The sequence below is a fragment of the Apus apus genome, chromosome Z (assembly GCF_020740795.1).
Source record: "Apus apus isolate bApuApu2 chromosome Z, bApuApu2.pri.cur, whole genome shotgun sequence".
NCBI classification, from domain to species: domain Eukaryota; kingdom Metazoa; phylum Chordata; class Aves; order Apodiformes; family Apodidae; genus Apus; species Apus apus.
In genome coordinates, this window is record NC_067312.1 from 73539606 (window position 1) to 73671404 (window position 131799).

Genomic DNA, 131799 nt, shown 5'->3' on the forward strand with positions numbered 1-131799 from the left:
AAGAAAGAAAGAAAGAAAGAAAGAAAGAAAGAAAGAAAGAAAGAAAGAAAGAAAGAAAGAAAGAAAGAAAGAAAGAAAGAAAGAAAGAAAGAAAGAAAGAAAGAAAGAAAGAAAGAAAGAAAGAAAGAAAGAAAGAAAGAAAGAAAGAAAGAAATAGGAAACTTTGATCCAGGTAGGAATCTGCTCTTCCTCTTATAATATGGTTTTGATAGGACGGGTTTTTGTCAGCATCAACTTTTACAATAGTGCACATTTGCCATTCTAGGCTGAAGACCCAAAAGATAAATATAATAAAGAGTACATGACTGCTTGACAACCTTTCTGTGTGGCCAGTATAAGCTCAGCAATGGTTTATCTCTGTCAGAATTGCATGACTGTTTTCAAATATGTCTTACAACACTGATGCCAGCAGAGGATAACCTAACGAGTGACAACACTTGGAAATGTTATCCAAGTTATATTAAAACTGATAGTCATTGAAACTTCCTTTCTCCTCTTTCATGATTAAATGTGAACTGGGTAACACACCTGCTTGACGGTTGAGTGAAAAGTGACATCTCCGTCAAAAAGAAAAAGTGGCAAAAAAAGATAGGAAAAAACCCCACTCATTTTGTAAGTATGAAAACCATTTCACTGAAACCTTGGGTCTTTAGAGAAGGCACAATCATCACAGATGGCCCAGTTACTGCTCTTAATGTATAAAGTCTTCCCTGCTGTGCATTAAAAGACTATAATTTTTATCTTGGTGTTCCTATGACTAAACAGCTCAATTCAGCTCTTTCAGTTTATGACATCAGAGAAATCCTCAGGGAAATTATAAGCTTGGGAATGCCCTGCATATGTTTTTATTTCTACTTACAGACTCAAACTACTTAGACATCACTGCAGAGCAAGTTAACAGTAAATAATAAAACATGGTAATATTTATTTTAAAAATGAGAACTGTTTTTTTTGGGTTATATAGGTGACATTAATTCCAATAGATTAAAATAATGTGCAGCCACCTTTTGTGTGCATTTTTTTTCCAGACATGTGAGGTCTTTCAGCAGAGTAAAATTCACGGTTCCAAAGTCTGAGCACACTGATTTGGGCTACCTCTGCACGAGCCAACTAACTCCTCAGTAATTTCTTGGGATAATATTAGGAAGAAATGCTTCACTGTGAGGATAGAGAGACCCTGGCCCAGGTTGCCCAGGGAAGCTGTGGCTGCCCCATCCCTGGCAGTGTTGAAGGGCAGGTTGGATGGGGCTTGGAGCAGCCTGGGCTGGTGGGAGGTGTCCCTGCCCATGGTAGGGGGATGGGGACTAGATGATCTTTAAGGTCCCTTCCACCCCAAATTGTTCTGTGATTCTATGATTCTAATTTTCTGTTGTGTTATAAATCCTATAAATTAAGAAGCATGCCATGCTTGGACAGGTCTTCCCAGCAGTACTCATGCTTCTTGAGTGGCAGGTGCAAGCTTTACTTCTGGGCCAGGACTTTCCATAGACCTTTCTCCAATGCACACCTCCTCCAACTCCCCAGTGCTCTTGCTGTGTTTGCTTGCAGAAAGATGGTGAGGCACTCTTCAGCCAATATGCTAACATCAACTGAAGACCCTCTTGGCTGGTCAGCTAAGGTCAGCTTCTGTGCCTGTTTAACTTCTGTCTGTGTCTTGATCATAGAAGCATAGAACCACTTAGGTTGGAAAAAACCTTAAGATCATTGAGTCCAAATGTGATCCTCTCCTCACTTCCCAGTTGTTCCTGCCCAATATGTGCCACAGACTTTCCCTCTTCTGTGCTGATTCAGTGCTGGAGAGGTCAGGGATGTTATTCATTGCCCTTCCTGGTCCCGCTGCCTTCCTCTTTGCTACAAGACCCTGATCCCAACTCAGGCAGTCTCTGAAGAAGAAATGCAGAGCATGAGGTAAATCACAACTTCTGTCTGTAGAAATTGCATCTCCGTCTTTTGTGGTTCTGAGTCACTAAGAAACCAATCTAGACTTCCATAAACCTGAGAATAATCCAGATTTTCATAAACCTGAGAATTTTTTATAAGTACTCACTAAGCAGTTGTGGGGCACAGTAGCCCCTGACTCCAGTCCATGACAGCAGTTTTAAAGAACAATTTTTGAGTGTGCAAGTAGATGATCTGCAATGCACCTTTTCTGACTACTTGACATTTATTCATCTGATTATGTGACCAGTCACTTTGGTCATATGAGGAAGTTGGCACTCCTCGGTTGGATGACAAGTATCTTTAAAGCAGAAAAAAATTTATCATAGCTAAGCACCTTTCAGCACACACATTCTCTGAGAGTCACCTTCTGGAAAATGCAGTGATTACTGATGAAAACTCCCAACAATTTCTGCACGAGAATTGTTGTGTGCAGCAGGGTATAAAGAGCATATGATTCCTTTAAATTACCATGCAAACATCAGCATTTTTTTTTAATTATCATAATTTCTTTATTATTTGACATTTCCTTAAAATGTTTAAAATTACCCATGTTTAAAGTCCATTAATGAATAAAAGCAAAGAAAAGAAAATGTGTTTTTTTACAGCCTACAATCATAAAAAATTGCAACAGTTTGATCCCTTAATTGCTTTTACATCATAAACCAGCTTGCCATTTATCAATGCGTAATATGATTATGAACTTTGCATCTACCCCATCACTAACTGGCATATTGTAAATCATAAGGTAGCAGTATGAGGAGAAGGACGCCATGTGGGATCCTGTCCAGTTTGTTCTACTGCATAGTGTCTACTTAACAAGCAGAGTTCTGCTGATATTTTCCTTAATTACATTGCAATTTAAATCTCATCAAAATTTACATGCATGTTTTATGCAGTGTCATGCCTACAGCAACATTCTAGAAATCTGAAGCTTACTCAAGTCAGAAGTGCCATGGTTTTCCTTCCAGACTGACCATACCTGCCACCTATTGTCACAACAATATCCTCTTCAGGTCATGCTATGTTGCTCATCACTGTAAATAGTTGATGTACTGTTACTGATAGTATTCAAAAGTTGCTAGGTTTTACTCAAAAAATGTTAGGACTGTATAGATAATATCAAAGCATCACATAAATTGTAGTAAAAAAATTCACCTTACTTTCATAATGTTGCAAGAACTGGTTTTAATACAATTTTTAAAATAGTAATTTTCTCAGTACCAAAATGCAAACTATGCTTATTTAAAAAAAAAAAAAAAATCACTTAAATGGTTTTGTTTATGTTTCAGCTGCTCTGCTTCATGTTTCTATCATTTACAAGAAGCAGAGTACTGAAAACAGAACAAAGTACTCTCACAGGAATCTAACTGCGGAGAAATCCACCTGGAAAACCCAACATCTAGGTGAGAGAGGTTTAAAGAAACTTCCAGACTCTTTGGGTGCTTCCTTGCATCACATTACCACATTCTCAGAGGCTTGCTGACCACCTATTATCAGCATTTGACATATTTTTGTTTCTTTTTACCTCTACTTCTATTCCACACTCTTTTTCAAGGTATGAGAATAAGGTCTTTGGTGTTATTTGATATTAAAACAGATAAAGACTTTTTGGCTTCCATAGTAATTTGAGGTTTATTCTTTTTATTTTTCTTTTTTCATTAGATTTACATATATCAGAATTTTAACAGTAGTGAATACACCTAGGTGTCCTGTCAGTGTCTCCCTTATCATCCATAAATCATTATTTTCAAGGTTTATATTTCATAAGTTGTTAATCTCATATTGCTGAAATGAAGAAGCCTGGATTTCAGTTTACTTTTTCCATCTAAAATTTTATCTTACCCCTTAAATCTTTTTACTTGTTTGTTATTGAGTGATAAGAGGTGTATCAATAGGACACAGTCCTAGGAAGCACTTGTCTGGAATAATCCAAATGACTTCACTGAACAAGACAGGGAAGGGCTGGAAAATCATTAAAATAGTATTAATCTTGATGTTGATGGTGAGGGACAATACAAGCAGAAAAATGTTAATTCTGCTCCTGAGAAGCCACCCTCTTCAATAATAATAGTCTTTATCTGAGAATCCATGATGAAGGCCTCTCCTCTGCCTCACCTGAGCTCAAGTCCCATGTCACTCCTGCCATCAGGCTGACCGTGTTCTCCACTGACCTCCTGCCTCTTCCATCCTTCTTGCCCTTCACACTCAGCCAGCACTGACTGTTCTCCAAAATCTGAACATTAACAGTTTTGGAACCCACAGCTTCAAAAATATCATCACAACAACCACAAGCAACGTCTCTTTACCACCCAGGTTATCACTCTGTTTCCAGTGTGAAGAATGTATTCTGATATTTTCTGCTGGAATCCTAACTCTGAAGTGCTCCTGCCAGACTCCTGCACAGTGTGCTTGTTGGAGTGCAAGAGACAGACAAGTTCTGTGTGGCTTCTTGACTGGTATGGCGAGACAGTGTCTTTAAAAATTAAGCACTAAATTTTTAGCACTTGGTTAAGATTATTTGTCATGAATTTTCATCACAAAGACTTTGAATTATTTTCTCCAATCATTCTGATCCTCCTTCTTTTTGCTGTAGCAAGTTGCAGAGTAGGGATCCCAAACTGCCCTCATCAATGCACCTCAAGAACTTTTTTACGACCCTCATATAACACTTTACATGACTGCTTAATTTCCTATTTAAAACAAATTAACTGTTGCATGCTCTAATCGGGACACAAAGAATCCCAGATATTGTCTGGAAGTATGTGGAGGTTACTGAGAGGTTGTCTAGATTGATGGTTGCTCTGAGTGTATGACCTAACAATGAACTTTGACTAAACTTTACTCTTTGTGCACTTGGCAGTCTGTATGTGGAAAGCTCCAATTGTCTACATTCAAAGTATTCTGTGTAAGGAATATGCTTTCCACAGTTTTGGACCTTCTTTTTTTTTACAGAAGCCAAAATTTCATCATCCTCATTTATATCAGTTTTATCAATTATTCCATAAATATTTCAATCCGCTGTAATATGTATTTATTTCATTAAAGGAATAATGCCAGTCTGCTAATTCTTTCTCACCATTTCCTCTTCTATATTGTGTATCCCCATCATCATCACTGTGGCAAGGGTCATGAGCAAAAATTGTGCCTCAGATGGTAAATTTCCATGTCAGTTTTGCAAGACTGGTTTATACTTAAGCCTCAATTAAATCTCAGCTGTCTCAGGACCCAAGACTTCCACTAGTGTATTTTTTATTTTGATTGAGTACATTTATTGTAGACATATACAAGTGTGCATAGATGCAGACTCATCAGAGGGAGAGAGCAGGAGGGAGAAAAGAAGGATTTTCAGGTTGAAGGCTGCATGCTTTCACAAAGAGCACTCAGACATACAAGGGCTGATAACACAAGACAGGACAGAATTATTGCCATTGAGACAATACATAGATCAGAGTGAACACTTGCCATCACCACGACAATGACTTTTACTAAAAAGCAGCTTGAAAAGAAAGTCAAATTATTATTTAATAAAGTATATTCTATCACAATGGCTGATCCACATTAACTTGTCCAAAAAATACTCATCAGCAGTTTTACATCAGAACGTTTTTTAAAATACTTAGCCTCCCAACCAAACCAGAAACTTACCTCTGTTGTCAATAAGCCAATTTTCCAGCAAAGTAGCTCTTACTGAAAGTAAAACAGGTCTACCGAGTCTTGCATAAGGAAACAAAAAGACCTGGATTTGGTGGCTTATCTTCTGCTGATGGTCTTTAAACAGTACACAATTATTTAGTTAAAATAAAATTTTGCTATGAAAATAACTAACCACTTTCCTATCCTGTTCCTAAGTCAATTAAACTGGTCCCACTTTGCCTATTTATGTAAGGTTAGTAATGTTAGTCTACTGAAGAATCTAGCATAAAGAAAAAGGTAAAGATTATTCTAATCCTCAGGACTAACCACCATCATTTATGTACCTTGCATGGATATTTACAGTACAAATATGTATAGTTGTACATGCAGAGGAGTCAAAAATCAGTTTATATTAATTCTGTTTCCAAGGGTAGGAAGTGCTGCAGCTGCTGTCATATTTGAGATAAGGATTAAGCAGCTGGACTAGATGTCTTCAGAAGCATTTTTTACCAATATTCAGAATAATAAAACAGATATATAAACAACTGAACACACATAAGCTATAGTTTATAAACCAAATAAACCCAAACCTTGTAAATGAAATATCTACCATAACTTTCAAGGCAACAGCTTTTTTAAAAACATTTTTGAAACACACCAAAATATCATAATCCAGAAGTGCCATGAGCACATAGAGCTAAACAATGACCAGTATGAAGGTTGTGAAAAGTACCAAAGCCCACGTGAGCAACCGCAAAACTCAGACCCACCAGGAACCACTGCAATTCAAGCAAAGGCAGACTGAAGAACGGGCTTATGGCCTGAACACAACAGTGGGGACTGAAAGTTCTGCTAGGTGGGCCAGAGTTAAGGACCTTTCCTTGCTTGACTTGGACCACAACCTGTAGCCAGCATGTGAACATTTTACTCTACAAATTCTTACATGAAAAGAAGTTTTTAAAAGATTGCTTCTAAGCCCGTTGGTTACATATATGGCTTAACAGAAAGTTTTCTGGGTTAAAATCCATCATCAATTGAAAAGCACAAGAAATAAAAAGGGAAAAAAGCCATCAGGCTAATGCATGTATTTAAAGTTGCAGAGTATTTTTCCACAGCTTACTAGACATATTTTTTATCAAAGGTCTGAATGCAGCAGCAAAGTTTGCTTTGCTTTGAGGAAAGAGGCTAATGAAAACTACTTTGAAAAATGAGCCAAATTAAAATCAAGGAAATATTTAAAACATCCGTATGTTCATAATAAGAATTTCATGGGCTTAAAGTGAAACTTTACAAAATGTAATCTGGCCAAAAAAGGTTTCACCAATTATTCAGGAGTGTTGTGGGTATAGCAGTTCTAACAGAGCTATAAATATCTGTAGAGAAAAAGGCTGTATGATCATGAACAACTTAAACACTCATTCTTTCTTTCAACCATAAAGACCTGAAGCTTCCCCAAAATCTGAGTTAATACAGTTAAGCTCCAGTTGTCTGGGAGTAACAGACCATGACTCAAGACCAGATTTCTAAATGTTTCCATGTGCTAAGTGGACATAAAACTAACAAAAGTTCAGCTCCCAAATAGACCTTTCCACTAGAGTTTCCTCTTTGTCAAAGAAGTTGTATTTACCCTAACAAACTGTTGCAAAACCCCACTTATTTCATCCATCCAGTCTCAGGCATGACCACAATGCCCAACTTCATTTCCTGGGGTCTGAAAGGTCAATTAATCTTTTTCTTCTTTTTGTGTGTGTTTTTGGTTTTGTTTTTTGTTTGTTTGTCTGGAGTTTTTTGTTAGTTTTTGTTTGCTTGATTGTTTGTTTGGCTTTTTGTTTGGTTGGTTTTTCATGTGTGTGGTCTATTTTAAGATTTACATCTGTAACAGGCTATTTTCTCCCCATCTCCCTATACTGAGCAAAATCTGACTTTTACCTGCTTCTGAAACTGTCTCTGCATAAATGGCCCTGTGATCAAGTTGTCATTGTTTCTCATTACACTCACATATAATTCTGCTGGAAGTGATCAGAAAATTGGAAGTGGTTGTTCTCAATAACTTTCCAGAGTGCCTCCTGGAAGTACAACATGTTCTCTCATAGCTGCATGTTGCCACCAATTTCTACCAACACAGGAAAAAAAAAGAAAAAACAAACAAACATTTAAATCATGTGATGAGGAATATGGAAATGTAGTTAAAAACCCCTCTGAAGTGATTACTCAAGAAAGCTTGAGGTTCTCAAGAAAGGGGATAGAATATTGCGTTCATGGAGAAAGTTGTTTTCCTGCCTTTAGTTAAGATAATATTTGTTACTAGAATAGCCTGGCACTTGTAAGTGGGTAAGTTACAAACTGTGACTTCAACTGTAAGCTGTCAGAATACTGAAAAACACTTTAAATGTTTTTAGGTTACTCTTTTTTAGTAGAGAAGCTTAAGGAGGTGCACACCTAAACTCCACTCAATAATAGCAAGTTTAATGTTAACTATTAGATCAATTATTTGCATATTAATAGTAGACTGTGGTATTAGCAGTGTCTGTCTGGACCCACTGTCTGTATGCTTGCCAAAGACAAGAATCACAAAACCAGAAGCTGGCACTGGAGAGGACTACTCAGCAAAGCCCTTGCAAGTAAGCAGCGTCCCCTGAATTTACAATAGTGGCATCTAGTGTGGCACCTATAAGGTGTTCCTGAGCTGTCTAAATGCATGATGATATTCCTCTTTTTCATTTTATTTCATAATATTCTTAAAATTACTTACATCTCCAGTCCCACTGTCTTCAATAAACACCAATTTAGTTTCCTAACTAGTCTTCTTACATGCTGGTGATGTCATCATGACACTAGCTCATTATTTTATTTAAGACATATTTTCCCTATTTGTAAAAATCATGGTTGCCTTGGCATTAGCAATAAACAGTCATAGTTCAGGGACAGAAACACATTAAACCCATAGCATTAGAACTGCTGATTGCCCATCATTCAGAGAAATCTCCCAAGATTTTATGAATTTTTGTGTTTTGTTAGCCACAGGGTTGCTTCCAAGCAATAATTTCTTACTCAGTTCAGATGCAAACAGGTCATTCTGCTCTGAAGCTGTTTGCACTTCCTCCAGTCCCCAAAAAGGGACACAATCTCTCGAAGAGTCAGAGTGAAACTTCTGGCACTTCTCAGACACAGGCAAAAATAGAGTTACAGCTCACTAAAACTCACCTTCACAGAAAACCCTTTTTACAAGAAAAAAAAAAAAATGAGGTAACCGAAGATTTTGTATTTCAACCACATGTAACATCAGTTTTGCCATCAGTTGTTTCTCCATTGACTAGTTAAATAGACCAACGCAAGTCAAGCAACCATTAACACTTGTGATATTTTTTTTGAGTAAATGACATAGATGTGTCATTTTCCTTTAGCTACACAGTCTTTGAGGAATTTATCTCCTCTGAAAGCATGAATACCTCCTCTATAAGGGGTGTCTCATGCTCTTTACCAACTGTAGCACTGACCCACTTAACTTTACAACTGAGTTGTGGAGTCATTTCAGTTCAGTATTGCACACTCACCCCTGAGCTGTGGTTCTTTTCCTTCTCATAATGCGCTTCCCTTAAAAATCACTCTGCTTCCTTCTTCATGGCTGCTGTTCAAAATCTTTCTATACTAAAACTTAAAACTACTGTTAGAAGCATCTATTTCTATCCCACTGCTTCTGGCCAGTGAAGTAGTCAAATGACATCCAGCTCACTATATAATGATCTTTGAGACTTTTAAATTCATCTGGTGGAGCAACAAGTTTCTCTTTTAATAGATCTATAAATTTTCTGTCACAGACTGCTTAAAAAATGAGTATTCCCATGAGCACTTTGGGTCTGCAAGACTCCTGCTGGAATTTCTTCTTAGAATTTCACAAAAAATTCCTAGTGAACAAGTACCTATGTAAGCTCTCTATCCCTTCTCAGATCAAAGTACACTTGTAGGTTTATACAGTTGTAACTTTTCAAATTTTTTAAGTCTACTTACTTGAGCAAGCTGGAGAGGGGATTCTCCTCTGAAGACACTCAGACCTTCTTTTTTTCAAACAGAAATGAGCAATAATACAAAGGCATGAAGTTTTCAACTCTGGCCACATAACTGCTTGGGGCACATAAGACTTAACTCTTTTTTTTCCACCTTCTTTTTTGAATACCAATTCACCTCATGGCTCTATAACCACTAGATAAGCAGCATTGCAGACTGAAGCCAGTGATGAAATACAATTTAATTTCAGAAATTATTCAGTGCATGTAAAAGCTTAAAATGGATGTTTGTTTTCAATATCATAGGAAATTTTTATATGCTAATAAAAGAGCAAATATCTTTGAGAGGAAAGAACATGTTTGAGGTTTAAAAAATAAATAAGAAAAATCTTCAGCCTGTGTAATGTGAAAATCCACTCCAGCATAAGAGTATTCACTATTCATTTCCTAGCAAACCTGTGGTGAGGGAAAAGGGAGGGCTAATTTCACACCCTACTCAAATGTGCTGCAGTTAGGGAAGAGGCCTGCACATCCTCTTGATTTGGAAGTTTCTTTTTTTCCCTCTCCTTAAAAGAACAATCTCAGTTATTAAGCCATAGTTATGGGGCAACCTGTTATTTCAACACTGGGAGATTGACTTTCTGGCACTCTAGATCTGGAATGTAGGAGTGTGATTGCTCCGGGCTGTCACAGGGGTGCAATGTTTGTACTTTTCTGCTCCAGAAGAGCCAATGTGCAGTTCTGCACCCCTTTGAATTAACATCATTGCTAGTCTCTTGACTACTGAAAAATGCTTGAGCATTAGAATTGCTCATGAACCTCCCCACAGCATGCTATTGAGCCTGGAAATATTTGAAGTGTACTCCCTAACTAGGGTCTGATCCAAACCAACCAGTGTGAGCCAATGTGCTCTCAAACAGAGTTCAAAAGACCCCCAGATCAGGCTGTGAGCTTGTCAGTATCGTATTCTCCCAGAGAATTTAAAATAGTCTGCTAGGCTGTCTCCTCAACTGAGCTTTAAATTGTCTTTATAGAAGCTTCTCACTTGACCAAAGAAATGTCTTAGGTAATCTACTGCACTGATCCTTAAATGCTATGTCAGATTGGCCTCCTTGCTGTCCATATCCCAAAGACCTTGAAGGTAGGTAATTATGGTATCTAAAAATGATTGCTCAGAGAATGAACTTGAAATTTTCTACTGGCAGGATAACAGCAGCTTCTGGAAAGCAGATATCTCACCTCTTGAATGGAGAGGCTAACTATTATCTTCATTTTAGATAAATACGGCAAATTCATCACACCACTTGCTGTTTATTCTTCATGAGTTTGAGCTTTGTTTTAGACAAATGGTGTTCCTGATTTTGGTAGGACATTTTCTCCATTCCAGGAAAAAAACATAAAATAAAATAAAATGACAGAAAGAAAATTATTTATTTTAAAAGATCGTGTATCTACAGTATAGCTACTAATCTAAGAACAGCAGGGTAGAAAACCGAAATGTTCCTGTCTGAGAAGGAAGTTATAGTGATTGCATCGGAATAATTCCCGTTCTTAAAAAATCATTGTATTAAGCTATTGTGATGGACCAGACAGAGACATTTTATGTAAATGATTATTAATTTGTCTGTATATCAGTGGAGTGTGAAAAAAAATCATTGACTTTTATTTGCCAGGAGGACTGTTAGGGTCATGGCAGCTGTCTTCCTCAAAAAATATATCCAAGATTATAATTTTATGCTTTCTATATCCAGCTCAGAAATTTACAGTTAAAATGAAAGCTGACTATTGGGAAGAATTTCTGTTTTCACCTGGAGACCTAAAGAAAAATACTCCTCCTGAGGCATCCCACTTGCCGTTTTCTTTTGCGTTTCGTTTCTGAGGTTTCCTTTCTTATTGCATCAAAGTTCAAAAAAAATCCCTACAACCAGGGTTAGTGTTAAGATTTGAGAATATGTAAACATAAAATATGTAATCTGTCTTTGGTTTGAGCCAGAATATTGCACTGCTCTGCTTTGAAATCATGCATGTATTACAGAACTGACAGTTTTAATGGGGAAAAAATGGCTTTTGAAAGATTCCTCTGAAAACACACTGAAAAAATTTCCATTTTGTGAGTTTTTCACTACCTGAACATGCAGGATAAAATCAAGAAACACCACTTTACCTCATTCTGCAAATGATTCTCCTTATTCTTTGAAGTGACATTCAGTGGTGATAAAACGTAACTTGTTTTACAGTAAAACCTGCGCAAGCACCTGGCATTTTTCAAACTACTTCTCTCCTGAAATGACCACTTAGAAACAACTCATTATTTTTGGTCCTGAAAAGGCTACTGAAAAGAGTTCTTGGACCTATACAGTGTTTCCTCCTAAATTACATATACAGAAGAACCTTAGGTCTGTTTGATAGAAAGTGCTGATTTTTTTCCCTCCTTGTTTCCCTCTATCATCCTCAACTTAAATAAAAATCAGATGTTGCTTTTCTGGTTTCTCCTGGAGGGTTCATTGGAGGTTTCAAAGATGAGCATGCCAACAGGTAATTCAAAGGGTAGAGAGTGATTAATCTTAACAAAGACCATCTTTACTCTTAAGTGTTTCTAAAGCACTGATATTTCAGGTAGGCAGTGATGAGGTAACTACCAGAGGTCTAAGGGCAACAAAATGAAACTTCAGGCCCCTGGATGGCTCCTGAATCAGGAGCGGTGTTCTCCTCCATCCCACCACTTACAGGGGTTGATGAAGGGTTTAACAGAAAGAGCCAGTAGATTAGTTCCTGGCTCCCAGACTGGTGTAATCAGCATGTCTTTAGTTTCTTTGATCACAGGTTGTTCTACAGGACACCAGGCTTGCTGGCAACAGGTGGGAAAAGCCCATCCTGAAGGGGAAGAAGGATCTTGGGACAAGAGTGAGCAGGGCTCATTGAAAGAGTTTAAACTAGGTTTGAAGAGGGATGGGGATGAAGCCGGGCTTACAAGAGAGGAGCCTGTGAGCTGCATGCCAGTGTTTGTGAGTAAAAGTGCTAGCAAAGTCTTGCAGTCTGTCGTCTCAGTAGAGGTATGGGATGTTAATCCATGTGGTAGTGAAGATCTGAAGGGTAGTGATAAGTTGGTGACTAGAGAAGTGTCTGAGTGTGGTCAAGTGGGAGTCAGGGCTTGTTCACCCAAAAAGGTGGCAGGACAGTTATCTCAGCTGAAGTGCATCAACACCAATGCATGCAGCATGGGCAAAAAAAGGGAGGATCTGAAGGCCACTGTATAAGACAACAAATCTGGGGAAAAACCCCATAGCCTGCTCAAAAAGCACCATGAAACCCTTTTGGCTTCCAGCCCAGACTCAGACCATGTAATTTTAAGTACCTTAAGGAGGACTCAGTGTCAGGAGCCCTGAACTTTTTTCACAGAAGGTGATAAGCATTTCTGGAAAGCAGCTTACTCAACTAAGAGTTGTTTTCTACTATGATGTAGGTTTAGGAGATTAAAAAATTACTTACAGTAAAAGCCTGACAGTAAATGAAGTAATAAAATAGGTTTTAACATAAAAAAAAATCACTCAAGTAATCTGACTAATTTAATACATTTTCTCAAACTACAGGAAACAGGAAGAGGAAAGAAAATCTGTCTTTGGGTGAACTTCTTCCTTTTTGATAGTCTTGGTGAGGAAGTTAAGATGGACTAGTGAAGAAGCTAAGATCTTATAACAGGGAATGAGAACCTCTCCGTATCTCACTTCATATTAAAGAAGACTCTTCAGTGAGTATCTCAGAGGTAAACTGCTTAGTAGTATTAAACTCCATTTTTTACTGAGGTATTTCCAAGATACAAATTTATCCCATGATTCTGAATGGATTGGAATGGCAATGGTATTTCAAATGTGACTCATTTATTTATACCATTTCAGTTAATGTAACAGTTTTAATAATGTTTTTAATTTCTCTTATTAATATACCGAGCTACACAAATAATCAAGGTTTTAAGGAAATGGGTTGACAAAGGCATAGCAGAGCCAGTTTTCACGTTACTGTAGTGAAGAATGGGCAAAGATTTGTCATCATAGACTCAAAATTCAGCTTCATTCCAGTGAGAAAGTCCCTAAAGCTGTTCCTGTCCATGAGTTCAACTCATTTAAAGACTTACAGAGCACTCAACGTTGGAGGATTCATGGCTAAAACCTTACAGAAATCCCATAAAATACTAGCAAGTTCAGTTCTCCTCTCAAGAGCCACCAGTTCCAGGTCACTGCTAACCCTCTATGATACCTAACCTCATCAAACCATCATGTTGTATGTGAAGTATTTTTTTAGAACACTTCAATACATGACTGTGTTTTATTTTTTTATGTCAAACTTCATACCCAAGTCATCCTAACAGAAATACTGACAAGAGCTAGCAAGTCTGGAAGGAACAGTTGTGAAGATGTAACCTCATGATCAGAATTGTAGGATCACTAGGTCTTACACTGCTGGAGGCAACCAGAATAAAAAAAAATTGCTAATATTCGTGCTCCTCTGTTCCATGCATCTTGATATCCCACCCCTTACCTATGAGGATTAGTCCTCAGAAAGCTGAAGCAGTTAATCACATAATCCTTAGTTTTTCTGTAAAGATTTCTGTGTCCCAGTAGCATTGATTCATAGAGTGGAGTGAAAGGGGATTTTTTTCCTAGCAAAGTGGCAGGTGGTAGATTCATCCTCAACACACTCTCTCCCTTCAGGAAAAGTGGTTCTTAGAGACAACAGATGGACGGCTCAGTGGCTAAAGGCCTGGAACACTGGTTGCATTATTATCTAAAAGGAATTCTTGTTTTAATTTAATAGGTCAGCCAAATCAGCAGAGAAAATCCTGTGGTGACAGGTGGAGAAAATACAGTATGTTATTCAACCTGGTAATCATTAAAAATGGCAGCTCTGAGGGCAGCAAGGTACATTAGTACAGATGGAGGCAGGATAAATGTGCTGGAGCTTATTTAGCTACTCACCAAATAAGGCATATTTTGCAAGAGTCAGACACAGAAATAAATGTATCACATGAGCCTCCGAACCAAGTTATTGAATGAAAAGGTAATGGAAAGGCAGAATCAGTTCAAACACATGGGCAGGCTCCAAATTATTGGAAACTCCAAGGAAGGCAAGGAAAAGGTTGGGGTCTGTATTTTTCTTAAGTCACATCAGCCTATAGTTTGTCTGCCTGCATCTTCATCTGTAATACTTCCTTCTGCTGCCACACAGATTTCCATTGCACTGATTTGTTTAACCTCAAAGTAAGAAGCTGACTAACACGAATGCACTCATTGTCCATCCTGTAATAGAATTAGGAACCTCAGTATATTTCCTGCATTTCAATAAGATTTTCTATACACTGTTGTGTGGTTGTCCACTTCTCCTCTAGTTGTTCCTAAGACTGGTGAAAATGCAGGATCAGATATTTTTTTAAGCTCATAAATGCAGTGTACATGGTGTTTGGATGCTAAGCTAAAAAAGTGCTGGAAAAGTGAATTTAAGTTTACACCCCATCTCCACTGATGCCTTTGTGAATGAAAGAAGGGAAGAAGACAAAGGTATCACATCTCTAATCTTGCAGTCTACACATTCAACTGGAGATGCTCGCGGTACTTAACCAATGTAACAAATCCTCTTATAACATAGATCATCTGCTCTACCGAAAAAAAGGAAATAAAGGCACGGCTTTATGGGGATATTTTATTTGGGGTTTGTTTTTTCCGTGGATCTTTGTATACTCACTTCAATTCATAATAAATGTATGATCAATTTATAGTGCCTCACAATCATACAGATTTGCAGATGGCTTGAAGCTGTTTTCCCCCATGCATAGTCAGGAAACATACATGAGGAAGCCACAGCACAACAGGGAAAACACATTTTTCTGCCATCTTTTTGACTTTTTTTTAAGTCTTGTTGCTCATGAAAAGGCACATACTGGTCTCCATACGAGAGCTGAAGGCTTAGTTTCCCTGAGGTCAATTGACTAGCTGGGGTGATGTAAACCTGGGCATTTAACTTCTGAAGTCTTGACAGAATAGCAGAGTCAACCAGGATGTGTCAGGGCTCTGGGTAAACAAGAGGAGTTCTGAGGTGATGCAGCACCCACTGCATGCAGGTCACACTGCCTGGCTGCCCTGTGCATCCCAGTACTTCAGCTTGGTACTTGGCTTGGGGTGACTGACTTTTTGGTGCAGACAACAATTCATACCTCATGGTCTTATTCACACCATCTTGGCACATATTCACAAATCACTGTCCGCATTATTTAACTTTATGAAAGTACTGAAGTGTTTTCTAAATGTTAGAAATTTATTTAGCCTAGGTTTTCTCCTAGGTTAGTTGTCATTTTGTATATGTGTTACTGCTGACTGAGAGTAGCTTATTTTTCTTGCTTAATCAGTTAAAATTATGTCTAAAGGACTACCCATCTGAGCAAAGCAGACAGCCTGTAACATTAAAACTAAAAAAAAAAATAAAAAAATTAGGGGTATAAAACCACAAAAAGTCTGAGATAGAAGTAAACAGGAACATCCTCCAGCCATTCATAAAGTTCTCTGAGCTCAATATTTTGATCTGTTTCTGCAGTCCAACCTACACATATTTGCACGCAGCATCCAGTAATCCAACCATGCAATTGCTTGGATTCCATGGCCTCACCCAACCTGGCCTCAAACAAGTGCTCCTTTTCTAACCATGCACTACTTTTGATTTCAAACTTGCCTGAAAGGATCAGCACAGGAGCCCCTGCCTCTTATAATAGAATCATAAAATCATTAATGCTGGAAGTGACCTCAAAGATCATCAAGTTCCAACCCCCCTGCCATGAGCAGGGAACCCTACCACTAGATCAGGTTGCACAAAACCCCATCCAACCTGGCCTTAAAAGCCTCCAGGGCAGGAGCATCAACAGCCTCCAGGGCAACCCATTCCAGTTCCTCACCACCCTTATGCTGAAGAATTTCTTCCTAATGCGTAATCTAAATCTCCCCTCTCTCAGTTGAAAACCATTATCCCTTGCTCTATCACTGTCTTCTCTGATGAAAAGCCCCTCCCCAGCTTTCCTGGAGCCTCTTCAAGTGCTGGAAGGTGCTATAAGGTCTCCCTGGAGACTTCTCTTCTCTAGGCTTAACAGCCCCAATTGTCTTAGCCTGTCTTCATAGCAGAGGTGCTCCAGGCCTTTGATCATCTTGGTGGCCCTTCTCTGGACCCTCTCCAACAGATCTATATCTTTCTTGTGCTTGGGGTACCAGAACTGGACACGGAATTCCAGGTGGGGTCTCACCAGAGCAGAGTAGAGGGGCAGAATCCCCTCCCTGGCACTGCTGGCCACACTTCTTGTGATGCAGCCCAGGACACAACAAGTTCTCTGGGCTCCAGCACACGTTGGCAGCTCACTTTGATCTTCTCATCTACTACCACCCCCAAGTCCTTCTCCTCAAGGCTGCTCTCCAGCCATTCTCCCCCCAGCCTGTGTCTGTGCCTAGGGTTGTGCTGACCCAGGTGCAGGACCCTGCACTTGGCCTTGTTGAACTTCATGAGGTTGGCACTGGCCCACCTCTCCAGCCTGTCAAGGTCCCTCTGGATGGCATCCCTTCCCTCTAGGGTATCAACCACATCACACAGCTTGGTATCATCAGCAAACTTGCTGAGGAGACACTCAATCCCACTGTCCATGTCTCCAACAAAGATGTAAAACAGCACTGGTCCTAGTACTGACCCCTGAGGAACACCACTCATTACCACCTCCATTTGGACACTGAAGCATTGACCACAACTCTCTGGGTGTGCCCATCCAGCCAATTACTGATCCACCGAGTGCTCCATCTGTCAAATCCATGCCTTGTCAGTTTGGAGACCAGGATGTCATGTGGGACACTGTAAAATGCCTTGCACAAATCCAGGTAGACGGCATCAGTTGCTCGGCCACCATCCACCATCTCTGTAGCCTTGTTGTAGAATGCCACGAGGTTGGTCAGGCATGACTTGTCTCTAGTGAAGCCATGTTGCTGTCACCAATCACCTCGTTATTTTCCATGTGTCTTGGCAAACTTTCTAGGGGGATCTGCTCCATGATCTTGCCAGGTACAGAGGTGAGACTGGCTGGCCTGTAGTTCCCTGGGTCTTCCTTTTGCCCCTTTTTAAAAATAGAGGCTATGTTCCCTTTTTTTCCAATGAGCAGGAACCTCACCAGGCTGCCATGACCTCTCAGATATGATGGACAGAGGCTCAGCAACTGCATCCACCAACTTCCTCAGGACCCGTGGGTGAACCCATCAGGTCCCAGAGATTTATGCAACTTCACATTCTTTAGATGGTCACGAACCCGCTCTACACCTATGGTGGGGGGTAATTTACTCTCTCAGACCTTGCTTCCACCTTCTGTGGCCTTCGTGTTGAGGCTAGAGCACTTACCAGAGAAGACTGAAGCAAAGAAGTCATTGGGGACCTCAGCCTTTTCAATAACCTGGGCCTACACTCTCCTTGTATGTCCTTTTCTCCCCAACATACCTAAAGAAGCTTTTCTTACTGTTCTTAACATCCCTGGCAAGATTTAATTCTAGCAGGGATCTGGCTCTCCTCACCTGATCTCTAGCTGCTTGGACAAACCTCTCTGTAATCTTCCCAGGATAGGTGCCCTGGTTTCCACCTCCTGTATGCTTCCTTCTTCATTTTGAGTTTTTCTAGGAGCTGCTTGATCATCCATGCTGGCCTCTTGGAGTTTCTATTTGACTTCCTCTTAGTTGGGATGCAACACTCTTGGGCCTGGAGAAGGTGATCCTTACATATTAGCCGGCTTTCATGGGCCCCTCTACCCTCCAGGCTGTTTTCCCAAGACACTCTCTTGACCACATCCCTGAGGAGGCTGAAGTCTGCCCTTCTGAAGTCAAGGGTAGTAAGCTTACTGTGAGCCCTCCCTTCTACCCTAAGGATCTTGAACTCCACCATTTTGTGGTCACTACAACCTAGGCTGCCCTCGAGCTTAACATCCCTCACCAGCCCTTCCTCATTGGTGAGGACAAGACCCAGCACTACCTCTCCTCCTTGGTTCCTCAGTTTTATTTTCTTAAAGAAAATTAACATCTAGAAAGGCATACCAACAATGCACTACTCCTGGATCCACATCCACTTACCTTTTTTATTACAAATAAATAACAGCATGGGTATTCAAAGGATTGTTTCCAGCTCCAAAATACAGGAGGAATTCACTGAAATTTCTAAACACTTCACCAAATGTTTCATGAAACGTTTCATCAAGGCCTTCTAATGTAATGCCTTCTGATGTGGCTTTCTATCCTGGGATTTTTTTTTTTTCCTGTGGCTTGTTTTTGTCTCTTTTCCTGTGGAAAATAAATAAACAATAAAAGCAATATAAAATAAACTTGGTGAAAATGTTTATGATTGTTTATGATTAATGAAATGAGGTCACATGCAGTTTAGAAAAACAGACTCAACGCCACTGAATTAAAAAGAAAGAAAGAGCCACACTTAGTATTTTTTAAATGCAAAAATAGAATAAAATATTTTAGCCATGGCTTCTGACAGGATCACTTTACCGTGCTTCATAAATTTGTTTTGGCTGATAACTCTCAGTAAGACTCCTCAGATAACACAAAGCTACCACAACTTCCCCAGCGCTCTTGGATCCAGCCAACGTAGACTCACTAGTGGTACCCACAGCACCACAATGTCCTGGTTTGTGGCTATTTTAATTTAAAGCATACATCAGGCTCCTCTAAGTCCTTCTTGGATAACTGTAGGGTTAGAGAAATGTCACAGTATCTTGTGCCACCAGAAGAGCCCTGGGATGTACTTGTGCAAAATTATCCTTGACCCTTGCTCAGAGATTTTTGCTTGCATAGATCTGGGGTCTTCAGGGCTTCACAACTATGGTGATCCACACAACAACCCCATCATGTTCAAGACACCCAAATGACACCTGTACAGTATCAGTCAAGGCAGGAGACATCCGGAATATCTCCCACTACCTGAGAAACATTCTCAGCAGTGGAAAATGGAAGGATGTCCTGATTCATATTAAGTCATGGAAGATGAGTGATACAGCAGATGCTTAGTGAGGTTTTGCATCTCATCTCCAGTCCCCTTCCTCCCCAGGCGTCACCAGGGTCTCCCCTTCCCAGGGTCCTCCCTGCTCTCCACACCTGCAGAGGGTCTGAGGCTCACCAGGAGAACAGAGAAGAAGATGCTTTTCCTGCTGAGGGGGTGACCTGAACTTGCACCACTGTCATTCCACCACTGGACCCCTGAGAGAAATTTCTGCATTAAAAGTTTTTTTCTGAAAGGCTGTTTCCACAGGTACATTTTGAGCTGGCAAATTTTGCACAATGTGAAAATATTCTTCTTCACATATTCTCATGTTTCCAGTGATTATCAGTTTACAGGGTGCTGTAAGCTACAGACCCCACACAAACAGCTTCAGCTATTCAGCTGCAGTGAACACTGAGGGCCTTGGGACAATTGGGGCTCTTCAAAAGAAAGAGGATAAAACTCATTAGTGACCACTCCTTTTTTAAAAATAACTTTTTTCCTAAGGATATATAGAGGATAGGGATATGACAGGGGGGCAGGGAGCTTTATCGTTGCTGAAATTAAGGGGAGAAGAGAGCTAGATCATATGGAAGAGAAATGCTGCACCCCTCACTTTTTGGGTTGAGCGTGCAGCAGCAGAGCACAGCACTGTACACTGCAGAGCTTCAGGAGTCACTGAGTCACCCCCAGCATCAGGAATTCAGGGAGCAGTGTACCTTTATAATTTTTTAATTAAAAAAAAAATATATAATAATAATAAAAAAGTGTTGACATAAAATATAGTGTGGCACTGAAGTGGAGAGATCAGAAGAAAGGAGCCTTCCATCTGGGTTACAGCAGTTTGCTTCTGGTTATGACTCAGGGAGGGCAGGGGCAGGCAGGGTGGCCGGGGTGCCCATCTTGCAGCTACTGTGGCCCCAGAATCTCCTGCCCCAGGCCCACATCTCAGATCCACTGGGCAGCTACTGCTCTCTGCCACATCAGCTGGTCCTACAGAAACTCCTGACAGCCCCAGTGATGGACAGGTCTTGAAGTGGGGGAGTGAAATTAAGTCACCCTTTCATGATTGAAACAATTCTGACAGGTCCAGCGAGGGCTCTCAGCTTAACAGTGTTGTGCCTTGAACTTAGCTGTACTATCACTGTGGTTACTATTTCCTGTTCATCAATAATGTCATCATTTACAGTCAGACATTGTGCACACTGGAGGTCTGACTTCTCTTGGACATCAATGACCCTTTCTAGGGGGCTAACAATGGATCACCAGTGAGAAACAGCGGTAAGGAGGGGAAAGAGTGGGAGAACTCCCTCACAAAGGCAGCCTTTCATTGGGTGGGTGTTCTGTGCAAGATAATAAGATGTCTCTAGCCTCTGTGCTGTTTTTCCCTTGTCCCAAAACAATTGCTTGATGAGGGAGAAAATATTATGTCTGCAGAATGGGCAGACAGAGGTACCAGCCAGTCTGCCCCTACCTGGGCAGTGAGAGGGCACTTGGTGGGTTATGAAGGAGACCTACTTTGCACCAAGAGGTTAGGTTTTGACATTGGCTCCACCACCATGCAAAACAGACTGCTTTTTTGATGTTACAGATCTCAGAAAAACACAGGGACAGGACCATTAGACACATGCTTGGCTGCAATTCTTTAAGGATCTGAGAGGAGAGGGCACAATATTCCCTTTCCCCAAGCTTACTTTAAAAACAAAACAGTAGAAAAGACAACTTTTCTCCTTCCTGTCTGGAGTTGCGTGGAAGTCCTTCACCAGCCCCAGCAGCATGTTTGTGCTGGGCAACAACGGAAGGGAAAGCATCCTGCTTGCAGCAATGCAATGGTACAGTTAGCCACAGCCCAAACATCTAATTAGGATTTAGCAGGGTCAGCTCAGACCATGATGGCTGAGCTACAGGAAGGGCTCATTTTATTGTTGGTGTTTTCACACCCTTTTTTTCCAAATTGTCAGCAGATTTTGTATTCTGTAAAAATGAATAAGAATGAAGGTGGCATTTTTGTGGATGGATTTGGATGACATCATAAATTACCAGGTCAAGCCCTGAAAGGCTTATAGAACCCTATCAAAACCCACAGGTAAAATTAAATTTTATAATTAGTGGAGGATGAATTTCAAAGTGACCAGGACCTCAACAGGACTTACTGAATCAATATATCTTGAGTTTCTGTAAACTACACAAATATTATCTGAATTGTCAAAAACTTGTTGGATTCTTAAACCAGATCTGAATTTACTTACAGAGGCATGAGTTTTAAAATTAGTCCTGCGAGGATACCTTCTGCTCCATAGTGCTGTGGAAAGGCAGAGCTGACTCATATATCTTTCCTGATGTAAGTTTTCCTTGCTTGCTCTTAGAAACAACTCATGGTTCATATTTCAGCACTTCCCAAGACAAAACTCAGATTCTACCACTTAATCCTCCTTACTGTATGTAAGGTTTTTCTGAGTAATGTGACCTCACAGTTGCCTTACAGCAGACAAACAAAAAACAAAAGGTCTATTCCTTTCTTTTTTCAACCTTTTTGACACATTTAAAGAATATTATCAGATTCCTCTTATTCACCTCTTCATTAAACAAAGCTAATCCTCATTTCTTTCTGCTTTTCTGCTAGCTCACATTTTGCAGAGCTGATGAGATTCACTACCATTCTCTGCATTTACATTCCTTTTTACCTCTTTCCTTCCTATGCAACTTCACTAATTACAATTTCCAAACATCCTTTAAATACTAAAGGTAGGTCCTCAACTAAAGAAAATCAATGCTGCTAAATGAATGAAATCAAGATGACTTGAGCCATCAGTTACAACTCTTCACTGTTACCATCTGTGAAGTGGGTGCAAAGATAGACACATTCGACAAGTTCTTTTAATTACATGCATAAGAAAGTACGGTAAAAGTATGCAGTACTAATATTTTTTTCTGCTGTGACTAATCATCACCATCATACTCCATCTCTAGAAGAATGAACCCAAAAAAGTATCATTAGGCTGCAGTGAAAGTAAATTTAAAAAAAAAAAAAGAATGCCAGAAATTAATCCTTACACACAGGCTTCATTTGTATTAAGTTCACTTTGCATTTTACTTCTCAGCTCACATGACACTGTGGTTTGCAATACTGGCTGATACCCATTCAATGTCTATTGCCTGTTCTCTCTTGTGCATGTCAGAAACCCTCTAACTCTAGTACTGAGGGAGAAAATCCCATTTGGACAATTTGGTACCAGCAGCAAGAATTAATTCAGAGTCAGCTTCCACATCTCATCTCCAAGTGGTGGTGATATTGATGCAGGATGCATCCAGCTCCTTAAACCCCTGTTTGCTCACTGCAGCCAGAAGGCAGCCAGACACAGGACTGTGAGGATTGTCCTCTCCTCAGTCACCCCAAGGCAAAGCAGAAGTGCTATTTTTTCATGGTAAAGATTAATTAAAACTTCATTCCTCTTCCACATCTTTCCTTAGAATATAACTGCTATAAACACTCCTTACCTCAAGTAAGTATCCCAGTGTTGGCAGTTAAGACAATTTATGTCACATAGTTCTGGGACACCACCCAAAAATAGATATTGAAAACATCTTTTTTTTAATCCCCTGATGTATTACTTACTGCATTTTCTCCAGCACTGGCTTAATTTTTCTATTAATCAGATAATTGGTAATTTGAAAACATTTTCTAGAATATGGAATATCAAATTATAGCCTGGAGTGCAGAAAATAAAACTATTTTTAAATTTTAAAAACTTATCTTAAGAATTCAAATCATCTTGCAAAATTATTTTTTTAATAATATAGTAAAACTACAACCCCACATTTTAACAGAAAATGGGATTTGTGTTACTTGATTTCTGGAACTTTCTGGTTTTTATTTTAAGGGTTTAAAAGTACCTTTCTAGTCTGAGAGGAGCATTTGTGGAAATGGCACTGTAGAGTGCACATTTTTCAACTCTCTATCACCTCCAGATCCAAATCTTTAAAAGTAAAAAGACTTCTTTTTAACATCTATTATACTCATCTGTTGTCTTCTTTGTCTGCAAAGTGCTTGACTTGTTCTTTGCAAGAAAGACGTTATTCAAGGCAGCTGAAATGAAAGGATTTAATTTTCTTGTGCTATGTTGACTACCCATTATCCTGCCTTTTATTTCCTTAAATATCCATGGTCTGTGAAGCAATCATATGAATCAGTTTAGTCTTTGGCATCTGCAAAGCATTCACCATGTTTGCAGCGAAGCTGCAGCCCTTCGTGTTCTTCTCCAAAGTAGACCTAGGTGTAAGGTGAAGGATTTGTTCCCTCTGAAGATTAATCTAAGCCTGTGTGAAGCTTGACAAAAAGTTTCTGAGCTGTACTCCACAGGGCAGATCCTCACCACTCTTGAGCTGTAGTGAGAGGTAGTGGATCATGATTTTCTTCTGGCACAACAGAGAACAAAACACCTGCATTACCTGCACCAGGAAGTCACACCCTTTGTGCTATACTGACAGTCATAGGATACTCTTTAGTAGACTCAATAGAAATATAGCCTAATAAAAAATTTACTAAAATAATTTGCCGTACTAAGGTAGCTGAACAGGTTACTTTTAAAACAGTGTGCCTTGTGAAACTGTCAGTCAATGATGCCAAGCATCCTGCAGGTTGTGATGACATCAAGTCTTCTAAGAACCTGTGGGGCCTACAGACAACACTGATGTTGATTCTGACCCAGGTGGGCAATCCACCAGCAGGAAACTGGAGACAGGACCAGGAGGAGAGACACGACAAAGATGACAAAGGACTAGAATCAACAAAGACCCCCACAGGAGACCCTCAAGCATGCATAATCACAAAGATAGCCAATTCCAGGACATAAAATTACTATGCACAAGAATTCTGGGAACTCACTGACATGGAACTGAATATGCATGTTTTTGGTGTATATTAGTCAGGGTGTTTCACTAACTAGTCGGAGCACTCATGGTGGAGAATCCCCAGTGCTGCCCAGCACTGCAATAGAGAATGCCTGCTCAAGAACAGCTTGTTTGTTGTTGTTGGGTCTTCATCTCAGAATCCTGACCCAGCCACACCCAGCCTCACGCTGTGGTGAGGAGTCTTAGAAAGCAAGGGGGTTTGGAAGATCCAAATTTTTTGTTTCAATACGTTTAACTCATCTGCCCTCTCATCCTCTTTTACATAACAGATAAACAAGCTGGTGGCATTTCACCACTGGTGGTTTATGGAGGAAATGTTTTTGTGCGGTGATGCAGGAACACACAGGAGCGAGCCAACAGCCTGACACAAGGCATGTCCACAGCCAGTCCCATCACTGATGACTTCCTTCTTGTAGGAAAGTCCAGACAAGGACATGACTGAATACAGTGTTGAATAGAAGGGGTACAAAATTAATTCAAGCTATCCCACCACAATTGTGAGTGACTCATTAGCTCTGTCACCTCCATAACCAACTAAAACTAGGATAAAATTAGGACATGTCATAGAACAGCAGAATTATTTGGGTTGAAAGGGACCTTGGAGATCACCTAGTTCTGCCACCCACCTCCCACTAGACCAGGTTGCTCCAAGCTCCATCCAGCCTGGCCTTGAACACTTCTACGAATGAGGCATCCACAGCTGCTCTGAGCAACCTGTTCCAGTGTCTCACCACCCTCACAGAAAATAATTTCTTCCTAATGTCTAACCTAAATCTCCCCTCTTCCAATTTCAAACCATTACCACTTGTCCTATCACTCCATGCCCTTATCAAAAGTCCCTCCCCATCTTTCCTGTAGCCCCTTCAGGCACTGGAAGGTGCTCTAAGGTCTCCTAGGAGCCTTCTCTTCTCCACGCTGAACAGTCCAACTCTCTCAGCCTGTATCAGTATGGATGTGCAGCCAGAGAATTATCAGACAACTTTTTCTTCTGCCTTAATCTGCAAGTGGTCCTATCATAATTGTGAATATGACATTAACACAGCTAATCCCAAAGCCAATTGTACAAAGCTAATAAAGCTCAGTTTTCCTTTCCAGATAATTCTCCAACACATTCTTAGGCGAAGCTGCATGAGATCTGTTCCCTGCCTGGTGTGCTGCACAAACACATGTGTTACAGTCAAAGTGGACTTCTGGCAACACGAATGATGAAGTAGCTTCTGAGCACCATCAGAGAGCAGAGGCTAAAGGGAGAAGATACGTTTGTGTATCAAGAGATGTTCCATCCTCCACTCCTACCTTACTCAGTCACTTGCTACCCACCTCTCTCCTGCATGTGACAGCAGATGTGCCTTTCCAGACAAGAAAGAGCCATACTTGTCCTCCTGCTAGGAAATAACAACAGTTATGACAGCAGTTGCCAAAGAAACCTTTTCAGCAACGAAATCTACAATAGTAGCCAGTGATATACAAACAGAAGTGCTTTATCTTTTGGCTTCAGGTCCATGAGGAGTAAACAAACACAGCACCTCAGCCAGACCATGAGTGGATTTAATAAGAAGACTTCCAGTTCAGAAACTTGATTGAGCTTGCCTTGCAGTTCTGAACTTTCTCAGCTTTCTCCCTATAGCAGTCAACTAAGAGCTTGCCTAGCAACGACACACAAGCTGTGCCTGCTCATCCGCCACCCTTCTGGAGCAATTATAGCATTTTGATTGTTGGAATGTTTCTCTCTCAGTGTGAGTGCCCTACAGTGAAGAGCCTAAAGACTTGTCTACATGCACCAGAAGACACAAGGTGTGCATGCAGAATTTTCTCTTTCATTTCAGCTGGAAAGATGGTTTCAAAACCCTACTCATTAGTTCCTGAAGATTTCCAATCCTTTTGCTGTCAGGACTGCATGCATTGTTCCTCCATTTAAGAGGCATTTGTTAGTATCATGACTGTATCAGCATTGCAGTAATACCAGCTCCTGTGAAAAGGGCTTTAAAAAAAAATACACAAAAAGATACACTGTGCAGCTCTCCTGTGGTGTGTTTATTAAGTTTTTCAAAAGCAATAGAAGAAATTGGATAATAAGTGGCTCAACAGTGACTACAAAGCAGTAATCTATGTGAAGGGCTCTGCTCATGTCATGGAGCAGTGAAAGCAAAGCTCCAGCAGTTTAAACTGAGAATGAATTCAGTTGCGTGACTCAAACCCAAGAGTTATGTTCCTGTTCTAATTATGCCCAGTAAGGTCTTCCCCCTCCACTTCATCCCAGGAAAAAATAAATGAGAAAAAAATAATAACAGAATTGCAACACTAAAAAAACTTAAGTAGGAAAGAGGCTGTTCTGCCATCCTCTCTGGTTCTATTATTTGCAAAACTTGTACCTCTTCTCAGCTACTGTAGTAAAAGAAAACATTTTCAGGACATGCTAGAGTAAGACATAAATTCTTTGATGTCATTTGAGGTCATTTGATGGACCTCATGGTGCTCCTCATCTTCAGGGTTGAATCAGCACTAGGTGTAGTATTTAGCATAATGGTAGCGGGGAACACCCTCAGTCCACCTGAGGATTTGTTGTAGGAGCAGACTGCAGCTCTTTCAGGTGTTTGTTACATCCTGGGCAGTATTCATGGCAATCTGCACTTCTGTAGGACAATAGTGGCCACATTTTTCCTAAAAATTAAGCCTTCAAAAATATGTATCTGATTGAGACCCAGGGTTCATGCACATAGGTAGGTATATAAGCATTGCTCGTTTTATAAAGGATCATGATTCACATAAAACACCTCTCAGATGTGTTTTCCTGAAGATTAAGTGTGAAAACTGAGATAAAACTGACAACATTTTCCCAAAAACCCATCACTTTGGTGCAATGGGCTGGTTATATTTGGACTTCGAACTTTATAAATCACGTTTTCTGAGCTAGAAACCTACTCTGAGGTGCAAGAAGGGAAAACTCAGAATTACAAACTAGGTTTACTCTTTGACTTCTCACCTGTCCCTACCTCACGTCTGCAGCAGAATATTTCATCATTCTGAGTTCAGAGTTTCAAAAGTGCCTTGGACCAACTTCATTCAAATCAGCAGAAAACATGTTCCAGCCACAAGGACTGTGTTGGAAACCTCAGCCTAGTGCCACAACTTCATGGACACTGGGACACCATTGGAAGGTCATTACGTGACACCTGTGTTTCAAACATAGAAAAGCAGGGTTTGTAGGAAAAGCTAAAATCTCTCATTCGACCAACAAATACTGTGGGAGAAGATACAGAGTTGTGGGCTCAGAGTACTTTCCTCAGTTACAATAAAAAGCAGAAATAGCCATTCTTACACATTTTTTGCAGCCAAGCTCAAGGCATAAAAGATCAATGACAAAAAGCATTAAAAATTATAGTGGTGGAAATGTCCTGAAAGTTTATACTAACAACGTAAGGGTTAGAGGGCAGAAATAACTATATACAGTAGAAAAGTCAGTGTCACCTTCCCAAACTTCACATTTTGCTTCAGACCTATAAAAGCAAACAATGTCCATTCTTTCTAAGGGATCAACAGGGACCACAGAAGACGAATCAAGATGAGATGGAGAAGGTTTTAAGAGGAAACAGGGACATAAGAAACATGACATGAGTGGGTAGGCCAAGTGGATGACTCACAAAACCTGCACCAGACAGGACTTAGGAAATCTCCAAGTATAATAGGGGCTAAAATCAGAAAGAGAAAAGGGCAATAAAATAAAACCCTGAGGGAAATGAGAAGCAAAGACCTTCTTTCAGATGGTACCAAACCTTTTTGAAGGGTCCCAAGCAAAATAAGAGGTGTAGATGAAATTGTAAGCAACAAGTCAGAGGTAGCAAAGAGCTTTTACAGATTAGAAATCTCTGAGCTGATAAGAGAGGATGAACCAAAGGGCCTGGGCAGGGAGAAGATATGGATGGAAGGAGAAAAGGTCAGCCTCACAGCAGAGCAATGTCAGAAGGGAAGACAACTCCCTGATGTCTTTCACACAGGGAGAACAAAGTTCAGGAATACTCAAAGCTGAGAAAAAAAGTCACAGTTGTTGACACTACAGTAGCACTGGTCCCTGCTCTTCCACCCCAATGCATTGATTTTCCTCATGAGGGCTTGTTTTAATCCATTTTTCTTTCCAACCCTAATCCCTTCTCTCAACCTGGGGGTGGCAACGGTGACAAAGACATATTGAGCTTTGTCCCCCGCCGGCTGTGCAGCGTGTGGCTGGAAAGGGGGAAGAGCCGGTGGAGCTCACATTAGAGGGAGTGACAAAAGATTTTCAGCTGTGAGGATATATCTTTCTGTCTCTTCTGAGCCACCCAGGGACAGCAGATATCACTGCTCACTAATCTGAAGCAACTGGCACCATCCACAGTTCAGGGGCAGAGAGCTTGGCAACATCCACCATGGGAGAGAGCACACAAAGAAGAAGAAAGTAGGCAATAATGGGGGCATGGAGCCAGGGCTGTTGCAGGAGAGGAAGATTTTCAGAAATACTCCTGTTGTAACACAATAAAGACAACTGCAGAAAGTAGCAACACACCAGCAAAAAACCTCTGTGAGCCTCACTGTTTTTTGTTCTTTGTGTGGATAAATATTCTGTTTGGATAGCAGAACTGGAACAGCCTGCAGAATAACAGAATCTGATTATCACATCCACATTCATCCTGTTGGGTTAGGGTGCAATAAAGAAGCTTCATATTCAGAAGATAATTTACAGTGACTTATTTTTAATAACTGTTGAGATTATTTTAATGCTGGAAAGATTAAGCTGTAGGCATTGATATCCACATTCTCAAGTTGATATTAGAGTAAACAGAGGAATTTGATGGTTTTTAAATGTTGTTCACTTGTGATGGCACTTCACATTTAAAAAAGCAAATCAGAGATATACTTAAACAGATGAGTAAAACATTAAAATTAAAAACCAGCTTACTTTTTCTCCAAGCACCTTTTCAAATGGCACAGAGAACTTTACATAAGTTAAAGGAGACTCTAATTTTAATTCCTGAAGGCAATGATATTTCCTCAGTTCATCCAGCAGTCTGGTCAGGTACTGCTGAGTCAACCTAGTTTTGAGACTTTCCTTGCTTCTAAAGGCTGTGCACAGGCCTTGAGGTGTTATTATTTTGTTGCTGTGGGATTGCAAAAATAAATAATCTTTCAGGTTTATTGCAGCTTAAAAGCAAAGGCTTAAAATTCCTTAGCATCGTGTTTACTGTCTTTAAATCCAAACCTAAAATGCCAATTCCTTTGTAGAAGTGGCTTCTCTTTCACACTGTGATATTATTTTTCTCTGGTTCAAGTACTCTCACAGTTATCTGAGGACTCTAAGACACTGCATTTCATAAAACATTAAAATCCAATTATGTTTTCTGCAGAGCCAACATGGAGTGTAAGGCCTGTCATCCTGAGATTTAACACCACCACAGACTTTAAAAACTGTGACTTCCAGAAGATCTGTTGTGCATATATTATACAGAAATGCTTTAGGTGCTTTGCTGCTTCTGTTGGTTTGTCTCATACACTTTATGTTGTGCTTCAAGGGCAGATAAGAACATAACGTCCCAAAGAAATATCTTCAAGGGGACATTTTGGCTTACCAAAACCACTGGAGAAAATTATTACCCTCTAGAACTACATGAGCATGGTGGGGAAGAAAGAGTGAAGCAAGCCACATGAGCAAGAGGAAATGTTTTGCTCAGGAGACAGTGACTACAAACCAAGCATGAATAAGTTTAGACAATAAATGTGAAGATAATCACAGATACCATCTCTGGATGAGCTCTCTAACAAAAATTGCAGGGAAAAAAAATGAAATAAAAGAGAAAAAAAAAAAAAAAAAAGAAAAAGAAAAAAAAAAAAAAAAAAAAGAAAAACAAAACCCAAGTGACCTGAGGTTTGATAGATGTATTCATGGTACTACCTCAACTTCAGTGTGGTTCAATATCAGGGAGATGACCTTAATAATTCCCATATTGTCAAAGGATCCACTTCTTGCCTTTTATGTTTCCCTGGGGATAATTTGCACTGCTGAAAGCACATAAATACAATGTCTACTGTCAAAAATCTCCGTCAAAAAACTACCAGAATCAGTGGGATGATTGTCATTAGCATATACCAAAAATATGTTCCTCTCAAACCAAGTTACTTGATGCATGCAATGACTTCCATGTGACACAAAAGCAGTGGATCCCTGAACATCATCCACATCATAAGCAATACATTGGGAAGGGGTACTTTGTGATGTATGATCCATCTCAGTGGTTTTGTTTCCTGATATGTGTTGATCTCATTACTTTTTTAAAAATGCCAATGACAACAAGCCCAGAGCTTGAACAGTAACTGCATTATGTCAGTACTACATCACAGCTAAAAAGTCCTACTATCTCTCCTAGTCAACAGCACAGCCATTTAAAAAAGGCAATTTATTGTGGAGATGGAAGATAGTTTTCTTCTTCACTCCATTTATTTTTTAATTATTTTTTTATCTTAATTTTGCATCTGTCCTTGAGTAAAAGTTTATGACTCTCTGGAGAATGTGCTGGAAAAATCTCAGAATAAGCACACCTCAAAATCACTAAAACTAACTCAGGTCTCACTTCTTTCTTCCAGGACCTCAAGACAAATTTTCAAATAAGCTCAAAAAATCTTTGTAAGATATGGGAATCTCTGTACACCCATGCAGCCTCTGAAAATGGATCCTAAATCAAACAGGTATTTTTCTAACAGTTTGCCATATCACGTCAAAGGAAGCTTGAATTTTCTAACATGCAAAGTCATCTTCATAAAGATGAATGATGACTAAGTTTGACAAAATCACAGTGGAGAAACACTGTCATTGTTCTCTGCGCATTTAGGAATAAAATCTGCCAAGTTAGAACTATCCCACAAAGCAAATCCTCATTCAGCTTCCATAAGATAAAGCAGAATCTGTTTAGGCATGACCTGCTACATCACTGAAACTTAGGTTCATTTCTTAAGCCTAAGCATTGCAGAGATTTGGGTTAAATTCTAGTGAAAGGCCCCTTTCAGCTCTTCCCTTTTGACAGCAACATCTGACTGATGCACACTTTACTGCATGAATCCTACTGCTGATTAGGACGTGTGGCTCCCTCAGTGTGACCACACGTCACAAAACCTGACCCTTTCTACTTCAACTGGGCACCACCAGAGATGGGACACTAGATCTGAAAGACTGCCCACGCTTTCCACCCCCCCAGGATGGGAGTTAAGCTGAAGAAGAGGAGAAAGCACAAATCTGTGCATCTGACTGTGGGCACCTGCTGAGGTTTTAAAAAGAATAAGGTGGCTGTCTCCAAGGAGATGCACAAAAGGGATGAGTGAATAGATAAGCCAGGCTGGGGGTCACCAAACTGGGAGGAGGAAAAGCTGAAAAGAAGACAAATTATCAAATGCATTTAGGAGTTTAGTCCAATTTTCTTGCCTGCTGCTAGAGCACTTTACCATGCCCTGCAGCACTGGGGACTGCTGGTGGTGAGGACAAACTGGCAGGAGCTTGTGGGGAAGCCTATCTGGGACATACTGCAAGAAAAGAATACTGAAAAGCACCCCTTTTTGTGGCCATCCTGCATCCTCACCATTCTGGTCAAATATTCAAAACCTGAAGTCAGCAAACACATTTGAGAATGAAGGGATGTAGACCAAGGTCTGATGGTTTTATGGAGTAGGTGGAGAGAAAACAATGCCTCCATTACCAATTAATTCTTTTGAATAAAATTTTGCTTCTTTTGCCACAGTTCATGTAAAACATCATTACTCTTCACTATCACTATGACTAGATCTTACATCCGTATGGAGAAAAATCATTCAGAGTCAGTTTTATACTTACTACTGAAAAAAAGAAATCCACCTCCCAGATAACATAAAAACAATGAAATCTCCTTTCTCTTTTTTTTTTTTTTTTTTTTTTTTGAACACTTATTCACATATTGTATTACACTTGTTTCCTTCCATTATTTCATCAGTTGTGTCTGTGGATGAAATTTAGAGTAGCAGTAAAATGTTAGTTACATTTGCCATTAAAAGATGCTAATAGGAGAGGTTTTTTTAAATTACAAGGATAACCTAGCATGGAAATGAAAAATGTTTTTGAAAATATCATTCTGAATAATTTTTATTTAAAGAAAAAATATAAAGAGAATGAGGAAAAGGAAAAGGAACAGGAAAAGGAAAAGGAAAAGGAAAAGGAAAAGGAAAAGGAAAAGGAAAAGGAAAAGGAAAAGGAAAAGGAAGGAGAGGGAGAAGAAGGAGAAAGAGAAAGAGAAGGAGAAGGAGAAGGAGAAGGAGAAGGAGAAGGAGAAAGAAAGAGAAAGAAAGAGAAAGAGAAAGAGAAAGAGAAAGAGAAAGAGAAAGAGAAAGAGAAAGAGAAAGAGAAAGAGAAAGAGAAAGAGAAAGAGAAAGAGAAAGAGAAAGAGAAAGAGAAAGAGAAAGAGAAAGAGAAAGAGAAAGAGAAAGAGAAAGAGAAAGAAGGGGGGGAGGGAAAGAAAAAGCTTCACATTGTGTTGCGTATGTGTTGAGAAAAAGAGAGAGACTTGGCTGGATTGAAAACTGAACTGCACAGCTTTAATTAAACAGTAATGAAAAAATAAAGTATGTACAACTATATACAAATGTGTTCAGGTATGTGCAAAAGCCTCTCGTCTCCCCACCCCCAGCAACTCCCACCACACTCCCCTGAGCTGGAACAGTCCCAAGGAATCCCGGAGCTGCTGCTGGAGAAAGCGGAGAGTGATGAGGGTCAGGAGAGCTCCAGCCTGGGGATCGGCAGTGAGGGAGGGACGGAGTCCTCCCCGGACACTGACCATGGACAGAAGAGAAGGGAAGAAGAAGCAGGCAGGAAGTTGTCTTCTGTGATCTCTGACCTCCCTCTGATCTTACGTAGCTCTATGGAATGGAACATCTCTGGCCAGTTTTGCCGTCTGTCTAACTCAGCCTCCTAGAGGGGGTCATAGATCTCCCTGTAGTGTCTGAGCTGGCAGAGTGAAAGGGCGATCTTGAAGCCTCAGCAGTTAGAGAAACATTCCAATGTCTTATCAGCCTTAGAAGAACACACTGTTGCTAGTTAAAAGAAAACTTACTGAAGGAAAAAAAAATCAGTAAAAAGGAAAATTGGCTTCATCCTGGCTCAAACCAGGACAAGTGCAAAGTCCTTTTACAGTCCAAAGGGAAATGCATTCTACAGAAAAACATTTGTAATGTGCATTACAAATAATTCTCAGACTTTGGTCATTATCACAAAAAAAAATAATAATAAAAAAAAAAGTAAGCAGTTACCAAGATGATGTGTGAAAGCTCAACTGATTGCAAACAACTTAGAAAGAAATTATGGCCAGAATGGTTCTGCAGCACTTCCCAGACAAAAAGCACAAAACACACCCAACTTCTACCATGCAGAAAACAAAAACAAAAACAAACAAACAAAAAAATAAACAAACAAACAAAAAACCACTAGGATTTGTAAACCATTCCTTTCAGAGATTCCTGCAAGCCTTCCCTTGCTTGGCACAGCTCCCAAGGCGGTTCCTCAAGCTGACCCGCACCCCAAAAAAAATAACTTCATTGCTCTTTGAGGCTGGGAGCTTCCTTGCCCTTCCTCTGCAGGGCACCAGGAAACCTCCTTCCCTCTCCCATCCACATCCGGCGGTGGGCGAGGAGCTTCCAAGGCTTTCACACTCCTCACCTGCTTAGTTTCTTCTGTCCTGCTGATCCTGGGAAAAATAAAGAGGAGGATTTCTTGTCTCTGGGGATGCCTGTTCCCCTCTCACACTGAAGGGGAGACAGCCTAGAAGCCTCCTTCCTTTCCTAATTTTTCCTTTCTTCTCTTTTTCTTTTTTTTTTTTTCCCTTTTTTTTTTTTCCCTTTTCTTTCCTTTTTCTTCTTTCTTCTTCTCTCCCTTCTCCACCCCCTCTCCCATTTTTTTTGACACTGGGAAGGGAGGATCACGTCTGTGCCTTGCAGCCACTGCTCATAACTTGAGGGCTGCAAGGGAGCAGTCAGAGCCCCCCCTTCCCGCCCGCGAAATCAACAAAACAAGGCAAAACAAACCCCCAAAAACAAAAGGGGAGGTGGGGGGAGGAACAAAACAACAGCAAACAAACAAACAAACAAACAAAGAACAACAAAATTAAAATAAAGAACAAAGGAAAGCAGGAGGCGAGGAGGTGGGAGGATGCCATGATGGCACTGACTCCTTTTCCCACAAGATCCCAGATTTTCAGGAGCATCCTCCCCCACCAGGAGAGGGGAGGGCCAGATCGGTCTCGACCTGACACCTAAAGCACAAAAATGCTCTTTTTATTTCTTTTAAACCAGATCTTCTAGCTCATCTCATTTAAAATAATCTCAAGATGAAGGAGTTACAGACGAAAGTTGTTTAAATGTGAGGGATCAGGTTAGAGCTTGTAAACAGGACAAAAACTGTTTCTGTTTTGCTCTACAGAAAGCTTTTTCCAGAAGCAGATTAAAATAGTTGGGAGTATAAAAAGCCAGGGTACACGGCCTGAATTATTGGACAGTAACACTTACGACCTCCACCCAGCAGAGAGTTCTGCTTTGTTTTATGTATTGCACTCGTGAGACCCCACCCGGAGTTCTGTGTCCAGTTCCGGAGCCCTCAACATTGGAAGGACATGGAGCTGTTGGAGCAAGTCCAGAGGAGGCCATGAAGATGATGAGAGGGCTGGAGCAGCTCTGCTCTGGAGACAGGCTGGGAGAGTTGGGGTGTTTAGCCTGGAGAAGAGAAGGCTCCAGGGAGACCTTAGAGCACCTTCCAGGGCCTGAAGGGGCTACAGGAAAGCTGGGGAGGGACTTTTTAAAAGGGCATGGAGTGAGAGGACAAAGGATGAGGTCTTTAAACTGAACGAGGGGACATTTAGGTTAGAAATCAGGAAGAAATTCTTTGCTGTGAGGGTGGTGAGACCCTGGCCCAGGATGCCAAGGGAAGCTGTGGCTGCCCCATCCCTGGCAGTGTTGAAGGGCAGGCTGGATGGGGCTTGGAGCAACCTGGGCTGGTGGGAGGTGTCCCTGCCCATGTAAGGGGTTTGGGATTAGATGATCTTCAAGTCTCTTCCAACCCAAACTATTCTGTGATTTTATGACTGTGAATCCATACTAAGTCATGTTTGAGATACTTATTTATTTTTCATAATTATTTCTGTGTAGTAACCCAGGATGGTTTATAGATCATATTTATTCCAGTATTTTCTTTGCCTTTATTAAAAAGGGGACTTGCTACTAGATGGATGTCTTATAAAAGTAAGTTACTTCATAGAATCATAGAACTATTCAGGTTGGAAAAGCCCCTTGGGATCACCCAGTCCAACCATCATCCCTGCTCTACAAAGTTCTCCCCTAAACCACATCCACCAACACCACATCCAAACGACCCCTCAACACATCCAGGGATGGTGATTCAACCACCTCCCTGGGCAGCCTATTCCAGTGTCTAACCACTCTTCCTGTGAAAAAAATCTTTCCTAATGTCCAGTCTAAACCTGCCTTGTTGCAGCTTGAAGCCCTTCCCTCTTGTTCTGTTGCTAATTACCTGTGAGAAGAGACCAGCACCAACATCTCTACAATGTCCTTAATGATATAAACACGTGTATTTTTCTCCCACATTTACAAATTCAATGAGAAATAGAGATGTAAAAGACACTTTAGCTCATTTTTATTTATTTTGCTTTTTTTTTCCCCTAAAGAATAAATTCCAACATAATCTGATCTTTTCCTTTCTTTCCATAATCCCCTTCAATTATGGGAGATGAATATAACTAAATAATTTTTACAGATTTTTCCAGTTTGCTTTCATTTTGAATCTAATTTAAACATTTTGAAGTATTTTGGAACTGACAGCTCCAAGGTTCTTCTGCAAAGATGCCAGAAAGTACTTTTCAAAGCACAGAATAAACACCTTTTAAAATTTATTTCCTTTTACCATGTGCATTTCCTTAGTATCATAAATACAGTTTAGACTTATACCAGAAGTGTCAATTTTAAAAATCAAACTCCTAGTAGTAAATACACTAATAGGATTACAAAGGTATATGCAAAAATTAGGAAGCAGCTTTAAAAATCACCATCATTGTTCTTTTGGTCAGAAAGTACCAATAAGCTGAATGCAGTTTTCAGAAAACTACCACTATGGATATTGATTAAATTTATAAAGAAAAGGATGCATAATTTATTTTTATTTTTATTTTCCACAAGAGATGTGTTTGCAAAATAACCCAGAATACTGGTTCATTTGATTTTATGAAAGTTGCAGTTGCTTAATCCAAAATAAAACATACTGAATTTAAATTGACATGTTTCTGCAGGGATTTTTCAGCTGTTGCTTTATTCTTGTGCACCGGCCCGAGCATGTGGGGCTTCCAAATCAGCCTGTGTTTGTCAGGATGGATATAACAATCTCACTGGGAAAACCACTGGGCTTTTTGCAGGTACAGCAGCTCCTTTCCACAGAGAGGAGAGAGTTCAGGGAGAGCTGCTTTGCGGAGCACCAAATGCGGTGTGAACTAAAGGGAGCTGTGCTGGCATCTCCAGGCCATTGCAGGCTTTTTGTTTCAGGAAAAGTGCAGCCTGGAGAAGTTCATGGGAAAGGTCTGTCATGTCAGAACCACCCAGTCCTGGCACTGGCTTGGGAGTATTCAGTCAGGAGCATAGGTGTTTGCTGGAGTTGAGTGCACTACTACATTTCATTATTTTCTCTTGAGAATGAAGGCTTTGTTCCCTCAATTAGGCAGCCAAGGACTGTGTGAGACATGTCCTTGTGGGTGTCAGCAGTTTGCACAGCTGTTGGAAACTTCCCTCACTTCAGCTGGAGCAATAATTTTAAGAAAAAATTGTTTAAAAAAAAAAAATAAAAAAATTTAAAAGTCTCCTTGCAGCCTGTGCTAAAATACACAGTAGTTTGTTAGTTGCTGTAACTATAATCCCTTAAGGTTTGAGAGTAAAAGTTTGCAGGGAGAGAGCAATCCTCCCAGTCAGCCCCCAGAAAAAGAATAATCAAATAAAACCAGACAAGATCCAACCTTTCTTCAGTTCTGAACAAATCACATATATCCTTACAAAATATGCATTCACAACATTTTAATTATTAAAAAAAAAATCAAGAAACAAACTCCAAACCACCAAGAATATTAACATAAAGGAGGACTCCTCCTTCAGCAATATTCTGAAACTCTGTTGTGGGTTGGTGGGATCTTCTGTAATCCAAAATAGCATGGGCAGCAAAGGTAGCCATCACACAGGTGAAAGACCAAAATGATTGCTGAAACACCTATTGCAATTCTGCATGATTTCAGGACACCTACGACCTGCCTAACACACCAGTCAGTGGAGCCTGAGGCACCGTGGCTGGTACAATATCCTCAGCAGCCAGAGGGATGGATCCACTTCAGTGGGAGGGGAGTGTCAATCTCTCTTTTTGTCTCACAAAATCATTAGATAAGAAACTGATTTCATTAAAACAGAAACTTTGTAGAGATAATGAAGACTGGACCCTTTTTATTTTCTTTCCATATTGCTTTGCCCTCCTTATAAATAACATAACAGCTGGAAAAGTTACCTGCAGAAATTTTTCTAAGTTGGGAAAGTCTCAGAATGGTTATGGTCCCTCTGTGGATGATCATAGAATCACAGAATCATCTAAGCTAGGAAAGAATCTCAAGATGATCAAGTCAAACTGTCTGCCCTACAACCCCTAACCACTAAACCATCTCCTGAAACACCATGTCCATACATTGTTTGAACACCTCCAAGGACTGTGCCTCCACCACCTCCCTGGGAAGCCTGTTCCAATTCCCCATCACTCTTTTTGTGAAGAAATTATCACCTCTCTGCTCCTGCTGGTCACACTATTCCTGATGCAAGCCAGGATGGTATTGGCCTTCTTGGTCACCTGGGCACACTGCTGGCTCATGTTCAGCTGCTGTCAACCAGCAGCCCCAGGTCCCTTTCTGCTGGGCAGCTCTCCAGCCACTCCTTCCCAAGCCTGTAGCACTGCCAGGGGTTGTTGTGGCCCAAGTGCAGGACCCAACATTTGGCCTGAGTGAAACTCATGCCACTCGCCTTGGCCCATGGATCAAACCTGTCCAGATCCTCTGCAGAGTCTCCCTGCCCTCAAGCAGATCAACAGTCTCACCCAGCTTATGGTCATCTGCAGACTTACTGAGGGTGCACTCTATCCCCCCACCCAGGTCATCACTAAAGATGTTAAAGAGGAGCAGCCCTGGGAACACCACTTGTGACCACCCACCAACTGGATGGAACTCCACTGAACACAACTCTTTGGACCCAGCCATCCAACCAGTTTTTTATCCAGCAAAGTGTGTGCACATCCAAGCCATGAGCAGCCAGCTTCTCCAGGAGAATGCTGTGGGAAACCTTGTCAAAGGCCTTGCTAAAGTCAAGGTAGACAACAATCACAGCCCTTCCCTCATCCAGTAACCATGTCACCCTGTCATAGAAGGAGATCAGGTTAGTCAAACAGGACCTGCCTTTCTTGAACCCATGCTGACTGGGCCTGATCACCTGGTTGTTCTGCATGTACTACATAATGGTACTCAGGATGATCTGCTCCATCAGCTTCCCTGGTATTGAAATTAGAATAATAGGCCTGTAATTTCCTGGATCATCCTTCCATCCCTTCTTGTATATGGGGGTAATATGGTCTAATTTCCATTCTGCTGGTATTAGTACTAGTATCATTATTGGTATTATTATTACTATTATTATTATTACCAAGAAATGAAAACAAACTTCTATGTTTCTCAGATCCACACTTCCCAAAATAGCTAATGTTTTAATCTCTCACAGGCAAAGTGGGATAAAAAAATAAATGTTGTAGGTTCGCTTGTTAAAATATTATTTATTATTACTCTTTTTCTCCAAAAGGGCCCTTCTCTTATACTTAGGACCATAAAAGATAAGATAAACTGTCAGCTGGCAAACGCACAAAAAATTACCAGTTTACCTTTTTAAGCTAAAATCACTTTCCAGGAAACTTCAACATTGTAAAAGACACTGATGTTGCAAGCAACAGTCTAAGCCAAACAGGGACAGGGATGAAGGAGCTCTCCATGTCTCTGCTTTAGTTAATGGCTGCAGCACCTTGGCAGCCCCATGTGACATGCCATGGATCATGACACAGCCTAAAAAATGAGCCAAAAGCCACTTATTTATTAATAACTTCTAACATTCAAGTCTGCTAAGGGAGACCACAGCCTGTTGCTGGGATTAGCCCCAAAGCCAGCAGCAAGGAACATCTATAGCCACAGGAAAAAGAAGGCCCACCTTCTCCTCTTTTCTCTTTGTTTGTTTCTTTATTTTTCTAACAGTTGTTATTTAGTTTACCACTGCAGAGCTCACTTAGAGTCTACAGGAATAATTTCTTACATTTGTAAATCTGTAAGTGTGCAAAGTACTGAAATACTAAAAATATCCAAAAAACCTTTTTTCCTTCAGTAGGTCAGTCCTTGTTTAAAATTATTTGGTTAAGCTGATTTAAGTAACAAGAAATATAAGTAACTTAATTATTTGACTCTCCTAAAGCACCTTTGATTAGTCTGACACAAATGCATTTCAGTTTATTAATTAAGCTTACTTAATAATGCTTATTTAACCATACTTTAATTAAGCATAATTGATTATACTTAATGTAAAGCATATAATAACCCTGTTGCCTTCATCAATGCATATATTTAAGTCACTCGCAGTGAAACATGGAGATGTTGTCATTGCTCTTTCCAGACAATTCCAAGAGAAAATGCCAGCACAAACTGACTGTCTTCAACTGGACACCTCCTGGTGCACACTTAATCTTGTAGCCAAAGGCCCTGTTTATCTCAAAATAAAATCTTGTTGAAGGTGGAACAGCTGGTAGTATAAAGCACAAATAACACAATGGCTAAAAGATTATCACAGCAACTTTAACTAGCTGTGAATTCGATTCTAGGCATTGGTAGTTTTGGTTCCTTCTAGGGGTGACACAGCAATAATTTAAAAAACAAATTATTCAGAGTCAAGGAATTATTCTACATTTCAGTGATCAGCAAAAGCCCCCAGCTTTGTGCCACTGAAGATCACTACATAGGTCTATTCTGTCACCTACAAGTCTCATGTTAATTAACACATAGTCTTTAAAATCAGGCTGTGAGTAGAGGCTATTTCTGCTTACACCTTTGTGACTCTTGCTCCTAAAAAGGATGTAATCTATGCTTAAACTACCTGATCAAAGTCTTCTTCTGAACAGTACATCCCAAAGCCACACACATGAGGGTGACTCTTAAAATCCATGAAATTTTTTGTTCTAGGTGTAGCACAAAGTTTCCAGAAGACTTTTCCATTAACAATGACACGTAGAAACAAACACCCCAAAGCTGCACTTCTTGCTTTATTTCCCTCTTACCTGTATTTTTTTTTTTTTTTTTTCATTCTTTGTTGGCAAAACGACCTAGAGCCCCACAGTAGTAGAACCAAGCCAGGTCTCATGTTTCAACAAAGACCTAAAATGAGAAGCGAGGTAGTGGTCTGCTACATTCACATCCCCAGCTGTGCCACTAGGATCTCACAAAATCAGGTGCACGGAGCTGAATTATCTCATCTCAGAAACTGGTAGCTTTATCCTTATGCAGAGAGATACATATACATCATCTGAGCATCACCACCACCAAGCTCTTAAGCATCTCTGAATAACTCTGTGAAGGAATGAACCAGCTATCAATCAAATCCTGCTGCTGAGGCCACAGCTCACTTAGCAAAGTCTCAGGCAGATATATGAGGTGGCAGCAGGTCTCCGCCTTCAGCAGGGAGGAAAAGGTGGGTGGTAGGATGAGAAGAGAGAGCACTACATCAACAGGGGAGTCATTTTTCTGACTGCGCTTTCTTCCCTGTAATTCTTCTTCACATAACACAACCCTATACACACGTATATATAGGGAAGGATTAAGATCCAAGAGCAGTTGCAATAATGAGTGATAACCTGCTGCAGGGTGACTTGCTGCAGTGCCAGAGGATGGTAGTAACTGCAGCAAGGGGAAGAACAAGGTTTGATGGAAACACCACTGGAGCAGACAGATTATCCCAAATGATAAGAATGCTGCTAAACTCTGAAAAAGGAGCATTTAATGAGAGGTTACAGATATGAAAGAGTAAAGGATACTCACTCTTATGTGATGTGGAGAGACCTGGACAACCTAGAGAAGACAAACAGTAGAAAATAGTTTTGTATAAAGAGAAGTGGTGAAAGAAGGTCCTGCAAGGTTGTAATCTGTACAAGCTGTAAAATTGTGTTGTTGGAGGCTCCAAAGTGGTCTTAAAGAAAAGGAATTCCTCTGACTTGTTGGATAGAGGAAAGGGCCTCATACAGCCAGAGCAAGATTTTTCAATCCATCTGCCCTCCGACCCCCCAGAGACATAGCATGGATTTGGGGTAGAGAACAACTTGCAGTGTGGCAAATATTGCAGTATTTTGTTCTGTCACCACTTCTGATGCAGCCCTACTTCTTTTTCCCAGTTGCTGTATCATATGAATTCTCACCTGGTCTCACATCACTTCTCACCAGGAATTGCATCCACATTATGTCCAGCTGAGTTGGTGGGAATGCAAATTCACAGTGCTAAGGGTGCAGCCAGGGCAGGCACCTGATGACTGAATGTCTGGTATACTTTGCAAACTAAAATAAAGGATGCCAAGCCTTTGCTCCCTTCCAGCTGCCAGATCTCTCAGCCCTTCCTGCAAGGCCTGAATGGGGCTTTCAGCAGGCCCTCACTACCAGCTCAGCTCTGCTTTCACCAAACTGGTGGTTAATGAGCTACGATGTTTCAGACCTCTTGGGATTTACAACTTTGTGACTGAGACTTTTTTCCCTTTTTTGTGTGTCTGTGTAAAACTGTGGTGTAACTGTGTTTCATTTACTGCAGGTTCTGCTTTTGGACACTTGCCCTCCTTGGAAGCCCTGAAAAAGTCAGATGTCTCAGAAGCTATGGATAAAAAACAGACTGCCGTTGCCATACTGTCAGCATTTCAAAATTGTAACTGTAAAGTATGGCCCCACTGTAATCCTATGTTAATTCATAAATACCTTCTAACAAAATTGTTCAAAAAAGGAAACTCTTAAGACCCATTATTCTGCATAGAGGTGGGTGCATATTGATGCAAATTTTATGTGAGTACTGCTGATTTTATTTATTTGTTTTCCTTGGGTGAAAGTTCCCATCAAGTTTGAAGGAAGCAAATTGCTGACTCTTGCTTCCAGCAAATCTCTGAGGAACCATGTGTGCATCCCCAAGAAATAAAAGTCTTACTCAAAATGAGGACTAAGACCAGATTAGTGATCTTGGGTTTACAGTCATTCAGAAGGTAAAATGCAATTTGGATCACAGCTAAGAGGATGCTGGATTTCAAAAGTCAAAAGCAACCCACAAAATGGAAGACTCAGGTCATTCCAGAAGTTTAATGCTGAAAAAAGCACTCAGATTTTTGTAGAAAACTTAGTGCAAAAATGTTAGGAAATTTTTATTTGCTCTGTGTAATACTGAGTGAGAAGCACACTGCTGATGGGAAGTGTGGATGTTTCTCATTATTTCAAGTCAGAAAATTTGAATTATAAAACCACAACTTTCAGGCATTCCTGCCTGACTAGGATGGGCAATGGAGCTTACTAAGCAAATTGACCTATTCTCATGCTGCTTTGGAAAATGAGGAAAAAAAATGAGGGAAAACATGTGAAAAAGCTGCGATTTACACTCCAAAAAAACCCAAATCATCTCCTTGCATTAGGAGACAGTTTCTCCACAATACCTAAGACCACTTTGAATAAGAATGTAATTCCATGCCCATAAGAGTTACTAAGAAGGTGGCAGCTTAGTACTTTATTATATTTTTATTGAAGTGTGCTGCATATTTATTTATTTTTTTTTAATAGCAAGCCTTTTCTGATCACGGTTTTGTTAATCATTTCATTTTTAAGCATTTGAGAGGGAAATGCATCCTCTTTTCCACACCAGGGGGGTGCTGAGCCTTTAAAGTGGCCAAAGCCACCGCCAGCATCGCAATGCATTTATCGTGTTAGAGTTGCAGTTATCCACCTCCCTTTCACCTGGGCCAGGCTGATGTGGAGGCTGCTGCTCCTGAACAGGAATGCTGGCATGAGCAGAGGGAGCAACAGCACACAGAGTGGTAGGGGGAAAAATGGGAGGGAAGATTACAAGAACGTTTATAGGCTGTGCATACGACTGTACTAAAAGCCCCACAAAGCTTCAGTGCTGCTTGAGTCACTAACAAATTGAAGCACTTCTCAGAATTTGTAGCTCTTCAACAATCTTGAATTGCTCTACAATGCCCGTGCTCCAAGTAAAGTCCTTCTTAACCACTGCAGACATATAAAAGGCACATCATCAGAATGATGGTAATGAACTCCTTCAATCTCAGGTATGAAATTGTTCTGTATTTTTTCCCCTGTCATTTTTATTATTCACCAAGGAAAAAAACCCCACAACAAAACAAACAAACAACAACAACAAAAAAAAACAACACAAAAAATCAAAAACAACAGTCATCAGGAAGGGGGAAAAAAATTCCCTTTTCTGGATTCCTATGTAATAAAATCCAAAAAATCTTTGTGGATTAAAAAAAATACAGTTATCTTATGCAACATTGTCTAAGCTATCATAAACCTAATTTTTTTATTTTTTTTTTAATATCCCCTTCATCAACAAAAAATATATGAACCATGAAGGGGCTGAACAATCTCCAGACATTTTCCTTTAGTGGTATAAGCATTTTATGGTCAGGAGAAGATGCAGGCTAGACGTACAGTGCCCTGGGTGATGAAAATACATTAATAAATATCTTAACATTTTTTTCCAATAACTCACACCACACAGCAGAGAGCAGTATTGAATTGTCTAGGTCAGACACTTAAAACTAGGAATTTGCTTGTCTTTGTTTAGCCACTAACCAAACAGAATATTGGTGTGTAGAAAGGGAAATTTCAGAACAACTCAGAAGAACATGACAGTATATTCAATCTCAATTTAAAAAAAAAAAAAAAAAAAAAAAATTACAAAAATCCAAAACTTACTTAAAGAAGGATGGCTATAAGATCACTCATTTTCTCTGAAAAAAAAAAAAACCACAAACAAAAACCAACAAAACAAAACCTAAACAAACCCAAAACAACAAAACCAAACCAAAACACCAATGGTTTTCCACAGTTATTTATTTTATTCACAAATATTTTTGTCCCTTGAACAGAATGGTCTTTGGGCTTTTGTTTTCTAAAGACAACACTTCTTCTCGCGCTGCTCCCTGCTGAAGTATAAACACGTTGCCAAGTATCTGCATTTCTACAGACACTTATTTCAAAAAATCCCTGTCTGTTCCTGAGAACAGGCCTGAAGAGAGATGTCCTGTTGAACCCATTATAGTGCAGCAACACAGTGGTGTATAAGCAATCTCAAACTTAAAAGATGTGAAACAACTGGAAGCAGCATCTTTTTGGTTGTTTATTTCTGTTTTCTTCCTCTCTCCTTCCATGGCCAAATAATCAGATAAACTAGGTCAGCACAAATGAACAAGGTGAGCCAGCTGCAAACTAAACAGGAAAAACAGCAATGACTAAGGTAGCTGGGAGGGCATATGCACCAGAGTTCAGATCTCTAGGGAACACCTTCATGCAGCTCTAATCAATTTTTGAATGTGCTTGCTCTTGCTTTTTACAAATTAGATTAATAGCCAGTATTTCACACTAATTTTGGGACTATATTTTGCATTGAACAACACAATAAACTCACCATTAAATTGCAAAAACTTCCATGAAGATTCCTTCCGTTTTTCAAATTAATCAAAACTATGTCTTTTCATTCAGCAGAGACTAAGTAAGCATCAGTGGATTCCCTTACAAACCTTCCATGTACAGAGTGTGTAAAACACGTACATACATTTATCAGGTTAAAAGGAAGCTGCTATCAGAACATGCTAATTTGATCAAAGTACAGGAAAAAGCACAGGATGAAGCAGAACTAGAAAAAGAATTTTGCAGAAGATTGCATAAAAAGAAAATACAGACAAAAGCAAGTAAATAACGTTCCTTAGGTATCCCAAGATTTTAAAACCAGACCTGCAAAAGGAGGAACATGTGCTGGAGGAGTTGGGAGAACTGGAATTACTCTCAGCTGGATGTGGTGGATCTCTTACCCTGACCCTGTCTCTGCCCAGGAAGTAGGAGGAGAACCCACTGTGTCCTGGATTGCTCCTCACCCTCGGGGCAACATCCAGCCCTCAGCCAAGTGATTACTTTTCAGAGGGAAAAGATAAAGGAGGATTCAATTGTGAGTAGCACTGGGTCCTACGCTGCTGCATCTAAATTTAGTAGCAATTTGCTTCTGCTTACCCAGTTAGATACATGCCCAGGTTTAAAAGTCACCAGAAGAGCAAAACGATACCAGGGCCTCCGTACAGATTTAAGAGCTCACCTTGAGGTAGACAGGCTTGAACACTTTTCCCTGTAAAAACTCCTCTCTGTTTCTAACCAATACAGTAGTCTAATATTTACCCACTAAACAAACTATTTACATTGCTAATTCAGATTCATTGCAATTTTGTTTGTTCAGCAACGGAAACTTAATTTTAAAACCCTTTTAATTGAATGACCTGCTAGAAGTATATTAAAGTGATTTCATTATTTTAAAATTTCCTAAAGGAAAGGTCGTTTGCATAGTGATCATTTTTCACATGCACCAGCAGGAACCATTTTTCAGCATTCAGCTTCTATCCCTCCTTTCCTCCCCTGCATTTAAATTTACACCAGGTAGCAAGCAGGCTAAAGAGGTACAGTGACCATGAAAGCTAGTCAAGTAAATTTAAAATAAGAGTTTAAAACAGAGTTTAAAAGGCAACACTAAATAATTCTACAGCTTTGCCTTATTTTTTCTTGCCTTCACTGCACAAAACCACATCAGGTCCTCAAAAATGAGTATGCCACGGAAAGGCAGGGGGCTACTTCTCAGGATAAAGTCTTTGAAAAGACTCATGGAGAACAAGGAGCGAAGTCCCAGACGGGTGAGAAAGTGTACTGGCCCAAGTCAAGTGTCTGGACAAGGTCTGCTGGTGTCCTAAGGATGTTTCTTGTGCCAAAGTCTTTGCAGAGAAACCAGGACACCAAGATACTTCAGCAGAGGAACTCAAGGCCACCTTCCTCATACTCCTCACTTTACCTGTAACTCACCCTCAATGCACTTGTATTCTTCAGTCTCTGATTTTCTTATAGCCAAAATATGCTTCTTTGATGCTGCTTCCAAAATCTAGTATTCTCACTCAGATACTGCCACCTGGATTTTTTATTTGAACACAGAACAATGAAGCGATCAGTAAATAAATATGTTCAGTCTCTGCCAGTTGCACTTTTCATCTACAACAGAAAATGCTTTCAAACACAGAAGCACAGGCAAGCAACATTCCTTTCAATGTTTGTATATATATATATTTTTTTATTCACTATATGAAACACTCATATATGAAAGGTTTAGCAGAGTCATCCTCTCAGATATAGTATCTCTCTCTGAGCAAAAAGCTTGCAAAAAAAAAAAAAAAAACCAAAAACCCTCTATAATTTTATGCAGTTGATTCAAAAGAAATGGAGGATAGAAGCAAAACCAGGAGACTAAATACAATTTGAAGATACTTTATGTGAGCAGCACATGCCCTGACCAGCTCAAAACTAACTTCTCAGTATTTCAGTGATGTTAAGATAACTTAATTTGTTTGTTAAAAAGCAGAAATGCTACTAAATCCACTTAAGAAAATAAACCAACTTTCAGAGCATGTCTTCCTGCCTGGCTGAAGAGCTGCTCTGTTGAACATAGGTCTGCATCACAAACATCAACAGCTGACTTTGGCCATATTTATTCCTATTTAGTGCCTTCAACAAAAGGCCACTTCCTTATTTGCTATGGCTCTGTGAGGGAGAAAAAATATCTACCAGGTTTTTGTGTTGATTGGGAAGGTAAGAGAACACAGATGGAAAGTATCACACTAGTTAAAATTTGGTAAAAATAAAGATCATCCTACTGAAAGCAACTATTAATTATGTAATAAGAGTCCTTTTTCAGTGAGTTTAGAGTAAATTTCTTTTGTCCAGATGTGACAAGTTAGGAACTTGAGGAGTTGGCAGAGATTGGATGTTTCACAAAAGGCAGCAAAGCTGGCCTTTATGCACTTACCCAAAATGATTAATTTAGATTATGGAGTGACAAGTATGTTTCAACTCTTTCAACAGCTTGGTCTTTAAAATGTGTAAGAAAAGTGGTCTCTCTAGTGGGAGTAAAGAGAGATGATAAAAACCAGTCCCACAGAAGGAGCAAGAAGACAGGTGGTTTTCCTTCATAAAACTCAGAAAAAAAACCCAGCCAAACAGCAGCACACAAATAAGAAGCACAAAAGAATCTACAACAGACAGATACAAAACCACGAAAGCTCAGAATACCTAAGGAAGAATGGAAATAACAAAGAAAATTAATAGCTGTCTATTACTTAATAGGGAAATTAAACAAATTAGTTGCTGGAATGCTTCCTAATTTTCATTTATTTTTCACAATAGCAAGCCAGTATACAGAAAAAAAAAAAAAAAAAAAAAAAAAAAAAAAAAAAAAAAAAAGACAGACTACCAACTATTAAGAAAAGTTAGATGCATTTCATCAGGAGTGCTCGGGGAAGGTCACTGGAGGACATGATGCACTGGCCAGAAATGTCACCATGCAATTATTCACCAGCCCCAAAAAGCTCACAGGGCACAAGAAGTTTCATGGGGCTGAAGACAGGAAAATGCAACATCCATCTATGGAAACTGTAGGGTAACTGGGGCTATTAAACCACCCAAACTAACTTGAATATCCAGACAAACAACCCATACTCCTAATCTGTAAACTTAAGAGGGTGAAGCAGTAATGAAAGCTAACACAGATCTGCCAAGGACACATCACGTCAAACCAATCTAATTTCCTTCCACACAACTGGCCTGACGGGGAAGGGGAAAATACAAGATGCTTGGCTTTATTAAGGTCTTGGAGGCAACCCAGCAGGCAATTTTCATAAGCAGACTAGAACATATAGTTTAAGAGTATGAAGCACATACATGCCAGTTAGGGCATGATGCAGAAGAATTGCTATGAGCAGTTCCCTGTTAGAGGGGGAGCACATAGTAAGGTTGACAGTCACATATAAAAACACATAAATATAAACCAATATATAATGCATCTGTGTGCACACTCCTATGAAGACAATATGCTTCAATACTTTCCTTAGCATCTTGATGGTTGGACTAGATGACCTCTAAAGGTCCCTTCCAACCCCAGCTATTCTACAATTCTATGGTTGTATGATACTAGCATGTTTGCATAGAAAACACATAACAAACCTAATAGACCCAAGTTACAACTACTTTGAAATCAGTGTAAATTTGATACCTTGGAAAAGTGGTCTGAAATTAGAATTTTTTTAAAAAACAAATACAGCAAAGTGCCAAGTACTGCACTTCACAGAATCATATAATGTTGAAGGTTGGAAGGGACCTCTGGAGATCAAGTTAACCCCTCTGCCAGAGCAGGACCACCTGAGAATCTAGGACAGATCACACAGGAATACATCCAGACAGGTCTTGAAAGTCTCCAGAGAAGGAGACTCCACAACCTCTCTGTGCAGCCTGTTCCAGTGCTCTGTAACCCTCACAGTAAAGTTTTTCCTCATCCATTGCCCTTCATCCTATCACAGGGCACCACTGAAAATAGATTGGCCCTTTCTTCTAGACATCCACTCCTCAGATATTTTTATACATTAGTAAGATCCCGTCTCACTTAATAAAAAAGAAGGAAGCATACATACAGAAATAGGAAATAATTGTCTTCAACTGTATTGATTAAAATTTTCAGGGTATTACCCAATATCCAGATAATAAAAAAAATCGAAATAACCAGTGTTGCAAAGGTTTTTGCAAAACAAGAGGAAGAGTTAATTGTGAGACTGGGAGGCAATCATCTGGCTTAAGAATTGGGCTGGAGGAAAAATGTCCAGGAGCACAGTAAGTCTGTGTGAGTATATAAAGGATGACTAATAACTGGCTAAATCTGTAACTACAGATATGTCGGGGAGTGCATGTGTCTGGTGTCCCTCTTTGTGGGTGAGGAGGAGACATGAGAATGGGATGCAGAGAGATGCTCAGCACTTGTCTGGGCTGGCAGAAGGTGAAACCCCCAGGTGGGAACACAGCAGGCACCTGCTGAGGCCACTCTGCTGGAAACAACACCCCTCAGCTAAGAACTGTGCTCTAGAGAGTGGACTCCACAGTGAAAACATGCTATGAGAGAAAAAACAATATAAGTAAAAATTAAAAAAACTATAGATGCTACTAAGGGAGAAGATCTCCAATCTAGATTAGGGGATAGGGGAGGATATGTCTCCAAAGCAGAGTTTCTTGACAGTAGCACAAAAGTATCAATAATATAGCCACTAAAAGGATAATAAATAACAATAATAATAATAATGACAGGAAAAGAACAAAGTAGTTCTTACCTCCAGGCATTTAAGAGAAGTGGAACCCTAAACTGCCAGCTCCAACTTGAAGCCAGTCAGTGCAACAGCAAGTCTCCTCCTGCTAACAACTTGTGGTGCTTGGAAAGCCAAAACTTGAACTAAAATCTAAGTTTCAGTTCTTGATCTCCCATTTGGCTGCTTACCTAAGGAACTTATCTGCTCTATTCTTAGCTAAGAAGTAAGAATCATAAAATTGTAGCATCAGAGCAAAAAGTTCAAGTGCTGAAAACACACTTTGGACTTTGTAAGACTGATGTTCTGACTCTACTCTTGACATGGAGTTCAATTCGGCATCTTTTAGAAAAACAATTTCCAGAGAAAGTTTTTCTTCCTAATCTCATTATGCTTCTAAACAGATAGAATGCAACAGCTGTAATTTCCTTATAGTTAATTTTCAAATTTGAATTACCTTTTTTTTCTATATATTAGCAAAACTGTTTTTTTAAAAATCTTTAGCCACTTAGAACTTTTCAAAGGGATGAAAACATTGCAATACAGTAAGTGGCTATACATACTCTGTGTTAAGGAAACAAAGTTTATGTGTTTCCTCCTGGTCATGTGGCAATTCAGCCACAGCAGTGTCAAACAAAAAAAGTTCCATCATTCCAATTTTTAGAATAAAACTGAATTAACAATTATTTGTTTGCCCCCTTGTTCCTTTACTTTGTGTTAATTACCCTTGTACTGAGAGCAGTAACTGGCTCACTGGTAGCAGCAGAGGATGTCTGGAGACAACCCAGTGGAGATTTCACCACTTCAAGTTGTAATGAAATTAGTGACTCCCCCTGCTAAAACCACATTTTCTACTATTGTAATTTATCTACTATCATGTTCCAGTCTCTGGTTCCTGTTCTGTCTTCCTCTAAGATTAGAGTCCTTCTCTATGCAGTTTTTATTCCACATTAAGGTACTTTAACCTCTGACTCTTCCCTTGACACTGTGCAGAGTTCTTTTAATGTTTTTCACTACAAGTAATTTTTATAGTCCTCAAATCCACAGCTCTCCCAGGATTTCACATGACAAGCCACCACATGCAACACCTCACGCTGCACTTTTCTGGCTTTGGTCCCACCTGTCCTGCTCTAATCTCCAACTCACCCTTTATGTGTTTCAATCGGAGTCACATTCACACACCACCTCCCAGATGGTTTTTAGCATTTATTGAATTAGAGTTGAAGATTTTTATATTTTATTCTTCTAATCAGGCTGATACTAACAAGAGAGGAGGAGTGGAATAGCATGTTCTTACAGAAGGATGAAAACTGGATTTCACAACCAAAACTTGTAGGTATGACTTATCCCCAAGATAACCCAAATGAATGGGAAGCAACTGTGTGTCTGTGATCCTGAAAGATCATCAGATACAACCAGCTCCAACTAAACCTGCAGTCTTTCAGTTTGACATGCACAGCTGCTTCACAGTATACCCCATTAATCTGTAAAAAGGAACATTTCAGGAAATCATGTAAGTTCTACACTGATTGATAAAACACTTTCAGATCTGACAGGTGGGGAGAAGATGGGCATGTGTTGGACACCCAGAATGACTGCAAGTAGGTTGTGAATCTCCAGTATCAGAGAGAAGGATGCTTTTCTTTTCCTTTCAGCCTTCAATAGACACAGAATTACTAAGTGGCTTCACACCTCACAAAGAGGCTGCCTTTCCCCTTGACACATCAGGGCTGCATCCCTGGGAAAGCAAAATAGTAACCCTCAACAAAGGTTTTGGAGAGGACATTAAATACTCAGATATCAGAAAATCATAGAATGGTTTGAGTTGGAAGGGACTTAAAAATTAACTAGACCCAACCCCTCTGCATGGGCAGGGACACCTCCCACCAGACCAGGTTGCTCCAAGCCCCATCCAACCTGCCCTTCAACACTGCCAGGGATGGGGCAGCCACACCTTCTCTGGGCAGCCTGGGCCAGTGTCTCACCCTCTCACGCTCACACTGAAGGATTTTCCCCTTCAGGCACTGCAACCTGCTCTAAGGTCTCCCTGGAGCCTTCTCTTCTCCAGGCTGAACACCCCAACTCTCCCAGCCTGTCCCCAGAGCAGAGCTGCTCCAGCCCTGGGATCATCTCCGTGGCCTCCTCTGGACTTGCTCCAACAGCTCCATGTCCTTATGTTGGGGACTCCAGAACTGGATACACCACTCCAGGTGTGGTCGGTTTAATACACTGTTTTCTTGAATGAGAAGCAGAAAATACTGTAGGATTGATTCCAGAACTGTGCATTTTTAAATACATATACACAAGTTTATAAAATAACTGATATATATATCTCTAGAAGTGATTATCGAACAAGTATAGCAAATTACTTATTTTTTAATGAAGACTCAGAGGGAAACAGTATACCTCCAAAAGAGTGATATCCCAGTTTCTCCTTGCTGCATTGCTTTTGCAGTCCATCAGATACCTTATAAGCAGGCAATCAACAATAATTGTATCTTCTTTCAAGATTCTTCATAAAATCTAAATCAAAACAGCAACAGCTTTGTTATTTCTCAGCCCTACCCAGAGCAGCTAGCACAGGACAGGTACCAGATGCTTGCCTTCCTGGCTGGAGTACACTTCCAGGCCTTCCTCTATCACAGACCATCTTCTGCTACAATCAACATTTCAAAAAGTTGGATAGTCCCTACATTGCTTTCATGGAATCATGCATGCTTGTGCTTTACAGCAGAGGTAAACCTGATGGATTCAAAGGCAAGATTTCATACAAGCCTTGAAATCAAAGGCCCACTTCCATTCCACAGGCATGCTGCCAAGGCTTTCAACAGCAGCTTCTTGCTGCAAAGCAGATGAGTGGGAAGAGCTGGAAAAGCAGAGCACACCTCTGTGGCTCTAGGGCTGTGGAGGCTAGCAGAGGGATGGAGGCTTTTTCCAGGCAGCTCAACTGTTGGAGCTCTGCAACACTTGAACATTTCACAGGTAGAAAAGATGAGGTAGAGTCAACAGCCCAAGTAACCTGATGTTGTCCAGTACAGCTCCAGGCAAAGTCCTTCTGAAGGTTAAACACAACCAACTTTGCAGGGTACAGAAACCTAGCCTAGAAGAAATGTGGAGAATCACCTACACTGTGATGCCACCCACTGAACAACTTGCACTTTAAGTAACAAAACTAGCATCAACACATTATCCACAGCAGAAGTATGGACTGGAAGAACTGCTGAGAGGACTATGCCAGACTAAACACACATCCTACTGCAAAGTCTTGGGGATTGTAGAGTCTCAAGGCAGCCTCAAGATTCACATTGCATGGAGAAAACAGGCAGGTGAGATGGCTTCTGCGAGACAAATCGGCCAGCATAGCTCATCCTTCCTCCTAACCATGATTTTAAACCCACCTCATTTTATGGGGTGGGTTTATCACTTTCAGGAGTGGGATCCACAGCTCAAATGCCTTGTATGCTTTCAAATACTCACTCCAAAAGCCAAAATTGGTTCTTCCTAGGGACTGAGGGTCACTTTTCCTCTCCGCAGCAGGACTGTCCTTTATAATCAAAGAGGGCTTTTTATACAGCTTTGCTTTTAGGTTAAAGGAGGCCATTTACTCAAGGATTTTTATACTGCTGCAGAACTACCTAAGCAGTTGGGGTATCACTAATCTGCACACCTTAGAAAGGACACCCATGCATAATCAAATTTAATATTCCAAAAATCAAATAGACCCCCCCACAAAGGTTACAAGATGTAACCAAGTATATTTGCTCTTAGGGCTGTTAGGATGACACCAATAGAACATAATGTGTTTTTAAAGTAATTACTTCTATTTTTTACAATTAAGAGCAAAAAAACAACCCCTGTTAAGTGGTTTCCAATCATGAAAGGTGAGTCAAAAAGGAAGGTGATAAATCCTGTGATGGTACTGGAAAACTCCACTCGCCATGCTGTACAGCTCATTATTTTCTCAGGAAGTTGAATTGTACCCAACTTCTAATTGTGAAACACTCAGAAATGAAAATACTTACAGCGGATCTCTAAGTGGCACTTCATGGTAACTGCTACACAAGATTAAGACAATATTTACATTTATACTAGAAAACTGTTTATTCTGCTGCACACCAAGCAAGGGGATAAAAGGTCTACTTATTTCTAAAAAATCTAAACAATTTGGACTAGAATAGAAAGTGAGAAGGAGCCTGATTACCACACACTCTTTGGCAAACCTGGAGATTCTGCACAAGTTGGTAACAAGTGGGATGTATTATACAAAAGAGGGGGTGGGGGAAAAATGACACTGATAGACAATAAACATTTATTGATCTTTGGCTTTAGAAATTGTCCTATTTTGGATACGGGAAATACTATATAAAATAATGGAAGGGCATTTTTTTAAAACCTAAAGTAAGTACTGCAAAACAGTCTATCCTTTTACAGTGCACAAATGCAAGGCATGCAGAGTACATGTAGGGATACTGGAATTCTGTATGAGCATCACTGCAGGAGGCATTAAAAGTCTAACATGGATCGACGCTTTACAGAGGCAAGCAAGTTGATACACAGCAGATATCACAGTTTCTCTTAGATTTGCTACGGTATTATCATTAGCAGCTAATCAATGTAAATTTTATTTTAATAATGTGTGCAATATAAAACTGAAGTTAAATGATAGCATTTCAACAGAACAGATGGGGAATAAGAAAGTATAATCTTGCTTCACTTCACAGAATTTACTGATGTTAAAGGAATTCAGGCATTTAGACAACAAACCAGTTCTTACTATTTTCACATTAATAAAATGCTGCCTCACACATGCTAGCATTAAGCAAGACAAAAATCAGCTTGTTAAAATGCTCTACAGTGAAAAAGAAAAAAAAAAAAAAAAGCAATGTAATTTCTTACACATAGTGTAAGAAAATGTTTAGTAAGCTTACCGGAGCAAGTTTTCCCCAGTGTACTATATACAGTACAGGTTGCTACAGCCACTTTTCAGAGGTAAAAGCTCAAAATACTTTTATGAACCTTCCTCAGAGGAAGGTTTCCTTTGGTAAATTTGAATCGGCAACACCATCTCAACTTCCAAGCTCTTCACATTTACAACACATAGTTAAGAGTAGGCACTGCTCTTTCCTCATTTTTTAAATTTCCCTGCTGAATGAGATCAGGCAGTTTTCACCTTCAGCTCTTGCCATTTTCAGAGGAAAGGAAATGGCTGCAAAGGTAAGAGTGGTTTTGCTGTCCAATACCCCAACAGCATTCTACAAAACTGGTACAACATGTAGCTTGTGCCTTTTGTTTGGTCTGGTTGTTGTTTTTTTTTTTGGAGCTGCTTTCTCAGTGCCAGCTAGTCATGCTACAATCAGCTCTTTTGTACTTTCTGTGCCCCAAATCCATATGGATGTAGTGACATTCAGTGAAGTCTGAGCTCAAGATGAACTACTTACCTGGCTGAACACACCTGTGTGCCTGTGCAAGTAACACCCAGGGTGTCCCTACAAAACTCTGTTAGGGTCAACCCTTTCAAAGTTGTGCAAGTCCTGCATGCAAACGTGGCAGTGGGGTGTTATGTGACCAGTCAGCTGGCAGACAAAGCTGTTAGATTATCATTAGAGTAACAGGAATGAAGATTCCTTCAAAATCTTACTTGCCTCCAATGAGTAATAACCCATAAACACACATGGACATTCTGTAAGCCAAAAACTGTTCTGAAACAATTTTATAGCAAACTCCATTTTAAGGGCTATCAGCCCTTGCATTTTCTTTCCAAAATGTAACCTTCTATTATGTCACAAAATAACTACAAAGGTACAAACATGAAATTTAAAGCATGTCCCCTAGAGATCACCCACATTTAGGCACTTTAATCTGCAGTGTACAAAAAGAATGCAATGTTACTGTAGGTTGTTTATTATTTGTAGTAATTGTACCCAAGTATTATCCACACTGACTTAAAAAACAACAACAAAAAAACCCACCAAATGCCCACAAAACCCCAACCCAAAATAGAGCATATCCCCAGATTTTCCAACAAGTGCTGCGCTCTCCTGGTTCACAGATCCCCAAGAATCTCTAAAGCATTAAGCAAATGAGACAATTTGTTTTGAAACAGCAGGTAATGCAACACCAGTCAGGACAGGTCAATACATAGCAACAACCATTTCACACCACTGTGAAGCATGACAGTCTTAATACTTGTAAAGCTATCACTACAAAAATTGTATTTTAACAGTAATTTAGCAATAAGAGGAAGCTAGAATTTCCATAAACGACATCAGAAGTCTTTCCCATTTGGCAAATACTGAAACAAAGGGAGGGGAGGCTTTTGTTCTTAGGTTTGTTCTAGAGCAGGGAGTATTATGTGCTTTTTACTTAAAAAGACACCAAAAAAGACTATTAGCAGAACAACAACACTGAATTTATGTGTTCCCAGCAAGAAAGAGACATAATTAAAGTAAAATATTTACAACTTGGAGGATGTTCCCTGTGCAATTTGTAACAAGTCTACCTTATGAGAACTTTTAGGCTTAAATATTTAATACCATTTTTACCTTATTTGCTCACATAAATGGGAAGACTGAAAACATTAGACAAAGTTTCCTGTGATTGCTATTACAGAGTATTTTCCCACATGTATACTTCCTAGAAAAGCCTTACATAATGAAAACGTGCAAGATTGTTAACAATGGGACAAAGGAATGATTAGAGATAGTAAAAATAAAAACTGTTTCTTGGCACGTTACGACATGGGTATGAACTGTACTTACAAAATAGAATTTTTGGCTCATTTTTCTTTGTCCAAGGTTTTTTTATCAAAAATACTATAAATATGCATTCTTGAAGCTTAGAACATATATGGGAAGCAGAGTTACAATGGCCAGAGGAAAAGAGAACATTGTTGACTTTAAGCACAAAGTATTTTACGCCAGGTTTAAAAAGATACTTGGCAGCACCCTAAAATAAATAGAAATGGCCTACTACTAGGGACTTAGTAAAAAGCTACTCTTAAATCTCTACTGAGGTGTATGTTTGTTTTATAAATAGCAGAGCTATATGGACAGCATGTGCTGAGAGAAATGCTGCAAATTCAGATAAGGACTCTTGCTGATGTGTGATCACATACGGAAAGAGTTTGGTATTTACAGGTGGATTTCATGCTTCAATATAAAACTGCATACTTGTTAATAACTCAGTCTTAACTAACATTAAGTTTAAAAAAATTTAGTCTAGAAGTATTTGACTTCTGCTTCCAGGCACTGATACTAATTGAAAAAATAAAAAGATGATCAACGATACCAGGATTAAGATTATTTGACTGAAAGTAATGTTCATTAAAAATGCCATTGAAATCAAAGTTACAAAAATACATACACACTGGCATGCAAAACAAAGTCCAGTGCAGCATTACTCTCCTGGCAGTCCACAGTGAGAGACTTGAAAAAGTTAAGTGCAGCATATACAGATGTCAGTAAAAGCAGCCTTGAAATAACATCTTGGCCTCACGATCTCTCCCACATAGGAGGAAGACCTTTCAGTCCAGAATTAGAAGTGGAGATGAGACATACCAACCATTTCAGTGCATGCACTGCCAAGGCCACAAGGCATGGCAGAACTTTCTTCCTAAAGAAGTTACAGCTCAAAAATCACTCTGAAGCACAGACTAACTACTCTGCAACCACTTGCTTAACCAGATCAGAAATTTGGCTTCAATGCTTGTTGCCTCGATTCTCTTTAGAATAAGTATCAGTGAGGTCAAAATATTGCTCTTGATTTACCATTTGGGATTTAGAACTTAGGCTGCAGATGCTGAAAATAACAGTCTTATTTACTCAATGGTAAACATTCACATTTAATATTTAATTTAGGATACAAGTAGCCTGCTGTTGCCTTCCTGTATCAAGATTTTGGTCAGCCATAATAGACATTTCTCCAACAGAACACACAGTTTTCTTAGGCCTCATTTTCATTCCATGTTTCCATTTTCACCATGCACTTAATTATTTAATCTTAACTAAAACATACTAATAATTTTGTAGGGACAAAATTACCTGCAGGGTCAAGTCTAGGATTTTTGTGGTTAACCAATAAAGGCGCAACTTGTGCCATATGATAAAACATGAAGCATAGCATTTAAAAACTGTTCTAAGTCTTCTCTGGAGAAAAATGCTAATGTTCAGAAGGAAAACAGAGGCCTTTGAAAATAGAAAGGCATAAGGCTTTTTTATCTTTTAGAGTCTTACAAGAGCTGTGAGATTAGATACTTTAAATTTTCTGTGTGGTAAACTGAAGACCTCTGTTAGCATTTAGCTGTAGTTACTGTGACAAAATACAAAACTTATAATTGTTTCTTTGAGGTTACTTCAAATTTCTGTACTAACTAACCATTTCATACTGAGTATAACTGAGATTATACAAGCTAATGGTTGTGTTTGTGGATTTGGTGGCATTTTTGTTGATGGGTGACTTTACAACCCAGTTAAGCAGCGTCTCTATTCACACATCCTCCAGTACTTGTGATTCCAAGGCAGCAAAGAACAACTGCCATAAAATGAATTTTATAAATCATGTCCTCCTATACAAGGATATTCTCTTGTACTGATACTATGTGTTTTTCCTCCATTATTTCATCTGTTGATATTTATGCAAGAGGAGCCTGGAAGAGGAAAAACTGAAGCTAAAAATACCTCAAAACCTGGAAAATGCTGTAACTTGAGAAGGTATCAAAAGAGGACAAGTGCTGCCTGAGGACATCACCTGGAAGGCGGAAGAATAGGCTTGTTATAATTCATTCTCCTCTTCCTAATAAACCTATATAATCTCAAAAATAGCCCAAGTGTTACATCTGGACTGCCCTGAAGTTGCTGGAAGACTTGGATTTATCACTATCTTAACACTTTCTCTAAAGGGACTTCTGTGATCAAAGCGCAGTATGTAAACAACTGTTAACAAGTTCATTCATATTTCAGCTGGAATTCGAAGTTATTTAAACTAATTAAAGGAAAAAATCCTTCAAAATTAATAGTAATTTGAACCAAAACAATACCTATGGGTAGGAAAAAGGAGTCAAGCTAACAAGTCACATTACTGAAGTGAGAGAGCAATCTGAATTGAGTAAGGAAAAAAGTAAGTAATGTTAATTCTTTCTCAAAGGCACTTTCCTTCTAAAATCCCTCAGAAATTAAGTGGATAGTAGGCAAAAAGCAGGAAAAAATGTTTAAGAATCCTCAATAAAAAATACAAACTTCTCAGCCAATTTCTACCTGCTTTAGCATTTCTTTAAGATGTTTTCCACCACCCAGGTGATGATGGTCTAAAAAAAATTAAAAAAAAGTATCTGCCAGCTGCTATTTAAAGGAACTTGCTAAAGAAGTGAGTAGATAACTCCTTTGAAGCTTACATGATACATATGGGAAGTCAAGACTAGCAGGGTTGCTATTGTACTTTAGAAGTCACTTTTGAGTACATCAGGTAGATGTAGGAAGCATTGCTCACAGCCATAGCAACACGCTCCCTCTCTAGCTTCACTGTCACCTCACATTTCAAAGGTGTTTATTGCTATATTTTAGTTCAGTAAGCCTGCTAGACTCATGTAAGGATTAAACAGACCCAAAGAAAGACCACCTCCCACTCAAATCAGACTGCTGACCAGGTGGTCAAGCAGTCATTTTTGCAGAACAAAGAAATAGCAATGGCCAGAAGCGTTGATCTTAACGTTAGCAACATCCAGGTGCCTGTTTTTCACTGTGATTAGGGTGATGTCTGAAGAATAACAGAGTGAGCTCCCACCAAAAGCTCTGCAAAGCTCAGCTACACACAATCAATTACCTTTGTGATATAATATAGCTATGGTTCACTTTTACTTACTATCTTTTAGAACAAACAGGAACTCCATTACTTAATATTATTTTGAAGTCTTGCCCAGCATCCAAAGTTTACTCCTATCCTTCAGATTGCCACAAGTTGTTGTATCTCCTGTTTGGTGAACTTCTTCATTCAAGTTCACCATCAGAATCAAACTGTTTTATTTCCCTGAATAAAACATTAACATTGGATATCTAACTGTAACTTACAAGCTGTCTATGTTAATTCTATTAGCAATAATACATCTCAAACTAATAGAAAGTGGGTCCAGTACTGCTGGGCCTGTCACATTTTGTCATTCTATGCATCTGAAAGACACTTCCTAGGAATGTTTCGAGATCTGAATCTATGAAGTAAAATGTTTTTCTTTAGGCCAATTCACACAATTAAGCCTTTGTCCCTGTTAGGTAAGAAAAGTTGGTGTGAAAAAACACAGCTTGCAGCACCAGTAGCACTAAAATACTGAACTGCAATGAAACTGGCAGAATCATGCAAGGTGTTGTCACACATCCCAAACACATGCAGTAGGTACTAGCTGGTGCACGTAAATCTTTCCCTAGTAGCAGTAAATGAAATTTAATAAACTAATAAATAACTTAAAAGGCATTCAACATAGTAAGACAGTTTATCACCAGCCTAAATTATTGATTTTCTGCATTCATTGACAGTTTGTTTTCCCATATGGTAGGTTTGCTACATATTAAATATTTAGTTAAGCTTTTCCATTTATAAATGCTTCTTATATGCTAAAGCTGTACACAACTTCAAGAGAAAAAGAACAGTAATATAAAAACAGCTAGTATTATTTAAAGAAACAAAACTGACCTTTGCAAAGTGTAATATTAACTTTTTAAAAATGTTACTGCATATAAATTCCCATTCCTGTTTTGTGATTACACAAAACATCTGAAAAAATGTCATTCTACTTTGCTTTGCAATTGTTTTATATTTATAATCTATCCCTCCAGTTAAGCAAAACTTGTAAAGTTAAATGCTTTGTTCCTCCTTACTATAGCTGTTTTATTATACAGAAAACCTATTTCTGAAGCCAAGAGATACTAGTTGTTACTAGATGGCCAAGTTAACACAGATTAGTGGCAAGAGATGATGATATTAAAGAACAGAGATTTCACAAGATTAACAGTTTAAGTAGATTTTTTTCTTCCAAAAGAGCATATTTTCTTTAGTATAGCTAAGTACCTTTGAAGAGGCACCAAAAACAAATAGCCCTTTCAACTGTACTTTCAAAAAAAATTTAATTTTCATTTCAAAAGGGATCTTGAAATTACTAGATACACATACATCCCTCTCCCACGGCCCTGCAAGATACATTCAGTAATTTAAAATAAATTTCCATACTTTATAACTTCATATATATTATATATTTAATATATAATATATATTTATATGTACATTACACAGATACATACACTCTCAGTCAGCAGGATTAAACTTTTTGTTTTGAAATGTTTGATTGGTGTCACTAATCTACTACTATGATCTTGTTAATTCAATGGAATTTATCTATTACCTGGAAAGAAGAAATTTAAAAGATCCAAATGGAATCTGTGGATCAATATTAGCACCAATACAGATGGCCATTACTTTAAAATGACTGCAGGGACTGAAACAATATATTTTTGACAACTCTCCTCTTACTGCACAAGCATTCCTGCAAAATATTTAGGCAGCAATACCTGTCAAGTCCATACATCTATTCCTGTTAAATTTAAATTTTATACAACTTTCCTTACTGTAATATACAGTATCTCTTTTGTCCTGTTGGATTATTTCATTTTTCATGGAGAAAAGTGATCAACAGCTATCCAACAGAACATTTTTATTTTTTTTAAATCCCCTTTCTCCTTCCATTGTATGGCTCAGTTTTGTGATTTAATCGATAGGCAGCCCCCAGCACTATAACCAGTACCCTTCTAACAGTTAACTCACTGACTCTTGATGCTGAAAACACAAAGTTTTGAGGTTGGCTTGCTGTTTATGGAAACAAGATACTCAGAGGTCATATCTTTACAGCACTCTCATCACCACCTGCCACACAGTAAAGTCAGCCAGTCCTGATACTACAATTCAATTTGTTACCTACCATTTGGGTAACAAAAACAACAAACCCAGTTGCAATTTTCAACATTAATAAGAATATTCACCCTGAGAACACAGAGGAAGTGTTTAATAAAAATTCTGATATGTTTTCTCTTCGTATGTAATTTTCTTCTTTTCATCCCCTTTTGGGTAGCTGGGTTCGTATCTAGTATTTGACCTCACACTTGCTTTGTCAGTTGACCTGTTCATGCCACCGTCAGGTACTGGTGATAGAAAAGCCCAAAAAGGCTTGTAGAGAAGAGGCAAGCAGCAATCCACCAGGTGAGGAAAGACAGGAGTCCCCGGAACAGAAGAGGAGTGAAAATATTCTTTAGGCTTCCCAAAGCCATTGTTATTTGTACTACAGTTACTTTCATCTTTCCATCAGCAGGTGGAGACTCGGTATAAACTGAACTGGGAAGCAGACTGTTTTCCACTGAAGTGTCAGAATTCAATTCCGGGTAGACGCCCCAAGAATAATTACCTGTTAAAAACAAATCAGTAATAGATTTTTGTAGAATTAAATTTCAGTTCTGTTATGTCCACCACTCTATATCTGTAGATGTATCTATTTCTCACACACACAAAGAAAAATAATTTTTCTAGAAGTAAATACTGTGTTTATATGCCTGGCTTTCTGATACTAGTAAGTTATTAAGGTAGAATTCATCTTAGCTTTTGACATGCTAACATCTATATGTGATATACCTGCCTTCAGACACTTGTCAGTGCTAAGTATCATTCATCTGATCAGAGTCAGATGTCTACACCTGAACAGGAAGAATCACAGTCTAATAAACCTTACCTCTTCCATTGACTTTTTGCAAACAGAATGCCACTACTGCATGGCAGCCTGTGGAGACATCCCTCACGAGAGGGAAAGAAAAACAAAAGAAAACAAACCTGGAGTGACATAACATATCCCAATAATGAAACGAACCCCATATCTCACCATTTCTCTTCAAAGAGCTCACTTAGAACTGAAAAGCTGAAAAACTTCCTTTAACAGGTGCTCACCAGGTTAAATCAACAATGCTTTTTACAGTTCACTTTAAAATCACCACTTAAAAGACAAGTATTTAACAGAAGTAAACAGCTCAATTTGCTGGATTACCTAATTTCTCAAAAATAAATTTAAAAAATTAGCATATAATTGAAAGATGTCAAAAGCAGCCACAGAAGAGGACAGCTTAAAAGCCACACAACAACACATTTTGAATTGCAGGAAACTACAGTGTATTTCTGTATTATGAGTACTCAATACATTTTAATTCTCTTAAGTAAGCCAAAAATATAAAAGCCCTGTGTAGAAACAAACACATTTTTTTGATCCAATTTTGCCTACCTAGTGTTTTCAAGAGCAGAGTTGTGTGAAGGAGCATTACCAATGGTGCAACATACTGCAGTGCAATTACACAAAGATAATAGAATACTCGAGCCACCTAGGAAAACAGAAGAGAGTAATTATTGAGTTCTGGCTGATCAATGTAAACCTTTACGAATACATCTAGGAAAAAGCAATTTATTAAAAAGCAGTACTTTTGCAGTAAAGGTGTTGCAAAAGCTTTCTGGCACATCTTAACATGTGACATATTGCCTTCAGAAGATCTAATGAAGAAATCTCTACAACAAATTCTGGTTTCAGGATACTCACAAACCTGAGAGAGGAGGTGCTGAAAATAATTAAAAAAGCATCAGTTCTGATAAAATAAACAGAATCAACTCTGCTTCTGCAAACAGATTGTCAAAGTTTCCTATTTCAATACCCCAGAATCAAATCAAATATGTTTAATTTTCAAAATCCCCAGTGATTTAAAAACTAAATCCCATTTCAAAACTGAAGTAGTATTCAGAGCCCAAGGCCTCATACAAAGTGAAGGAAAGTTTGGTTAATATTGCAGCCGCTTTTCAAAAGAAAGATATTTTTAAGATTTCTAACTCTGAAACATCAGTATTTTAAATACAATGTCAATATTTTCTTTCGTAGTTGATCAATAAGTGCATTTAAATTGCCTTTATTTCAGGTATACATTATGGTTCATTGAAATCCACTCAGATTTATCTCTCCCCTTGCTTCTAATCTGCTCCATCTTTCTTGAGTTTGTTACATTATGTATTTTATATAAGATATAGACTTAAAGGACTAGATCAAATAAAGAAGGCAAAAAGTCATAAAATCAATAGCAAGCAAGCAATGAAATAAAGCTAACTAGATTTTAGAAAAGAACAGAACACAAGATGGCAAAAAAGATGGAGGAAGACTTGATATTTTTAGAAATACAAGGTAAAACACTTCCAAGAACTTCAAGATAAGCAATCCTCAAAACTCCACTATGAGGAGAAAAAGCAGTAAGGTACTGACAGAAGAAAAAGCTTGGGACAAAAATACTGTAAGATAACTGACGGATTACAACAAAAAGAAGAAATTAAAAAGTTATGATCACTGCAGAATGACAGATAGGAAAGACTTCACTGGCAGACATTCCAGAAGAAGATAAAGCAGACATGGCTAGTAAAAGTAGACAGGACTTCAACTTCTTAGCCATGGCCTCCTTGAAAAGAAGTTACTGGATAAACTGAATTAGGACACATCACATACAGAGGGTGTTATTGTTTATAGTTGGGAAGAAAGCTCCCAAAACTAAAACTATGCATTCATAGCAATCAGTACAGATCTGTACTAACCAGTTAATGCTACCTGCACTTCGTAACCTTTTTTTCTGAAGCAAACTGCTGGACACTTTGTTTGTGTATCTACTTCATGGTCTACATACGACCTTCAGATACTCAGTGAAACCATAATTATAAAACAGTGACAATTCTAAGAGGAATGTTTGCCTTGTGGCACAGTTCGTATTCCTCCTGCAAGACATCCCAACTCAGTAGGAACATCAGACAGCAGTACCACACGTTAGAAATCTAAGTTTATTTTGCAGGCAGCATGCAACACCATTCTAGAACAAACATATGAATTTCTTTTGATGATGGTATCTTGTATTACTTTCCTTTTAAAAAAATACAAATCAAAGGCATCTGTCCTCTATCACAGTAACAAGATGGGCAGAGAGCTTTGCTGTTTGGCTAGTGCACTTGGAATGGACTGACAGAATTAAACGTGTCTCATTTTATCCCAAAATGCAACCACTGTATCTTAAATTTTACCCCAATTTAAAATCATAATTGGAATTAGGTAGCAGTATTTTACTTTCGCACCTAATTTCAACCTTTTTTCCCATGTTGTACCTACAAATCACCACTCATCCTGTGTACTCCCCAAGATAAACAAAAATGCTGAACAGAAACTCATCGTGTTTGTGAATAATTGTAAAGAACAATTAATGAAGGGATCTTTTATAACAACTTCTGAATAACTCAAGCCATCTGCATAATACAGATGACACATCCCTGCATATTTTGGTTTGCAGAATTTCTCTTCAGTGGGGCTATTTTTAAAGAACATACAGTTTAGGAAGCTTCATTCAGATTTCAGCTCTGGTTCCCCAGAAGACATAACAAACTGGGAAAAAAAAAAAAAAAAGCATTTGTACAGAGCACTCCAAATAGGTAAATTCAGAGTCACCATACTTACCATTTTCTGCAAATCAACCATACTTATTCTGCCAGCTTCCTTTTTCATCTGATCCACACTTTTCTGGGCTAAATTCAGATAGGCCTGTAAATGATGACGCATCATAGCCAAACGTAAAGCACACAACAGGATAATAATCCATAACCTCACGGTGTCAAATGTATCTTCAGACATTCTGTGAATTAAAAAAAAAAAGGGTTTAGCTTTTTTCCCAAAGGTCACCTACTGCTAGTTGAAGCCTATTGTCAATAATACTTCAGACACACTCTACAGTTATGAAGTCCATGTGCAAGAAATACTCGCTTTTGCCCTCTGCTTCTCCCTTTACTACTATTTCTCAGTAGCCCTGTTACAGGTTTAGATCAAAATTAGTATACATTCGCCTGTAAACAAGAACAGCTCTTAAATGCTGAAATTCTGAGTAATGAAGACAAAATACTAGAAAACAAGCTCACTCAGATAATTACAGGTTTTGAGACACACAGTCCTAAATACCAAATGTGTACTTCAGTTGTCTTAGATACCGTATTATAGCACAATGCTCATTTTAAAATTAACTGAGGAACAAAATGGAAACACAAAATACACATTTGCAGTATTTTATGTACTAGCTCAGAATCACCTTAAAAGGGTATCTTAGACCTAGAAGCAACAGCAATAATCTGTTTCAAGTCTTTTGGAATACTACTATTGTGAATTAGCTAGACTAATAGTGAAGCGGCAATCACTTATGCTACTTACACAGTATGTATTTCAGATACCACTCTTTCTGAAAAATCTTTCCTTCTCTCTGTTTTAAATACTATAGCTATTCCACATGCAATTACTCTACATATAGACATTAAGACATTATCACTTATGTCTGTTTTCATGTCAATGTATGTCAGCCGTCTTCAATGACCACTCCTCTCCTACACCATTATGCAAGACACAAGGTTCCAACAGGAGCTAGTGAGGTAGTATTCCACCCCCAGGAAGAAGATTCCAGCCAAGAAAATGCCTGAAGACAGCAGCTTTTTGGGAGCCACCACCTTAACATTCTCTGTGGCTATTTCCCGTTCTTCCAAAATAACGAGAAACCCTTTAAGGCTCAGCTGCAACTTCCACAATACCTGTGACAGCAGATGCTATTTAATTTTCAGCCTTTCACATTTCTGTGACTTTCACAGGGCTCCACTTAGACTTACAGTTTTGCTCTCAATACCCCAGAAAGAATTTTAAAAGGGAATCTTACAAAGGAACGCTCTCTTTGCCCAAAGGTGGGTTCATAATGTAGTCCTTAGTGATTGGTTTTACCCACAGTAGAACCATAAATAATGGTGCCAAGAAGTTTATATGTAGTAATGTTCTGAAAGAAGAAAAAAAAGGGGGGGGGAAGTTATTAATTACAAAAAATTACCACACTGTTGAAACTGGGGGTACAGAGTTGAAAGGAGAAATTCAAATTTTATAATAGTTGGGAGAAGGTAAGGAAGAAAATTACTTCCCTATTTAAAGTTATGGCTTATGCTGCAACAAAATGGCAGTACCACATACTGTGAAATCACATGGGTTGTGGCTTTTAAAAAGTGTTCTTGGACTATCTGGAAACCTGATTTATTCCAAACAATCTAACCAAAGGAGCTACCTGCATTATGCCACACTACAGAAGACAGTTGTTCAAAATTTCCATATGATGGCATGACACCAAACTGCACTAGCCATCAGTTTTAACCTCCAGAGTCAGTATCTCAAATGGGTAATTATGGGAAATATGCTGCTCTATTACTATTTCCTTGTTTTGTTAAAATTGTACTCAGATTCATTTCCACTACCTATACAGACAAGGTAAAACAGTTCTAGGAGGTCAGCTTTCCCAGTTTAAAGAAGATTTTTACTTATAAACCTTGGCTATACATATGGCTTGGTACTTACATTCAATTAAAGATACTTGGACAAAGAAAAAAAGCCAGAACTATTCCATTTCATGGTTATTGTAAAAGTAGTACTCTTTTGTAACCTTTGAGTACAAAACAGCAGAATTCAAAAAGAAAGGATAATTTTCTGGAGTTTTTCTGTAATTAATATCCTTCTTCACTTCCAAACCCCATGCCCAAATTATTTTTCATTACTAAAATGAAAGGAAAACAGTCTGAGACTTTGGTGCTATAGATCTGGTGGTTTTACTAGTACAATTAATGCTTCCTGGGAACCAGAGTCAGCTTGCCTATACTTCCACCTCCAACCAGAGTGCTTCTACACTAGAAAAACGAGGGAATTAAAAGTTATTCTAAAGAATACAAGACCTTACTGATTTCAAACTATCAAGATTCCTAAAACCATTTAAATGTTTGTATGTTTCAGAAGACGTCATCACATACATTTAAATTACTGATTTCAAATGAAGAATACTGAAGGCAACCTACAGAAAAGCTGGGGAGGGGCTTTTCACCAGAGAGGGCAGTGATAGGGCAAGGGATAATGGTTTCAAACTGAAAGAGGGGAGATTTAGGTTAGACATTAGGAAGAAATTCTTCACCATGGGGGTAGCAAGACACTGGCACAGGTTGCCTGGGGAGGCTGTGGCTGCCCCATCCCTGGAGGTGTTTAAGGCCAGGTTGGATGAGGATTGTGCAGCCTGGTCTGGTGGGAGGTGTCCCTGCCCATAGCAGGGAGGTTGGAACCTGATGAGACTTAAGGTCCCTTCCAACCTTAACCATTCTATGATTCTATAACACACACTGATTCAGTCTTGCTAGGGAACACAACAGCATCAAAGAACAGTTCAAAGCTTTTCATAACTCAGGACACTATTTTACCTGAGCTACTTATTTAAAGATATCCTACTGAGTTAATGGATGGTAATGTACCAAAGGGTGGCAAGAATGCCCCTGTTTTGTTGAATACAGGGAGAAAGGTTGAAAGACTCTTGAATAAGACTCTGAAGAAAGAGGGAATGTGTATGAAAAGGGTACAAATTGATTAAGATGACTCCAAAATGTATGTAGGCAAGGATATTGCTGCTGAAGAAAAGAAATAATACCAGCTATCAAAACCGAACAGGATACCAGATGATTTTTATTCCGTTGACCCAAAAAAAGCCTTACTCCTACATACAGAAACGAACCACGTTAATAATTTTGACCATATCAGTGAAGTGGTAGTTAATCATTAACTTTCCCCCCACCCCTTAAGTCAGTGCTCCCTATAAGTTAAGTCTTCCATTTTTTTAATGGAATGGGAAAAGAAGTTTGTCTCCTCTTCACTGTTGTTTTGTTGTGGTTTTTTTTTTTCTGTTGTTTTTTTTTCTTTATTCTTATTTTGGTTTTTTAGTTGATTGGTTTTGGAGGCAGCTTGAGGCTGGTGGCTTTTTGGGCAGTTTTGGCAATTTGGGCATTTTGCTTTGGCTTTGGGCTAGTTTAGGTTTGTCTTCCAATAGCATAATCTGTATTTGACTGCAGAGAAAGGCATTTTTCTGCACCCAAACTAGAAATCTCTGTATCAGTGACACTTCATCCTCATTCACTACTCCTCTATAGTCACTGCCAAACAACTGCAAAGTCAGTAATTAACTACTCATTGATAAAAACACATAACTAAGGGCAAATACTGATCTCGTCAAGCCAATTAGAACATACCACTTGGCAGTTCCAATATCGTCTAAACATCAGAGGTCTTTCATACCAGTGGATATTAATTACCCTTTTAGTTCTTGATTAATCATCTTCTGTTTCAGAGATTTTCTATTTCTGCCTAGTATCTCATGCACAGATCAAGAAAGATGTTGGAAAATTAGATGATAATTAGAGAAAACAAACAAGATATTGTAAAATATTGAGAGGCATATAAATTAAAAACTAAGCAGTTTAATTTGTTTAGCTGAAAAAAACAGATTAGGAAGTGACTCAGTCACAGTCTACACATAGACAGAAACTTTACAGCAGATAAAACAAGTCAACAGCTTGTACCTGGATGCATTCAACTACAGAGTGCAAGTGTAACACAGAGTACCGGGTTATAAATTTACCAAGAGTGAAAGACTCACTTGAAACACAGATTAATTTTTAAGATGGGCACTTTTGGGGGAAAAGAAACATGCAGTTTGAACATACAGAATTTTCGTATCAGAAAATATAATGGGTTTTTAAGGAAAGTGACCAGACTAAATTATCACAATGACCTATGCTGCAGAATCTTTCAATAATATGTATTATACATGAAAGGTCAAGGTCTATGAACGACTTGTGGGATTTCTCTCTCAACCTGAGAATGCTGAAGAGAAATAGTTACACTGGAGAAATTCTTTTAGTACCAAACTCAAGTACAGTTGAAACAGAAAATACTCCTTTAAACTGGTATTAGCATCTGACCCATATTAAATGTTCTGGGTCATTTTCTTTGTATCTTACCATAAATTTATTAAAGGCCTGATGCCCACCTGGACGTGAGGTGGGAAAAAAAAGTCTTTGGTTGCACCTCTACTTCTTCAAAGTTCCAAAAAGATATGATGGGGGAAAGGAAGCAGCTTCTCAGCAGAAACATTCATGGTGGAGCTCTTGCAGGACGAAAGGAAAGCTCCTTTAATTGGGACTCTAATTACAAGGCAAAGAATGTAACAGACTGGCAGAGCACAGGTTGAGCAGGAAGAGGCAGGTGGCAAGTCTGCTCAAGATACAAAAAGCAGGCAGCAACAGAAGTCTTAGTCACTACCTTCTTGTTGGAATAGTTTGCTGTTTACTTTCAGACATTAAAGATTTAAGACTGAGTAGCATATACCTATGTGCATATATTTTCTCTTACTGTGTTATTTTTTCTGTTGCTAAATTCAGAGCATCCAGATGCATTTGAGCCAGTCGCAAGCCAGGGAATGTCAAAAAAGCACCAATAAGTGAACACAGAACAGCCAGGAACAATTTGAAGGTTAGTTTAGACACAGGACCCCTAAAAGAAAAGAAAGGAAATAAGCATTTTCTTGGGGAGAAGTTGGGGGGAGGGGTTTAATCAGAGACTACTTTCAACTCAACAGTATCTAACATTTAATAAAAAAGCAAACAGTATTCTACAGCTTTACTCTGGAATACCAGCATTATTACAAACCAATCAGAAGTTAAAAATCTGAGTCACCTATTTATTTTGTAGAAAAACAGAAAACCTAAGCTACAGCCTGTAAGATGTTAAGTTTGTTAGTAGAGAAGAACTGAAAAAGGAGTATGTTGTAATAAAAAACAAATCACATACCAAAACCAGCTAATAGAATGAATGCAATGATTATGCTTTTTAAGTGAGGAAGAGATGCATCATAAATTTAACTGGTCAACAACAAAATGGGTATTTAAATTACACTACTTACATTGTACTATTATCCATTAAAAAGTTATATAAAATTATTATTACAGCAGTTTTTCACAGATTTATTTAAATCATACATGTGGCCAAATAACATATCTCTTTTGAGTGATTAATACAGGTTTTTTAATGAACTATAGAGTACATTTTAAAGTTACAGAGAAAAATATCAAAGATCAACTTAATTACAGAATTGACAAACACCAGATTACACAAAAAAACAAGTAACATGTAACTAACACAAAGAGGAACAGAAATAAATCTAGTGATCCACATGAATTTGATTCTTAATCTAAGTCATATAAACTACCAAGAGACACCATCATCAGTTCAACTGCTGCTGTAACAGCCAAAGCACAGCAAAAGTTCAAAAATATACACTTAACAGGAAAATTAATACAGAAGTTAGTAAACTTGCAATAGCTTAGGAAAAGCAGAGTGAAGAAAGGCTAAGAAGCACATGGGATTCAGTTAAGGGTTTCCCATGAGTTGATAAATGACACATTAATCTCAAGTAAGGAAACATCTGTTTCTCAAAAATAGAGTGCCCATGGTTTCTGCATGATACTTCAGAACTTCCAAGCAAGAAATTCAAACCTGTACTCCCACAGTGATGACATATACCCCATAAATGCACTTCAAAGCAAAGAACTGTACCAGAAATCTGTTCTATAGTAAAAAAAGGGTGTACAGAATAGAGACTGTGCATTTATGTAACATCACAAGCTATGGCATGTTCCTTTGACAGGCTATACAAAACTTGGATGTCCTGTAGCAAGCAGATGTTTTTGCGTAATATGAAAACACTACTGCAATATGAAAACATCACTGAGAGCCAAAATTTACTCCAAATGCCAATTTTATCAAAAGCTCCATTAGAAGCTTTTGCACAGCCATCCTCTTGCATACCACAGGAATGGCAGCAAAAAAAACCCCCAAACAAACACCTATCAACTGATTTGAGCAATCCTTGCAAAGCTGAAGGGAACCACCATTACAAAAAAAAATGTTGATGGTTTTGAACTGTATCTGCAAATTAAAAAAAAAAGGCAATTTAATTTCCTTGTGAGGACTGACTGTTTTAATTAGCCTACCTCTTCACATTATTTTAGAGATTATAAGCATGTACAAGAGCAAAACATGTAAGAGAAATGCTTGCTAAGAAAATCCAAGTGGTTCAGTCATAACTGCACATAAAAACAGGCAAAAGTAGTTCCAAAACTTACTGGGATTCCAAACCTTGCTTTTCAAGGAACTGCATAGCACTTTCTGAGAAATTCGAGAATCCTGCAGAGAAACATATTAGATGTATTTTATTAAAAGTACAAAAGCAGAATCCCTCTTTTGAAATAAAATGCTAAGTAGCAGGTGATCTTTTAAACAATTTTTGTATGTCCAGCATAGCTCTTCCATGTCCTAATGAGTATGCCATAATGCAAAAAAAATATTATTAAAATCTCTGACATCTGTACACTTCAGGAACATTAATAAAATAAACATCTTTTACAAAGGTAAGTTGTTGGTATTTTTTTTTTTCAGTAAAGGAGCTTCATTTTACTATGAAAGGCAAAATGGGTTAAATGTAAAACTGGAAGGTAAATACAATTAATAAAACAAGCAACTTAGGCAAAGATCACACTATTTAAAAGAAAGCAGGACAAATATCCTTCAGAATCTGCATTCCAAAACACTTAGAAGTGTACAGCATATAGAGTTCATTCTAACAGAGATACTTTCAGAAACACCTAAAAGACAGGAAATAAATGTTTCAGAGCACGTAGTGCTCTTGCAAGCAAGCACTAAAGAAAGGAGTTACCTGATTCCAGGCCAAACTCTAGATAGTTTTCTGTCACAATGAGAATTGCCATTGCTTTCACGAAGAAGAAAAAACCAAAGGTGACACAGACTGATCTTTCACCTCCATCCTCTACTTTGAAATAATGGGTAGTCAACGAAAACAGTACCTTACTACACAAGAGCAGGTCAAGGAAAATTAAGAACTGCAAAGCTGTGTTTTGGTCATCTACACTAGGTTTGTCCAATGATATGCAATTTTTTTTAAGAAAGTAATGTGCTCAGCCAATTACAAGTTGAAATCACAGAATCCTGTAAAGCATAATGATGACATAACGGGTAGCCACAAATACACTACTCTTGAGTATAGTTTTGATTTAAGCTTACTTACAGTCAATTGCAGCAATATTCACTATCAACCTGAATAATTAAACCAGAGTTTAAATATAAACAAATATATAATCAGAAGTTAAATTAAACAAAAAAAAAAACAACACAAAACCAAAAACAAATAAAACCAAAACAAAACAAATATCATCTTCCAGTTTTCATCCATTCCCCTTGTCCTCTCACTCCCTGCTCTTGTCCCAAGTCCCTCCCCAGCTTTCCTGTAGCCCCTTCAGGCACTGGAAGGTGCTCTAAGGTCTCCCTGGAGCCTTCTCTTCTCCAGGCTGAACACCCCAACTCTCCCAGCCTGTCTCCAGAGCAGAGCTGCTCCAGCCCTCAGATAATCTCCGTGGCCTCCTCTGGACTTTCTCCATGAACTCCATGTCCTTTTTATGTTGGGGGCTTCAGAACTGGACATAGTACTCCAGGTGGGGTGTCATGAGAGCACAGTAGAGGGAGAGAATCCCTTGACCATGCTTCTTTTGATGCAGCCCAGGACAGCTTGCTTCTGTGCTGCAAGTGCATGGTGCTGGCTCATGTTGAGCTTCTCGTCCCCCATCACCCCCAAGTCCTTCCCCTCAGGCATGTCTCCCATCCAGCCAGACTGTATTTGTGCATGGAATTGTCCTGATTCAGGTGTAGGACCCTGCAATTGACCATGATGAATTTCATGCAGTATGCACAAGCGCACCCCTCCAGCCTGTCAAGGTCCCTCAGGATAGCATCCCTTCCCTCCAGCATGTCACCTCACCTCACACTTTGGTGCCATCAGCAAACTTGCTGAGGGCACACTCTATGCCACTGTCCATGTCTCCAACAAAGATATTGAACAGCACTGGTCCCACTACCAACCCTTGGGGAACACCATTCATCACTGGTTTCCACCTGGATATCAAGCCATAGATCACCACTCTTTGAATGTGACCATCCAGGCAGTTCCTCATCCACCAAGTGGTCCATCCATCGAATCCATATTGTTTGAGTTTGGATACCAGGATATTTTGCAGGACAGTGTCAAAAGCTTGCACAAGTTCTGGTAGATGATGTCAGTTGCTCTTCCTTTGTCCACCAATGTTGTGGCCCCAGTATAGAAAGACACCAAATTAGTCAGGCAGAATTTGCCCTTGGCGAAGCAGTGTTGACTGTCACCAATCATCCCTCTGTTTTCTACACACTTTAACTGAGCCTTCAGAAGGATCTGCTCCATGAACTTGCTGGGCACAGAGGTGAGAGTGACTGGGGTTGTAGTTCCCCGGGTCTTCCTTTTTCCTTTTTTAAAAATGGGAGTTATGTTTTCCCTTTGGGAACATCCTGCCTGACCAGCTCTCCAGTTTCCTTCTGGAGTGGGCCCACATCTTCCTCAGTTTTCCTCTTATTGCTGACATACCAGTCATACAGCTGTAACACCATTATAAGGTGAACAGGAGCCAGACACTGACTATGCTGAAGACTAGAAAACCCACCCTTCAGACTTTGGATCCATCTACTGAAAAGTCAAAGGACAAATAGCTGGTCTGGAAGTAAGCTACTTCCTGACAGTCTTTTTTTTCCTTAACGTGAGTCGACTCCCTCTTCTAGCAAGTTCTTACTCATTACAAGGAAACTGTGGGATATCATTTATACTTCAAACCAATTAGATAAATTATTCCTGTCTGTCCTGGTTTAAGCCAGGATGAAGACACTTATCCTTTTACTGATTTTTTTTTCCTTCAGTGAGCTGGGACTGACACTGTCATTATCTCAGAGGAAGATTTAAAAAATTATCAAGTAGCGAAAAGCATTAAGCATATCCAGAACTGTTAGCCAAATAAAACCAAACACTAGAGTTCAAAGGTTTTAAATAACACCACCAAATATTGCCAACATCAAAAAAAAAAAAGCCCTGCAAAAACCCCACAGCAAAGTAAGAACCTCTAGTGACGAAAAACCATTTCTAGAGGGGAATCAATTTTGCATATTCAAGTGCTGTATCTAACCTAACTTGGTACTTTATCTGGCTGTCAGCTGTTAGGGAGCAGAAGAGCTGCAGAAATTCATTTTCTAACTCACCTTTCCATAACCTGCACTTTCTTGTAGGCCCTTATTCAATTCCACTGCTTTATCACCTATTACATCTTCCCAAGGCAACTTTCCTCCCTAAAATTTATGTCTGGGTCAATATGTGGAAAGCAGTTAATTACTGTGCAAGCATTCATGTCTGATATTGCACTCTCCAGTAAAAACAAACATGGCAGCAGCTTATTTTTATGGTTTGATGTTGCCTGTTTTCTCAATACGCTGCTTTTGTTTCCTTCAATTTTAAGAGACGACAGCTTTTCACAGACCTTTGAAAACATACCACCTTAGCTCCTACAACTTTCTACATGTTTTCCTTTCAGTAAACTTCCTCAGAATGTCTCAAATGTATTTTAAAATTATGAATCAATGACTGTATCTTTACTATAAACTAGTATACATATTACCATACTATTTTTTCAGGAAGTATCAGATGAAACATACTGAAAACAAAATGCATGCAGTCAATTGCACACTTCTTCAAAAGCTGTAAATACTTTCTGTACAGAAATCGAATTCTGATTGCCAAACTGTGCAAAACCAAACTAGTTTGGAACCACTAGATATTACAGATGAGCACTGTGTGTTCATATAGATGTATTTTTTTCCATAGATAGTAGCCTAAATATTTGTGTATCCTGCCTATCAACAATACAATGGTTTATGAATCGCCAAATGATTTAAACTATTTGGAACAGCTTAAGAGTGATTTTTTAAAAAGCAGAAAAGGATACACTGCAAAAGCCAGGACAAGCAGACACCACACTACACTGATATTCATCTCCTGTGAGGGCTTCACAATGCTGTAGTAGGCTTCTGTCACCACATACACAACTGTGGCTGCAACAGTGAAATCCACCAACCACTGATATTCCGGAAAATAATGCAATGCTGAAAAATACAAGTTTGCAAATGTTAAAGGTTTGATATTTTAATGCAGTTACAGACATAGAGTGACAAATAAAAAAAAGTTTTCAACTAAGGTCTTGGTAGACCCAGATCATTCACATGAAGAGCAACAATAGCAAAAAAGCCACATTTTTTCCAGTTAACCACCTGAATGTCTCTCTTCACTTGTTACTCAAGACTTAACTACTACTCAAATTTGTAAGGCTACAAAATTTCATTATTTTATAATCTCAGCTTTTATAGGTTAACTTCCTAAATTAAAAACACATACTTGATTTAAATCTCAACATCAAGGCAGAAAATGACTCCTCAGTTGAGTGTAGCTGCAATTCCAGGTAACAGGTGTTCAGACTCTCTGCTAAAGACTAAAAGCTCATTGGCCGTAATTTACACTACATATAATCACTTCCTCTGTTTCTTAAAAAAACCCCACCATTCATGATACTGATTGTTTGGTCTTACACCTTTTGGTAGTATATCCTGTACAGCAATAAATCACTGTATAAATTCCACTGTAAAAACTCTGAGGATCATACTGTGTTGCATGCAGGCTGGGTGATTTATAAAGAGGGCCAATTTGTCACAATAAATTGCAGCCTGTCCCTCTCCAACACCTTCCCCACATCTACACTGTTAAAATATCACAAAGCATTATTGAGTATTTGTTGACTATAAGCTACCTGATGTCAAACACATGAAATTGGCCACATTTATTTTTAAATAACTATGGGGTTAAATTCAACAGAAACTTGTATATGTAAATTTTAAAGATAGTTAAACCCTACATTGTATCCATGGATCTACCTCAGTGTGGCAGCTGAATGCCATGATTTCAAGTAAATAACATTGAAAATTGTGAATGCTTTGTTTATTCATATGCCAGCTTCAAAAAGCTCTGCATTTCTGTGAAATGTATTTTATACGACATACCCTGTAATTTAAACCCAGAAATCTACATAGGACTGTGCTGCCTTTCTTTCTCTATTTATGCATAGAATCCATGCACACAAAAATACAGATAGGAAGAAAATGCTTATCACACATACATACATATCCATATGTGAGTTTCCTGTAACAGAATGACTGGTTATGATTAAGGAAAAAAAATACCATTTAAAACCACAGCAATTTCTAAAACACTTAAAGCTGCTTTTTTATGCACCTGCCACTTCTGGTTTCTAAGCATTTTACCTTGATGTTTCAGGTGTGTGGTTGAAACGTCTAGCTTCAATGCTACAGTATATATCTGTTTTAGACAAGCAGAAAGTATATGTTTCGACATCTGCCAATTGTAATTTTCTTGTACAAAGCTATGATCTGTATTTCAAACAGAAATCCATTCAGAGTTGTCCCATATTGCTATGGATGCCTGATACAACAACAGAGGTGTTTTATGTGGATTTCACCTCCTCATCCTTCCCTGCAACACTGCTATTAAGATGTAACCCATGGAACAACAAAGGAGAATTGGCCCAAGTTCTATCTTTCCATTTAACTTTGCTACCAGTTGTACTTCATTCATTGTCTATAAAAAGAAGATATTCCAGCATTCGTCACAAATAAACACTCAGCTGAAAGAATCAGGATGTACTTGACATAATGTACTCTTGTCTGCATCCACTTATTCTTACCAATAGTGTCTCTTTCAGTCACAGATTTTGTTTCCAGATGAAGGTCAATATCTCTCGGAATGGTTAGGGGTTTACTTTCAATATGACCATTGTACTTTCTGTAAAAATAAATGGACAATGCAAACATGGATATGACAAACTTTTCCAACATACAATAGTCTTTCAAATTTAAGAAAAAGTCTGCATTTTTGCCATATGCAAGCATTTTTTTTTCTATCTAGCTAAAAACACTAATTCAAGTTCAAATCTTGAGAAACAACCAAGTATGTCAACAATTCCTACCTTTAACTTGCAAGGCTCTGACACATTACAGCAATATGTGTTTAAATGGCTTCTACATGCTGCATCCTGAGCTGTACTAGGGCAAGATCCAGCGGCCAGTATTTACTTCAGCCCATCAATCTTCTCTGTTCAGGGAGCTACAAGATGTTCTACTAAGTTCCCAGTCTCAAAGATTAGTGACACAAGTACAGCTACAAGGCAAAATATATCCATGCTGCCATTCAAATGCCTACCAAAAAAAAAAATCAACCCTAATCTGAGACTTTTTAACTGAGGTCTAGACCAGGCTGCAGAAAGACAGGAATGCTAAAGTGTTCAGATTGAAAGTAAGTAAAAAAGACAGACAGATTGGGCAGTGTTAATTTATTGCATGTTCACTGGAAATAAAAACAAGCAGCAATCTATCTTACAGGGCAGCTGATAAGGAAAAAAATAAAAAAACAACCAAACAAAAAACAACCCACAACCAATTTTTTCCCCCAAAATTAAGCCTTCTTTTATCACAAAAGGGTGCTTTGCAAGTCCATCGCATGAGTCAGACTAACCTAGATCCTCAAAACATCCATCCTACCAGCCATCAAGCAAAGACAGTTTGTTAAGAGTCTTCTATTCTGAAAGAGTATATGTAGAAATACCCTTGCTTCAAGTAGACTTGTTTCAATTCATACCTTGCTTATGAAAAGCAAAAAATATTTATTGTAGTATTACTTGCTTATGCAAATGAAGGGAATAGGGCAACCAAAGATTGATCCTAACACTGCTAAACCCTTCCTGACTTCCTGCATTCAGCAACCTGAGGATGATCTGAGGCAAAGACTTAAATCTTCTAAAATAATTTTCCAAAACCTATGTGAATTCGCCTAATCACTTCTAAGCCAGCCTGAAATTTGCTGAGCTGCATATTGCCTAATAGCACAAAGTTCTACAATGTGTGTCCCAAAAGGGGACATCCTTAACTCTAACACCATTCAGTGCCTCCTTGTATAACATAGCAGTAAGTTTACTACTCCCTACCCACCCTCTGTGCACACCCAGCTTCCAGGCTAGTAATCCTTAAACTGCTTCTCCTTGTGTGGAAGCCCTTTGTCTAGGCACCATTGCTTCCCTTTCCCAGTTTTACTGAATCATCTTTGAAATAAAAGTATGCTTTATATGTATAATATGAAGTAAGATTGTTTTGCAAATTGTTGGTCAGAACTAGCACATCTTGAAAAAATCATTTCTCAGAGCAAAGACAGATGTAAAGGTCATAAAATATGACATATTTAGAGTAAAAAGCTTGTTTTTCCCTGGAGCTCTGAAACTATATCCAATCATGATCTTCACTTTCCTGAAAATAAGCTACACTACTAGACTTCAGATTGAAGAAAACAGGATGCCCTTGAAAGAACCCGAACAAAGTCAAGTTACATTAAATTACGCTGAGAGATTGCCATTACAAATGTCCTGGTTCGAGCCAGGATGAAGCCAATTTCCCTTTTACTTTCAGTAAGCCTCTTTTAACTAGCAGCAAGTGTTCCAGCTAGAACTGGTAACACTAGAATGTTTATGTTATTGCCAGGACTCCAAGGTCACATCTTTACTCTGCCAGCTCAGATGCTACAGGGAGATCTATGCCACCCCCATAAGAGGCTGAGTTAGACAGCAAAACTGGCCAGAGATATTCCATTCCATAGAGCTATGTAAGCTCAGAGCAGGGTCAGAAAGCACAGAAGACAACTTCCTTCCTGCTTCTTCTTCCCTTCTCTTCTGTCCATGGCCAGCATCCAGGCATGACTCCATCCACCCATCACCATTGATGCCCAGGCTGGAGCTCTCCTGACCCTCATCACTCTCCACTTTCTCCAGCAGCAGCTCCAGGACTTTTCGGGACTGTTTACAGCTCAGGGGAGTGTGGTGGGAGTTGCTGGGGGAGGCGAGAGGCTTTTGCACATTCCTGATCACATTTGTATATAATTGTATATATTTTCTTGTATCATTAGTGTTTAATTAAAGCTGTGCAGTTCAGTTTTCAATCCAGCCAAGTCTCACTCTCATTTTCTCTGTCCTTCCCTACCTCGGTGAGAGGGGGAGGGGATCGAGAGCGTTGTCACTGGTTTAATTGCTGATCCTGAGTCAAACTGTGACAACCAACTACAGTAAAATTTACCTCATTACTATTCAATTATTAAAGAAGATCAGAAAATGTGGGGGGGTTTTCTGCTAGAAAACAAAAAACAAAGCTTGAAACCCCTAAATGGATACAAGGAAACAGTATACTATGCCAAATTGTAAAATAGCCCTTTTGAAACTGAAAAAGAGGTGGATTTTCCATAGAAAGTTAAGTTATTGGAACACAAGCATTAAAAAGAAATTAAATCAATCGTTAACTTATTTTAAAGAAATTATGTCCTCTCTGCTAATGCTAGAGATGAGAATACAAGCACAAATTATTAATCAACATTAATATTTTTTCAGGTGACATTAATTCTTAGTACCATCCAAAGCACAAGATTTTTAACCAACTGAAAAGAGAAGATAGGAATCTACACCATTACTGAAAGTTTGGTGCTCAGGCCTAAACAAGAAGTCCCAAACACTGCCCAGTCACTTGAGTACCTCCAAGCTTTTGTGTGCTTCCCTGCCCCAGCTATACTCCTGATGTTTTTTCCTACTGCGTGCACCCAGGAGTAACATCATCCTGAGTTAGAAGATTTGGATAACTGAAGCCATTTCAACCCAAAAAAATTTGGTGCTCCTACACTTACCCCTGGGATCAGTCAGAACATATCCAGGATCACTGACAGTTCTAATACAAAGTAATTCATAGTAACTTCGGGCCCTTTCATTAGCCTGAAAATTTAATATAACACAAACTATTCTGAACTAGAAAATCTACCTTATATTAATTTTCTACTATAATACATAGCATAAAATATTGAAGTGTAATATGCTTTGAATGAAATGGACAAGTTCACACTACAGCTTTTTCTAAGGCTCATTTTCAAGCAAGCTCCTTGGATGTCCGTTCACCATTTTTCTTTTAAATAGTTCAAATTGGAAAAGTATTTAAATTAGGAGCAGGTACTACATTTTGCAAGACTATGGGCATGACAAAGCAAATTCTTTACCTTGAAAAGACCCAGGGACAATCAAATAGATGTGCCCTTATTTCCCCTTGTGAGGGACCATCCCTCAGGCCTTATACTTGCTGGAAACCCCATTGTGAGCCCTGAACAAAGTCTGGTTTGCATCCCAAAAGGCCTGAGAAGATGGAGACTGCACTGATGGCTGCCTATGGCCTGTGGCCTGCACGTGCAGGGATTGAGAAAAGGACGGAGGGGTGGAGGGGGCAGGTCCACTCCAGCCACTCAGGCTTATGACTCAACCATGCTTGCTGACCCTTGGGAAACAAGGCAACTGCCCATAAAACAGGTGGCTGCACTGGTGAGCTTGGGGAGCCTCACTGACACCAACTCTCCCCTGCTGGCTGGCCCAACACTGGATCCAGGACTGGTGGTTTTCTGTTCTCTCTCTCTCAGCTTTTATTCTACTTTCTCTCTCTTCCTTCCTAACATCATAAAGTAACACAAGGCCTAACCATGATTTTTTCTCAGGTTGTGCAGCTTAAACATCTATGTATTGCACTCTTGTGTTCTGATTGTCAGCCTTTATGATCGTGCAGCTTAAAATAATAACTAAAGTATCTGTATTCCTTCTATGGTTTTCAGTAAACCTAATATTCAAATACAGACCCTACCTGGAATACTGCGTACAGTTCTGGTGCTCCCAGCACAAAAAAGACACAGACCTGTTTGAGAGGGTCCAGAGAAGGGCCACCAAGATGATAAAAGGCCTGGAGCAGCTCTGCTATGAAGACAGGGAGGGAACTGGGACTGTTCAGCCTAGAGAAGAGAAGGCTGCCAGGAGACCTTAAGGCCCTACAGTTCCAGAAGGACAGGGAACTGCTTGAAAGAGTCTAGCACAGAGACACAAATATGATGAAGGGAGTGGAACATCTCCCTTATATGAGGAAAGGCTGAGGGAGCTGGGTCTCTTGAACTTGGAGAAGAGGAGACTGAGGGGCGACCTCATCCATGTTTACAAATATGTTAAGGGCGAGTGTCAGGAGGACAGAGCCAGGCTTTGTTCAGTGATGACCAGTGATAGGACAAGGGGCAATGCGTGGAAACTGGAGCACAGGAGGTTCCACATAAACATCTGAAAAAATTTCTTTCCTGTGAGAGTGACAGAGCCCTGGAACAGGCTGCCCAGGGAGGTTGTGGAGTCTCCTTCTCTGCAGACATTCAAAACCCGCCTGGACATGTTCCTGTGTGATGTGCTCTGGGTGATCCTGCTCTGGCAGGGGGGTTGGAGTAGGTGATCTTTCAAGGTCCCTTCCAACCCCTAGGATTCTGTGATTACTGGTTAAACGGAAAGTTGTAAATTGTAATTCTACTTAAAACTATTTTGCCTCAATTTGTTTCATAGAACTGCAACAAACATAAAATTAAAGCTATTTAATGTTAAAGGAATAACTTAATTCTTTACCCCAAAGTGTGGCAAATAAGGGTGCTAACCAAAGAAATACAAACATAAGGGTGCTTAAGGACTACAAAACTCAAAAAAAACCAAATCACATTAAAATCACCAGATTATCTGTGTGATTTGTGGATTACAAGAGAGTCCGTAACTAAATAAAATAATAAATAATGGACTAGAAGAAAAAATACTAAAGGAAAGATCCTATTATTACCAAAAAGAAAGCCGGGGGGCAGTTGTTTTGTTTGTTTTAAAAACAGCCAATTCAGAATCTTGCATCAACACAGCAGTTATACCACCTAAGGATGTCTCAGCTCTTGCCATAGTTGTACTTCTGAAAGGCTGTTCACCTTCATGCCTGAACTCCAGAAATCTGTTTCCACCTTTTTCTAACAGACAGCTGTTCCATCCCTGTCAGTCACCTTTTTGCTAGTTAAGCAAGACAAGCTCCTCCAGTCTCCACTTGTAAGACAGACCTGTTTCCTGTATGATCCTAGCAGCCCCCTGTTCACCTGTTCACACACAAATTCATTATTCTTGAACATGACTGATCAGAACTGTACATAATAATCCAGATAAAGTTCTACACTGGTGCCTTGTCCATAAGGATTAACTCTCCCCTGTCTCCTCTCCTGGAAATACCTCACCTAATACATCCTAAGAGTACATTTACCTTTTTCACAGCTGTGTAAGAGTAGTGGCTCACAGTAATTCTATGTTGAACTAAGAGACTCAAATCCTTCTTCACTTGCTTCAAAAAGAAGAGCTTCAGTCCTATAGAAGATTTGCTCTCCTCAGCTTTTTATCCAAATGAATACATTCATTGAAAAAAACCCTCCTCGTCACCAAACTGGTGATTTCACAGACCAATTATGTGGACTGGAAATCAACCAGTCCTGCTTAATTTGGGCATATTCAACCCTCTGTTAAACTGAAAGAGCACAGCTGGGTACAGAGCTGTGACATTTAATGCAAGTAGAGCACTCATATGTAACTAGCTACTAGCAGCTTCTGCACACAAAAATATAAGCCTCCCAATAAAGTTGTTATATGGATCACGCAGGGGAAAAAAAAAAAAAAGAAAAAAAAAAAAAAGAAAAAGAAAAATCTTAAGTACTTACCTGTCTTTTTTGCTCTTTCCTCTTTGTTTCCCTGCAAGAATCCTTAGTTCTTCTTCAGTAGGATGTTGATACCACCGCAAACTAAAGAAAAAGAAAATCTCAAGTAAAACAGTATCAGTATTAGCAATTTAGTGTTTTGGTTGTTTTTAAAAAACTATATATCAAAACAGATCTATGTGCATATTAAAACACTGCTCTTTTGCAACATCTAAGTAAAGGAATTGCTAACACCCTGGAAGGGTTAACACTATGCATGAAGACCTGGACAGACTGGAAAAGTGGACTAACAAGAACCTTATGGAGTTCAACACAGTCAACTGTAAGGTCTTGCACCTGGAAAAACATAACCCAGGAGCGCAGCACAAGCTGAGATCTACCATGCTGGGAGCAGCTCTGTGGAAAGGGACCTGGAGGTCCTAGTGTACAAGCTCAAGATGAGTGAGCAGTGTGCTGCAGCAGCAGCAAAGAAATCCAACAGAATCCTGGGTTGCATCAACAAGGGCAACATGAGTAGAGAGAAAGAACTCCTTACCCCACTTTGCTCAGCACCTGTCAGGCCACACCTGGAACATTCTGTTCCTTTCTGGTCCCCACTGTACAAAGTGATGTGTACAGGCTGGAGAGGGCTCAGAGAAGGGCCACAAGGATATCAAAGGGCTGGGCAGCCTCTCATGTGAAGAAATGCTGGGAGAACTGGGTTGTTCAGCCTGGAGAAAAGGAGACTCACAGGAGACCTCATTGCCATATTCTAGTGTGACTACAGAGAAGATGAAGACTCTTTCTACAAGGACTCATATGAAAAAGGTGAGGCATAACGGGTACAAGTTACTCCTGGGAAGATTCCAATTGGACACAAGATGAAAATTTTTCACAATGAGAACAATCAGCTGTTGGAATAATCTCCCCAGGGAAGTGTTGAATTCCCCAATACTGGACACTTCTAAGACACAGATCGACAGGGTGCTGGGCCACCTTGTCTAGACCGTGCTACTCCCAAGAAAGGTTGGATGACATGACCTCTGAGGTCCCTTTCAACTTGGTATTACGTGATTCTTGCATGCAAGTATGAACACTGCCTTAATTGAACTACCACAGCTCAACTTCAGTTCTCTTCAGCCTATCTTTATTCATGTTTAGAAAGCTTTGCTGCTTTGTCATTTAAATGAAAGCACTTCACTCCTCAAAATACCAAATTTTCAAGTTACCAAATACAGCAAACAAAGTTGTACCTATATTGGAAAAAGTCCACCAGAATAATTAGAATCCATTACCCATAAGTACCAGAGATGGCTAATTCTCCAAGATGGTACATTTTACCTTCATCTATAAGCACTTCAAGAACCTTAGTAGCTGAAACCAGGCATTTTCCACATTTAACAACGGAGGCCTGCTGTCCAGATGAATTAAGGATGTCACTCTCACCCCCATTCTGAAATGCTGGGCAAAGGAGCCCAGGTATTAACAGAAACAGACTCAGGAAATTTATCTGTATTTATGTGGAAGTACTTTTCTGGTTTAGGAAGCACCATTTGGTGACACAGGTTGACATGGTAATAGTAAAGACAATGGAATCCACAAACATAAGCCTTTCTCATGTTAAAAAAACCTCGTAAAGTAGGACCATTCAAAATCTCTAAATCACTGAAGTAGATACATAACATTCAATTTCCAAAATATAGCAAGGTATATTGGGAAAATAAACACCAAACCCAAACAACCTCAAGCTGCTTGATAACACTCGATCCTCATCTCTGGAGAGCCTTCCTGTGGCAAATGGAATTCTGGACCACCTACCTTTATATTCATAGAATATTGCCTTCCATGTAAATACTAAAAAATCTTCAAATTCTTCATGGAACACTGTCTACACAATAAATCCTGAGGGAGGTACACTGCTACAAGATCCATGCTAAAACCAAAAACAGTTCTAAATGCAAGAAGCCGTAACAAGTAGTATTATTCATCTTCTGTCTTCTTTGTGGTGGCATGGACCCCTTGTGCACACATGCTGCAAAAGACACTAGCTAAAGACTACAAGAAAGAACAGGTACAATTTTAGTGAAAGGTATGTATCACTGAGAATCTGTCTGCCTGAAAGATCTTAAAAGGAGAAATTGTCCCTCTGTCCTGGTACTGTCCTTGACACTACACTAAACCTGGCTGAGGGCAGGAAAGTGGGAATGCAGAAAAATGGTGCAACAAAAATACAACACATTTCAGGAGGAGCTCCCAGTTTTGGCAGTTCAATTGTTGGTATAATGAAGCATTAAACAGGCAGTTGCACAGAGCTCATGGACATAATCTTAAAATAACTTCAAAACTGGCATAAATCAACAGATAAGGGTTCAAGCCAGTAATATTACAAATAATGCAATCTGGTTAATAGGGGGTTCCAAGAACCTTGTGTCAGTAGGTACTGCTGAGCTAGAGAATCAGATGATGCTAGGATTTCTTCAAGAGAAAGGAACGTCAGTACTAACCAGTAATACCTCACAGAGATCCAAACCATTGCACATTGCAAATTTCACTTGCAGGAATTCTCTGCCAGTTCAAAAACTGAAAATGGCAACTACTACAGACTGTATGAACAAGGAGTTTTGGGGAGAAGACAGTGTGAATTTTGTTTGGGGGTTTTTTTGAGGCATCAGTAAGAGTGCAAGTTATTTCAGTTATTTATCACGTGGTCCTAGCTGAAAAAATTGCTGCTTGCAAACTTTGCTGCAAAGAGACAAGTCTGAGAATCACACAGATATCCGAACATGTACCTTTTAATCCAAGATGATGAACTACATTAGATACTAACTTCTTCCCATCTTTCACATGATCTAGAGAAAGCAGGGAAAAGTAGAGAAACAGTCTTCTGCTTTGTCATTCACCATCTCGCAGACCTGAACTTGGCATACTGAGAATACCACAAGTAGTTCTGTAGTGATGAAAACCACCTATGTTAGAAGCTAACTTTTCACAATCTTTCCTGCACAAATAGAGAGACAGTACCTATTAAAGCAGAATATACCAAATTCTTATTCTCTGTAAGGTATTAACACAACCCAAAGACTTAAACCACAATTTGCTTTTAATTACACAAGAGAATTATGATGTGAGTGAGTCATAATTACAACTAACAGGATAGGGATTTTTTTATTTAATAAACCCTACACACCTTGCACTTAAAATCTCAAAACCAAGAGACCTGAAGAAGCACTTTCATAGATGTAGAGCTGAAAAAAAATTATTCATAAAAAAGTTATTCATATCTGCTTTAGATTCCATGTGTTTAAGACTGAGATCCCACAACTGATGACTCTGTAGCTTTGACATATTCAAGTTAGTCTGAATAGCCACACCAGCACAGATATGCCCCCGTCAATTTGAATAAAGGTCATTAATGAATGCACAAAAAAACTTCTGTTTTATCCCGTCTTCCTGAGGTGGCCTTAAAACAACCTAAAAGCAATATTCTGGCAGAAAATGTTTTCTTAGTTAAAAAATGCAAAGGCCTGTGTAGTTACAATACAGATCATTGACTTCAACAAATTTAAGTACTCAAATTCTGTCTAAACTCTGAAAATAACATTGGTTGAAAGAGTGTGCATTTATTTACAAATTTAAGCAAATAGTTTTTCAACAGGCAATGACAGCTGTTCATTCTGTAAACGAATAATTATGTCTGTCTGTTCTAACAATTCTAAATTTTCAAGTGTCTGTGTTTCCTTTCAAGGGACTTTGAACGTGCACACAGAGACATCCTGAAATCAACTAGTCACTGAAGAGTTCCTGGCTTGTCTGGTGATGTGTGTTTATCCTTTCTCCCACTGGGCAAGGGCTATCTGTAGACATTACAGACTATCTTGCTTAGAAAAGCTCCCAAACCCTTTGGAAGAAAGACACACTAGGTAACTTAAAAAATGGTTTGGGGAATGAAAGACTATGAAGAATGTTGAAGTGTATTGACCAAGGAAAGGAGGTGCAGGTAAAAACTCTTCCTAGGAAAGCTGAACTGCTTAAAAGCATGCCTGCCTGTGTCTATACACTTAAGTGTGTAGAACCCTCCAACACTCCACAGGTTTGTCAAAGAAAACACTGTTGGCAAAAGGACAGCACAAAGGAAAATGGGTAAAGATAGTTTGTCAGCCAAACTAAGAAGAGAAGACCTTTTTTTTTTTTCTTTCTGCTATTAAAATTCTTGTTGCTGTGAAGCTTCTGACTTGTTTTCATTTCTGGAACACAAAGTTATTTCTGGCTCTTCACATAATTCATATATTCAGGAGGTTATTCACAATGACTGAAATTACAATGCACTAAAATAGCTACCAGATAAACAGAAGAACACTGAAAAGCAACAATATTTTCAAGGATACTAACATGAAAGGCAATAATAAGACTCCCATTGACTTAGTGGGAGCAGAATTCCATAAGCACAAGTGCAGATAGTCCTGCTTTATGTATTTAGCAATCTGTGGGTGTGCAGAGATAAAAGGAGACAAGGTTTATGAAAAATATTTGAACAGCAAACCATTGGTACAATGCATGCCTTAGAACAAGGACACAGAAACTGAAACCTTCATAAGGATGAAGAATACAGCATAATATTGAGCAATTCTTCAGAAAGAGCAATTAAGTATTTAAATTTTGAAATAAAAATTTAAATAAATCTTTTAAATAGCACATAAAAAGTAGAAAATGCTATTTGAATAATTGCTGACAAAACCACCATGGTAGTAACACACCTTAAAAAGAAATGGTATGTAGTTTCATATTCATTAATTTAATATTATTTTTAGAGCACAAAAAATGAGATCAATACCTTGCAGATGTGGTCAACAATCATGTAAAATTCATGTAACAGCTAACAGTATGATCCCTGTTCCTATTATTCAGCTGAAAATTACTGTTTTCCATTATACCTAGCCAGTGGATACCTAACATGCATCTAAACACAACATTTAGAGTCATTTCTCATTAGCAGTTATTTGAGTGATGAGAGGTGAAATCGAGAGCAATAATACTGGTAATTCTGAGATGAAGAAGAAAATAGGCAACAGAAAATTATACAAGACTGGCCAAGACTCCTGTGAAGCACATTATTCAAGGATACTCCTTCCAAAATTTTAACAATTACAAAAGACAGCACTCTAGCTTGTTACCATACAAAGTGTTTTTCTTCCCAAACAAAAAAAACACTGTCTCTGATTCCTTTAGTACCTAAGATACTGATTTATATTCAAAACAGCTTCTGGGATTTGTTATTATTGTGGATACAGCCACACAGGGAATGCTCCCCTTGCAACTCATTATGTCTGTTTGATCTATTGTTATGAGGAAGTACTATATTGAAATTTATACTAATCCTGTCCTATGAAGTATTAAAAAACTAATAAATACTTAAAGACTCTCTATATGCAAGGCTAATCAGCAGATGGATTATCAAGAACTCAGACACTGTAGAGAAAAAAATCTTTCCACCCTTCAGCCTCTTGTATTTAAAGTATGCACTTTGTGCCTTTAATAATATAAGAGCTGGACAATGGGTAACTTTATGACTGATACAATGAACTGCAACAGACAAGCTTGTTCTTTTATGCCTTGAGCCTTTAAGTAAAGTTTCATGATGCTATGGTAATATATAAATAAAAGCAGTTTAACTGTTTTTCAGGACAAAAAACTAAATTAGTATGTTTTACTGATACTACTCTTACCCATAATTGCATTCCCATATTCACACACAGCATAGCAACTGCATCTTATCTTACCTGCCACTACAGAGAAGCCAACGAGCAAGAGAATAGTGAGGTATGATCTTCTGTATGACACTAGCCATTACCATGGTAACCACCAATTGTACACCTATCACACCCTGTAGAGGAATAAGTTAACAACAAGTCAGTATGTATTTTAGAAAAGTGCTGAAGTGCCTTTAAAAAAAACAAAAACAAAAAAAAATTAAAACACCTTGTATGATAAGGATAATTTTTTGTTCTTTTTAAACCAGAGGGGAAAAGCACCCATGCTGTACCAGTGTTGAGGAAATCCTCTGGAACTTGCTACAATCAGTTACATACTTCATCAAAGTAAAAGCCCTGCCAAGACTCAAGGCCAGAAGTGTGTCCCCACACACACTTGGATGTGGCATTTCACAAGACATTATGTCTTAAAATTATGTCACTGATCACAACCTTGGTTATTTTGGTTTCTTCAGTTCCGACATGATTTAACAGCTGGCACCACAGAAACCCCCTGGAATTAACAACAATTTACAACATCCGCAGCGTGAAATTTCAGCCTTTGATTAACGCAGAGCATTTGCTGCTTGCTGAACTCCAGGCACAGGTGAAGAAGGGAAGAAGGACAAACCAGAATAAGGACTTGGCACTTCAGCAGAGCCAGCAGCAGTCTCATTCCCAGTCACTCAGCAAGCTTTAATTTTGACTATTGGTTGTTAGTTTGGTGTTTTTTCAGTTTAGTTTGTTTTGCATAGAGAAAAAAAAAAAAAGGCAATTTTAAACTTCTACAGCTAAATAACAATGAGTGAAATATTGCAAATTATTTTTTATCCCACACATGAAATTCTATCAACTAATACTAATGCCACGTTAAAAACGAACATGAAGCATACATATCATATTTCCTCTATTAACATGCAAGATTTTTATGCTTAAAATGTCACAAGCAGTAGTAAAAAGTACAAAACACATTTAAGTGGTGGCATGTAAGAGTCCATATTCACTTTCCTTCTTAGATACCAACTTTTGGATATTGCTAGTCACTAACAGCATTATGAAGAAAAAACATTTCCCTCTAGAATTGTACCTGAGGTTTCTTCCCATTGTCTGAGGAAGGCCTCACCTTTTACCTCTTCATGGTTAACGTTATCTACAGCAGACATCTGCAATAACATCAACCATGCTGCTCTTTCCTCTAGTGCTCCACGAATCCCCACTGCTTTCTCATGTAAAAGCAATTCCTCCTCCTCACTGTACCAGCCATTATTTTTAAAGGGCCTGAATCCATCTGCATCTGTGGCAGTCCGCTAATCATATGAGCTATCTCATAATATCCCTGTTATCCCAAATAAATCATAGCTCTGCAACTTCATACTGCCCCATACTTTCCCATTTTCTCACCATGTTGCATACATTAGTGCTCAAGAGGGTGAGAGATGCACCCAAGTGTGGCAGTTTCCCAGGAGAGGTATAAGAGCTTCTCCCCCATAAAGCTGGACTCACTGTCTCTGCACAGGTATTTCCTTGTTTGTGTTCATAGAGTTGTGTGGGCCCCTTCTTCTCTGTTGAGTTGTTTTCAAGGACTTCTCCCTACATTACCCTGCATACATTGCTTACCAGCCCAGGCCATCACTTTTTCCTGTCCAGTTGTGAGCTTATCACCTTCTTCCTCTCACACCTAGCCTAAAGCTCACCATGCCACTTTGACCAGCCTCTTGGCAAAGATGCTTTTGCTCCACCTGGTCAGGTGGATGTTGCCTCCTTCTAGCAGCCCTCAAATCTCAAAGAGGGTCCTGTGGTCACAAAAGTAAAGTCCCTGCTGTCAACACCTGCATTGAAACCAGCTTTTAAGCTACAGGATCCACCACTCTTGATCAACATTCCCTCTCCTCATCAGCAACACCTTATTTGACTTAAATGTTGTACTAAGGCAAGTTCTTCTCTTTTCTACCTTTAACGTTTTTCTTTCTCATTTAAAAAAAAATCAGAAATAGTGTCAAGACTGCTGTTATGAAAAATTATAGGCAGATTAAATGCTACAGATGATGTCCAGTATCATCCTTGTTAAAACATGATTGAGGGAGATTAAGATAGTAAAAACAACCTTTCAGTGTTGGAAAACACTTCCAATAAGTTACCACTTCCAGTATGTTACCACACATGACAAATATAATTCAGAAGTACCTGTTATTTTTTTCTAACTTCAACTAACACCTTTAGGTTCCTTTTTTGTTCAGATACCATTAAGTTTCTTTAGTACTCAAGACTCTCGTCCCCCCTTGACACTTCTACTGCTCCTTTACATTGGTGCTATCAATTCTCTGACATACCTCAAAAAGGTACTTTTTGTTTATATTCCACATCACCAGGAACAGGGATCAAGATCAGGATTGAAAGCTGTATGTATCAGTTTAAACACTCTATCTTTATTAGGGATTCTTCTTATCTTGGAGTCCCATTCATAAAACAGCTCAAACCAATTCCTCTGCTAAGGGGAAGCATACTTGAAATTAAAGGACATGTTATTAAAACACACTGCCTGCATAATATATTTGATACACTTAAATTACTAAATTGTTCAGGAAGAACATACTCTAATCTATTTACAAAACAAATAATGCATTTTTTAACTCAAATATTTATCCTGACTACCTCATAAGCTTAACCACTTCCACTCAACGGGAGAAAGACACCATTGTCTTTCCCCCTAGCCTGCCTAGCAGGCCAGGATTCCCCGAGTTCACAATCTCAATGTAAAGTTACATTAATATTTCTCTAGAATTGCATTCTTATTAGGAGGACTACTTAACTGGATGCCCACATCTCTTCAATTTGTAAGGGAGAGAAAGAGAGAAAATGCCTTTTCAACTCAAGATAGCAGAAGGGAAAATGATGCAAATGGAGGCAGTTATTCTTTATATAGGGTATCAGTTCCACTAGCTGAGCTAAAATATAGTTCAACAGGCTATTTAAAACTGCACAAACAGAAACCCATTTACTCACTCAAGAGAGAGCCACAAGTTGTAACTGAACCCATTATGATTGTTTCATCTTAAAACTACCGAATGTTTCTGTATTCCCCCAGCCACCTTTCAGCAGAAATTCACTGTACTCACTCACATAAAAGTTACTGCTGTATTTCTTAAAAACAGAAATACCCACAAAAATACTTCAGCTTACAAATGAAAACAACATAGCAAACGTTAAGCCATAGAAATAAAAAATAATAACAATAATGACAACAAAATAATAATAACCCTCATTCTAATTTAAAATCTGACTCAGTGGAGGAAACAGACCTCGAGTATTTTTTCTTCAAGCAATTAAAAGATGGATATACCCACTCATTTGAGCAGGGCAGTTTTTTCTTGATTCCTGAAGATTAGTAATTGACCATGTGCAGTATGTTAACGGATTAAACCTGTCATGAAATTTAAAAAGTTCCACTGCTTTAATCTTCTTGCAAACAGCCTAAAAACATATGGCACAGGAATAGAGTAGGTGATATGTCCCAGCAAAATAACACGCTATGTGCAAAGGACACTTTGCCAGCTCTACTCTTTCGCTTGTATACTGCTATACACTACTTAAATTTTTATTAACACACTATAGAAAAAACTACAGCATCCTGAATTATCTCGTATTACAACACTGGAACACACACTTTTTTGCCCCCTCACACAGTATCACAAAATATAGCGTTCATCCCAATTCTATCTCCCTCTAGATCAAGCCTCCCACATAAAGTTTTCCCATTAACAATAATATCAATGTAAATTCAAAATCACTTGTTTCAGGAACATCAGTGAAGATCAGGTGTTGGTTCCCACCAATCTTATATCTTCTACTTGCTATACCCTAAATTAGAGGACACAGCATTTAGAATTTAAACAGATATCCACAACTTTAAAACTCTAGCCCTGCTTAACTGAATACCATATGTGTTTGAGGAACAAGATATTCAAGGGCAAATTCCACAAGGACAAGGTGGTTTGAGGGCCTCTGATGAGCAAAACATGGAACTCATGAACCCGTGTGATCTGCGATAATGTAATTGAGCACACAATCATTAAAAGGCTTGACTCAAAAGTAATAGAAGCATTATTCACCTCTTAGAGATGAGGAACTGCTGCACAGATTAAATAAAGGCTCTGCAGTCACAGAACAGTTTGTGGAAAATGACATTTGAGTCCATAAGACCTCCGGCATTCTCTGATTCCACATGCATCCATCTCCCTATCATGCTTCAGCCTTGCAGCTTGGAGTTTGAAACTTTGAAATTCAAGACACTGAGGACAGAAGTCAGCATCTCCCTGGTCAGAGACATTTCTGTCTATCTGTGTAACACCAAGAGGAATTCATCCCAAAGAAAAGATGACTACATAGGACAGTTAAGTCAGCTTCTCTGCAAAACAGATGCTGACAAGCAACCTTGTGGTCAAAGACAAGACCAAAATAGTACAGCCATGCAGGGATTACACTGTCTAATAAACAGCAGTCTGGTTGTGTTTCTGAGACAGAGGAAGGTCTTTGCTTAGAGGTGTCTTAAAAGTCTGGAGCACTATGCTCAGTTCCAGGACCTTCAGTAAGTACAGTAGTTAGAAGTATTCTGCTTGTGCAACACAGCACACGTTTTACAATAAAGCTTTTAATAAAACACAGCAGAGAGTGCATGAGTGGGCTACAAAAGAAGTGTCAGCAGCTGTATTAAATAAAAGATTGCCAGATTTCTTAAAATCCACAGGGACAAAAACTACAAGTTCAAAAGGCATCTATAGAGTTGGATACAATATAACCTAGACTTTGGTTTTCACACTGTGTACCTTTTATTCTACATACCTGAAGGCACCGTTGCTGATAATTTGGAAAACAAATAGTAGTACAGATAAAGTTACAATACTCTTATCTACAAGTTAAGCATATTTATAATACACCAACAGCTATCTCAGAATAGTAACAAAACAAACATTTTTTTTAAATATACTTCTGCCTAAAGGGCATTTTTCTTTTCGTCATTAATTGATTTACAGAACACGAAGAAGAAGATAACCAAGGTTAATAGTTTTATGCCAAGACATCACTCCAGTATCCTCATTTTGACCTTGCTCAAGGTTATTCTCCCACACCTGTAGCAACAGGTCAGGTTTTTCTTCTCTCCACATACCTAGGTATTACAAATAATTTAAACACCCAGCCACAGGATTTTGAAACAACTGGCCCTCCAACAATAACCTTCCTCTCCATTGTAGAGCAAGAGCCTTGAGCTGAAGCCAACTGCTGTATGCACCAGGACTGCTGCAGCAAGACAGCTGCATGCCTGAAAAAGCACCAAGTAGAATCCAATTCACAACCTCACCTTCAGAAATGAAATGCCAACTACTTACTTTCTCCAGTGGTAGGCCTTGTAAAAACAAGATTTTTCACACAGATGCACTGGGTTATTCTACAGATGTTGATTCACGGAATATTAATCTCTTTCAATGGTAGCACACACACACACTAACACGGCTGTGAATTTCCAAGGAAAAAATGGCAAAGCTTTTATGCTAGAAGCAATGAGAAAGATCTCTAGGAGAATATAACACTCTTATCTCCTGTGATAATTCCAGAAATGTAATAGTATTGGTTACGCCTAGAAGCTAAATCAATACAACCTATTTGAAATGCCATTCAATCAATGACACATTATTGCTGTTGCTATTAAATGAGACTTTCCCATATGCAACATTTTTCCACACGTATACGCCCATGCTCAAGCTGCAGCCTGCAAAAGCAAAACAGCATACTCCTGAAGCATAAAGGCAATTTGAAATTGTTTGCTAAACAACAGAAAACATGGTATGGGATAGCCAAAGAAAGTGAGCTCTTCAAATGAACACTTCCTGTGAAACAGAACACTAGCAGAAAATAAAACACCTATAGTCAGAATGATACCTTGCACAAGTGGGCAATCTGAGGCAATTCAAACCTTACAATTTGTAAATATCAGACATTCATAAAGCTAATTTTGGGAAATGAAAAAAAGCCAAGAGATCTCTTAAAAATTCTGTTGGGTTTTGTTTTTGTTTTTTCATTTTCATGGGCAAATTTCCCCTGAATTTGTATTTATCTGCATATGTATTTATTATTTTATATGCATAGCCCCCAAATTCTCCTACACCTACCACTGTTTACAACATAGAAGAGAACAAAAAGAAGCAGGAAGAGGGATGAAGAACATACAAGGAATTCTGGACTACTACTTCACAGGTCATTCCCACCCAAGGGTCACCTCTCCTGTGACCAGTGTCTTTCCCACATATTAAATGAATGGAAGCAGTCCCCAGCAGCACAACTCCCTTTGAAACAAAACTACAGTCCCCAGCAGCACAACTCCCTTTGAAACAAAACTACATTCCAATCAGCCAACTGTATTTTACCTGAGTCTTGCTTCCTTTTCCACTAAAGCTCTCTAAGCACCAAGATTACAGAGCTAGTGATCCTCAGGCAAATCAAGTTATTGCTACAGAAATCTCACAACTGGAACAAGGGCATTTATAAAATCACAGAATTATCATTAATACTGAAAAAGCAAATACAGAATGTCTGCTGTGCAAAACACCAATAAATATCAAACAAATTATTAAACTACATATAAAACTAGTTCAGAGAACTGATGCATCACGAAGGAAAAAGCAAGGTTATATTCTATTGTTACTATTCAAATGAGATTTTTTAAATCTTGTTTACCCATACTTCCCCAATTAACACAAGAAGGAACTATGGAAGCTCTCACTCTCCACATTTGCTTTTTAAATAATTTTGTCATTACAGGAGTCATTCCAGATATAAAAACTGTAAAGCCTACCATGCCTCTGCTGCACAGTCTGAAACAGCCTTACACAACATTACAACTTTTGTGCAGAGTTTAAAGCTGTGAGCAAAACTGGCACTGGAACTACACAGATGAGTCCTGGCAGCCCCAACTTGGCAGCACACTGCCCCTAAATTGTTGGGATGACTTGATTTATAAGCCTCCTGATGCAAAAGAAACTGATGAACATTTCATTCTCCTGTTGCTTTGGAACTGGGGAATACAGCTTCCAAACAGCACAAAAGTAGACTACCACCTTTTCTCTTTCCTTACGTCATGGAATCATGCACAAGGATTATTTGTCCTCGCTGCCAGTAGCTAGCACAGAAAACTGGACCTGATTTTTCAACCCAACAGGCAACAGAAGCAAGCACTCAGTTTATTTAAATAAGGACCTACACTGAGAGGAAAGGCTGTGTTTGCCTGCGACTTTCCCAAAGTATATGTGTTTTGAAATCTGAATGCAAGTGTGTATTTCCAGATTTTAAGCAAAACGTAGCTCTGAAGTTTAGTCCCTAGGCAAGACCTCCATCATTTGCACAACCACTGTGTCGCCTTAGTTGAAGCGACATGTTGACATTTATACCCCATATGGAAAAGAAATGTATGTATTAATGGCACACAGAAAATATGTTTTTATAGCTGCACTCACATACCCCCACAGTGCTCCATACACCTCCTATATGTAAAGTATGTTAAAAGCAGAACCAATCAACTTCAGGACTTTAAATGCTAACCAAGATCTAAAACCAGAATTCAGCAGGTCTTTAGAGCAAAGAAGAGGTGCTCATAAAATTCTCAGTATCCAGTACTTAAGCTACATATAGCCATCCACCTTACGTCATTAGCAGCAATTACCACCAGTCAAACTTTGCTCTTCTGCTACTGCCTATATTGTACGTTCGTGTACTGTGTGCTAAGCCAAGTGCAACACATTGTGTCTGTGCCAAAACACCTGCAGAGAAAAGTAATTGGAGGCAGGATCTTTCATAAACCCACCGTCTTTGTGTGCTACTACAACTGCGATGTAACCCACAGCACGGAAGATGAACTAGTAACATGAAAACCAAGGTGTTTGGCAAAACTTCAATCAGGACCACTACTAAATAAACTATTTATTTACAGGGGCTCCACAGAGGACATGGACAGCTTCATGTATTTATAAAAACACACGTTGAACCTGCCACAGCCCATAAAGCCCCGTCATTCACTCTACCTCTCTGTGGAAAAGCAGCAAAGAGGAAAAAACAAAACAAACCAACACAACAACACCAGGAAGCAAAAATGTGTCGGTGTGAAGTCACGGGAAGGAAGCAACCCGCGCAGTATATTATTAATGAGCTCAAACCACAGAGACCAACGGCCTCCCCCCGTTCTCCCCCGCCTCAGGTGCCCCCAAACCCACGAACTCTTCCTGCACCCAACGCAGGGCGGGGGCTGCAGGGCCTCAGCTGCAGGGCAGCGACCACAGCCCCTGCTCAACCCCCCCCCAACCCCGGTCGCCTCGCAGCCTCCCCCGGCCTTCCCCACCTCCCTCACAGCCCCCCGTTACCCCGCAGCTCCCCCATAGCCCCCCGTTACCCCGCAGCTCCCCCACCTCCCCCACCGCCCCCCGTTACCCCGCAGCTCCCCCCCCCCCTCACAGCGTCCCCCCTTCCTCCCCCCCCCCCGCTCCGGCCCCCTCACAGGCGCCCGCCGCCCTGTCTCGCCCCCACGCCCGGTCCCTCCGCCCTGCCCCGCTCACCATGGTGCCCGAGCCGGCCCCGCCCGCCGCCGCTCCCGCCGCCCGGCCCAGCCCCGCTCCCAGCACATAAATCCGTCGCCGCTCCCGCCGGCTCCCGCCCGGCGCACGCCTGGGCCGCGGAGGTCACCGAAGGACCCCTCCAGACCGAGGGCCCCCCGCCCCCTTCGCGCTGTCTAACCACTTGCCTGCGCAGAATTGGCAGAACGGCGAACGGAAAGCGCGTCTCGGTGGCTACCCCAGCACCCGCTTTTCCACCCGCGCCGGCAAAGAGAGAGACGGAGAGGGGAGGCTACCTCCGGGACACAGCCCGCCAGCCGGTGTCTTTATTCTAGTCAGGCACTGACTGCGCCGCCAACCTCGGGCAGCGCACCGGCGCGACCCTGGCCACGTGACGCGGGAGGGCTCCCCAACCGGAGCTCCGACTTCCCTCCACGGCCCCGCGGGGCGGCGAAGCCGGTGTCCGGCGGCAGAGAAACCGGGTCCGGGGAGGGCTTGGAGAACGGGGAGAGGCAGGCAGGGAAGGGCGGGGGGGTGAAGTACGGCGCCGCATCTGCGCATGCGCCACGTGTCGGTCTCTCCCCTTCGCCTCCTCCCCCCCCCCCCGCTTCGGGCCTAGCGGGGCTGGGGCGCATGCGCAGAGCGGGCTGGTGAAGCCGGAAGTGGGGCCGCCCGCCTTCCCGTCGTGAGGGCAGAGCGGCGGGTCCCGGCGGCTCCCGAGGGGAGCGGGGCCTTCCCGACGGGCCGCTCCGCCCGGAGGCACCGGCAGGCGGCTGCGAGCAGCAACCGGCTGGGCCAGGAGCCCTGCGTTCGGCCTCCCGCCGCGCTGCGGGCAGAGGATGCTCACCCCTTGGTCCCCGGTTGCTTTGCCGCCCTGTTCCTGTCACCAGAGGACGCGCCGGCCCTGCCCGCCCCCGAGGAGCCGTTTGGTGCATCTCCGACCAACGTGACAAAAAAGCTTTCATGTGAATCCTGCTGCTTTAAGTGGAGCTGCTGCTTGAAACCGAGCTGCTGTCTGTGGTGCGCGAACTGGAGAACTGAGGAGCAGCCGTGCTGCTCGAAGGGACAAGCAGTGTTTTTGCAGGCAATAGTTAACCTACGTCTGTGGCTGTTCTGACAAACTTCTGCCTCTCAGAGGGTCCCAAGATGGGGGATTCACGGTGAATCTAAGTCTGGCTCCGCACACACAGATACCTAGGAGGGGATAATTGAGTGGCAACTGTCACAGGGACTTAACCAGCTCTGACATTTTTAATTGTTCCTTGGAAACAGGTGGTAGCTGAAAGGCAAATCCGACAAAACCCACTTGACATCACAATCCTAAAACAATAGAGCCAGCAGGGCTTGAAAGGAAATCCTCTCAGATACCAGAGATTATAGTACCAGGAACAAAAACAAGATGGGTTTTACCCATTCCAACCGTTTCACTGTAGACAACAAGACAAACTTCCCAATTAGTGCTAGTTTGGTGATGTTTGTGGCAAATGTGGCATGGTAGAAAAGAGCACTGACAGTTTACAAACCAGCAAGTTCCAAAGACATTCTGTTTACACCGTAAGAGAACACTAAAGGAAATTAGCTCTTAAGCAAAGCTGCAGCTGAAAAGCATTAATCTTGCTGATAGGTTAGGAAGAGTAAGAGATCAGAAGTAAGTTGGAGAGCAACTGACTTGAGACAGATTTAACACTTCTGAATGCAAAGGTCTTAAAAGTGTGTAGTTCAGAGGAAATTCACAACTGTTGGAATGAGATTTCATCACCAGTAAGAATTTGGTGGTATTTTACGAAAAATGAGCTGTTGAAATTAATAGTAGGCAGAGCTGTTTCATTACCTGAAATAAGAATTGTGCATTGGTTGGCTTGAACTCTTTGACAAGCATGAGTTTACAGCCACACCCTTTTCCTCCAATTTAGTTTTCTCCCCCACACCAAGCATTCTTTAACCTCCATGAAAAAATGAAATTATTAAAATAAAATAATAAAGTAAAATAAAATAACAAGAAAAATGGGTAATACACAACATGTTATATGTCAGCTAGAATGACTTAGGCACTACTTAGGTCTAAGCAGACATAAGATTGACAGGTTTGAGGTGATGTAATTAGGGGTTCGGGGAAAATTCTCCACCTGTAGGAAAAGGTTCTCTGGGGGGACAGTACTTTGCTGTCAGGAGTGGAATTGTTTCAATGACTTCCATCTGATCTTCACAATTGGAAGGTGATAAAATGTTCTACATGTTTCTGAGGATGCTTTTTATCTCACAGCTTCCCACATGGCAAAAAGCCATACTTTAGGAACTTCTTCCAGCTCCACTGTTCTTATTCCACAAAGGGTGAACAAGTGCTGCTTGAAGAACTGAATGTTCCTGTCTGTTTTCCTGGATTAGTGTAAGTTCTGCCTTTCTTTCAATCTGTGAAGAAAATTAAAGGGCGTATTTGCTTGCTCTGAAGAATTTGTTCCACCTAATGAGGCAGAGCCAGCTGTAAGTCTTCTGAAAGCTGATGTAACACCAAGGTTTATAACTTCCAGTATATTCTTAAATCTCACAGTTTACATTTGGGTGACCTAAATGCCCCCTAGGTCTCTCTGGCTAATTATTGTACAGGTTTAACTGTCCCAGATAGTCATTCAGAGATCTGAATCAGATGCTAAACCATCTGCCCCCTACTCACCCACTGAAACTTGAGAACAATTTGGAGCACTTGCCAATTTTCCCCCATTTTTCCTGGTCCTGTCAGGACCCTGGATGCACTAAAGGGTTTTTTTCATCTCCCATATCTTGACTGTCGCAGGGGGATCCCTCATGAATTTGGCATTTCATTTTAGCAGCAGGTAAGGGAATGGGAATTTACTAATACTTTGTCAACAAGAATCTGAGGTAAAGCTGGAACTGCCCTAAAGTCACCATGTTTCTCTTTAAGTGAAGAGACCCCTGTAACTGTGTGGAAATTTACCATCCCAGGTCAGTACAAAGTTTATTTTTGAAGGGCACAACAAGAACACATGTGCTTGCACTGTGTTCTGTTTCTTCTTGAATTTCCAATTTTGGAGATTCTTTACATTCCTGTAAAGTTCAGACTATCAGGAGGCTCACTTAAAGCTTAAATTGACACATGAGAGGATGCTGAGGAAAAATGGGGGCAGAATCATCAAAATCTGTTCCAGAGAGGGCTCATTAGTTTCCTTTTTGAAAGACAGTGTGTCAGAATGGAAGATGTACATTTACATGAATAATTCTGAGTCTTCTGAGCAAAATAAAAATATTTCCCAGCATTTTATAGTAAAAACACAGGGCTTTTATTATACAGAATGGGAGGGGCTTAACTTGGTGGTTCTTTTGACTTAGGTAGGTGGCTCCTCAGCTTATTTAAACTAGTGCTGTGAATATTGGGGTTAATGGAGATCAGTTTCTTGTGGATTTCTATCTCATGATTGATGAGAAATTCAAGTTTCTAGTTCAAGTGTTCGGGGCATTTATGATGTCTCTATCCTGCACAAAAGCAGTGTAATTGTAATTGAGTATTTTACTTTACAAATGTGTTTGACACAGGCCAGTGGGTTCCAAATGGAATGAAGAACACCAGCCCACAAGCAGGCAGATTCACACATGCAGAAGAATTCACATACAGCCACACTGCAGGACCATATATGCCTTATTTCCACTGGCAACCAGACCGAAAAATAGAACACTTGTATTTGTGCCACCAGGGTGTGTTCATTTCACCTGCTTTACCACCCAAAAGACAGAACATTATGGCTACAAAGGCTGTGGGCTCATTTGCATGTGTGTAGTAAGTAGCCTCACAGCACCTATGTTGGGCCTGAGGTTTCTAGATATTAAACCCCACTCCCAACCTCTCTATCGTATTTTGAAATTACAAGCAAATTATTTTAACTATCTATGAAAGTATGTAATTTTTTATATATAATGGGTTTTATATATTGGGGTTTTTTTATATATTATTTCCCCTGGCCATGCCACACATAAGCACACATGTATGTAATTCAAATATGTATTTGTTTATATATAAAACTTACATTTATGACTAAAACACACAATCCTCCAAATGAGAACACAACAGAATAGTGATCAAACTGTAGGCTTCAGATTTGCCACTTAAAATAAGGTGCTCTTCATTTTATCTACTATGTGTCACTTCTGAAATGTTTACTGTTCTTTTCGACTAAGGTAGCTTGAAACTTACTGTCTGATAGTTAGCATGGGTTTCATTTATTTCCTGAAAAAATCAAGTTACTGAGCTGCAAGTGCCTTCTTGCTAAGCAGTGCAGTAGAGCTAGAAAGGCCTGTTGTGACTTGTCTTAACCACTACATATTGAAAGAATTTAAAAATAAATGTCTCTGACAGTATTTCCTTTTAAAAAGCACCAAGTGGTTTTGATGTTTTCCTCTTAGCATTGTACCTTAAGGTTTCATCTGATTGTTTTAATACACACTGAAGTGTTTGAAAAATGAAAGCATAGCAGCAGCAATCAGAATGTGATTATATTAGCTATGGGTCTGTCCATGCTACAGTTGCCCAGAGTAACACTTGTGTAAAAAATCTTACCATGGGTGAGCAGACTGCAAACTGGCAAAGTGTTCCAGGTGTGCAATGCCAAAAAAATGTGACGTTCTTTGGTATTTTGGTATTAGAACTAGCAGCAGATGATGAGCAGCATGCTCAAATCTGCAGTGCAAGTAAGGAAAAGAGCTTGTGCCCATTTGGAGGAACTGGATCGCTGGGGGTCTTGCAGGTCAGAGTGAGAATTTTAAAACCAATCCTCTGCTTCACAGGGAAGCAGTGTGATGGACAGGGTAACTCAGGTGGGTTTGGAGAGTTGGGAGCACATTAACAACCTGACAGGGGTGTTCTTCAAACACTCAGTGAAAGTGCCATCACTGTGTCTCAGTTACTTGGACATCAGAAATGTGTTCCAAACACACTTGCAGGTATTACTATGAGCCTTCAATAAACGAAACCTTGACACTCCAAGAGTATTCTCATCCTTTACTTCTGTGAATCAGGCTAAGCAATCAGTGTTTGTAAGCTCAGGACTCAAGCCCTCCAGTCCCTGCTGGTACTCTGAGCACATGCCTCTGCCTTCCTCACTCCAGTGATGATTTGTAGAGCTCAAAGCTGTGAGAGGGGCCCCAGGATGAATGGCTGTTAGTGGATGGCAATCAGGCAATGACTCTGTCTTGTTCTAGTCCCATGTTGTCAAAGGGGACATGAGGGTCAAGGAGACAAGTTTTCCCTTGTCCTGGTCTCTGCTAGGTGAGGAGATCAAGGTCGGTGATGAATTTTCTGCTTTCCTGTGCTCTCTGGGAAGGAAACTGTGCAGTCAGCTGTGGACAGAGTGGCAAGGGCTGCATGCACAGAAAACCAAGCAGCCCTTTGTTTTTATTTGTTGGCTCTGGCTACCTTTCTGACAACACCCAAGCAAATCACATGTATGGTTCCCTCTTCAGAAACCTCTCCAAAAGGCCAGCAGCCCCAAACCCACCAGACACTGGGCACTAAAGAAGTTAGCTGTCGTGGTAGCTGAGAGCACTGCTGCTGTCTAAGGAGGATGAGTTTATAAAACAAAGTGGTAAACCAAGATGTGAGTCATGAAGATGTACTCTCACTAATGGGAGCTACCCAGTGTCCCATAGATGCTCATTATGTGTTGTTTATACCCAACAGTAAAGTCTTGCATTGCTTCAGCAGCATTAGCTGGAAATAATGCTCTGTGATCACAGAATAAAAGCTTGGGGGAGTTATGTTGCCTATACTTACTTATATCTGTATTTTTTCCTCTCTCCTTTCCTCTCTCTCTCCCTATCAGAATGTTATTTATAGGAGGAGTTCTTTACTCCCTTTAAAATAAAGAACTTCTTGAAAACATCTTGATACAGCCTGATTATGAAGAAATAGGTACTAATTAGCATAATAGGCCAAATTAACCCCCAATGTAAATTCATTTATTTCAGCACAACCGCAGTAATGATGAATCTGGGTCAAAAATGTCTAAAATAAATGTTGTCAAGATATAAGTCTCAAATTAAAAGTGGAACAGAACAACACATCTGTTGAGTGCTTTCAACTGTGCCCTCGTGTGCCTCACTGTGATTCCACTAAATGTGATAAAAATGTGGTAAAAATTTGGAGAACTCTGCCATCCTTCAGTAACATGAGGTGCTACAGAGGCAGAGTTAATGTTAGCTCTCCATTTTGCAAAGTACAGGAGTGGACCTTTAGGCTGGGGGAGATAACTCCAGCATGCCTGTGCCATGAGGGCACTTGCAAAATAAAGTGTGATTCCTCACCTATGGCCCAAAGACTATGACCATCTGTGTCAAAAGAGAAATAAATTAAACTTGTGACTTGAAAATCGTGAAACTGCTGGTGGCGAAAACGTCCCAAGAAGAATAATTTTCACTTCATGTCTCTCAATTTCCTGGCACTTAGGTGCATCTACATGCTCTGTTGGTGAAAGACTGTTGGAAAACAATAGGTTAATACCAATTCTCTAACCAAAACTACCTATGGCAGCTTAACAGGGAAGAATTCTGATAGGCTTTTTTTCTGCAGAAAGACTTTGCTGACTATGAGGGGCAAAAGAAGAGCTAAGACAATGCTTTAATAGGCCCTTGGCTTTCAAAATGCTTCTCTATTCACTGCAACCATTTGAGGCTTTTTTCCCCCGTTGTGGATGTTTTGTAAATATTTCACAGCATTTTTTTTAGTGGAAAAGAAAAAATAATAATAAAAACCAACAACCTTTAATCCCCTGCAAAAATGTTTGAACTTTGCCAGTTTGCTGAACAAGGAAACATTAATGATGGGATATTAGTTCAGTAGTGCTTTTGAAATAGTAGTATCAGTTATATACAAGTGGGAGCAACCCAAAAAGACAAGCAAAAAGTTTTTTGGTCATGAAAGCAGACAAACATAGTTGTGAGTAAATTTGCATGACACAATCTACCCATACAAATTCTGAAGGATTGTTAGAGGTTACAAGAATGTGAACTGCACCCTCAGCAACCCACAAGTAGCAGACAGACTTATGTCAATATTAAATTAGGAGGATGTAAGACCCCACTATGTCTTCCCTCTTCAAATCTCTGTTCACATCACACAAGCAGTGTTTTACTCCAGTAGACCCGTCCTCCATTTCAGACTCCTGTATGTATTTTTAGGAGCATAACTGTTGCAGACACATTTATGCTAAAACCTTTTCAGCATAGGAGTTTTTTTGGGGTTGTTTTTGGTTTTTGTAGGTTTGTTTTTTGTTGGTTTTGTTTTTGTTTTTAGCTTAAAAAGATAGTAAAACAGTATTGGCTTTCTTGGTTAGTAATGCCATACTTATAAACCATATTGTAAAAGCCAGAATGGAATGGGAGCATTTTGCCTTTAGACACAATGAGGAACATTAAGCTGAGACATTCTCTCACACCACTTTTAGTCCTGTGTTCTTCTCCCTGTCTCTGTCTTGGGAATGGTTTAGACTTTTGCCATATCATGAAACACTTACTTGTCATGCATCACTTAGAAAAAACACTGATGGAGGTGGACTTGTTGGGGTTTTTTGTGTTGGGTTTTTTTTAGTAATGGCAATTTCCTGACGCTTCCTTTGTGCTAAAAAAATTATAATAGATTTAGACCTCACTCTTCCATGTGTCTTTCATTTTGATGTCCTGGAAAAAAAGAGACTCGATAACTAAGCACTAATTATTGATAAAAATCAAACAGTAGTCCTGGGAAATTGATCAGAATTTCTTGTGGGCAGCATGATCTTTAAACTCCATCTGTCACACTCAATACTGTTCTGGTATAATTTTTTAAAAATTTATTTTCCATAAGAAAATGGTTATGGTTACAAACAGAACAAACAGCTGTCTAAATGTTAGACAACATAGGAAAAACGAAAATTACATGCTGCCCTTTTGATACGTCTATTCAATGTTTACTGTCAACTTCAACTAACATTTATATAATATGAATATTTTAAAACAAATTTATTACACCCAAGTACTTACTTGAGTGAATATGTTACAACTAGCTCCACCCTTCCATGTTCCATTACATACTAGCTAGGTGCCATGCAATGAAAGAGCACAAAATCAGCAAAAAATGGAAAACTAAATTTATTTGTTAGCTCTGATTTGACACACTGCTCCTTCATAGGAAGAATAGTTCCTCTGTGTTTACCAGCAGAGAATATTGGGTGATGCCTTAATGGGCAGAGCTGGCATTTTAAAAATAATGTGTTTTCTGGTTTTTTAACTTCTGCTAAGGCATTTTGAGTGTATAAATAAGAAAAATTAAAGACACTAGAGAACCTGTCCTGGAGTGGTGTGGTAATTGTGTTTATGTGTAAGGGTGATTACTTTGCTTTCAGACTAAGGTTGATACCCAGAATAAAGATGAAATTTATAAAAGCTGAAGATTCCAGCACGTGCCTGGAGTGACCTTATGTTCTGGCATTTGTTTTTTCTTTCTTGCCTTGTACAGGGCTGATTTTTTTCTGGTGAGGTGAAAGATGCAGTGATGTGCATGGGCATCAAGCTTTACATCCCCTCCTGCACACCTACCTCCCCAGATTTGCCAGGAGGTTCCTCACCTGATTGCTAACCCTGGTCATTCTGTCTTTTCCCTGTTGTCTTGTAGCCTGTGTCTTACTGAAGTGGTTTTTTTTATGTATACCCTGCTATATATCCTGCTGCACTTGACCTACAAAGGAAAACTGATTTCAGTACAATTTCTGTCTGTGGCAGCTGATCCTTAGATTTAGCTTAAGAACTAATGTTGACTAATGTCACTGGGGAGAAAAGAGAGAAAGAGAGAGAGAGAGAGAAGGAGGAAGGAAGGAAGGAAGGAAGGAAGGAAGGAAGGAAGGAAGGAAGGAAGGAAGGAAGGAAGGAAGGAAGGAAGGAAGGAAGGAAGGAAGGAAGGAAGGAAGGAAGGAAGGAAGGAAGGAAGGAAGGAAGGAAGGAAGGAAGGAAGGAAGGAAGGAAGGAAGGAAGGAAGGAAGGAAGGAAGGAAGGAAGGAAGGAAGGCCACACATAAAACCATAAAACCTCAGAACCCCTAAGGTCAAGGGAATTTGGGGGTAGCACAGGGCTTTTCTGTTGAAGACCCGTGCAAGAGGATGGAGATGTAGCTGCAGCACCTGGAGGAAGCAGCACATCACCCCCTGACGCCCCCGGGGTCCCACAGGGCCCTTGGCGAGCAGAGCAGCCCTGCCGCTAGCCCAGGGCCAGGGGGGGCAGCTGCCTCGTCACATTTTGAGTGGCCGCGTCCTGAAAGCCAGACTCCAGGTGTATTAATTTGTAGAACTGCATCCTGTTCTGCTCGGGCAGAGCTTGCTGTCCTCCCGCAGGTAGTGCAGAGGGAAGCGTCGGAGGGTCTTGGGAAGGGGATGGTCATGGTGCTGCCCCAGGGACCACTCCCTCACCGGCTCGGCTGGGGGTGCCCGAAAGGGATCATTGAACTTGGAACAGCAGAGAGCAGATCACAAAAAAACACTAGGGATCTTTTCACGGCAATGGTACTGCGCACGGACTTCATCATCAGTATGCCAGGGTCTCCGAGACTCCGGGATCCCCCGCTCGGGGGTGCTTGGAGGAGATGTGAAGAATTCCGGAGGGTGTAGGTGCTTGGCCGGAAGGATGCCCTGTGTCAGCCAGGATTAAACCTGTCTGAGGAAGGTGCTGTCCCCGCACCTGGAGAAACTGGGTATTGTGAGCAAATCGACTGTCACACACGATTTGACGAATTCTGATTTGTTTTTAGGAAAATGTCTGTTAATCCTGTTAGGGGAAGTGAGGGGGGAGAGGCGCGGACACAGCGGGGTGGAAATCCCGGACTTGGGGCTCGGGTTTACTCGTCGCACCTTTTGGCGCTGCCCCCTACCCCCTGAAGCCCTGTGAACGGGGGCGAGATGTGGCGGGAAGGTGAAAAGGACATTGAATCTTTCCTTCCGCGAACTTTGCAGGGGGTGTTTGGTTTCCCTCTGTTCCCCGTCCGGGGGTCGGCTCGGAGCCCTGTCTCGGGCGCCTGCATTCCCGCATCCCCGCAGCTTCCCAGAGTGTCTTGCGTCCCCGCATCCCGACATCCACACATCTCCGCCTGATGCCAGTCTGCGGGCAGGAGGCAGGGATGCGGGGGGGCTCCCGCTGCCTGGGGAGACTTTCCATTACCAAACGTCCCCTGCGCCTGATTTTCAGCCCTGGGCGGTGCTGCTAGGGCGGCAGGTCTTAGCTTTCCCCTCTCCACGAGGCTTTCTAACCTCGCGCTGCCAAAAACCCTATTTTTTCCTTGGTTTGTGTTTGTATTATTGTACGTATCATATTTATAGCACATGCACGTATTATACACGTTGATTTGGATCCACTGGGGGGGCCTTCGGGTTTCTACAGTCTTTATCAAGCCCGAAATCGTTTTCAAGCAACATTTTTCTCACGCTGTAGGATTTCTGGAAAAGCAGCCAGGACAACACCCGAAGTCTGGGGGCTAGGAGGGAACATTTCAGGAGCGGGTCTCTTTAGGGTTTTCCCGAAAGCCGGTAGGAAAAGATGAGTGGGTGGGTAAGGGACGCCCCAAACCCGCCTCCGTTGTTTTTTTAATCTCCCCCACTTCCCACGGAAGACCTGACTACATTTGTACACCCCCAAACTGACGCATGTCTCCTTAGTTTCTTGTTTTGTTTAGTTTTTGCTGTTGGTTTGTTTTGTCTGGCAAAAGGCCGGGCTTTGAAGCGGAGAGGCGTTACAGTTGTCTTGCCAGTTAGCGTGATTTGAAAGCGAGCCTGTGCAGCGCTTCAGCCTGCCCTCAGCAATCAGGCTTCAGACTCACGAGGCTTTGATTGTAGGAGTTGCCTTATTTGCATTGATGAGGATGAACCAGCTGCTGGAGCATACAGAACTGCACCTGACACAATCACCGAGTTCAGGATTAGCACAGGGAATCAGGAATCCACTGCGCTACACGGCAATTTCAGCCCTACATTAGACTCACTCATGCAAAATGACCCAAATTTGCACAATTAGCAACCCAAAGATGCATGTTAATTTGGGGGCTGACATTTTTTTGCATTTTACTTATTAAATATAACGATTATGTGCAGCTTAGTATGCAAGGCTGAGGAAGATGAGCTTTTTATTCCCCTTCCTGAATCCCCCAAGGCATCCCAACTACAGTCCCAGATATTTAGGACAGGCAAGAAGTTTTCTATTCTGTAACCAAAAGGGTGTTGGGGTTGGTTTTTTTTCTACTTTTGTTCACTCTTTAAACGAACAGAATTGAAGGCTCTTGATATCTTTAATCTTTTTTTCCTTTCCTTGTTGGTTAAGCGATCGCTTCCAACTTCCAGTACAAAATGTTTCCGTATTAAAACTCCCCTCTCCCCGCAATTGTTCAAAGCACACTCACACCGAAATCACTCACCATTGCTCTCTGTGGAAGAGAGTAAGCGTGTTTCACCAAAGTTAAATTGCTTGAGGAAAATAGTTCCCCTCTGCACCCTCCCGAAAACCAAGGATCTCGGATTTAGAACAGGAATAATAATCTGTGGTCTGTTTTCTCGTGGCTTTCTTGTATCTAGGTATTGAAATTCTCGCTTATGCTTTAGGAAAAAAAAAAATAAATAAAAAAAATCGAAGCAAACCCATGCAGTTCAAAAACTAAAGCTCCTATTGGAGAACAGAAAATTTAATGAGCTTTTAATGGAATGCAATGCTCAGAGTAGTAAATTATTTGTTCGTTGACGATGCAATCAGCATGCTGATTAAGGTTGCTTGGTTTTTTACTAAACATTAACTGAATGAAAACGATTAGTCCTTGCTGTTCTGCTTGGGGGGCTTTCGTGAAGCAAATGGACTTTCAGAACAGAGATTGTCAATAAAGGTGAGTGCACTCCAGGTGTCATTTGAATATGGTGATAAAATGCTTCTGATAGATATTTTAAAGCGTTTTAAATCCACAGTGTTCGCCTAGTGTATTTTGAACTCTGTTTAAAGAAACAGCGGGCCTAGAAAGGCCTTTCATCAATCCCTGTGTCTCTCTTAGATGACAGAAACTGTATTTTATTTGGCATTTTTTTAGCATTACCTTCAAAATGCACATTTGGACATAAATGTAGGCAAGTTACAGGATCTGAAGATTCAATTTGCAAAAGGAAATAATTTACAGTTCTCGGCTAGGTTAGAAGTGTAATTAATGCTCTCCTAAATCCGCCTGCAATACTTGCAGTGTTAAAATTTGATATTTTTTTTTATTACCAGATGCTGGATTCATGAAGGGAAATCCCTTAACTTTTTATTGTGGAACAGGATTTCTTTTTGGTTTAGTGGACTCGAAGGAAAGCAACAAAACAAAACTCCAGTGGCATTAACACCACAATAGGAAGGGTGGTTATTGTTCTTTTATGTATATTGACTGTAAATATTTAGCCCATTGAAGCCTCAGACAAGCCTTGGTTTGCACAGATCAATCCACGTATTAATTGAGTCTGCGCCTGTTTTAAAACAGTGTTTATCGTTTTGGTCACCTGTCCGCTTTGGTCTTACAGATTCACTAGAGACAGTAAGGACAATTTAAAAAAATAAAACAATGAAGAATTATAGGCTAGAAACTTTGTTTTTCATCTTAACGACGACGAAGTTTCTCTTCTATAAATTCGAATTAGTTTAATTATCGCTTTATTAACTCATAATGACCAGATAACTTTAAAATCCGATAAATAACTATCTACGTGTTTTAACTATTCCTGTTTATGACCCAAGAGGTTAAAAGCCTTTGACTGGCATTTAACTTCTGACCTCATATAAATGTTATCTTATCAGTTCCTGCTTGTTAACTTGTAATGAGTGCTTGTCCCTGATGGCTTTTAGATAAAGGGGTTTTTATTATATTTCCTATTGAAACCGAACCATTTGCTTTGTTCTTCGTCTGTAGTTTCAGCCCACAAAGTAACCTTGTAACCTAACAATTTTTTTTTCTGAATAGACTAAAATCCAAAATATTTAGCATTTATGTGAAGCCTTATTTTTGTCTAAACGGGCTGTATTTGATCTAATGTTTCATAATATAATGTATCATTATTATCATTATTATCATTATTATCATTATTATTATTATTTCAGCTTCTGATCCAACCATGAGCGTTCTCTTTGTTGTATTGCCATGATTAAAAAAAATTGTCGATTTCGGGCAAGAGGACCGACGTTAATACAGTCATACAAAAGTGGGTTAGTTTTTTGGGGTTGTTTTGTTTTGTTTGTTGTTTGTTTTTTTTTTTTTTGTGGTTGGTTGGTTATTTGGGGGGGGTGTGTGTTTTGTTTTTTTCCGAATTTGAGGAGCCTTCTTAAAGAAAGCCTACAGATGTTTCAAGTATTCAGATAAATGTTTCGCGCTGTGTTTTCTCACCTGCTAAAGCAATTGAGATGTTGCACATGTCTACTGTATGTCATATTGAAGCGATCTCTTTTGTTTCACGTACCTTGCCGTCCTTCCCACTCCCCCAAACTTCTCCGTATTTGTATGATGACTAAAGTGCAGTAGGCGTTGCTCCAGACAAACTTATATAAACGTTCTGCTCTCTTTGTATAAGCTAACCGGTTTAAATACATTTCATTGCTGCTCGCACATGCTTCAGGAGAACGCGACTGTAGATCCTCTGGCTGATTTGCTGAGTAACATTTTCCGTTAATTTTCCTACAGAAATTGGGCTTATAGGGAACGAATGAAAAGGCAGCCATCTTGTGGGTGTCACATTGCACTTTTTCTCCTTGGTTGTTTTCCATCCAGTCATTCCTTTTGGTGTCTTATTGCCTTTCACCCTAATTAGCCTAGAAGACAGCGCTTGGTATGCGTAAGATATTTTCAACTTTCTGTATCTTATGGAAAAGTTGCATCCTCCTTTAGGCAGTCGCTGTCTTCTGGTTACAAGGAAACTATGTCAGCCTTTGTATTTATTCATATATATGAACGACGCATAATTTTTGTATTGTATGGTTCTTGGTGGATATGCAAGTAGCAAAAGCAAATAACTAAGCAAAATCTTATTATTGTGAACGAGATTAATTTATCTACAAACTAGCTTGCAGGTGTGCGAATCAGGAATTATAAAACAGGAAATTTCCAGGATGTCCCCTCTCCCAAATAAACTTCGCCTCGGCTTAAATAGCTGATCCTTATGGAAATACCTATATATTGTTGTAATCGTTACCTCTGCAAAACTTAAGGGACTTTGGTCCCTCTTAACTTTGTTTCAGTTTCACTGTGTCGATCGTATTTCAACAAAAGCAGTATTTAATGCTCTCTACTTAAAGTGTTATATAGTTCAAAGATACCGGCTCAAAAATAAAAGTTTCCTTAAAAAAAATATCTGTTTACTTAGTAACTGTAACAAAGAGCGCTGTACAGCTTCTACCTGGTTATAGTTTTGTTTGTTTGTTTTTAAAGAAGGAAAGCTGAATTTCGAAGTTCAGAACTCTGCCACTAAAAACCTGAGAATAAGGATGTGAAGCTATTTGTCAATGAAGTAAATGCCGTCAGCAACACCGTCATTAACATGCAGACTGCTCCGTTCAGGGTTAGGTGTTTATAGACTTTAATGGTTATGCCACTATAGGCAATTTACTAACAAACTTTCAGTAGTGGATTGAACGTAGCGGGCTTACGTTTCTTTGAAAACTTGCGGGAGAAACTGAAAACTTAAAAAAAACCAAACCAGCAACACTAATTAGTGTGTGTTTCGTCAGCTCTTTGCAAATGCAAAGCACGTTGGAAGCGCTAAGCTTTATTAATAACTCCGAGGACACGGATTATTCGTGACTGGCTTTTCAGAGCAATAACCCCCCATATATGTATCAGCTCGCACGCGCGCGCACCAGGAAAGGGGGAAGGAAAATAAAAGTGGTTTTTGTTTTTGTTTTGTTTTTCAGAGCCCTCTTCTCTTGCAACACAACACAAGCCAGACTTCTGTTTCTCCTGTTTCCGTGTAATTTTCCTAAAAGCTTTATAGATTACAACTGATGAGATCCGTTTCCAGAAGGGAAAAATCAATGCTGATTAGGAGGGCAACAATTAACACCTCTTCCTTCTTCCCTTCCGCGCTGCCTGCCGCCCCCGTATCAGTGTAGAAATCAGCAAACGGCCTCATTTTCCCCCTCTGCCTTCATCGGAGAAGCCTGAACCTGCCTGTGGCACGCGCAGCTCCTCCTTTAACCAAACTTCACCACCCCAAAAAACCCTCGCGTGTTGCATGTGTGCCTGCCTTGGCTAGAGGGGTGGGTGCCGTGGTGGAGGGAGCACGTGTTTTATTTCCATTGCAAACACACTATAGACGTGTCGTTTTCATGATGATTACCATCACTCTGCTCCGGGTGGGGAGAGGTCTCCTCTCGCCCCAGCAGCGCGGGGCTGCGCGCAGCTGCGCGCCCCTCGGAGCCGCCTCCGCAAGCACCTTGCGCACCCTCCTCGCCGCCCCTCGGGGGGCCTCAGAGGGGAGGCTTTCTTCTTGTCCCCGGCTAGGAGCAGCTCACATCCTCTTAACAGATTGGTTTCCTCCTGTATAAAGATAATTAACTCATTCGTCTCCTCTTAGTGGCATTAGCGCCGATGTCCTGTAGAGGTGTATGAATATTTCTCTTGATGCCCAGACCTAAGATACCCTCCCTAACCCACCACATGCCCCCCCCCCCGACCCTCTAGACCTCGCTGACCGCCTGGTCGCAGGCTCCTCCCCACCTTGCCCTCGGCGCAAAGACCCCCAGGTACCTCCTCTCCCACCCCAGACGGAGGCTGGAGGGGGGGCGGCCGCACTCTCTTTGCTCCTTAACCTAAACTGGGGGGGGGGGGGCAGGTAGATTTGGAGACGTAAATCTTGCTCTGGGTTTTGTTCAGAGCAAAGGGGGTCGTCGGGTGTGGTGGTGGTGGGGGAAAGGCTGAATTTTTGGCTCTCGGCAGCTCCCAGGAGATCACACCTCGTGGATCTCTCCCCCGCCCCGGGTGCTGGGTTGGTGTATTTGGAAGCATCTTTCCCACCTACCCCAAACACCTCCCGCACGGGGAAAGTCAAGTTCGAAGATATCCCCAGTTTTCGTTTCTTAGCCAAAAAAACCCAAATAACCAAAACCAGGACGCGTTTGTGCTATGAGGCGCTCATTTAGGCGATCGCGATGCCGCAAGAAAAAGGGCCCGGCTAGAAATTAGCAGCCTGTCCTGGTATTTGGAAAACAAGACTGACAACTTATTGGAAGTTCTCAAGGAATCATTTATATTTCACACTCCAGCAGGCAGCTGATTTGAGATTGTCTGTTAGCATAACAAAGGCTCCGAGCCTGTGAACTTCAGAAACCTTTCGACCTCTTAGCTGCTGGCATGAATAGCCCCCAGCCCTGCCTATAGAGATCTCCCAACGCTCCCCTGTTCGTGGTTAAATTGTTAATCAGGGTAATTTAATATAGTTTTCAATATGCCCCATCTCTTATTGGGTGAGGTATTCACGGATCTCGCCCCCTCCAGAAGGAAAAGTTCTCCTTTATTCAAGTGCGAGAGGGACAGCTGCAGAGTCCCCGCGACCCCCACCCCGCTCTCCCAACCCCCGCATCCCCTGTCCCGGAGGGTGCGGGGAGAGAGGCGACCTGGGGAGGGGGGGGGTGGAGAGCACACAAACACGCACACCTGGCATCCACAGCCCCCCTCTCCCAACCCGACACCCTTACCCCCACAGCACCTCAGTATTGCGTTCACTCCTCCAGAGGGGCCGGTGACCCCGACATTAAACCTACACTTGATTGATTTGGGTTGTTGTGGGGTTTTTTTGTTTGTTTTGTTTGTTTGTTTGTTTTCCTCATAGTTTTAATATATTTCCTCCTAGTGCTCCTGTTCCTCCATGGGCAACACCTGGGTTTCTCTCCCGTCTTTGTGAGCTGTAGCTCAACTGGCTCCTTTAAGTCGTTTCTGGGCAGAGATGATGAGGAGGGGGAGGAAGGGAATTTATTTCCCCTTCTGTTACTTGGCCCTTCCTCTCTCTCCTTTCCATCGCTTGTCCTGCAAAAAGTTGCTGGGACCAAAGTTTCTGCAGAGAAAACTTAGGGAATGAGACACACCACCGGAAAGATTTTATTTAAAAAAAATTATTATTTGTTTGCCATATATCCTGGTATTTGGGCTTTTGGCACACTTCTGTCAGAAGTGGTGAATGATGGGGAATAAAATAGTGTTACCCGTTTGCAATGTAACCATACAAGGATACAGCCTGGAGCTGCAGCCTGTGGGGATTCTTAATACAATAGCTAATGATGCACGTTGAGAGTAGAATTCTCTAAAATAAAATTAGTCAGGGTAATCTTCTTTTAAAACGTCTAAAATCAAGCCAGACTCCGGTTTATGTCTATTGGTCCTGGAATAATTTGTTCTTGGAACAAAAGGTAACACATAAATGTGAAAAGAGACAAATCAGAAACACATTTTCTGCACTTTGCTTTCCTAAAGCAGGGATTTTATGTCTTTGCATTTTATTTGCATGTTTTGACTTCTACCATTGTGTATGTGGACATAGCGACACAGGCAATGTTCTTAATTCCTTTTTTCTTCCTCCGCGCCTCCCGCCCCTCCCCCGCCCCCCGTTTTTGAAGCTCCAAAAATTCCAAATATATAAAACTGTCACTTCACAGATAGTCAAGAAGTGACCACCGACTTCTTTTAATTGTAAGAGGAAGAATTACAGCATTATTTCCTTACTTTTAGCTCATTAATGTGTTCGGGTTTTTTAAATTAGACTCTTCCTTCATTACAATTATCTATAGCTGTCATTTTACTGTCGCACCCCATCATTTATGTTAAATTTTCTTCGAAAGGTTAATAACACTGCAGGAGAAGACGCTTTTGCTTTGCACCCACGCAAAAGTGTGTTTTCACTTTCCCCCTTCCAAAGTATTTTTAGATCCCTAATTGAAATAATTATGTTTTGACTGAAAGTCGTCAAATTAATTACATTCTGATTAATAGTTGTATGGTGGTTTGGGGTTTTTTTTTCCGATTTTTTTTTTCCCCAGTTTTATTTTGGTTTGGGTTTTTTGCCTTGGTTTGTTGTTGGGTTTTTTTCCGGGTTTTTTGTGTTGTGGTTTTTTTTTTTTCCTCTTCAACAATTAAAGAAGTGTTTTTCTGCACATTAGGCTGTATTCGCATAGGTGGTTGTTTCCAAGCTGCCTCCATCTAATGGTACAGTTTGGGCCTATTGTATTGAAAAAAAGGACGTATATTTGGAATGGTGTTTGACAGGGGGAATGAAGGCAGACACCAGAACAATTATATTACAATCCCATTGGGAAAGCCAGCACCAAATTTAGCCAGACTGATGGGGCACTGTCTAGACGGTCCCTTTTGTGTATCAGCTGCTTTTTCCCTGCTTTATTGTCCAGCTTGAATATATGGCTGGAACTTGCATATGGAGCCCAAACATAACCGTTCCTACAGCCATACTTTGCTGTAAAAACCCCCAAAACAAACCAAATCACCACAAACCGAATGCATCCAGAGATCATGTCTGTGTCAGAGTAGTTATAAAATCCAATAAACTCCTCTCTTGCAGCAAGTATGTAGCTGTGTGCTCACAAAGGCACACATATGCTTGCTGATGTATTCTCTGTAATTATAAATGAACTCAGGAGAATTTTCACTTGAGATCCCAGGTGGATGTGTAGGAAATCCTGATTGGTGCTCTGCAGCTTTCCAAGGGGAGGTGCTGGGGGGGCTTTTTGGAGGGGAGTGTGGTTTTACAGAAGACACGTAGATACGGGTAGAAAAGTTTCTGTCTTTCAGTGTCCTCCACCTTTTCCCAGAAGAAGGAAGTAAATAAAACAAACAAGTATTGTGATGAGGCAATTAGAAGCCACCATACTTGTAAATCACAACCTTTCATCTTTTTGAAAAGGGCAAAGGATAAAAAAAGAAGGAATATTTACTAAATGTTTACACTGTAAACATTGTATAGTCTTTGCTACAAATTATTAGCACACACTGCTCAGCTTTTAGCTCACTGAAGTTGATACTGGAGCTGGAATTAGGCCTATGCTGAAGACTTTTGGGGCCATGTAATTTTATTTATTTATTTATTTATTTTGTTTTTTAACCAGGAAGCACCAGAAACCTAAGAGAAAGAAACTGCTGCAGAACTTAGCTTTGTCAATTTATATGCATCTTACCACTGTGTCACAAGGGGCTTTTTTGCCATTAATACCTAAAAGTCTTATCTGGAAACAGATACTGGTAACTTACTAAAAAAAAAAAAAAAAAAATATTATGTCAGGATACTATGCTGAAGAAGCTTCAGGAACTGCACCTGGGAAAAATCTATGGATTTTCTATGTCTGCACTTTTGTTTTCTGAAAATGGCCCTCTGTGGGTAGGTTTTCCCCAAGTTGATTTTGTTTGGCCTTGACAAGGTACCTACTGTCTATCAGACTGAGCAATAATGGCTCATTTTTCACTTACCTGTCTATTGTTTGTTTTGTTTTGATTTGTTTTGGTTTCTTTTTAAATTTTGTTTGTTTGTTGAGTTATGGGTTTGGGGTTTTATTTGTTTTGGTTTTTGATTGGAAACTCATTGGGGAAATATTTTGGCTAATTTTAATGTTGTTTTTTTAAAAATTCCAAACAGGATTAGACCAAGGCATTGACAATAACGGACTTGATAACATTCATAATTGCAAACTTCACTCATTCCCTGCCAAGGATGTCTTTGCCATGGCCTTTCTGTGGTGGTTCAAACCACCTGCTTTTGGAGAGTACCCTTCCCTTGCAGATTTGCTCTGTGGAAGCACTCTGTACTTAATATTGCTGCTTCTAAAGCATCCCAGGAAGTCAGATGTGATGGTTTTCCAATCAGGAATCAGGTGCTTCTCAGTTCTGCTGCATGGAAAGCCTGATGATCAGTGCTGCCCTGCAGACAGGTCACGCTGTGGAATAGCTCTGTCCTTCCTGGCCTGGAAGGGAAGGGGCAAAAATCTTCACAGCAGCATCTATCCTCCCTGGAGTGGAAGGCATTCACCACATGGCATTTCTCATTCCTTGTGTCTGCAGATGTCCCTTCATACAGCAGGGTTGACAACGGCCTTGCAGGGCTCAGAAGAGGCATCCAGATGGCTTGGAAGCAGGTGTATAGAAAGGGGGACTTCTCACCCAATACATGTCTGTGGAGGCAAGTGAAGATCTTCTAAGATCTGATAGAAAAATGTAGTAATGGGTTGGCTTCTGCAAGAGGAGCACCATCAGACTAAAATAATCATGGTAATTGAAATCAACCTATGAGACTATGGTTAGAGCCTAATAACCACCGATCCATAATCTTCTCTTACTATCACTGTGACTCTAAGAGCAGCTACTCTGTTCCTATAAAGCACATAAAACCAACTTTCTGCTTGTTTACTCTTTTTGTGTCGTCTTTCCACTTCCCTCCCCCTGTCCAGACTGTAAAGATGATGTCTCTGATGTTGAAAATAAAAATGCGAGGAACTACACACGTCTTAACTGTGTGCACTGTTCTGGACCTGTGGATAAACACATATTTCTCCGCTTTTCCAAGCCACAGTGATCCAGCTCTCTCTGCTCCCTCAGGGTCTATTATAAAATCTCCTACTGTGGGCAAGTTAGGTTCTGACCTCAAAAAGAAAAAAATAAATAGTTTATTTCCAGGTTTCGATGAACACAGAAGGTTGCACAAACCTGCAGAGTGATTTACTGCTACTTTTTGGCATGTCAGGCAAGTTAAATGGTTGTGGAATTATGATTGCAACTCTAGGTCTTGGCAGGTGGAAGGAAAAAGCACCAGTTCAGGGTGACCAATAGCCATCATCATGGGTGCCAGGATGGGCACCACTGTGCACACCACCAGTGCAGAGCCAGACCCATCCTGCTACAAGGTTCATGAAGAAAATTTGGGGCTGAGTAAAGCAGCTGCGGGTGTCTGGGAGGGCACTGAGAGCCTGGATTGTTGGCACATGTAGTTAGTGATCAACTTTGTGTTGACAGAGTAATTTCAGCTGACTCCCTAGAAAAAGATATATATGTGGCTTGATACCACTGCCCCAGCCACAGCTTGAGGTGCAGTTTAGCTGCTTAGGGCTGTAATATGAGGAAAAGTGGGGAAAACTCATGTGTGGTATTGCCCTGTGAATGCCAACTGAGAGTGTTATATACACACGTGATTGCTGTTCAATTTGTTCCCTGGGTCGTACACTGTTTTACACCAGAAGCTACCACAGGAGGCCACGTCATCCAGCCCTGCCCTCAGAGTGGCTGGGGTGGGTCAGGCTGTGTGGGGCCACATCCAGCTGAGCTCTGAATAGGTCCAAGGATGGGAAGGCTGCAGCTTACCTGGGCAACCTGCTGCCTTCATTGGAATAAATAAAGAAATCAGGTAAAATAAGATGTGCTTCTAGCACACCTGGTAGAAGCATCATGGCTGTTTGGAAGTAATGGTTCCCATCAGCACACAATCAAGTGTCCAACAGAGGCTGTAATTAATAAACTATACCACAGACTCCAAGTGCTGAGATGTCATAATGATGAGAATAATATTAATGCCCAGAAAACCCTCACTAGCAAGCATTGCTCTAACAAAAACCTCAGAAGCCTTTCTGAGCATTACTCTGGGGTGAGGAGCGTGTCTATAATGTGACCCTTTCCATACAGTGATGCATTAATGTGAGAAGGCTGAAGCTGTGAGTAGACATGATGCACAGCCACCCTCTCCACCTTTTCTCCCACATCACCCAGCAGCAGCTGTGCCTCCTTTCTTCTCTTCCTCCTTTCCTCCTTCTCATCCCTAAAATAATCTTTTCACATCAGCATAGTTAATACAGTTTTTATCAAGCTGGACTCCTAGTCTGTTGTAATTCTGGTTTTCCAGTCACCCTGTGTGGGAAACAGCCCATCTTCTTCCCTATATAAGCATACACAAAACACCTTTTAAATCAGCAAAAGCCTTCTGCTGATTATGCCCAGCTGATGGACCAAAACCAGGCCTGCTGCTCAAAGGACAAATGAAAGCAAAACAACAGGTGTGATACAAGGCAGGAAGGATGGGCAACAAGTTATGCATTGCCCCTGCTGGTTACTGCCCTAACTTGGGGCTCATGGGTGCCAACTGGCTCTGGACGTTACAGTATGTTCCTAAGGGGAATGTAAAAATACGTGCTGTGGCGGTGATACTGACTGGACAGGGAATCCCTGGGGTCTGGAAGGCAACAGGTTTTGCGGGCGAGAGAGCAGTCTGCTCGGAAGCTTCATGCATGGGACCCCCCGCTGCTGCCGGGCAGACTCGCCCTGCTATGGAGCCTGGCACCGGGAGGCTGCCCGTCCTGCCTGCCCCGGGACTCGAACCCGCGTCACTGCGGTGAGCGCTCTGAGCCCCGGAGCACCGGCTGGTCCCGCAGCCGCCGCCGCAGGGACCGGAGCGGCCCCCGCACCCCCGGTTTTTGCTGCCGGGGAAACCAAGCGGCTGCCGCTGGGCGGGAACAGCCTCCCGGCCTGCTGCGGGGGACACCCGCTGCTGCTGCTGCTGCTGCTGCACCTGCACCGGGGGCTGCACCCCCCACAAGCCAGCCCTCCGAAAGGGGGGAACCGCTGCTGCCGCGGGAGCTGCACCCCCCAGGGACCCCCTCGCCGGAAGAAAAAGTCGTTGCACCGGGAGCTGCACGTCGAAACTTCACGGGAGGGTAAGAAAATTCGCACAACCCCCCTTTTGCCCTAGCACGATTCCGCTCCCCTTACTTGCACCACACACCGCGACTTCTTTTCAAGGAGGAATCTCGTCGGGCTTGGCCTCCTCCCTCCTCTCCCTCCCTCCTTCCCTCCCTCTTCCCCGCTCTCCCTCCCTCCCCTTTGATTCGCAGCCCTCTCTTGGAGAGTACGTCTTAAGGGCACGGTACTTCTGCGTTACTTCCCTGTTAGAGCCCCGGTAGCCACTTGCTATTTCTACATTTTTTTTTCCCGAAACTTCATCCCTTACTGTAGCCATTCTTTGATAAACCGGTTGATTCGTCAAGTGAACATCGGTCTCAGGAACGATTTGGGGGTGTGGGGAGGGTGCTATTCCAATCTCCGCTCTGGAACACGGTCCCGCAGCGATGGATCCTCCTCTGAGAGGCGAGCGCAACGTGTGTGCCCTCGGTTTCACTGGAAAACCCTTCTCAATTGGGGGTGGAAATTCCTGAAATTCCTGACAGCTGGTGGCCCCTGTGACGCCATCGGCTCGCGGCACCCTGCTTCTCCAAGTTAGAGATGAAGGAGTGTTTAAATCAGTTTGTTGTAATCTTCCATCATTCATAGGTAAAATTATTTCCGTGTTTGTGAGCTATCTGCTGTGGGCCCAGTGTTACCAGAGCTTTTGCTTTTGGGATTACACCACAATTTAAGTTTATTGATTTTCTTGACAGGCTAAGAGAGCTGGACTGTTCAGGCTGGAGAAGAGAAGGCTCCGAGGAGACCTTAGAGCACCTTCCAGTGGCTGAAGGGGCTCCAGGAAAGCTGGGGAGGGACTTTTCATCAGAGAAGATAGTGAAAGGTCAAGGGTTAATGGTTTTAAACTGAGAGGGGAGATTTAAGTTAGATATTAGGAAGAAATTCTTCACTCTAAGGGTGGTGAGGAACTGGAATGGGTTTCCCAGGGAGGTTGTTGATGCCCCATCCCTGGAGGATTTTAAGGCCAGGTTGGACAAGGTTTTGTGCAGCCTGATCTTGTGGTGGGGTTCCCTGCTCATGGCAGGGGGGTTGGAGCTTGATGATCTTTAGGGTCCCTTCCAACCTTAATGATTCTATGATTCTATGATTTACACATCACATTTTGATCTCCTGAAGGAAGTAACTTGCTCTCTGTCTCTTTTCTTCTCATTAAGAGATAATGCCCTCTTTTAGATACATTTATTTAAGAGTATTTAAGTTTATTAATTTGCTTGTTTAGAGCTAGAATTGAATTTATGTTTTGAGACTATATGGCAAAATCACTCCTTTTTATCTCTGTGTGGTAAAAGAAATTCAGGAGATTTTTATCTATAAATCCCACATGTAACATCCAGAGCCTTATTGAACTAACATAAAGTTGGCTTACTTTTCTGTTAAAGCTGGTAGAGTTACGTAACGGTGCTAGGAAATTAAAACTACTTGTATGCATTTACAGAAGAGGAAAGATGTAGCCCAAAATAACCACACTTGGTAAGTCAGATTTGAATTTGGCCCATTGTGCTTACCCCCTGTGCTGAAATTACCTCAGTTGTTTCTTTTATGTGAATAGTTGGTTTATCTAAGATAATAGAAGTCTATGAATAAATATAATGTCATTTGGCATGTTTTACAAATGAGTTGACATTAATTCCCCAATAATTATCAATGATTACCAATCATTTTCCACAACAAGGAAAAAAACTTATTTTTGTTTTTGGTTGGTTTAGACTTTGTCTGAATAACTTTTAATGTGGGCATGATGGGAACTTCTCCAGCCTGGAATGCAAGGATCATTCTGTTTTAGGTAAAGACGAAAGATTTCATTAGGCATTTCTTATTGTTTTAAAAAGTGTCGGTCACTGAACCAACACTGTGCCACCTCCTTGTAGGTTTACAGCTGTGCAAGGAGATACATCCTGTTTGCATCTGTGATTCTATGTGATTCTCTTTAGTTTTGTATGTAAAGAATTTTAGTTTTCAATTTCCTAGTTATGATGAATATGAATTATAATACAATTGTACCTTTATAGGAGCCAAAGATGTATTTTACAGGCAAAAAAAATTAAGACGTGAGGTTAGGTACTTTTTTTTTTCTTAAAAAAAAATGTTTTTCTTTGTGAATATTCAGTTATCTTGGAAAGCATTAGAATAAAAAAAGATATTTTCTCAGTTACACACTCAGCACAGTTGAATTTACCGCACTTCAAAAGGAAGAGACAAAAGCTCAATTTCTCATGCCCTTTTGAAAAGCACCTAACCGGAAGGAGAAAAAATAGACCACCAGATAGTAGACAATAGTCCCCAATTAGCAGAGAGATGAACAGGTTTTTGAAGTCCCACCTGCAGCTAACTGTGTCTTCTGCCTGTGACAGCAACCAAAGGACCCTATGTGGGAGTCCAAAGAAGGAGCATGGGTGGAAAGGACCCCAGACTGATTCAGTTCTTGTGTCTGCCTTGGCTGGTACCTTCAAGCAAAACATCTTCAGCTCCTTATGAGGAGAATCATAGAATCATTAAGGTTGGAAAAGACATTAAAGATCATCAAGTCCAACTGTAATCCAACCACCACAACCTCTAAACTATATCCTGAAGTGCCACATCTAAATGCTTCTTGAACACCTCCAGGAATGGCAACTCCACCAACCTCCCTGAGCAGCCCATTCCAAGCCTCACCACTCTTTCAGTAAATAAATTTTTCCTGATATCCAACCTAAACCTCCCCTGGCACAACTTAAACCTATTTCCTGTCATCCTATGACTTTTGCATTTTTACAATTTCAGACATTAGGAGGAAATTCTTCACTATGAGCATGGTGAGACACTGGAGCAGGTTGCACACGGAGGTTGTGCAAGTCCCATCCCTGGAAGCGTTAAAGGCCAGGCTGGACGGGGGGGCTGAGCAACCTGATCTAGTAGAAGGTGTCACTGCTAGTGGGTTGGAACTAGGTGATCTTTAATGCCCCTTCCAACCCAAATCGTTCTGCCATTCTATGATTCTATGATTTTATTTTCATATTTTGAATATTTTGCCCGCTCTGCAGTACAAGGAATGTATAAATCCTTTTATGTGGATTTTTTATCTTGAATAAAAAAATACGCAATAGTCAAGCAATTGAGTCTGTGCATCCATAGACTGTAGTTAGGTCTCCCTTCTTCAAATAACCTGAGAAAAGGAAAAGACCAATGAATATGTTAAACCTGGGGAAGTAAAAGTTAATTCAAAATACATAACACACATATTTTTGCAATAGTGTCAAGGCTTGCTCTGAAGAGGTGAAGACTCCAATGCAGGAAAGCATCCCTCTTTTAGGAAGGGTATTTGAGTTGCTTAACTTTAAGAAAGTGCACAAGCACCTGCAAAGTCAGTGGGAGTAAGCAGATGCTTCAGATAAAGCTCAGGACGTTTATGTCCTGTCTCTGCACTGCTTGGCCATTGCTGTGATAGGATTTGCTATTCCTGACCCTGAAACAGTTGGCTGCACTGCCCTGATTTTTGGGGATGCTGTGGGGCATTTGACACCTGGAATCACAGTAGCTGTGATATGTGTTTTAACTGTCAGTTAAAAGTGGTCCTCACTGAGGGGGTTGTGTCTTTCTTGCAGCCTTCACAGTTTAATATCACATACAGGACTTAAGAGATAAAAGGTAAAATACATTTTAAATCACCCTTAAACAATACTTTAACATATCCCTTTGATCATCTAACCTTCTTGCCAACTATAGATCCATCTCCTCCAAGACTTGTTAAAAAAATTCAAAACTCTGCCACTTTGAAATGATAAAATTCCCTCTTTCCCCCTGGGAGTGAGCAATGTCCAGATATTCCAGCTGCACATGCAAAAAAAAGCAACAGAGAAGAATGAAATCTGTGGCTTGCAATTTTTCCACGTATCCAAAGATATAATGATTTTACTATCTGCCACCTTAGCTGCAGGTGAAAGTAGGAGTTTTAAGGCTGTATAACAGAAATTTTCCTAAAGGGATTCCTCGTGTACTTCTAGCCCTAAAAAATCCCATGGTAAGGCTCTCCAGGCAGCATATACTTGTATCCAGAAAAGTTATCTTGGGCACTTTTTGAGGGTTTCAATACTCTTTCTAAGCCTTCTGTATTTTGACTAGTAATTCTTTAGGGAACCTGGCTTTACAGGCAGATGCATGCAAAAAATAGTCTCTATGAAATACTTAAACACTGTCTTAAACACTCCTAATATAGTGGTTTTTTTTCCTGAGTGCACATTGTCTATCCAAAATGCAGGGGAATGGTGTAAACATTTTACTGATGCTCATCTGCAGTGAACTGCCTTGTCACAGCAGAGTCAGCAGAGTGTAACAGGACCAGCCACTTCTATATGGATAAAATCTGTATTTGAGACAGTATCATGTATCTCTTGTATTTCAGGAAATATGTAGGGTCCTTCTGTCACTTATTTTATCCAACATTTTCTGCGAGTAAATATTAAAAAGAAGAGGAGATAGTCATTCCTGTTCTCTGGCTTTCTTCAGTTGATTTTCACTCTACATCTTGCAAGATCCTCTCAGTTTCTCCTTTCATATCTGCTTGCTTTTTTGCACCACATGACTTTTATTTCTTTTTCCTTCCCCTTCAGAGCAGAGACAGTTAAAGGCTGAGATGGCAGCCCTGAACAGGCAACCACCAGGCCTAACCTGAAAGGCAGCAGGGCTCTGGAAACCCACAGTTCTGTATGGCTTTCCAATGCTATTGGATCACATCTTAAATAAAAATTCAGCTCAGAGCCTCTGATAAAGCATAAATTAAAAATCCAAGTCTCTGAAAGAAGGGCAAAATTATGTGGGAACAAACATTTGAAAAAAAAAAAAAAAGGACCTCATACATATATTGAGGTCAACTGCAAAAAAACATACATGAAGTTTGATGCAAATCAGAGTTGACTGAGGTGAGAATGAACTCCATCTGCTTTTCATCTGCCATGCAGCAATGCAGGTTAGGGGTGGACCTGCAGGAAAGCACTTCTGGGGAGAAAGATCAGGGAGTCCTGGCAGATAGTAAATTATCCATGAGCCAGCAATGTGCCCTTGTGGCCAAGAGGGCCAAGGGAACCCAGAGGTGCAGAAGGAAGAGTGTGGCCAGTAGGTGGAGAGAGGTCATTCTCCCCCTCTACTCTGCCCTGGTGAGGCCACATCTGGAATCCTGTGTCCAGTTCTGGGCTTCTCAGTTCAAAAAAGACAGGGAACTGCTGGAGAGAGTCCAGTGGAGTGTAACAAAGATGACTGGGGGATTGGAGCATCTCCCTAATGAGGAAAGATAGAGTTGGGATTCTTTAGCCTGGAGAAGAGGAGGCTGAGGAGAGACCTTATTAATGCCTGTAAGTATCTAAAGGGTGGGTGCAAGGAGGATGGAGCCAGACTCTGTTCAGAAGTTCCCAGTGACAGAAGAGGGGGCAGTGGGCACAAGCTGGAACATGGGAAGTTCCATTTAAATTGAGGAAAAACTTCATTACAGTGAGGGTGACAGAGCCCTGGGACAGGCTGCCCAGGGAGGTTGTGGAGTCTCTTTCTCTGGAGATATTGAAGAACCCCCTGGATGCAGTCCTTGGAAATGATCCTGCTTCAGCAGGGGGGTTGGGCTAGATGATCTCTAGAGGTCTTTTCCAACTCTGACAATTCTGTGATTATCTGTTTAAGGAAGTGTTTAACTTTTGTGAGTAAGTACAATTTTCTGTCTTTTCTTACATGTGCCTCAACATGTAGGTGTTCATACAAGCACTGAAATATTTTGTTAGGGAAATTACCCTTAGGACTCAACAGAAATTGAGACCATGAGAAACCACAGTGATTTTCCAGCCTCACTGTGTTATATTGCATGTATTAAACCAGAGATGCTTTTGCCCCAGTTTGGGGAGTGGAAGGAATCCTTCAGTTCAGAGAGTGACTACTTTGAAGCTCAGTAATTTGCGGCCAACTGGAGCGTCTTCCCAGGCAGCTGTATCACAGCTAAACCTTTTTCATTATTTTCATTTTTACATTTATCTGTGTGCTTAGGCAAGCTGTAATTTCAAGTGTATGATTATATGGATCCTGCACATTGTAATCCACCTTTTTCTTCTAAAAACATGGTTACCAACAAACAGAATGTTCCATCAGGATTATAATCCATCAATTACTGAAGCAGATGGCTGGTTCAAACCGGACTTGCCTGAATCTGAAATAAAATATGCTGAAAAATATTCTTAATGTCCGGCACTGCCAGTTGCTATTTTTTCACTCTTTTTGCAAGCCTTTTGATGGTTCAGCAGGAGTCAGTGTACAGTGTCTTCCCTTAACATCTTCTTCCCTCCATTTGCCTTTGCACAGTCCTGGGCCCTTGCCTCTGCTCCATCACCTCTTCTCTGACAGCCAGACCATCTGACAAAGCTTCATTTTGCAGCTTACCCTCCTCTTCATTGCTCTGATACAGTTGTTCATAGGGCTGCACTGGGCATGAGGTCAGTGAATTTACCCAAATTAGCAGATCCATAAACAAACCTTTCACTTGTTAAAGTTACTTTCAAGTGGGTTGAGTCAAAATCTGCTAAAATAAAAAGCAAATCCCCCAAATAATATTTTTTTTTTATTGCCAAGCTGCTCCTCCCTGCTCAGACCCTGCTCTCTCAGCCTCCAGAGAGGCCAGAAGAAGGAAGGATTTAGAGCTGAGGAGCAACTTAATTTACTCACCCATGCAAAATTTCCTTGCTCTGTTTCTTAACTACATTAACAAACAGGACAATTAAAAAAAACCAAGCCAACCAAATGGAAAAAAACACCCCAAAATTGTGTGTGAGGTACAAAGCATCAGCCACATTAGTTCTGTTTGGTTTATTCTTGCTAGGAGTTCTGTTTAAACACGTGCATGCTGGTACAGCTTGATGGGCGCAACACTACGCCTGGACCTGGACCCCAAGGCCAGGACAACTCCCACAGCAGCCCCTAGGCTTCCAAAAGCTGTGACCATGGTCTGTACTCCCTGACTGCCCAGGGATTTGCAAGAGATGGAATTATCTGGGTGGCAGTCCCTGCCAGTGCTGCAGTTCCTATAGGTGACAATTAACATAATGTTTTGTGTGATGCTGTGAGTAGATGTGTGTTTCCTGTTGTGAATGAGTGTGTTTCAGTGCAGACATGCAATGGGCATCTATGTGTCTATGACACTGTCTCCATGTCTTAGGATTTCTTTCTTTTTGTCCTGGAGTGTAATTTCACCTCGATATTTATACTATTGTAGTCTCAATTTTATGTCTCTTTTCTACAAGCGCTTGAATTGGGCTGTTTGATGTTTCCTTGCACTAACGTGCTCTCGTCCAGAGAGAATCCTGTTTTGGAGGGAATATTAATATTTCTGTGAAGCAGGAGAACAGAACAAGATTGACAAGCAAATACAGTAAATATCAAGCAGCTTTCTTCAGGGGAAGCTTTAATCTGGAGGTCACATTAGTCATCCCTGATGTCTGAATAAACAGGGTTATAATGATTAATGGTAATTAATTGAAGTATTGTTATTGTTTATTTTTTATGTTGCTGTGGGGTCTGTGGAAGATGCCAGGTGAAGGTGTTGCACCCATCCAACATGCTTGCAAGCTACAGGAGGCTTGCTTGGGATTTACAGCATTGGGCCTAATGCTGGTAGATCCAGGAATCTAAATTTCTGCTGTCTCTCCCTAAAAATAAAATGGCAGAATCATAGAGTGGTTGGGATTGGAAGGGACCTCAAAGACCATCTAGATCCAGCCCCTCTGGATGGACAGGGACACCTCCCACTATATCAGGTTGCTCAGAGCCCCATCCAATCTGGCCTTGAACACTTCCAGGGAGGGGGCATCAACAAATTTTCTGGGCAGCCTGGGTCAGTGTCTCACTACCCTCATAGTGAAGAATTTCTTCCTAATGTCTAACCTAAATCTATCCTTTTCCAGTTTTAATCCATTACCCCTTTTCCTCTCAATACAAGACCTTGTAAAAAGCCCCTCCCCAGCTTTCCTGGAGCCCCTCCAGGCACTGGAAGGTGCTCTAAGGTCTCCCTGGAGCCTGCTCTTCTCCAGGCTGAACACCCCAACTCTCTCAACCTGTCTCCGGAGCAGAGCTGCTCCAGCCATTTGATCGTCTGCATCTGTGATCCATCTCCTCTGGACTCTCTCCTGGAGCTCTGTGTCCTTCTTATGTTGTGGGCTCCAGAACTGGACATCTTGTTAAGGCCCTTGAGATGACTGCAGAGCTGTTCTGAAAGGGGTTGCTCTGCAGCAGTATTATATGCATAGCAGGAAAAAAAACAATGAAAAAAATGGTGTGAAATTGGTGAATGTCTCTGCAGGATTTTGTGAGTTCTACCTGTGCTTCTTCCTCAGCCTTTTCTGGGTGATATGTTGTGTGGCATATAGTGATTTAAATTAGGCTGTAAAGCCTGCAGAGGCAGGGGAACACCCCACCTTTGTACCTGGGCTACAAGTGCCCTCTCCTTCCAACACCCTCCAAGCACAAAGTGTGTATGATATAGTAAGACCTTCTTGCATGCAGGACTATGTGTGGTTCTGTAGATATTTTTTTTTTTTCTCCCCAAACTTAGAGTTCCCAGAGCAGGAATCTTACTTATCTAAAAAGTTTAATTGTGAGACTGAATCTCAAATAAGGGATGTATAGTACATGCAAAAGTCACAGCTGATGAAATGTATGAAACTATGAAGGTGTGTTCTCATTAGATTTTAATTGATTATATTATTTTGGAAATATTTATAGCTGGGCTAATTTATTATGTTCCTGGAGCACAATAGAAAGCTGACTAGATGAAACTTTTGAGCAGTGTCTTAGCATGTGAGATCTAGATTAAGGTAGAAAAAGATGGGAAAAAGTTGACTTATACTGGTTTAAATTCATTTTATAGCAGGTCTGGAATTAGTTGGAACTTGTCACTGTTTTGGCAGGGAAAATAAACATTAAACAGAAGCAAAGTCAATCACATTGCAACATTTGCATTTTTACCATTGTCTGTGTTTACCTGAATTATCATATTGTAGCAGACATTTCTGCTTTGCTTTGATCTTGCACTACCGGAGTTATTTTACAAGAAGCAGTCATTAAAACCACCTCACACAATTATGACAATTTTTGTAAAGCTCATCAAGAAGCATAAGGTGGAGTGCTTTTAATTTTAATGTGCTGTAGTGTACAATTAAAAAATAATGAAGTGTTCTAAAGAATCCTTAGATTTTAGTTCTCTCTCACTACAGTAGCAGGAAATGTGTGCTTAATGTGAAGGGTGATGGTAAAATGGACTATATTCCCTATCTAGCAGGAAAATCTACAGTTTGGGAAAGATACCATGTGACAAACCAGTTGTGCAATTGAGCTAATAGAAATGAAACATCCTGTGAAGTTTGTGAGCTGTTATTACAAATGCATGTGCAAATATGGTTTAGTTCATTGTTAACTCTTCAAATTATGTTAATATACAGCTCCAAAGTACAGGCTCTGCTTTCTTGTTTGAAATGTCATTGGCCAAACCAGCTTTTTTCATTTATACAAATACATTTCCTGTGTTACAAAGAGCAGGATAAAACAAATCACACGTGGAACAAAAATGGGCCAGAATGAACAGTGGTTGAGTACTTGAGATTTAAGAGGTAATTCCAACACATTTTTCTCCCCTCTTATTTAATATTATAGTTTAGCATAAAAGCAAAATAGATACATGCAATTGTCCATCATCAATTCATACTAACAAGTACATACATGATTTTTAATGTGCATTGGTAACAGATAGACCCATTCTCCATCATAAATTCCATGAGAGCATTTGGCTGATGCTGTTGTGGAAGCTGCTGTCTCTAGCTGGTTTAAAGGCATTCAAGTACTGAATTAATTTAGGGGATGAGAGCTTGGTTTTTTGATGCAAGAGTTTCACTGAAGACTGCAGCTAAAATACCAAGATCAGAACTTGAACCACAAGTGGTGTGCAACTCACAATCCCTTAAGTATAAAACTTTTAATCCTATTGGAAAATGCGGGACTCTAGATGGCTTTCCAATTTGCAACCAATTAGATGTCACCTTGGCCAAAGGGAAACCAGAGGTAGGGGTGATTTGGCCAAACACAGGCGTATTTTTCTTGGCAGTAATTCTTCACATGCAAAGGCAGACATCTAGAAAAGGCCATATGAATCAGGCTCTGGAAGTGCTTGTTAACGATGAGGGCAGCCTGGGATGACCAGCTCCTCCCTCACTGCAGATGTCTGGCTCTGCGAGGAGCCTGTCCTGGGTGAACATAAGTCCCTGACTCTCTGTCACAGTCCCAAACTGATCTGACATGTGATTCATCTCCTTGAGCTCCAGCTTAATTCCAGAAGGAAGACCAATGGAGTCAGCAGGAGAAAATGAGGATCTTCAGACTGCAATTTGCCATCTCCAAAATGGAGTGCTACTGTGCCTGGGCTAGTTACTCTGGAAGGACATCCTTCCTCAGCTGCTTCCACAGACCCACACGAAAACATTTTCATTATATTATAGAAGTCGATTTTGCTAATCTGCTCCAATGAAAAAGATGGTCCTTGTGGGGTTTGTATGTTTGTTTGGTTGGTTGTTTCTTTGTGTGTGACTACAACAACACCACATTTGCTCATAAAATGGGCATGCAAAACTCTGCTGTGAAATCGAGGGTGTGGGCATTTGTTCAAAACCACTGGTGAGATATTTTTTTGCAAGCATCTGACAGATTGCTAACAGAGCACAGCTGTTTTATATGCTCATGATTCCTTCAGCCACCTTCCACAGTGGAGTGGGAGGTACAACATGTGCAGCTAAAATATGTCCTGCATGTTTTACATGTTTCCTGCAGGGGAAAAAAAACAAACAGCAAGCCTCAAATGATGTTTTCAAGATAAACGCTACAAATAACAATGAATATTCTCATAAGGTTTGAATCGTTGCATACATAGCTCCATGTGAAATAAGCATTTTTATTTCCTACTGAATTTGATTATATTTTTGAAAGGGCCATGGAATATGTCCTCAGTTATATGGACACATGCAGCACCACTCAGGCAATAATTCCCAAAGATGAGCAAAGCTGTAATTCTGCAGGTTTGCTCAAATCAGATTTGCATGTTGTTT

The 131799-nt window shown here is 40.2% G+C and overlaps 1 protein-coding gene across 5 annotated transcripts; it reads right to left on the reverse strand.

Annotated features, from left to right (window-relative positions):
- Positions 1-54385: 54385 nt before the first annotated feature.
- Positions 54386-97993, reverse strand: TMEM161B (transmembrane protein 161B). Of its 5 annotated transcripts, XM_051642607.1 has the most exons (12): positions 97975-97993; positions 89408-89511; positions 83655-83735; positions 77731-77828; positions 75925-76081; positions 72771-72922; positions 72181-72241; positions 70409-70549; positions 66864-66977; positions 65630-65804; positions 63386-63482; positions 54386-62524 (listed from the first exon to the last, which is right to left on the reverse strand). In XM_051642607.1, the coding sequence occupies exons 1-12, from the start codon at positions 97975-97977 to the stop codon at positions 62247-62249; spliced, it is 1461 nt and encodes a 486-aa protein (XP_051498567.1). In that variant the 5' UTR covers positions 97978-97993; the 3' UTR covers positions 54386-62246. The 5 variants fall into 5 exon arrangements, with proteins under 5 accessions (XP_051498567.1, XP_051498569.1, XP_051498568.1 ...); XM_051642609.1 differs by lacking the exon at positions 70409-70549; XM_051642608.1 differs by lacking the exon at positions 66864-66977.
- Between the last annotated feature and the right edge of the window lie 33806 nt (positions 97994-131799).

What these genes read in the sequence shown, in the direction of transcription:
- TMEM161B (XM_051642607.1), bottom strand. An exon ending in GGAAAGAGCAAAAAAGACAG is followed by an intron (nt 77,829 to 83,654) that starts GTAAGTACTTAA and finishes TTATTTTTACAG; the next exon opens with AAAGTACAATGGTCATATTG. An exon ending in GGCAAAGAGAGCGTTCCTTT is followed by an intron (nt 65,805 to 66,863) that starts GTAAGATTCCCT and finishes TTTAATTCACAG; the next exon opens with AATGTCTGAAGATACATTTG.